This window comes from Aphis gossypii, chromosome 2 (genome assembly GCF_020184175.1).
Source record: "Aphis gossypii isolate Hap1 chromosome 2, ASM2018417v2, whole genome shotgun sequence".
Taxonomy (NCBI): Eukaryota; Metazoa; Arthropoda; class Insecta; order Hemiptera; family Aphididae; genus Aphis; species Aphis gossypii.
The window spans coordinates 7,371,757-7,473,761 of record NC_065531.1 but is presented as its reverse complement, the minus strand read 5'-3'; the positions used below and the strand labels follow the sequence as shown (position 1 = coordinate 7,473,761).

The 102,005-nt window shown below is 24.2% G+C and overlaps 3 protein-coding genes across 8 annotated transcripts; 1 reads left to right on the top strand and 2 right to left on the bottom strand.

Moving 5' to 3' along the window:
- Positions 1–9,828: 9,828 nt before the first annotated feature.
- Positions 9,829–50,296, bottom strand: LOC114125843 (uncharacterized). The gene is made up of 7 exons (XM_027989638.2): positions 50,008–50,296; positions 29,581–29,714; positions 25,833–26,041; positions 20,801–20,936; positions 14,124–14,263; positions 13,174–13,369; positions 9,829–10,172 (listed from the first exon to the last, which is right to left on the bottom strand). Exons 1-7 carry the CDS (start codon positions 50,058–50,060, stop codon positions 10,078–10,080), a joined length of 963 nt encoding a protein of 320 aa, XP_027845439.1. The 5' UTR covers positions 50,061–50,296; the 3' UTR covers positions 9,829–10,077.
- Positions 50,297–75,007: 24,711 nt separating this feature from the next.
- Positions 75,008–83,157, bottom strand: LOC114125779 (uncharacterized). The gene is made up of 5 exons (XM_050202411.1): positions 83,154–83,157; positions 76,536–76,801; positions 76,311–76,447; positions 75,517–75,811; positions 75,008–75,379 (listed from the first exon to the last, which is right to left on the bottom strand). The coding sequence occupies exons 1-5, from the start codon at positions 83,155–83,157 to the stop codon at positions 75,008–75,010; spliced, it is 1,074 nt and encodes a 357-aa protein (XP_050058368.1).
- A 443-nt stretch (positions 83,158–83,600) lies between these two features.
- LOC114125822 (uncharacterized) lies at positions 83,601–89,005 on the top strand. 6 transcript variants are annotated; one of them, XM_027989607.2, is made up of 6 exons: positions 83,601–83,662; positions 83,767–83,848; positions 83,909–84,301; positions 85,054–85,522; positions 87,351–87,423; positions 87,810–89,005. In XM_027989607.2, the coding sequence occupies exons 4-6, from the start codon at positions 85,427–85,429 to the stop codon at positions 88,601–88,603; spliced, it is 963 nt and encodes a 320-aa protein (XP_027845408.1). In that variant the 5' UTR covers positions 83,601–83,662; positions 83,767–83,848; positions 83,909–84,301; positions 85,054–85,426; the 3' UTR covers positions 88,604–89,005. The 6 variants fall into 6 exon arrangements, with proteins under 6 accessions (XP_027845408.1, XP_050057141.1, XP_050057140.1 ...); XM_050201184.1 differs by having other exon boundaries at positions 83,610–83,848; positions 83,909–83,998; positions 85,054–85,144; positions 85,232–85,522; XM_050201183.1 differs by having other exon boundaries at positions 83,610–83,848; positions 83,909–83,998; positions 85,054–85,149; positions 85,232–85,522.
- Positions 89,006–102,005: the final 13,000 nt, after the last annotated feature.

The window sequence follows — 102,005 nt, the reverse complement described above, 5'->3', positions numbered from 1 at the left end:
TAATAATTAGAGATGAACTGGTATAAGATATCCGATATCCGGTTATAAAACCGATACCATGCTCAATATTTTAATTTGATAATGTTTGAACAAATTTATTGGTTAAGAGAGCCTGCTGATTCATGACCATATTCGACACGAATACACGATACTTTATAGTTTATACTATCGTATAAATTGGATGGTTTTTTTTGTCTGAATACTATAATATATGGTATCATTATAATAATCATGTTTGTACAATATATATATGTATATATATATTATATTATGTAGTAGGTATCTGATTTTCATAAATGTATTATTGTTAATCAATGTTTATTATAAAATATATATATTTTTAAATAGGTATACGATAAACATAAAATTTTATAAAGTTAAATATATAATATACCAACGCTATATTTTGTATACTAAATACCTATAATATTATGACACTTTAATTCACTAAGATTTTTTGTTTTGTACGTTGTTTTATTTTCATACAAAATCAAAATCGTCAGATTTTAATAATTAGGTAGGTAATTAACACTTAACATTATAATTAATTTATTAACTCTGATTGAAAATAGTAGACAGTGTATATTGTGTCGTATATTATGCGCATAATTGATACGCATAAAATTTAAATTTGTTTTTGTATAGCTTTTCTAAACTGTATAAAAATTAAAAAGTAATTAATTTTAATAGTTATTAAGTATTTGAAAAAATTAGGTAGTAGAACAATTTTATTGAAGAATATGTTTTAAATTTTAATCTTATATTTTTATATTGATTATTAAAACGATTTAAAAATTGTACAGATAATTGCGGATTTTATGTAGTTTGTATTTTGGTGAAATATCTCAATACTTTTTCGTATAAAATAAAATATTCAATGGGATTCGAAATTCGAATGACTAGTTAGTAGTTTATGAGTTTTAAATATTTAAAGTATGGATGAGCAGAATTGAGAGGTAAGGGGATATTACGCAAAATGTTGGTCCACTGGTTCGTTATTACCTAAGCTTAAATTAATACTTACAACTTATAAGTTATAACTCATTACCTACTAGTCCAAATATATATTTTTATGTAAAAAAATACTCTGAAAAATATTCTGCTTCAAAATATGAAATTAAAAACGTATAGGTATTGTTATTTAAAAAAGAAAAAAATTGTAACGATAAAAATATTAAAAAATGTTGTACATTATTTTAGATTCTGAACGAAATGATGAATGTATTGATTTTACGATAATGTGTGTGACTGTGTGTGTGTTTTTTTTTATTTTTGAGTCTGAAGTGTACAGCATAGCTTGTCGAAATAATGCTTCAATTTCAAACTTTGGAGGTGGTTTCCGATGCGGCAAAGAATTTTCTAATAGTTTTTTTATTAATTTATTATTTATTAAAATGATTAACAATCTATAGAGATAAGAGTATATAAGTAATAAATAAATTTGATCATTTATAATAATTGGCAAATGACAAATAAGCTTTAATGGGCAGGCACTTAGCAATACCATCTAACATGAACACTATAAGATATTATTGTGTTTTTTTTAGATTATGAGTAGAGCGATGAATGTATTGATTTTACTATAAGATGTGTTTTTTAGTGAAAGAATACACGATAAGTTGTCGATAAAATGATTCGATTTTCAAAAAGGGGTGGTTTTGGATATAAATTTTTTATAAAATCTATTAAGTACTTTAGAGAGGTCAAACTTAAAAACTCCCAGTACTTATTTTTATAATATGAAAAACAAACACAGTATAAAAGAAAATAAGAATTTTTATGCAAATCAAATTTTTTACAAAATTGATTTTATTTTTTGATCTAACTCGAAAACAAATAGCCATAGATATTTAAAATTTTCATCAAATGTTTATAGGTATTATCGTTTTTATTTTTTAAATATTCGTCTACTTTTAAGCTACTTATTTATAGCATTTAGGCATAAGAAATTTTCTTTAGATTTTTTATAAAATATGTTGATCGAAAATTATTTGCTGGGCAAAAATGCTTAAAAATGTAATATAAAGCGCTTCATACGTTGTTTGTTTCTCAATAAAAAAGTATTAAAAGTCTATATTTACAATATTTTTTATCAAAATTCATAATAACGTAAAAATGTACAAATTATTTCGTAGTTAGAAATTCTTAAAAATTTTTTTATTTATTTATAAGTATGAGAAGTTTTCAATTTTTTAGTTTTTTTTTTTCTATGAATGTAGATATAAAATTATTAATTAGGTTAAAATTCTTGAAAATGTAATTTAAGATTCTACAAAAGTTATTCTTAAGACTATTAAAAATTTATAGGTTACATTTTTTTATATGCATTTGAAGTTGGAATTTTGACGTAATTTGTCAAAATCGTAAAAATTACAAAATATTTTGTTGTTAAAAATTCATAAAAGCATTAAATTATAAATCAAAAAAATATTTTGAAAAACGTTATTTATTTATTATTTATTAAAACGATTTACTATATCTATAATCTATATGGATAAAAGTATAATAAGTAAAGTCTATTATTAATGTTGGTTGTTAAATGACAGGAGGTTTGCATTAATAAGCAGGCACTTAGCAGTGCCAACCGATCTGGCACTTTTTAGTTATTACTTATTATTGTGATTTTTTTTTTATCACAATAGATCTCTATGATACTGTTATTTGCAACTTCGTTGACATTATCGGGAAGTAAGATAGAGGATAATTGTTTGATTAATGGGTTAATGTAAGAGTTTACGTTAGAATGAATTTTAAAGTAATACAATTTGGTAAATTCACTGAGGGTTGGAAATTTTAGGTTTGTATGATGATTTTTATTTGTGAAAACCTAGTAGAGAGCGTTTTTAGTCGTAAGTAGGTGGGTTGATAGGTCTAAAGCGTTTTAGTATTAGAGGGCTTCTCAGAATTCTATAGCTGAATTCCGTATATCCAGACTGGTCGAATTATTGATGAATAAATGTTTAGTTTATTAGATATAGTGATTTTAGATTTTGAGAGTGGTCTTAGGAGGTGGAGTCTAAAATTAATTGTTCTACGCTATGTCCTATGCGGCTATGCGTGGGCTTCAGTTTATTCGTTTATTTATTGTTAAATTAAGATATTTAATTAAGATTGCTATTTGAATTATTTGGTTGTTTAACGTACATATATTATATTTAAACACTTTATTATTATATTGACTTTGATGGAATTCTTTAAAATATGGCTAATTTTTTAGCATTCTAGTCAATAGGTTTTCCGGCTATTTGTACGAATTTCTACATAAACGATGCATTTTAAGTTAATGATTGTCGTGTAGTGTTATGTAATAAATCATAAGCGTCACGGGAGAGGAGATGTTATTATGGTGACGACCCTTTGGCTTTGAACTATACAGAAAATGGACAATTTGTCGTCATGGGAGTTATGAACACGTGTTGCAAACCCGTATTTAATCAACCGCACATCATCAATAGCGCCGTGGAGAATTCTAAAAGATCTCTAATGGAATCTACCACCCTTGATTTTCTTTTTTCAGTGTATTATTTTTTTACCCCTTACTTTATTTTATTTTTAGCCTCTTATTTTTATCCACCTCAATCATTTATTAGCTTGAATGAATACTTTTATTTTCACGGGTCCACAAATGTCATTTTTATTTATGATCATCCTTTTTTTTAAAGACTCGTTTATTAAAAAAGAATCATTATGCTACTGTAATATTAGAATAAGGTTGAATTTTTTAATTAATTTAATACGTGTTATAATATAGTTAATAACCTAGTGCTGACTAACCAATAAATAAAGTGGAATCTTATTGGTAGATTAACGTTGTACAATGGATAAAAAATAATAAAGCAAAGGCTTTATCGTATAATAAGGATACAACAAAGTTACTCATCAATAAATTCTGATAGACTTTGTATATTTGTGGATTATATTTTTATGATATAATGTAATTATTTTACTGCACAAAATAATAATTTGTAATGTATTATAAATTATAAGCCATCGTTTGAAACTGAGTGATGGGAACTGGGTAGATATGATAATATAATATTCTCACTAATCTTACTTATTAATTATTAAAATACAATGAATCCATTATTTGTTAAATGTTAAAAAATAATTACCGTTATTAAAGTAATTATTTATGTTGTTTTAAGTCATTATTATGAAAAAAATGACAAGTTAACATAGCATATAACTAGCTTTAAATAATATTGAGAGAGTCAAAATTATTGATAGCTTATAATAGGTATTATAAAGTTGAAGTTGTATCTATTTTTGTATAAATAGTACTATACACACAAACACACAGGTATTTTATTGCAAAAAAAAAAAAACTATTACAACCTACTAAGATATAACTCAATTCACGTTTTCGATATAACCTTTACGCTTATTTGTATATAGGTTGATACTAACATATCGAGTCAATTTTATGGTAAATTAATTATAAATAGGTAATTAAACTAATGAACAATAACCAACAGATTATTAATATCAATTTAAACTTTTAATTTTAGTTTTATAACATATATTATCCTCTCTTAAATTATAACTTTATCTTATTTTTCATTCTTGAATCACTAGATACGTAATTATAAAAATATAGAATGTACGACTTTGTTCTGTTAAATTTTTAAAAAAAACTACTCTACATAATATACACACAGGTGTGTTTTTTTACAAAATGTTATAACATAAATTTAAAAAAAACTTTGTCTCTAGAGGATCAACTTATTTTAGTTTCTCACCACGAATCTTTTGAATTAAATTGAAAATTCTCGAGTGGTACTAATCTGTTTATATTTAAACATTTTAAAATCAAGTAAAATTTTTTTTAGAATATTTTATTAAAAAATAATATAATTATTACTAGAATAATTTTAATTATTATGTATAACATATTAGTTTTGAATATAGATTATGATTATTGATCATTCACTCACCGTACCAAAATGAAACATGATACTTTATGGGTCACTATTAAAATATAATAATATTCATAAAATATTGAACATTAATTTGTTAAATGAAAAAATATCAGATGATTTAATTATTAAGTAGAAAATACAAGTATATTCAATCTAAAATTAAATGAATAATTAAGCATAATTTAAGGAGGTAATAATTTATTTTTATATTTAGATCTTATTTTTTGTGTTTGTCGACCTTTTATCTACTTATATACTAGATACCTACTAAATATATTATAATTATTTTTATAAGGATATACATTAAATTATATATTTGATAACATTTTTATTCTGACGCTGAGTTCATTGTTATGGTTATTTCCATAACAATATGTTGAATAGCTAATTATTACTGGGAGTTGGGACTTAGTTATCTTGGATAATATTTCTATATGGTCTATTTGCTTTTGAATATATACAAATTCTATCTACTATTAAAGATTGGGTGCAGACTGCAGAGTGGCTTAAGTTCTTAAATCGCTCCAGTTATACTTACTTCATTATTGTCATTGCATGATGACGGACATTTGATTTTTTTCTTGCGGTAGGTACCTACTATAATTATTAAAAACGATACATTATTATTATTTTTTGTTTAATTAATTATTCAAAAGTTTATTAGGTTAGGGAACTTTATATAATATTGTATACTTGAGTACAAAAAAGCTTCTACGACTTTTTGTAGTACAATATAAATTATCTTTTCAATCGCTTAACTTGCACAACTTTTTGCGATGAATATTGTATTAAATGTGTTTTTACAAAGTTTTCGATGTACCTATATTGTATTTAAAACACCATTTATATTATAGAAATGAATGTCAATATGACCTGTTTATTATATAATACTTTATATATTGTAAAGGAGGACGTTTTGACAAACATACAACATAAAAGTGGTATTCTAGTTAAATATTTACATGACATATATAGGTACTTTGCAGTTACTTTATTTTATACTTTAAGATCAGCGTATGGCCATAATATATCTACATATTATATGATTGTGTTTTATGTAAATATGTTATTCTAGACATCCTATTAGTAATTTATGCCACTATTTGTGAACGTTATAAATCATAATTCTGTAGAAGTATTACGTTCAACAGGAATAGAAGAAGTTTTGTTAATGTTTGATGTCACGTTTGGTTTTTTTTTTTTGAATATATAGATCAATGTTTTTTTATTGTTTAGGTACATATTAATAAGGTTATTGTAATTTCAAGATTTCAACTAATATTATTATAATACTGGTGAAAATATAAGTACATTAGTCTATTTAGTATGAATTCTTGGTTTTAAAGTGAATTAGGTAATCAACTGTACATATATAATATATATTATATATTATTTTAAAAATAATGAAAATTGTGTAACCAATTGTCATTTAGAAGTGTCTTTGAATGCTACGATTTATGATTGATTTTATATTTATTTTTATAACAATATACCATTTTATTTTGCACTGTGATGAGAGATAATTTGAGAGATTAAACACGCCCGGCATTTAATCTAGATTTTTTAAAATGTTTGTCAATATATAATATAGAAAAATTCGTTACATGGGCGTAATTTGAAGGGGGAGGGGTTAAAAATTGTCTGGAGTTCACTCATTCTAAGAGATAAATATATATACATAGTACACACTATATAGTAATAGTATGTATTGGCACATAATATAGTTTTGTTATACAATTTTAAAATATTTAACTATTACTTGTGTTTAATATAAATTAATATAATTAAACAAAAAATATTTAATGGTATTAAAATGTATAACTGTATGAAGGTGACTTTTTCAACAGATCTTTTTAATTTTTTACTAAAATATGTCAGGATTCTAGCCCCCCTTTAAAAAAAAAAATATTAGGCCTAATTTCGCCTACCTATATGTGTATATAGGTACTATACACCTACATATATGTTGTAACTTTTGTCCTTTGGTTGATTATAGATTAAAAAAAAAAGCTTTAACATTCAAGTTCGCTTGTAAATGACTAATTTATCAATATGCTAATATTAAAAAAAATTGGTGATAATAATAATGTTGTACAGCATCGCATATTTAAATAATACACAAACATTTTTTCTATAAAATGTGTATGTACATTTATTTTTATTTATAAACTTTTAAATCGTTAACTGATGACTACCATTTTTCTCGATTGAAAATAATAATTAATGAACTTGTTGCTACAACCGGGTACTGTTAACACCAGCCAATTGATTTACTGCAGAAATGTACCTACTAAATGCCACAACTCTGAATTACTGTTCAGTATTTCTTGTTTTTGTATTACCTATATTTACTGCGGTGTTTGGTAAATTGTTGATGCAAATACGTACGTATTTCTTAGTGTGATTGCAACTAAATTTTATTAATTTTTATTGAATCATATACAATAGCTTTGGAACATTAAACATTACAGGTAGGCAATTTTTTTCGTATGATTTGGAAATATGAAAAATTAGTATTTTATTTGATCTTATACCTTTGATATCACCCATTTGGTTTTATTTATAATTCAATGAATATGAAATATTGAATAGTAGATCATGGACAATTAATCACTCAAAATATAATATTAGCAAAGTTGTAGTCTTGTAGACGAAAAAAAAAATAATGTACCTATAATAGTATAATACTTACTATGATTGTTCAGTTTAACTTCTACATATGAAAAACATCGTGCAAAACAAATAGATGGGCTTGCCGGAAAAATAATGTACTGTGTTATTATAAATAATCCTTAAAATAAAATAATTAAAATAGTTATTACCATAAAATGACTGTAGTTCTTAAAAGACCTAACTTCTATTAGTCTGTATGCAATGAGCCTGAAAAACAGCAGGCTGTTTGGAAAAATAATAAATAGTTCAAAAACGGGCGACCCCATTGTAAAGAGCCTAGTCTTTTTGCAAAAAAAAATAAATTTCCATATGGCCTACGAGACATGAGTGATAGATATTGTTTGCATCTATATACTTTATATTCACAATATAATATTCATATTTCGTTAGTTATTATTATTTTTTTTAAAGTTAAAATTTGATGAATACAGTATAGGTTTATTACTTTTTAAATGAGTTTGTATAATATTATGTTTATTATTTTCTGATCAAATAAATAATAAATATTTTTTTTCAAAGGATTATCCTTATTCCGGTCATAATTAATTTCATCATAAATATAAATATTATAAAATAATAAAAAAATAGATACATACTATATACTTAAACTGTGTTTATCATCCAATTTTCTATAAATAAAGCTAATAAACTTCAATGAAATAACTCAAAATTATTAGTATAACTTCGAAATTTGAAGTTTTTCAATCCAGAAAGTCGCCTCAGGGATTTATCGACTTTTAAAAACTTTTATCCGTGTCGTATACCTACAGTAATCCTGTGCTCTTTTATATTGAAACTCTAACAAAAACTACTATATTTATTGTTTTATTTTTCATCTCTATCTACACTTACTCTTATTTTTTACCCCCTGGAGTAAGGAAAAACTTATAAAATCGAAATTGGATTACTGTAAGCGGCCACCGATGACAATATAAACCGATATGTACTTAGAATAGAAAATATATGTAACATCTATCGAATAACTATTGAATTGATTCCATAATTCATCCATTCATCATTGCCAAAATGTTTAACAGAAAAAATAAACACATTTTTTTGTTATTCAATGTTCAAGTACGTAAAAAAATACTTGTTGCAATAATACTAGTAAAAGTTTTAGTTATCCATAAAAAATTATAATAAAATTATTAAAATTATTAAGTGCTTATTTTTCTTGTACCTATCTTCCTGCTGACTACCAAATAACATTTTTACTGTACACATTTCACATTGCATATATTTTGAAATGAGGAGTTATAGTTAAATATAATTGTAATACCACATTTATTTGTGAAACCTTTTCTTACTTATGAGATTTTGATTCGAAGTTAAATATTGTATTATGCTGTATTACCTGCGTAAAGACAGACAACTTATGAATCTATTCTAAAGAATTAAATGTTTGAATATTTCGTTTGTTATACATTTTTTACATAATAAGAATCTATAATAATTATAAGAAAAATATAATTTTTCATAAATTGTATGGTAATGAATATTTAAATAAACATCAAAGATAATTAAACTGGGATCATAGTTATAATTTTTATTAGACTTGGTTAAATACAAATTTATCTTAAAGAAGAAAAATTAATACAATTCTATTAAAATTAATAGAATATATTATATTCAAAAATATATGTCTTTGTTCTTAGTATTATTTTGTCATTTTAATTTAATTGCTTCGTTTTTTAAACCATGATGTTGGTCATTATGTCTATTATAAATTACCTCATTAAAACGTTACCTATTGAAATAATATAAAGTTGATATTTTTTATTTTATTTAAAATAATTCCAACTATATATTTTAAGTAGAATGAACGAAGAATAACGAGGATGTTATGCAATATAGGTAGGTACGTATATATTTTTAAAAATACAACAATGTGAAATAAAATAAATACACTTCAAATATTTATTGGTTATAAAATAAACCCAGTGTAGTATTTCAATAAATATTTGAATGTGATTTACTTTACTTATAATTTTTGTCTAATAAGTATAAATAGATAAGTTGCTGATTCTTAGGTACACAATACTAATACCTATCTACTGTTTTATAATTTAAAACATAAATTACTAATTACGCAAATTACCAATTTGTTGAAAGATAATTTTGTAGCAATATATTACATTTTTGATGTTTAAAATAATGTAGGTAACTTAAATAAATTTAAACTGATGAGTGTTATTTTTTTTAAATTTTATATTTAGTATTTAATTATATATGAATAATGAATTAAAGTGTAATGGATATATTGTATAAAATAATATTTTTCTTTAAACTATTATTAAAAATGAAATTATATATAAATGTTAAAAAAAAAATAACTAAAAACAAAAAAAAAATGTATAGTTACAATTTACAACTTGTGCGGACAAAAGGTTTATTAAACAGTTTAGATAATATAACAAGATAACATACAATTTAGCATAATTTAAATGAAGGAGCCAAAATAATTGGATAACAATTTTTACCGTTTTCACGACGTATTTAGTAAAAACAATGTTGATGTTAATGTTATTAATGTTAATTTAAAGTTGAATGTTAAGCACATTGCTACTGCTGATCCACGTACTGAAATCAAACAAACAAAACGTAATTAATTAAACAATTTCAATTTTTATTTTCTTCGACTATAATTCATTTTTATTTTTTGATTACAATTTTAGAGGAGTAAATAAATGTTTAGTATCTATTATTTGATGTACATAATTACATTTCAGGGATTAAGATCTTACTAATTTTAAGAATAAAATCAGTATGAAATCCTATTTCGAGTTAATTTATATATTTATAAAATTGTGTTAATGCTAGCTAGGTATACGTTACAAAAATGCAAGAAAATAAAGAAAGTAAAACGTTTAATACTTAGGTCAGGTTAGTAATATTTTGTAATTTGTAAGAGCTTCTTTTATTTTTTTTACACCGTTACTATACTTTTTGCATTATTTTGTAAAGTATAAGTAGAGAATTAATGTTAGCGAAAGTACATTTATCTGTACAAAATTAAATTAGAATTTATGCATGCAATTTGACATTAATAATTATTAAATAAAACAAGTACAAAAAGCCAAAAAGGACAAAGAAAGGGTAATAGGTAGATATATAAAAACATGCAAATATAAATAATTAACATGTTTTTATTTTTCTAGGGGTTCGCACTATTATTTTTGGTACGCGTTGTCCTCTCGTATTTTATACAGTTGTTTTTACTAAAGCATTCTTACGTAAAATATAGAAATTAGTTTTATATATATTTATATTATATGTTTTATTATTTATTTTATGAATAGTCTCGTTGATGGAAAAAGACTAAAAAAAATGTAGTTCAGTAACATATAAGTTGAAACCAAAGTCAAAAACTATGTTATGTATGACACGCCATTTAAAACAAAGTAGATGATTAGGTCTAACTAATATAATTTATTTTTAAATCAGTTTTTAATTTAAAAAATATAATACATTTAAATAGTTACATATTATTTAGATAACATGTATAATTTTTTATTTCAATAAATTATTACTATTAATGTATATGTAAAAATGATTAGCCTAATATTCTATACAATATGTTACTAACTTTTATTGATTGGTATCTGTCTTAAATTACAACATTGTATCGCATTAATTATTTTTTAATAAAAAATAATTATATTTTGTTCTTTTACATTCCAAAAAGTAAATGTTGGTATAAACATTGTCAAAATATAATTTTTATTATTTTCAATATAACTAGGTAACTATCACAAATGTTTAATAATATAATTTAGGTACTATATGTAATATATTTTAATGAAGTATATCAATTAAAATAACCAGTCTTTGTATAAAAGTATAAAATAACCGTAAAAAACATTATATTTTTTTTTTGGTGTAAGCAAAAACAATTTTTTCTGAAATTCTTCATTTTGTTATCATTGCTGATTTTCATATTTTGTTTTTGTATGGTTTGAATCAATCAAAAATTACATATTTCAGACAGAAGATTACTTTTTCTAGTTGTACATTATTGTCAATTTCGATTATCTTGTAGTAGAAATGAAAAAATAAGCTCCTCAGTACTCACCGTACAGTGGAGTAAAATGTATTTTTAGTACTATGCAATTTTTGAACCCTTATTGGTGTTTAAGTAATGATTGATACACAAATTAACAACATATTTTTAAAATATAAATAAAAAAAATAATGTTAAAATATAATGTTTTGAGTAAAGCATAAAATCGTATATTCATAGAAGCAATTTTTGTTGATCAATTATATAGAAAATTGTTTGGACATAGGAAATTAACAATGGTTAATAACTAAATCTAAATGGATAAATCAGAATATTATAATTATTAATAAATTAGAACAGATTTTTTAGAATTTACGTATAATATTTACATTAAAGAAGTTTAATGTTGATAAAAAATTTTTATACTCAAATCTTCTAATGGATATTATCCATTCTCAAACTTCTTTATAATCATTAATTTGGCTTTGTATTTTTAAATTTGTTTGTTTTTCATATAGTGATAAAAAAACTAAAACAAAAAATCGTGTTTATTTTCATTTATTATCCCTCTTAAAGTGTTTTTTTTGTTTTAATTTGATTTTTGTTACTTGTAGTTTGATTGAGTTGCAACAACGTTATTTTTTTAATCAATACTATTAAGATCCAATTTATAATATTAGTTGTTGCTTGTTTAGGATTTTTTTGCTGTTGAATATATTTTTTTTTCAAATGCACATAGTAGATCATATTATATTAATACGTCGTTTTATTAAATTTAACAAAGATTATTCATAATCTTATAATTAAGATTTGACCTAGAATTGGTTATTATTATAATATTTATAATTTTTTATTTTTTTAAGATTTTAGTTATCATTTTTTGTTTTTAGAATTTTCCATGAAGTATAAACTGTGTAACTTGAGTTCATATTTATATTTTTATTTGTTAACATTTTTATAAATCGTATTTGTCATACACATTATATTATAATTATTTGGATAAAATGAAAAGTTGTCATAGTTATACAGTAGGTATATGGTATAGCATTAGGTTGATTGTCAATATATGCATTATATTGAAATAAACGTATGGATAATCAATATATACTCAATATAATACGTATTTTATGTAATATACTTACCTATTCATAATTTTATACGATAAATGGAATAGTAAATGTTTATTTTAGATAACTAAAATAGATATAAAACTCAAATATTAAAACTTATATTATATTACATATTATATGTCCAATATGAATAATCAGTGACTTATGAAAACTGTGAATTTATTTTTTTCATTTGTTAGAATTTATAATTAAAATATTTTTATTTTAATATTGGTTTGCAATGTAAATTGTATAATTAAAGTTCTGATCTCTTTTGGTCCTGTTCTCATAAACCATAATGTATGTATTTAATAAAATTATTATTTGAATTTTATATTAAAAATCTGTCCACACTAGTAAAATTAAAATTGGTTATCAACATAAATCGATTATAGAAATAACGTAGGTACTTCAATTTAAATTATGAAATACACAGTATTAATAGAAACATATAATAGATCTTTACACTTACCCAAAAGTATTGCTTCACGTTTGTATTCCTTAGGAGGCGGTAATGCCTTTGGGCGACCTATATTGATGATGGCTTGACATGTAACTTTCATTAACCCATTGTTGAAGTGATCAGGAGATATCGACAAATTTAATTTGGATATGCTGATGTATAAACCATTGTGTAATTTTTCTGAGCGGTCGTAATTGGAAATCACCTAACCAAAACATTTATGGATTTACGTTAATAATGTAATATTAATTAATTAATCAATCATATAAATTAAACATCTATTTTATTTCCATTTTTTAAATTATACAAGTGTAAAAGAAATTTATTTAAATTAATCGAAATATTTTACATTATTCGATTAAATCAGTAGAAAAATCAATAATATTACTTTCTAATATATCTGGTGTTTGAATTTTGAATGTATATTTCTGTTCTGTTCTGTTTTTTTTTAAAGAAAATTTATCAGAGAAAATTCAATCTTGATATTAACCAAGTATTTTATATTATATAGTGTATTGAGAAGTATAATAGTTGTAATAAAATGGTGTTGATAGAATCTATTAGGAATGATTAGTTTCTGTTTCTATATTTTCAAAATATTTTTTTTGAGTAAATTAGTACAACTAATTAGAATTTAAAATATTCTATTTAATACGCTAGAATTTAAAGTTCATTACAAGTACAAGTACATTTTTATTACAAAAGACTTCAATGTGAACAACTTTTAAAGGTTTTAAAATTCAAAACGAAATGTAGTCTGTTGTAAAAAGTTTTTTCCATAAATATTAGTTTGAATACAACTCATTAATTAAGTGTTGAATAATTAGCTACATTATTGTAAGAATTTACAATGTTTATACTGAATACTATATGACTATAGCATTACATAAATTCAGTTCTATTGATGTTTGTTATTTTGATTTATAATATCATTAAGTGTCAAAACAAATTTAACTTACCATTTTGTCATTAATATACCACCGAAGTCTTGCAGCGGGAAATGATTCTCCCGATGTACAATTTAAATAAATTGTATCACTAGTTTGATAGACTCCAGAGCCTCCATTGATTTTTGTTAAATCTTTTGGTTTCGGCAAACCTGGAAGGAAGTTAATAATAATTAAATATTTTTTTAAGGATTTAATAAAGGTAGTAAAATGTTTAATGATTTTACTTGGTATTATACGGTAATTTTTTTTTTAATTAGTTCGTCAAATATTAGTTTATTAATAATAAGTGTAACAAAAAAAAAAAACTGTTCATTTTGTTTAAATTTATTAATTAATTTAATAAATCATAATACCTTTTTAGATTCTGAACGAAGTGATGAATGTATTGATTTTATAATGATGTGTGTTTTTTTTTGTGTCTATGTACAGCATAACTAGTCGAAATAATGCTTCAATTTTAAACTTCGGGGGGGGGGGGGGGGGTTTCCGATGGCAAAGTGAATATCCTTGGTGCATTATAGAGGTCAAAAGTAAATATTTTCCAACAGTTTTCAAAAAAATCCAGAAAAACAAAAAAAAGTGATGGAAAAACGGGAATTTTTACGCAAAACCAGTTTTCGACCAAATCAATTTTTTTTATATGGATGTAACTCAAAAAATAATCACTGTAAATACTTGACATTTTCACCACATGTTTATGTTACTGTTATTAATACATAGCTAAATTTTCAAAATATTTTAACTTTTTATGAGTTATTTATAGACCACAAAAATTTACAATTTTTTTGAGAATTTTTTTTTGAACTGTCGATAAATAATTTCGGATGGCCAAAAAGACTTGAAAATTGAATACAAAATTTCTTATGAGTTGTTCTTATGGTAGTTAAAAAAAATCAAAAATCGTTAGTCACAATTTTTTTTATAAGCGTTTATAGTTCAAATTTTTACGAAATATGTCAAAATCAAATATTTTTGTGTTTATAACTAAGGATTTAAAATACAACACCAAGTTTTTCATAAATTTTCCTTCAAGTAACTATAAAGAAAACTCGACGCATCATTATAGGAAAAATTTTAAGTGTTTTAAAATTTAAAATTTTTACTAAATAGCATAACGACAACGATTTATCCTCAAACGATTTTAAATATTTATCGTTATTCAAAAAGTATAAATCGTAGATACTTGAAAATTTCACCAGTTATTTAGATTGGCATTTCCTTTACATGACCTGATTTTCAAAATATTTTTACTTTTTTGAGTTATTTATAGACAATTGAAATTTTCAATTTTTCTAAGAATTTTTTTTTGAAGTGTTGATAAAATTTTTTTGGCGAAGTCAAAATACTTGAAAAATTAATACAAAGTTCCTCATAAGTTATTCTTATGGTGATAAAAAAAATTATAAGAAAGCATAGGTACAATTTTTTTTTTATTACATAGCATTTGAAGTTCAAATATTGACTAAAATTCGTCAAAATCATGAATATTTGCAAATTATTTTGTAGGTATAATTCATGAAAGTTTTTGTATAAATAGCTAAGAGTTGAAAATTGAATTCAAGATTTTCTATAAGTTTAGCTTACAATAATTGTAAAGAACTTAAATTTTGGTGTAGTCAGGCCATTAAAACATAAACCACTTTTTCACCAACCACTGGAAATTATATCCTAGGCTGACAAATCATCTTCGTTCAGAATCGTTTTTCGTATACAATGATACCTATCATTGGATTAAAATTTAACACTCCTACAATATATACCTAATAATGATCCACACGGCACCTAATGTACAGTAGAGCGGTATCCACTTACCCGCTTTTTTTTTTTTTAATTCGTTTACATTAATGAAAATTTACAATCTATAGAAGGTAAATAAGTAATAATGATGAGTGGTCATTACAATGTGAAACTATAAAAAATAAAAAATTGAGTAAAAGTTTCATGTTCAAATCAGAAGCTTTTGACAATTCATTATTTAAAAATATGATTTGGTGAATTAATTTATCCTAATCTCTAGTTTGATAAATTAATTTTATTATGTATCATTTTACACAACATTTTTAATTTATTTATTTTATTATAGAAGAAACAAAATGTATTTTTGTTAATATTACTGATGATTCACTGAATGAATAGTTTATTTTCGGAGCATGTCTCTAATTTTCATAGTAAATAGTAATAATCATTATTCAATCTGTGAATAAAAAATAATGGAAATAAGTTAGTTAAATGCACAGGTTTATTCGATAACTAATTTGATTTAGATTATTATGTTTTAATTAAAAAAATAATGTATTTAGACGTTTAAAATGTCTTATGACTATTTTTATTTTTAATACCTTTTTAGTAACTAAAAAATATTGTGGCTTTCCCTGTTTTATAGACGTGAATAAGTGGTTAGGGGGAGTTGGGTGCTGGTGTACTTGATCCGGAAGTCTTGGTCAGAGGGTGACAAATTACCAAATAATAGTGGCATAATAGAAGGAGGCTGAATTATGATAGAGCGCTAGTTTTATACTTTGGTCAGGGAAAAAAATATGGTTGATCTGGCCCCAGTGATACCTTTATAGCTCTACAGTCTACATTATTGAAACAAAAATCTAGATTCGAATCCGCGCAGTCAGTTTTTTAAATACTTTTTTAAATTTTGGATTAAATATTAAAGACACACTATACTGTTAAGTGAGTATACATGATTATATAATATGGTGTGGAGAGTTCAATAGAAAAAACCCTGATCTATGTACAGAAAATATGCGTGTTAAAGTGTTTGTAGGTAATTCCCTAAAAAAGGTAATTATAGTGCATGAAAAAATAATTTTAGGTGAAACTCAAGACCTCTAAATTCAATGTTCTATAGTTACGTGCCGTTAGTTATGAATTTGTATACATTATTACTGCTATGATGGATAATAATAAAACGTATGTAGGTATATATTTAATAGTTTAATACAGTGATTCCCAATTTCTTCTATTGTACGCCCGCTTTGTAGGTCTTAAAAATCTCACACCCCACTCCTATAATAATTTTCTATTTTTTTTCTTAGTACATTGTAAAATAAAAATAATGTAATAAATACATATATTTTACTTCGTGATGACTGCTTGCGCCTCCCCAGCAATGTTGACTTGCTACCTCAAAGAGCGCGCCCTCAGGTTGGGAAACATTGGTTTAATACATTTTACTTAAAAACTGTACGTTGAAATAATTAAATTTTAAAACTTATTTTTTTTCTATTTTGCTAATTTGTCTACTACTTCTTTTGTTTATAGTGTTTTAGAATAGTCGCGTGGACACGTTTTAATATAAGTATCACCACTGGAAAACTATCGTCTATTTATTATACTACACCGATAGAGCATAGACAGTTTTATATATAAAATTAATTTATCATTGCCCAGTATCTGTAGTAAGTACACATACACTAATATGCAAATTTAATTATATTTTAATAAAATATAACTACTTGTTTTGTGAACATAAATATCTGTATTAAATATTTAAGTTTTTTCTAAAAAACATAATTTCATAAATACTAGCACAAAAATTAAATTATAAAAATTTTATTAATTAAAGAAGATTTTTTAAACCGCTAACTTACGTAATCTTAAGTAGATAATATAAAAGTAATTAAGAACAAATACATATTTAATAAATAATAAACCTGTAAAGTATTAAATAATTTCTCAGCAATAATTAAAAAAAAATTGTTTATTGTTCATTCAAATTTGTTATCTTAGTATTACACACACTTAGGTAGTATAATATAGAAATATATAAACCGCATTGGTATTACAGTTAATAGAGGGTATTCATATTTATTTATTATCAAATAATCAGATAAGAAAAATCAGCATTAATCTTGACACAGTTTCACAGTGTACTTTTTTTTTAATAATTCTATTTTTCAAACGCTTTGTAGGTGTATAATGATAGGTAATAAAAACTTTTCATAATTATTCTAAAATTAAAATAAAAAAAATTTCACCTAGATTAACCGTGTGTATAATAATTATCTATTATAGTCAACAACAGCACCTAGGTACCTATTCATATTTGGTGATACGCGTGCTTAAAACGGAGTGTGTGTAATATGCACTAGCCAAATACATATTTAATAGTTTGTTTATATGCTTATGACAAGTTAACATTATTATGTTGTCTAAAATGTGCAAAAATATATATGTTCAACATTTTACCAGCTATTATGTAAACGACAATATCCAACACAATTCGTTTCATAAAAAATGTATACCTAAAATATATAAAAAAATAACCAAGTGGGGGTGGGGGTGGGAGTGTACATGTGTGGCTTTAGTCAGGCAGGTAGACGGGATACACAATAAAGGTTTTGTTAAAGTGCAAAGTTACGTGTTTTTACTTAGTCATTTCGGACGTTTAATAGTAGCGCGTATACATTAGTTGTGAATGGGCTATTAAAATAATTGGGTAAGGGAAATCGACGTATTGTGTAGCGATGTTATAGCAGTGTAAGCCTGTGACCATTTTTCAAGGGGCCATCATAATAATAACAACGCTGTCAGGTCCCTATAGTAAGAAGGCGTCGCTGAAATACTTCGAGGACACACGATGTGTACACAGTGGAGGAGTACTAGAACATAATTAATATTAACGGCTCTATCCCAATGCGTTTTCTTCGAGACATTGATGTATTCGATTTCGCGTATAGCTTCCTTGTTTAAAGTGAAAACTTTTACTGATTCTTGTGATTAAGGCGATTGCGTATAATAGTGTACATTCTTGTTTTATAAACATGATTGTTATTATATTAAGATGAAAGTATTTGGTTCAGCTGGTTTTTATATAAAATTGTCTTTATATATTATATTAAATTTAAAATAATATTGCTCAATATTAGGAAAATTGTATTAGTTGTTATATGCATGTATATTACTACGAAGAAAATATTATGAACAATATTTTTAATTTATGTTAAGACAATTAATTTAGAGTATATACGTCTATATTTTTAATTATAAGTTTTAAAATAAGAGTTATTTAAACAACTAAACCTAAAATTTAGCAAAGGGCCTTATTAATATGAATAATTAATATTATTAATTTTATTTACCTTATTGAAGACTATACAAGGATCAATAGTAATTAATTTATTACTTGTTTATATATTTTTTTGAAATTTCCATACACTTTTTTTGTTTTAAAAGTATTGTATATTTTCTTATATGTAATTAGTAATTACTTTACTATTTGATCAATACTTAAAAATAAACAGTACCTACGTAAGATTATGTTGCTGTGTTGAAGAAACATTTTTGATTGATTGATGAAAATTATTTTTTAATAATTATTTCATTTGTTGGGTAATTAATTTTGCTAAAAACTATTTATTATTATTATTATTTATAATTATCAATGTACAATAAAATTTATGAATATTAACAGTAGGCTATAGTTATCCACGAGCATTTGTTTAAACCAAATTAGCCAATATGACATTTATTTAGTTGAAAATAATAAATTTGGTTTATCTTATCTTAAAAATGTGTAATGTAATTTTAAATTAATACATCTATATTACATCATTTAGAAAATGTTATAATATAAATTAAGTGTTATTAGATTAAATATTTTGTTTTTGTAACTTTTAAAATGTTCCAAGTTTGTCAATTTAGATAAGAACAACAAAAATCTTTAATGGATCACGTAAAACTAATAATGACTTATCTCAATCAAAATATTTGATTATATATTTGGCATATATTTATCATAAATAGTAACAAATTATATCTTAATTTGTTAAGGTCTTAAAACATTGTTAGCAATTAAACGTAATGCTGTAATATGTAAATACCTAGTTATATAGGTTGAAAAACTTTAGAATATAAATTTATAATTATTTTTTCTGTATATTTTTATTGTTTGAATAAATAGTGTAGATTCACAGTATAGTTCTATGAACATCTTTTAAGTAAAAGATAATAAAAATTCTATAATATTATGTATTTACTTATTTACTTATAGGTAAAAATATTTGCATATAAATCAATATATATATAATATAAGTCTTAAAATTTGGACCAGTTTAATAGTTAAAAACCGTTATCTGTTAATTTATATGTTTTAATTTGAAGTAATTAATTTTTGAAATTAGTTGAAAACAATGACTATTTTTATATTTTACATATTTATCAATGATAGCCTAGATAAATATAATTTATGTATATTTTAAAATTAAATTGATTAATTAAAGTGAAAGTTTACTCTTATTCGAGAATTAATATGATCTACACCTATAATATTACATTTTCTGAAAATTGTTGGCAGAACAATAATTCAAATTCAACAAAAGTTTATCTGAGAATTTATTAGTTGGTTTCCTAGTTAAAATACGCATAAGTAGATAAACATTAAATTGTCTTTATATTTTATGTATTATGTATACATTATATTGTATTATATTTATTAAATGTAATATTTAAAACACAAATAGTTATAAGTAATCAAATTATGAATAATTATTTGTTGTTTATTAATACGTAGTGAATTTAATTTAAATCGATTAGTTAAAATTTAATTATATTTTATGAAGATAAAAAGGAGAAGTACACACAATTATAATTTAATTCTGAAACTAATTTTTATCTAATCATTTTATATAAATATTTTGTTTAAAATTAAATAATTAATGTTTAAATAAACTTACTTATTATGGCCATTTTGGATTCAGCGTGAACAGTCGTAAAGAATGGCGCTTCAGCAGATACTTCACACTTGTATTCGCCATTCATCAATAAATTGGCGTGGCGTAAGGTGACTTTTGTGCTATCCGAGTAAGTATGCTGAAAATCATAATTTTAAATACCATGTAAGTACTCAGTTTAAAAATTTAAGTACAAATTATAACTGGTGAAAACTAACGTTTATTGAATAGGTAAACTTAAATGTAATTAGTCATTTGATTAATTTAAGTTTAATTTAATTTGATAATTTAACACCTTAGTAGAAATTAGTATAACATGATAGTTAGATTTTGATTAGATTTAAATTGCTAAGTTATAAATTTACAAATAATAAAAAGTTATTCATTCAATAATTATTATTTATAATTTTATAAATTAGTATATTTAACTTAAAGTTATTTACTAAGAGTAACTATTTTTTTTTCAATTCAAGTTATTGTTTTCATAAATAAAAAAAATTCCTTATAGCTTTATTGATCTGTACTATGTATTGATTAAAAACATAACATTTGTCGTGTTTTTAGTATTTTATGATTTGTTATTGTATAAATTATTATTAATACAATATGAGACTATACGTTTTACAATGATATAATAAAATATATTATTTCATGTTTATTTATTAATCGGAAATTAAAAGCTTTATAAGAAATATTTCCTAAAATATTACAACATACATGCTACAAATCCTTTAATGGCATTTTTTTTATTATTTCAGTACCTACATTATAGTGTTACATAATTTCACTATTATCGAAACTGTTATTAAGATGAAGTTATATACACAAAATAATATGTTCGATAATGTTTCTTATTTTTTAGGTTTACTTTTGTATTTTTGAATAGATAGTTAATTCATTCTACAATAATGGATCCAGATGTTATCCAAGAAATGGAGTTGACGGAATTTTAGAAAATAAAAATCGTAACAATAGTATTTTTATGATGTCTTTCATGAAAACTTGTTTATTAATCTTGGTGGCATTTTTTCCATCCAATCAATATTTTATTTCCACTGCAGAAAAACGACCGAATGAATACATGCAAATTGAAGCTGTTCTAATATTTAAAAATATATGATTAAAAAAAAAACCCATATAAACACATATCATTATTAGACTTATGTCCAAAATTATTCAATAACAAGTATTACGATAGAACGATATGTCAGATATTAAAAAATAATAATAGAAGTCTAAATACATATTTTTTACTGAAGTTTGAAGCTCGTAGAACGATCAATCAATTCAGCTATTATAATATAATAATAAAGTCTAAAAAGTATTTTTTACTTTTGCTATTGATACTACTACTAAAACAATGTTTAGATTTTGTCTATAAGATTATTTTTACTCGATACCATTATTATTATAATAAATTGATTGATTTACGGCAAAATTTAGGAATACGAATTTATCAAGTACTTGTGATTTGCAAATAGGTAGACATAAATATATTATATATGTAATTGGAACATTACACTGAAAAACGATGATAGTCTTAACGAAATAGTTTTATCTGTAATTGGTATAGTTGTAACAACCTGCACGGGTTAATGCGTTGAATTACATTGCGATGTCATCAGCAGACGTTACGGAGTCAGACTAGAGAGAGAGGGCAACGTAATCACTTCTGCAGCAGCTCTCGTCATTTTAATATTATCACGTTGGCTTCTATAGTTAGGTGACGACTAATTACACAAGCTTTGACAATTAAATTGTGGTTTTAGCCAGTAATAATAGACAAATAGATATCTCAGCCAGCTCTAGTTTTAGCTACACGAGTTCAGCGTGTATTAAAATATATTGATAGTTGCGAAACAAACATAAAGTTCGTAATTAATAATATAATTCCCTCGTTTAAGTGTTTTGTGCTATTTGAACTAAAACTGTATTTTAAAACTAAAACAAAATATCACTGTAATGATACCTTATTGTTACGTATTCCATGACTAATACTAGGTAATACATTTATCGTTATTTATTAACGATGAGAGGTATAGGTAAATATTTTTAAGTACGACTTTCTTTCGTATTTTTGGAATTGGATTGATATGATAAACATATTAAAATGTTATATTATTACTCAATCATTAAAGTAGATCACCTGAATAATTACCTATACTTAAACAAATGAAATTGAAAATATTTCTGTCTTGTATGGATTTCATATATGTAAATTTTTAATATTGGATAATATGGAAATTGACAATTGTTAACGACGATTGCATACAATAATAATTTAAATAATTTATTTTGTAGACGCTATTTGACATCTAGACATATACCATATGGATAATGCACTATTTACACAATGTTCAATCTCTAAATTATAATTGGTACATTTTTAATTTAAAGTGTAATTATTATATTTTATTATTGCGTCTTTTATCTTTTTATGCCTCATTGCGTCCTACTTAATATAACAGTAGGTCGATCAAAATAGAAGACACATAACTCATGGATGGTGCGTACAATGCATGTTTGTTATGGTAAACAATAAAACCAACGAATACTATTTACTTATGTGGATAACTTCACTTTCTATTTGTTTTTTTTTAATCATTAGTTCATTACTTTGACTGTCGAAAATATAGTATATATGAGGATAATTCTCAGATATCAATTTCAGAAACAATATTAACAATATAATTTACAATTTTTATTATTACTCAATGTTTTGGTTTTTATAAAATACATTTATCAAATTCAAATATATATATTTTTTTAAATATACCATCCACTGAAAATTAATGATGGGGAAAATTGATTAGACCCTATTTATGTACCTTACTATACGTAAATCATGGTACTGAAACATTCATTTAAATTTTTGTTGTTTTGGTTTTTTATACTTATAATAATTACAGTCATATCATTGGTATGTCATATCTTCATGTTGTTTCTTTTGTTGTTAATATAATATTTTAATTTGATTTTTAATTCGGTTAAGTTGCTAAGCTATAAAACTTCAAATTATTTGCTCTATTTTAGTGAATTTAATGTATCAACACTAAATTGTTAGATGATTTTGTTATTTAAGTTATAACATTTAATAAAATATTGATTTTTGTTTAAATGTATATTGCGTCGTTACAGATATCTAACTAAAACTATTTGTAATGTATATGGTACATGGTATATTTTAATATTAGTATTACCTAACTATATTATACAAAACTACACAAGTATAAGTTACCTTGGGCTATATCAACTGTTCGATTCTCACAACCATTGCAATGTTAATTTAATTTTCTACTGTACAGGACATTTTAAGGAATATTGAGTATATAATATAGTATATATCTAATTTTTCATGATTAAACTCTTGTAAAAAGGTAGTTTTATTCAGTGAGTCCTCATTATTTTAATAAAAATTATATTTTGGGAAAATATAAGGCACTCGCAACTCTAATATTTGTTTACTTATTTTTTCTCCCTTTTGTTTATTATTGGCAAACCCCAAATTAACTTTTGAATTTTAAAGTTAAATAATACTCGTATTATTTTTAATTTCATAATCTGAAGCATAAAATTTTTCTAAAAATGCTGATTGAGTATAAATATAAAATATAAAACTAATAGTTTACGTTTATTTTTGCATTTTAATTTTAAAGATTAAATATGCAGAGTTGTAGATCACAATTTTCGTGTGGTAGATACTTCACTCCTTTCATCTAAATTTAAAAAAATATATATATATTTTATTTTTACATCGAATTAAAATATGTAAAGTACTGAAACAAATGGCACAAAGAGTTATTTATGGTGAACGGTGGTATATATATATAAAGCTTGAGAAAGCAGTAGGAATACTGACTTTGTGATTAATTTATAAAAAATGTAATTTTTTTCTCTTATATTTTTTTAAATATTGAAAGGAATCTCTTCACTACTTCATCTAAAGACGATTTACAATGAGTGTAAGGTAGTAAAAACTGTCAATGACATTATAAGAGTATTGGTATGTTAAGGAAGTGATTATATTATAGTTTTTATAACTGGTTGTGGTATTCTCAATTAAACATTTTATGGACTTGGATTTTTATTTAAGGTATATAACATTTTAATTAATTAAAAAATAAAAAATAAACAAATTTATATTATAAGAATACAAAAAGAATATAATATAAGAATCTGATTATATATCAGAAATACAATATTAAATATAAAATAATTAAAAACTAAAAAAATGCGAAAATATTCCTAACATGCTCGTAGGTAATTCTTGTTGGTAGTTGTTAATATTAACATCATTATTTAAATTGGTATTAAACTTACGAAGTAAAGAAATTCTTTCAATTATTGGACTTCGATGCCCAAAATGAGAATGATTGAATGGTTCAATTAAATAACAATTATTTTTAATTCATGTGTTATAATAATGTGTAGGTTAAAATTGACTAAATATTAACTTTTTACAAATATTATAAAATATGTCGTTCATTAGTTTAAATAAAAGTACGAACCTTAAATTCAGAATAAATTAAATTAAAAGAATGTAATCTAGGTTTATTAAGAATAATTTTAATTAAAAATCTATTAGTTATAGACAGAACATTGACTTTTAGAAGTAAAACTTTTTTATGTATTAGGTATCCATTCATGAAGTGATGAATGGATAATTAAACTGATCAATTGACTAATAACGTTTTAAAATTTAAATTATACATTTTTACTTTTTCTTTAAATTAAAAACCGTGATTATTGAATACTTAAGACTTAAGTATAGTTTTGGTCTATTATTGTCATAATTATTGAAAGTATATTTTAATGAATTACTAACAAACACTATTTACCGTTGAATGGGTACAGTATAAAATGTATAGGTGTAGGTATTGAAGGGCGGAAACATTATTCAACTATCCAAGTTTATATACATAACTTAATTTAAATCGTATAAAATTGTGAATTATTTTAGCAACTTAAGTGTATTATCTTTTCATTGTTACTGTAACTTCAAATTTTGAATGACTATAAAATATGAAATACTTACATCAACTGTGATACCATCCATATTGAAGCTGTGTTTGAGATGCTTAGATGTTGCAACGTATCGATAGAATTCTTCATTGTCTTTATACCAAATAACTGAGTACAATTTGTCCATTTGCATATCATAATCACAAAATAATTGTACTGAGTCTCCCATAAATATGTACGCAGGCACCTTAACACCGATCATTTTAACTGCTTCACCAATGTCTAAATTATAAACAATTATAAATTAAGAAGATAATTTTTAAAATCGTATCGTGATAATTCATTATTATCATATTAAGATTGTAAATTTTTTCATTCATATTTGGATAATAATAATTCATAGTAGTTTTACCTAGGTAGTGCAATACCTAATGTATATAAAGTTTTAGTGATACAACTGTTTTTGAAGTTAAAATATTTTTAAAATCATTTAAATAACGTAGTATTCATATATCTACATTCTACTTATATTATTTTTTTTAAAAACTGTAATCCATTGTAAGATAGGTATTTTGATAAATACTGAAGGTATATTTGCAAGTAGAATAGAACAATATCAATTTGTAGAATGTATATTAATTAAGTTAAAACCATTTTATAGTTAAACATTGAAGTGCCTAGTCCAGGTTAGGTGACTATAACTCTATTCTCAATAATAATTTTTGATACCATATTATAGATTGTAATATGTGTTTATGTTAATAAATTATGTATATTGGTTAGTATCAAGTAATTTATTTCATATTTAATTATTTACTTGTCGATATATAAAATTGGTTTATTAATAAATTATAGAACTGATATTATACAAATAAGAAAAATATGGTAAAGTTTTGAAAAATCTTCAAGGGTAATGTCCAAGATCGATAAATTACACCTATCATACTAAATATTTATAACATGATTCTCTATTCATTATTTTATCAATATTAAATTATTAAATTTGATTATTTGTTCATTTTCTTAGTATAAAATATAGCTTAGATTTTGGAAAATAAAATAATTGTTTAATAATTTCGAGTACTACTATTAGTAAATAGTACACATGTTTATTTATATATATGTTTACAATTTAAATATTTATTGACAATTAATATTTCATAGTTCAATATTTATAGGTATGGTTTTTCAGTTCATAATACTTTCAATTATTTAAATTGATCATATAATCTATGATAATGCGATTAAAATTTAAAATAATTTAGCTTTTCTTTAATGAACGCTTAATTATGCTTTACAAAATACGTGAAATTTGAGAATATTTTAATATTTATAATATACAATATTTAGGTATCCATTTAGATTGTAATTATTTTAATAATGTTTTGAAAGTTTTGATTTTTTTACCATATTATATTTATTACAATCTATTACTAATTTCAGTGTATTATATCTATAACACGAAATATAAAAATGATTGTTATACATTATAACATCTGTCAGGATTTTCGTTTTAATTCACACATATGTTTTTTTTTTACTTTAAGTTAATATAAAATGCATTATTTGTATACATATTTGAATAATAATATTAAAAATTATAAAACCAATGCATTCCTTAAAAATCATTAAATATAATTGAATAAAGAGAAGAAATTAGATCAGAAAACGGGCATGGTGCAAGAGTGTGGTGATTTGGGTATTAGTGATGGCGTCATTTAATGAGATGGCGTATTTATTATCCACTGTACCTGCGTGGGTACTGGGTAAAGGAAGAATCGAAACAAAATTTTATCAGTTCGCTTTTACCAAAGAAGAGTGGATACGAATGTCCTTGAATCTTTCCATCGTCTACGGTGTGGGCACAAAATCTTCAACATTAAGATGTAGGTATTATTATTTAGTTATTTAAATTTAATTTAGTATAAAGCGTATTTAAGTAGGTACTTAAAAGTTAAAATGATACTATACAATATAAAAAAATGTTTGAAAAGATAATAGGCTGAAAATGAGTCTTCCAAATGCGGACAATACTACATAATATATTATCAGAAGAAAAAATTATTATTTTTTGTTTAAATATCCAATTTTGTGAAAATTTGAACTTTAAACATCTAAAATAAAATTGTACCAATCTATTACAATATTTTTAATTTGCTTTAATTATAAATTATGAGAACCAGTATTAATTTTCAAGCTTTTAACTTTTGAATAAAAAATGTTAACCATAGGTATTTCTAGGGTTTCTAGTTTTGACTTCCTGATGTAGATAGAATTTGTTACAGGATAACTCCCACAAAGTTTAAAATTGATGCATATTTATTGTAAAAGTAATAAGAAAATAAAAATACACACACGTCATTGTCAAACTAAATAAAAATAGTGTCATTAAAAAATATGAAATTAAATATATAGTAATATGTTTTAACTTTCATTTTCAATTATGATTTAATCCTCCAAAATGTAAGGTATAATATTATAAATATAACAATATATAAAAAGTATATATAATATTTGGCTTAATTTATAACTTATTTTACTAGAAAATGTTTCAAATTTAGAGTATCGAAATTTGAGTGAAATATTAGATATTTTATGACCATATTAAAGTACTGTGAAAATAGTAAATTTCAACTTTCCTGTACCATAACTTTATTATAATATACTTAAATATATTACACAACGACAACAATAAATGTATTATAAAAAATAAGCGGACAATAGTGATAGATGAAATATCACCCTAATAAGTTACATAATACCAATGTAGTACAAGTTATATGTGGATTTTTTTTTAAAGTTTTATAACAACATAATAATTGTTGTAAACTGAATTTGGTTCAGATTTGTTTTCGAATTGGATAAGTCACTTTAAAATTTAACATGACATGTGCTTTTGTATGACTTGCCAAAAACGATGTCCAATCCATCCAATCCAGTAAGATGATTCAACGCACTTCCTACCTTTTTAAAAATGTTTCTTTCCATCAATTAAAGTTATTGTTTTATTTAATTATAATAAAATTTAGTATACAAATATTAAAACTTTGATCAAATTTATTTATTATTTATTTAGTAGAATCTTTTTTAAAGAGTTGGCTAAAATTTTTTCTATAATATTTTCTACGTATATTTTTGCTTAGATTTGATTTATAATTTATAATTTCAATAATCAATGTTCATCCAATGTAATTAATTATAAGAGTGAATACTGTAAGCAAAGTAATTAGGAAGCAAGTACTTAAGTATATTTAATAATTTTTGAAACAAAACTATTTATTTATAAATTATAACATTATTATAAATTTATTTTCTCAAATGATTTTAATATATTTGGTTATAATATAATGCAAGTACTGGATGTTTGCTAAATTCTAATTATTTTATATTAGTTTAGGTCTTTATTAATATTAATTTTTAAATTTTTATTCTCTTTGTATGAAGGTAGGTAATTGATAATTTTCTGATTGACTATTTTAAATTCAACATTCGTACGTTGGATCGCGTTTGGAATACTATATGACTTTTCAAAACCTTATGTTAATATATCAGAAAATATGGATTAATCCAACAATTTTTTTCCGTTAAAATAAGAAGCATTTTGTTGATTCAAACTTAAATCTTCATTTAAATCTAATTTCTATTAAACATAATTCCAAAGATATCCCACATGTATATTATGTGCATATATGCTTATAGTATGCATGTATATTAAAATTTTAATTAATAGTAACATATACCAGTTAATAAATTTAAGTGATTATTTATTTTAATTTAATTTATTTTATCGAAAATATTTGTAAATTATACATTTTACTTACCGCAAGGATCTATTATCAAAAACAGTAATGCCATCATAATAGATGTAGTTTTTGTAGTTGATTGACATTCACCCATTTTAAAATTAGGTTTAAAATGAATTACGGTATTTTTATTCTCCTCTCCATCGAATTTTCTGTAAAATTAAATAAAACATATTATAATAAGATACTTAAGAAAAGCTTACTTCGACAAATAATGCAATTATTAAAATGTATGCTAATACTTAAGATGGATAGCATTTATATATTATTATTATTTTTGTTTATTTACTATAAATTAATAATTTTTAAATATATTCAGTATATTTCATTTTATTTTTTTTAAGTTTAAAAATCATTTCGAGCTTAAATTTTATAAGATTTAAAGTATTTCATTTCAAGCTAATTAAATATTATATTTGATTTTTTCCACGATGTTGTTTAAATTTAAACTAATCTTATATCGAGGAAACTTGTTGGATAGAACTGATAGGAGAGATATCCAAAATATTTGCTCACAAGCACAACTTTAAATCGAATGAAATTTAAGTTTAGTTAATCCTTAGAATATTTCTATAAGTACCTAGTGATCTAGATAGGTCTGTTATAAATAAGTTCTGTTTCAAATTTATTTATAAATATGATGATTTATTATTGTTTTAAAATTTAAAATATTAGTATTGCTAATGACTAGAGTATCGAAGTCTAATTTTGATAGATTAAAAAAAAATATGCGTTTTACATTTTAAAAGAAAGGCAATTAGATATCATTCTGCTGTATACAAAGTGTCAAGTAGGTCACAATTATGGGTGTGTTAAATTTGAAATCATTGATATATTATTGTATACGAAAAACAATTCAGAGTGAAAACGATTTCTTATCATTTATCACAAAGTTTATTTTATAATATGTTTTTTCGATATAGGTAGCTATTAAAGGTACTTATTAAAGTCGTTTATTTTACTTTTAGTATTACGGTAGGTTGATAATTTTTTTTCCGAAAATATTGTATTTATTTTATTTTTTTGACTATTTATCGTGTAAACATACACGCAAATATAAAATAAAAAAAATCATTCATCATTGTAAAATTAATATATTCATCATTCCTTTCGGAATTTTGAATAGACGTATTGAAAGATAAAAAAAAAATAATAAAAATATGTATTAAGTAGTTAATACATAAAAAGTAGTAACATTTATTCGTTATAGTTATGATGACATTTTTATTTACTGTAATAATTTAATTCATGAAATTAGATCAAAATAATAAATCAAAAAATGTTTGAAAAGTTAATATTTTTAAAAAGAAATAATATATTTTTTTAATTTAGTGAATAATATATGAATTGTAACCAATTGATTGTACATAATTAATACTCCAATCAATTTACCTGCAATTCATGTTCATAAAATTCACAATAATTTAACAGTAGGTTTATTTAGCCAAAATGATACTTAAAAAGTTAAGCAATAACATTGTACTTTATATAAATAAAAAATATTTTAATGAAATTCATAAATTTTTAAATTTTTACTCAATTTATATTTTGTAATTCAAAGTATATAAATTGATTTTGATAATCCTTGATTACAGTACACAATATACACTTTCTTGTCTGGAACAATAATCAAATTTTTTTGTTCCAACCTTTAATGACTATATATTTTCATTCCTAATACTCTATTTTAAATCTCTATTTACTCTCCTTTTCTCTTATTTATACTTAAAAGCAACTTGTAAATGAAAATGTCTATGGTGTAGGGATTTCTTAAATAACATATATATAATTGATTCAAAAATAGTTTACAAATAACTTTCTTTTTTCATAATTAATAGAAATAATTAAATTTGAATGGATTACTCCTTTTCGTATCACCTAACTTTACAGTTTAGTAATATAGTAATTAAACTTTATTATTTTTATAATTTGTTGTATTGTGTATGTTTGTTGATAACTAATTAAAAAAACAATTATGTATTTTTAGAATACCTTGAACTTTAAAAAGCATGATGGTTGTAAATTCTATATTTTTGAAGTTTAAAAATTGAAATAACCAGTCTTTCAGATACTAATAATAAACCGTATTAATCGTTATTTATCAAAGTAGTCAGATATGTAAGTTTAATAATAATAATAATAATAAAATATTTTAATGTATTTGGAGTACTTAGAAGGATTTTTCAAAAATATATTTGAAATTAATACTTAGGATTTTAAATAAGTATCTACTATTTAAAATAAATTTAAAAGTTAGTTTTGTTGAATATACATGCTTTATTCATTTATTGTTTTCAGGTATTTCTCTAAGAAATTTATTTTTGTATCAAGATAAACGAATTTAATACAATGAGGTAAATATAGTAGATATAAATGTAAGTTATTATTTAAATATATTGTACAAGTATAGACCTTTAATCATAAAAAACGAATACAGATAATTATAATAATAAAAGCATAAATTAAATTGCTTAATTCAATTTTGAGTAATTCAAGTTTTGAGAAAAACATCATGACACATAAATGTAGGTAGCCCATTAACTTTCAATCTATGTAATTACTTCCCTCATAATATTGCATTCAAAAATATCATAAGCTCTTGAGTATTCTTCTAATTTTGAATGCATGGGCGATTTATCATCAGTATTAAACCACGCCTATGGTCGGTTTGAATATAGGTGTAAGGTGTCGGTTCGACTTAATATTAGGTGAAATACCTCCAATAAATTACTCAGGTTAGCAAAATTACCCCTCGCCGTGCACGTGAAATGATTTCCTTCTACTTTTTTTCTTTTCATTGTTGAGAAGGAAAGTCTGACTTAAATTTCCACCCGTCAGCCATTGGCTATGTAGGTGCAATAGTGAATAGGGTGTACGAACACTATACTTACTGGCACGCGACCGGTGAAATGCATAATAGCCGTTGTTTTTAATGACTTCACATCTACGCGACTCTTGTTTTTGCCAATCTCTCCCTCCCCTTTCCACAACTTTCCCTGGTAACCTAATGTCCTATGGCTATAAACACGAACGTCACCTACCGCTTTAAAATAGGCCGTTTTCGTTAATATTTTTTTTCTACTTCAATGGCAATTCAACTAAAATGGTACTAATATAATATGGTAAAACACGATACCTATTATTTAATATTTAATTTTAAGTGATTTTTTTTGAAAGCAGAGACATGGTTATGACTTTTTGTCAAATTTTTGGTTTAAAAAATGTGATTGCTATTTATTTCAACTTAATGTCATTTCAAAAAATAACACATATTATGTGGCTATTATTTTAGTATAAAGTAAAGACTTATTACAGAACAAAACTGGTAAAGCTGGAAATAGCAGTATAAAATATATTCGATTTTAAAAATAGTTACCTACCTATACCTAATGTATTTATATGATTTAAGTATTTAATATAATTTGATACAAGAGTAGGTATTTAATTTTTTATTTAAATTTCAAAAAACTTAAAAACTTTTTGTAACATGTCATTTTAGTTTCAGCATGTCTAAATTTTTGAGCCATGTAATAAGATATGTGATGATCACCGCTTTTTATACAAATAATGTTAAAAATAACATTTAATTATTCTTATTATACTAAAATTAATTTCAAACTTTTAAAGTATTTGCATTTTTAGATTTTTACCAAAATCAGATTTATGTACGTATTTTTAAACAATATTATTTGGTATTTTAAATTCATTTTAAAAGCTTAGTAAATATTTATATCTATATATTTTTCAATTTTTAGCTGTTTTTATATTTGAAAACAGAATAAGTTATTCCATGCTGTCCTTATATTTATATTATATTGAAAAAATTAAATGTTTTAAAATATACTTCATGTAAAATTAAATTTAAAATTAATAGTAAGTTTATTTTATCATATAGTTTGAATAATTTATTGGTAATAACTAAATAACTAATAATTTGTAATTGATTATGGTAAAAATAATTAAAAGTATTTTTCTAATCAAACATTTAACAGTATCGTATTTTTTGTATTCTTGATCACAGCTTTGCTTTTTTGTGGAGCGTATTGCTCCTTAATAAATAAGTGCTTACGTCTACTAAAAATTATATAAAAAAACGATTTTATTTAAATAATTAATTTCAAATTTAAATACATAACTTATCGTTTTACTCAAATAATAATAAAATAATAATTTTATTATTGAAAACATAAATTGTTCAATATCATCGATACATACTGATTATATTCTTACTATATACGCGTATATTCTTGATTATTTTAATTCAATTCAATTTTTCTTCAATTGATAAGATGTATAAAATGTATATATTGTTTACTTTTATATTTATTAGATGCAAGTACATTTAAACAGATTTAGTAGGTTTTTAAAAATTATATTCTATCCAAAGTATTTCTTAAATTGTATTTATGTTTTGATGGTTAAATATTATATAAAATAAATAAACACAACTAAAATTTAGGTTAAAGATTATTATTACTAAAGACATAAAAATTAATTAATTTAAACGTATAAACTGCTGATTACAAAATGTCATACAAAAAAAAAAAACTATCAGATTATTTTGAAAATATTTTTCGATCACCTTTTATATATATATTATCTTGTTAGTTGTTATTATTGATGATAAGTCATATTATCAATTTATATACTTCTAATGTATAAATCTCTATCCATTATATTACAATTTGAATATTTTAAAACTACACTAATGTTCGGCGTGTTGGAGATTACGAAACTGTGTGCGACCACAACGTGTCCTTTATTGTAGCCATGTCATCAGGCTTTAATGGCATTGCTTTAAATCTCTTTCATTCTATGTGGTTGACAAAAGCCTTTATAACTTCGCTGGAAAATACTTTTTGGGCTAGTGTGCAATTCTAAAAATGGATTTATGCTGAGTGCAATTTTAATTATACAAGAGTGTTGCGTGTTATTTATGCAAATCCTAAAAAGGGACTTACGAAATCTATAGTATGTTTGTAATATCATTGGCTATAGTAAACGTATATAATATACATATACATAGTATACCACATACGGTATTAGAGCAGCCAATCGCTTTTTTCCCCTAGAAAAATGGTCATATTCACATTGATTTTTGATATTTATTTTGCCGAGAAATTTAATTTAAAACACAATATTGATTGATTATATTATAAAAAATGTAAATAACTAATTAAGCATTAAATAGTATTATTTTTATAAATTAAATATTGTGTACTTTGAGTGTATAAAAATGTAATAAACAATTAATATATTGAAATTTATGAATAAAAATTCAATATATAAGTAGGTATGTATAATATAGGACTTATTGTAGTATCAAGTATTTTCTAATAACATAATAATTAAAACTTTAAAAATGACTTAAATTTTTTTTTTTATGGTTTTTATAAATCTTATTTTATTAAAAAAAAACTTAATATATTCTATCTTTCGAAATCATTATAATTTTTTGCGAAACAAAATAAATATACTAAAAATTATATTTATAAATTTAATTACCGTAGATCAGTGGAGGGATGTATATTATGAGCTATAGACAGAATTTTAAATTAGAAATATTAAGTGAGCATCTTATTATATTATTAAGATTAGGGGGCCCGGTGCCAGATTTTCAAATTTTTTATGAGTTAGATTAGGTATATAGTTCCTATATTTACATCTTCAATTAGAAGATTTGAATTAAAAGTGAAATTACTTATAAAACCACAAATAGCCGACTTAAATTACATTAAAAATGTCAATTTAATTAATATTCAAAATATTTTAATTATATATACAAGTACTTAGTATTAATGGTTTTTATTTTAAAAGAAACAAAATTAAATATTATCTAAAAAGTAGATTATACAGTCAATTATAAATATATGTTTATATTATGTAGGTAAGTATAGCCAATTAATATAATAATATAGCCTATAGGTAAGTATTACACTTATTTTGTAAAGTTTTCAGATTTTGTTTAAAAATAATGGTAATTTTGTCATATTCTTAATGAAAGAGATAGAAAATTTTAGTTTCCTCGCTTCAGATTGTAAAACTTCATCACGTCTTGGTTTGATAATTTCATTAAATTTGTCGTTTTTACTTCATACAAGAAGATCCTTTTTCTACAATAATTTGATTTACAGTTTGGAATGTTTTGTAAATTACGAATTAAAATTAATCATCAGGGGAAAAATGTAATGATTTAGTTTAAATACCAATGAGTATTTGTATGCAATAAATGTATTGCTTTTAATTGATAAGAATTTTTTTTTGGGATTGAAGCCAAGGAAATATTTAATTTAATTTAAAAGAAAGATTCCAAATTGGCGATATTCAACAACGATTGGATGTAGCATTTAAATTAAGTACTCATATTAAATTTCTACATTATATAAAAAAAAAAAATTGTGAATTATTTTTCTAAAAATATGACCAAGAAATCAGTTTAAAATAGTTTTAATTATTTTAAGAATCATCGTATAAAGTTGAATGAAGCTGATGTGAATTTTACTATTTGCTATGGTAAAAAATAATAATAATTAAAACCTTCCAAGTTTCAATCGTTGCGTAGATAGCAAAGATAGGGACTAAATTAACTTTCATTATTCAAGAAATAATTATTTTGTTTACACAATATTCCTTCTTCAGAATTTTAGCTACTATTATATGCATTATTTCCAGGAGATAAATAACCAAGTATTATATGCATGTTATTTAAATAAAGCATTTAATATTTTACTTTATATTAGGATATAATATATACAATATCCTTTAATATCTGTAGTATTTACATATTATGTTTTATTTTTGTACTACGAACATTAGTTGCCTATTAATATAAATTTGTATTCTTATTTTAATTTCATTCTATATTTGCATAATTGTTCAACATTTATTGTATTTGATTGTATATTTTTTAATTTAATTTATACGATTTATTGAAATATAAATTATTAAGTATTGTATTGCTAAGTTTATGGTTAATAATATAATATTATTTTTGTTATTTCTTTAAGAATATATTTTCAGAATACAATTTTTTTCCTTTTTATGTGTAGGACATAATATCATATATGCACGAACAAATGATTTTTTTAAATGGGTTTAGTATACTATAATTTTCATAAGTTATACTAGAATAGTAGAAAAGTATATGGAATATTATACTATTCTCTGTGGGAGTATGTCATTCTTTCCAATCAACACTTGTCCTATCCGTTTATCACACTTGTCCCCAGGGCATACATACTGTATCTTTCTTTAAAATTGTAGTCCATTTCCAATAGATCGTGCTAGGTTACAATGTATAATATAATTTATTTATCAGGCCCTGCGGAAACATTGATGACTGAAAACAAAGATTTACTAAGAATTTATGTATACCTACAAACAGTTTTGAAATACTTATATTCTAATAAAAAAAAAAACCCCGTCGAATAGTCAATCAATGTGAGGGTGACATGGTGAAGAAATTATTTAATCGAATTTAAGACAATTCGATGGCATAATTGAAGGGAAAGTAGGACATACAACACATAACATTTCAAAGCCCCTTGAAAGTTGTTGAGATTGAAAATATACATATTTTAATTAGAAAATTAAAAAACTAAAATGGGTTCCTCTAAATTGTTTAGAAGTAAAATAATTTTTATCTTAAGCATTATTATTTGAATTTTGAAAGATAGTAGTACGTTTAAGAACATGGCATGATGTGTTGCTTAAATGTTTGCCACTCGTGCAATAACAAATAACCGGAAAATCGACTTAATACTAGTGTCGGACTGTAAACCATAAAATAAAGTATGTCCACTCCACTATTTTATCTTTGTAATTCTTATTTTAGTTACTCTTGAATGATAAATTATATTATTATTATTTTAATTGTTGAATTCTAAAGTATTTTTTGAGATCATAAATGGTTTGTAAATAATTGTGTTGTATGTATAAAATACTTAATAATGGATATTTATCATACACTTAATGTTAGATACTTTTGTTCTTGATAAGAATTAACTTGACTTTTTTATACAGCTTTTACTTTTATAATTGTACTTATATTTTTGTATTCCATGATTAATTTTAGGGTTATAGGACTAGTATGAATGAATCAGAAAATGGTTGTATATCAAAGTTTATTAAATATACATTATTTTAAATTATATTAAAAAAAAATATATATATGTTATCTATACTGTTATTCACTTTTGTTTTTATAATGTATTATATAATTTATAGTTAGATGATATTATTATTGAATAAAACTAATATTTTAAGATGTATCTTAAATTACTTACATGTTGAACTAAAAATTACAATCAACACAACAAAAATTAAAAACTATTTTAGTTAAGTAAAATTATGTTAAATTTCATAAAATAAAACACATATGTTATGAGTTTATGATACACAGCTACATAAGGAAACCCATAAATATCGTATTCTATGGTTTCGCAGTGCATAATTGATCTCTTTAAATTAATATTTGTGTGCTCATTTAAAATTACAATTAATATTGATCGTTTTTATGAAATATACAGAAGAATATATTTGTAGTGACCCAAAAAAACATTTTTCCATGTATTAGAAAATTTAAATAAATTACACTCGTAGAATTTGTCCCAACATTTGAACATAATATTGAAACCATAGATATCATACATATATTTATTTGACAGTATTTTTATATGAAAAGTTATCAATTACATACGTTTATATTGGTACTATTAGAGAGCCTATATAATATTATATTGTTATAATATAGGCTCTCTAGGTACTATATAATTATGACTCGTAATCTATGGGTATTACAAATAAATATAAAATTAATTATTGATTATTTATTAAAAAAGTACGGTGATCACTTGGTATGACAATCAGTGGTAATATCATCCATAAATCAATTTAATCGAAAAAAAAGAGTGTCACCATAATTAAATCATTGCTATATAATTATTTATTTAATTATTTATCATTATACAACAATAATCTTTATTTTCGGTCGATATTCGACCTATCTGTGGAATCCTCACACCGGTGTTTTTCCCAGAACATTAATTATGTGGTTACTTGTATAGTATAATAAAGCACCACGACAGTTCACAATAATCGTTATTTTGCGCTATGTATTCCATAATAATAATTATACAGCGTTTAACGGACATAATGAATTGTATACACAACTCCGATGATTATACGCTATTCGAATAAGCATGATAAGGAGTCACAAAACTCGATGAAATGAAATATTATTGTTGAAAATTTACTAGAATATTATGAAATAAAGAAGTAAACAAAAAAAAACAAAAGTTAATGATATATATTATCATTGAATTAAAAAAAAATGAAACTGAAAGAAGCTCGTTAAAATTAAATAATAAGAAATAACACACAATAAAAAAAAAGATATTGTAAAACCAATAGCATTTTCCGTTTCTCTCAGAATATAAAATACAAATGTTTCATTTAAAATAAAAATGTGTAGGTACTTGAAAATACGTAACCAGTCGGAAATATTATTTTCATGAAAAGTATGATGTCATGACTGCATAGCTGAAAAACAATTTTTTATTACTAAAATAATTGATACAAATACGATTACACTGATTATATTGTATAGTATTGCGCACAATAATATCTTTAAAATTTTAAAAATTTTATCAATTGGATATTTGATTTTTATATTACAATATTGGTTACGGAATTAATTCTAAAATACACATACCTATTATGGACAGTTATTGTACAAGCATCTGAAGTATCTACTAAACTATCAATCATCTACTAACTTAGTTTTTAATTATTTTGTAATAAAATAAATCCTGAGATTAAAAAAAAATGCTAGCTTTAAGGTAATTTAAGTTAATACAATATTTTTATGTCATAATTTTCAACCATACCTAATAGTACCTAATAACAATTTATTAAGCACAATTTCACCATAAAAAATATCAAACATAATAATATAATATAATATACAGAGAGATTCGTAAAGTATGCTTACCTCCTTTTTTCATTAACAATAAAATTATTCTAATTACGGTTTTTTGAATTTTTAAGTATACTAACTAGGATCATATTTTCAATTGTTTAAATTTTTATTACCATTTAGGAAGTGTCCAGTGGCAATACAAGTTTCAATCTACGTAGAGTATCTAAATCGAAATTCGAATGAGTAGTTTCTAATTTAAAGTGTATATACAATATACATATATATTTAATTGAATTCTATAGATATTTATTATACTAAGAAAATTAAAAGAAATATAAAAATACGATGGATTAATATTAATTAGGTACTAAAATTTTAAAATAATTACAGCATCTATAATATTAACCAATTATTATAGACCTATTATCCCAAGTAGGTACACAATTTAAAAAACTATTGTTTGATCGAATTTTAATTTAGACACATTAAAATCTTTAAAAAAAGTCATCTAAATTACAAATTCAAAAGGGTGATTTTCATTTGACCAAATTATGGAATGATAGTTTTGTATTATGGCAGGTACTCTGAATGTCCATTTCGTAAAAAGTATTCCAGATTGTTTAATATTATTTCGTGGTTTTTTGTTTTATATTGTGTAGAAAATAATTTATAATTTATTATTATAATATGTATTCAATAAATTTAAGTAATTCAATAATCTTAAAGAGTATAGTCATTTATAATATATTTTATAAATTCCGTTTAATTTTGAGCTTAATCATAGATGTATTTTATAATAAACAAATTAATGAGAATATGAGTAAACTGTAAAATAACTTCATGATGTGAAAAATAATCAAAATAAACTCTTTAAGTCAGTATACTAGTACTCATATATTATTTAAAAAGTGTAAAGTGATTTTGAAATAATATATGAATAATTTATTAACTTCCAGTTAAAATGTTGTCACAGTTTTCGTCCATCAAAGTATTTAATTATCTTACGTGAAACGATTTAATGATGTTTAAATTATTAAAATTAAATAAAATAAATAAATTTATTTTTCATTGAACATACCTTTAACATTATTTATATATAGTTCAGATTGAAATGTTTCAAGTAACAATTTTATAATTGTATAAATGCTCGCCGTTTTATAAACGTAGGAGTTTTAAATTGTTTTAAGTCGAAAAAATAATTTATGTTTAAGAAAGTTAATATTATTCACATTAATAAAAAAAAAAAATTGATAAAAAAAAAACTAATGTTCTTATTTCCCTTATTTGAGTACAGGTTAAGATGTGAATATTTTTTTACATTTGAATGCGTCAATTTAAAATAAGAATTTTAGTGAAACTAATTTTAATAAATAATGTTATATAATATTAAGATAATTGAAAAATACATTGAATATATTAGATACAATAATATATTAACTATCATTTACTTGAAGTTAAATGCTTAAATTTAAATTTAAAGTTGTATAAAATTTAAATGGAGAAAAAATAATCTAATTTGGTTAAAAAAAGTAACTAAAAATACATCATCTCGTAAAAGTATGTAATAGTTTTTTCGTCCTTTTGATAATAACACAAAATATTAAGATGTTTGTTAATTAAAATATACATAAACTAAATTATTGTTCTATTGCAGTCTTTAAGCGATAAAATGTCATCATACTATGAATTCTTCGTTCAATATATATATATATATTAAATATATATATACGTATACCTTAAAATATCTAATTAAAATTATTATTTATCATAATATTTTACTTTGTATGTTAAAAACTTAAATAAATACAATTTAAATTCATCTTTAGCAATGGTACCATCATTATATAGAGTAATGATCATGGAAAGGTTTTAATTATTGTACAAAAATATTAATTTCCTCGTAATTAATAATAAAAAAGCAATAGCTGACTGAAGTTTTCTACATAAACAATAACAATGATATTATTTCTTCTGTTTTCTTTCCGTATCTTTTTTTTGGATTTTCCATTATTGTTATTATTATTACGTTTTAGCATACCTACTTTAAATGTGAGCCCATAAATTGTTAAACAAATCCCGAAGACGGTTTGGTATTAAATACGACAAAAGAAAGTAATTTTTGTATGAAACAAAAAAAATGTATAAGAAATACTGTAATAGTAGTAGTACAAGTATAACAATAGTAATAGTAATAGGTAATGAAAGATAAACATTTCAATTTACGCTTCGATGTACAATATTTTATTCTTTTTAGCAAGATTTAAGTCTAAATATTTTAAGTTTTATTTTACAATTTTTTTTTATGTATAAATTAGAGTTTAATCATTAGATAGGATCTATAACAAATAAAACGATAATCGGTCAACTAATTGTTGGATTGGAATCCCAAGTGGCTAAATAATGGTGGGAAAGTCTAGTTAAACGAAACTGAGCGATGAGATCTCATGGGAACGAAACTGTAGTTTACTGTTAATTCTTTCCTATTATTTGTTTATTTGTTGTAATATGATGTGGTATTTAATGCGTAAGCGTATTGGGAAAATTGTTTTTGAAAGTCTAAACTGTTTGGAATTTATTTGTAATACAAGATTAGTAAAAAGCTGTTCATAAATAATTTAACACTATCAAAAGAAATACATACCAGAATAAAGCTCCAAAAAACAATTAGATTTACATTCGTAATTTATATTTTCCGTTGATGTCATAATTTAAAACCTAAGTTTTAAGATCGACTTAGTCATTCACCATACTTGAAAATTGAAATTACTTTATTTATATTTTTGATTCTTTTTTTGAAAAGCTTCAAGTTATTGATGTCTTAAATTATATTTAGTCAAGTAAAAGATGAATATCTAAATATACCATGTTATGAAATTGAAATATAACGAGCAAAAAAGATACTTATGAAATAACTTAAGAGTACCATAAAACCGATGCTACTATCACATCGATAAAATATGAACAGTATATAATCACGTGGTTTTGAAACTATCTTTAAATTTTTAATTTATTATCTTACAAATAATTATTTTTTGTAACCTACCAGATAACCAGTAACTAGACAAATACACGATACAACTAAAGGTGGGTAATTACTAATGATTATATTATAAATGTAAAATTGTGTTATAAATCAGTTGGAATAGGAGAAAACTTGTATTGTAGTGAGATCAATCATTAGATATAATGATCAAAAAATTCATAAGATATTTTTTATTTAAAAAATAAACGATTTATGAGTTATGTATAAAGTATTGTGCATGGCTTTGTAAATCCTTACTTTGGAGTTTAGATAGTATAAAATATTTATAAGATACATAGAATATAGATTATTTATATTTATTCTTAACCCTTCTTATGAGTACAATAGAACTCTGTAAATCTTCTGCTTTTACGATTGTGCATACCGTAAATTATTATGGTTCAACATATTCGAGAATACATAAAGTGTTTCAGTTAAACTAATTCAATAAACGATAGGCGCAGTTCTCTCAAATTTAATTTTCACTCCTTACAAGAACAAAAGTTTTCTTATTATTAACTTTGTTTGAATTAAATTCATTATTATACTTTCAAATTACACTTTAACATTAAATGAGCAAATTCAATAAATTAAAAAAAATGTTTAATAGTGAGTATATAATAAATTATAAACGTTTTATAAGAAGGTTCACATGTTAAATAAAGTAAAAACAAATATAAACTTTTGATTAAATTGTTGATATTATTGAAATAATTTAAATACCTACCTTAATCTATGGAATTTGTTAGTTTATACGAAGTCACAAAGTATTTTATTATATTTAAATATTATATATAATTATTATGAATATATAAAATATGAATATTACATTTGGCTCTGAAATTAATTAAAAATTATTACTATTTAAATATTAATATTATTTATTTTAAAAATTTAAATTTTATTTTGATATCTTCATAGCTTGTGTTAAAATGTCTATAGTTAATCGTAATATTATGTCAAGTATTTGTAATCAAGACGGAAAATGTTTTGTCTTTTAAAAATATGAACTGTTTCAAAACTCATATAAGTATATTAGTATATATAGTGCACGAGTATATAAAATAAATAAATATATTTGATCCAAACTTAGGGTTTAATTTTTTAAAACTAAAACCAAATAACCAAAATAAAAATGTATTATATTGCTCAGATTTGAATTTTATTAATTTTTTTTTAGGTATATAATACTTAGAGGGGGTAAATTTTTAAACTTCATAAAGAGTAAATGTATAAAAGAAAAATATGCTCGTTCCAAAAAAAGTCTATTATTCGAAGATGTTCGCTAGTGGAGATTTTACTGTACATTTATAATTAAATAAACATCTATTTATAAATATAAATATTAAATATATTATTTTAATACTTCTTATTAATTGAATTACTGGAAAATAAAATCATAAAAGAGAAGAATTTTAATTAAATACTTATTCTACCTATCATACTATTTACTCATTATACTCATTTATTGTTAAATACTTTTCTGTACTCTTTGTACTAGACATTAAGTGTAGCTCTCTTTTAATTTTTTGTATATTTTATGATTATTATCCAATTATTTTATGATCTCTTTGTTTTTATTCGAATAATTTATTTTTATATCTAAGTAAAACTATATTTTACTTTACTCCAATTTTAGCAGTAGTTGTAGATATAGTGTGTAATTGTAGTCTGCAGAAATGATAAAAAATAACCAAATTAATTATTAGAGTACATAGTACTTACTTCGAAATGCAAAAAAAAAAAATTCAGCACTTGATAGTCGATATTTGGCTGAATATGCATATTTAATGGGTTAACCGATTTATTAATTACATTATGGTAAACGTAACATTTAATAATAATATTCAAGTAAGTATACTTCTTCGTTATCGATCCTTAAAATCTATTTTATAAATTTATAAATCATTTTCAGATATTGAAAATTGGTTGACCAATTATTAAGTATGTGATTTTACACTTACCCAGTGGAATACAATGACATGTATTATCATATACATTTTTTATAACACATTAGAGTGTTGTGGATTATATTATTATGCAATATATTTCTTTATTTAATTCTTTTAACTAAATATGGTGGATAACAGTGTTGTGGATAGAATAGTAACTAATTGAGTGGATTATTACACATTTGTTGGTCATTTTTGATGTACTAAAAGAAATAAAAATTGAAGAATTCAACGATGTTAAAATAATATATTATTTTTAAAATATATTAAATGTGGTGTTTCATGACAATATATACACAGATTTTTATTGTATTGTAAAATTGTAATTATGATCTAAGACATGTTCAAAAATGTTTTTCATTTAACAAAAATAAAATAAAATGATCATTATCTTGCGAGTTGTGCTATATATTCTGTAAAAATCATAATACTTAAAAATATTATATTTTCAATTAAAAATATTTAAGTGAGGTAAAAATAATTCGATAAAATCAAAATAAAGTTGAACCCTTTATTCTTTTGAAAAAAAAATGTTGTTTTAGAACCATTATTCTACAAGTCATTATAAGTACTGATGATGACGTACAGAAATATATTTTAGTAGCTAAATTTATTACTTTATCAGTTATTATGACTTCAAACATACGTACGTCAAGTTGTATTAAAAGTACAAAAACTAATTAGATTTAATCATTTGATAGTTTAATATTTTAATAAACATATATGGTCGTGATTATACGTTGTATTCAATTTTACAAGTCACAAATTAGTAATACATTTTAAAGATTTTTCTTCATCGATTTCTAAATAATAGTCCATAAATATTTTTCAATTAAATAGTTATGATAAAAAAAAATCCATCATTAAAATCAGCACTTAAAAAAGTCGTGTCTCAACTTTTCGCCTCTATTTGCTATTCACAAAACGTTTCACTCGTCTCAAGTGGTTAAGTGCAGTTTTCGATTAATATTAAACACAAAAATAATTATGTCGGGACATGAAAAGTAATCCGAGGAGATGTGCAATGTAAATACGTCAAACATGTCTTCAATTAGAAACAGTATATTTTATCCGGTGTGCAGTGTACTCTTTTGGGAAACGTTTTATACAAACATTAAACTCCTGACGTGCAGGAAAAGTGTATTGTGTACCGCAAGTAAAATCATATTATAGACTAGGAGACGGGGACAGGAAACTTTTCATCGACTGGCTGTTATACGATTATACGAATATATTATTGAGTTATCGATTCGTGATTAATGACTGTCGAACGGGGTCCAACGATTGACCGTACGAATTGTTCTGTGAATTGATTAACGACACAGTGACAGTGCCAAAACGGGTATTAGACGCTAACACCAGCCGTTGTCACCCCTTCCTCGCCCTCCATATAGATGCTGTCACGCAATTAATAAACATTATAATGTAGGTGGATATCCCTTTGGCGTGGCTTTGACATTAACCTCCGCGAAGCCGGCAGGAGGATTGTCTCGACGATGACCTGTACCGACACGGACGTGTCTCCTGCAAAACTGACAAATGCCTAAATCTGCAGGTTTACTCGTATATATATAAATACGCGCACTTCGATCCCAAACACAAATCGACTCCGCCCCGTTTTAGAATTCCCACCAGGTACGACCCTTTTGGCTTTTAACCCCATGACACGCGTCCCTAAAGTTATCGGTGTTGTGGACAGACCATAAAAAAATCTGTATCTAGATACACACAGAGATAATTCTATAAAACATAAATATAGATGTTAAAATAAGAGATACATTTTTATTTTTGATCTAGATAGAGATAGAAATATAGGTAATATCTTTTTGTCTAAACAATATTTTTATTTTTTATTTATACAAAAACAAATACATTTTTAACAAATAACCACGCATGTAGATTTCATGCCATTTTATTATTTATTTAATTAAATCTAAACAAAAATACAAATTAAAAGTATTTCCAGCTATAACTTTTTAAACTATTATAGTAGCTTATTTCCTAAAATAAGTGTTTATATTTTATACATATCATATATATTATACTAACATAACAATAATAATGACAATTTTTAACATTGGTAAATAGAATAAATTTGCTTATATTTTTTCTGTCATTAGTTATAAAAAAATGCATTATCATAAAATGTGTAATTACTGATAACATTTTATCTGAATATTAACATAATATAGTTTATAAAATTAAGAGCAATAATAAATAAATAATTATAATAATTACTATCATTAATGGACAACTTAATTTGATTTACCTAGATAAGTTGATGAGAGAAAGTAAATAATTATAAAGATAAATAAGTTTATATTTAGATACTGCTCAAACTATAATGTCACCCGTTGAAAGTTCTTATTTCATTACCACGGAAATACGGAATGGTAATGTGGTTGATTGCACGGAACTGTCGGTTTGGTTTTTAATCACGTCGCGTACCACATGTTCATAAAACTCCAGCCGTGATCGTCGGATTTTTGAAATTTTAATATGAAAATAGAAAACTTTTAGTCGGTCGTGTTGAGTTAGTTATTCTCACTTATAATATATATATTATATGTATATGGGTAATGGGTATATAATTCTACATAACTTAATGCCACCAAACAAATTTCTTCGTTATTGTGATAAATTTATTGCAGCAATGAAGTTCTATTGAAAATAGTATAATGAATAAAATCGTTAAATTTGAACCTATAATTTAAATATTTAAATAATTAAAATCTCTGCAAGTACACATACCTATTAACATTTTAAACTTAGAGTATGGAGTACCTATACTATATTTGTGCAGGACATGATATATTGCATGTTTAGTTTAATCAAAATATAATAACTATATATTTATTTAAAGTCTTACATTCATTAATATTTAAATATATTATATATAAAAAAAAAACATATGTGGATGAGCAGACCGATAATAGATATATTATTGTAACGTATACATAGTTATTATTTTATTAACGTAGGTAGTTGCAAACTTTATTTTATACACTTTGATAAATGGGTGACAATTTACATGGTCCAACTATAGTATATATTATATAATATATGTTTACACAAAGTGAATAATTTATTATATAGGTGAATTTAATTTACGCAAAAATGAGAGTAAATTCCAAGTATATGGTATGAACATTGAACACCGGTAAAAATTTCACATAAATATTATAGTTTAATTTAATTTACTTACACTAGAAGATGTGTATATTATATAAAAAGATGTAGATAAATTTTAAATTAAATTTAATATAGATTAATTTATAAATTATTATTATTATTTATATTTTATTTTATAATTTACTTTTTTATAAGTTTATATTCATATTATAGTTAGTCTATTCAAATTATATTGTAAGCATTTTGTTATATTTTTGTACATTAATTGTGGAGCGAATACTACCATAATATCGATTAAGTATGAAAACTTTAAAATTTAAATGCATTATGAGTAATTTAAAATTATGCAAGAAAATTGACGTAAAATTATATGTGTAAACTTTCATCATTTAATTGCACGCAAGAGTGGTATATATAAAATAATAGTAAATTCATGCACTTTAATGCCTCGTGGTTTTTAGGTTAGGTATAATATCATGTATTTAAAAATGAATAAAATAATATTACTTATTTTTCAATAAGTTTTAAGTATACTAGACTAAATATTAAAAAAATCTTTAATTATATTTTAATGACAGCTATATTATATTTTACGAATAAATGATAATAGCATAATATTAATTATTATTAATGATATCATTGTATTTTTATATGGATAATCAGATAATAATGATGTTAAATAAAAATATGTTAATTTTTATGATTTTAAGAGTGTACAAAACCAATAAATTAATGTCTTATAATGTTATAATTTTTTATTTATGTACCTATTGTAAAGGTTTCTTTAGTTCAAAGTCTAAAGTATCACTGTACAGCTCAATTTATAATTACACAATTCTTACTGAAATTTGAAGAGCCTTTAATTTGAAACAATAATACTCCATCTCGAAATTAATTTATTCACAATAAATGATGTTGTATTTTTATGAATAATGTAGTTTAAGAGAGAAATTAGTATTATTATTCTAGTTCTTTTCTTTCAGGGAGAACTCCGATTTACAATGTGTCATATCCTCGAGGGCGTGTTCGAGTCAGAAGTTGTGATGAAACTTTCCAAAGCATCTACAAATACGCTGGTTGTATTATCATGTATATAAGTTAAAGTATATTTCTGAAATGCTTACGTATTATGTTTTCTGCTATGAAATTTAACTAAACATTTACTCATAACTTTAACAGCGTCATTGCGTCCGTGTGGTACGGTCAGTATCTACCTAACATTGTATGATGGAAAACTTGGTGATGATGAAATTATAAAAAAAAAAACCTTCATTAAAAATCCTGCCCTTCGCGGTTCAGTCTTGTGTTTAGGGTGCATAAATTAATTCAGAGAACTATGTTGGCTGGAATAGGTACTATAACCACACTAGCACTAGCGGATAACGACGGTCAAGAATTAAAAACAAAAACTTTTTTTTTACGCTGGAGTCCAATAAAAATATTAAGTAGTCTACCTTTTTTTTTTTTTGTAACCCTCACCTGTTATTCAGGATTACAAGCAGGTCTTTATATCTTCCCACGTGTAATTTAAACTTTTGTTTATAAAGTTATTTAAACGGTGTGACTAAATTATGCGACGGCAGTTCGTCTGAAACATGACTTATTTCATAAATCATTACCGTTTTTACTTTATTGAAATAATTAGTTTTCGCAAATATTTATAACAAACTATTAGAGTACCTATCGTGTTTAATTTACATTATGTTATGAATTAAAAAAAAAAATTGTGTAATTACTGTTGTATGCGTTTCAACATTAATAATATAGGTTTTATATTAGATTGCATAAAAAAAGCTAAAATACGTATAATAATTTTACATTTTAGATTTATGTTATTTAAAAAAAAAAAAAAATCGTTCTTACTATCTTTTTTTAATATGAATTAAAAAAATTCGTAAATTTGTACTTTTTGGCGTTGATTTTTAAAATTTTAAATTGATTTTACTAAAAGGAAATCGGAAACCTCTCATCATTGAATTGCACTCTACACAAATAAGTTTTTAGATTGTTTTGTGACCAACTACAGTATCACCAATTGTATACTATCTCCTCCGGGTTTCTTAACACTATTGAATTGTATCTATAAAATGGGAAAAAATAGACAAAGTTGTGGTAGTACAAAAGGTCTCGCTTAACTTTGTGAAATCTCTTTGTAAAGAACTTTTAGCGTCCACCATCACTGCTATCGGAGACATCGTTATTTTGAAGCTTTTTCTATACCAGACAAACGGATGTATGGCAGGGTGGATGTCAGTTCACATTAGTGGTGTATATGTTACAAACGTTCACTAATAATATCACCGAATATATCAAAATGTTCTCTTAAAAAACGTCTCTTCGTCAAAGAGTTAATTAAAACTTAATTATTATTGTTATTATTAAATACATCAATACTTGTAAATCGTAATAATGCATCATACCTGATTTTTTTTTGTTTTTTCATCGACGAGCCAGGACATCGACGATTGAACATTTAACCGGCGTTTTTCATATTATATTTTCTGTGTACATTGTCAATGAAATGTTTATTTATTATTGATAATAATGATATTTCCTTATTATAATACGGTGCGAATAAAAACGGAGTAAAAAATTATTTGTCACTTCGAAACAATTTGACGCGAGAAACGAACTATATCGGCAAAACAACCCTTAAGGCGTCCGACGAGGGTGCGTTGGGACGGTAAAACACGTGACTACTGTGAGCGGCGCGCTCGTCTTATCCCTACTTATGGCATGCCACTGCAGCGCTCTCCGGGCTTGCGCTTCCCACTGGTTTTACTGCAGTCACAAAGCGTTAGAATCAAATAGTAAATATTTACACTTAAACTACAGCCCGAATTGAATATAATAATATTAATAATATTTTATTTGGGAAAATGTAGTATTATAAAATGTGTTTACTTATTTTATATAATGGAAGATAATTTTAGAATTTTAATAATTTTATAAAAAATATCGTCAGTATAATGAAAGTCGTATTATAATACATTATTACACAATTTTATTTAAACATTGTAATTCAATTATTCTGAACACGAATCCAAAATGTGGTGACAACTGGAGCGTGTAGGATCTGCTGATTCTGAGAATTATATATCGATGTCAGTTATCATATAATATTATTAGAAGGAATAATAATATAATACGTTGTTAGGCAGTGGAATCAGAAATCTCGAGAGAGAGGGGCTCACCAGATATAGCCCCAAAATTATAGGTATATTATATTAAGTATTATTGTGTTTAAATATATCTACACGGACCAAGGGGTGATGGGCCTCTTCCCCTCCTTAAATACGCCACTCTCGTTAGGCTATATAAATAGGCTCTAAAGTAGGACACATTTAAATGAGATTTCGCAGAGTTTAGATAAGCAACTTCATTCTATGTAAACACTATAATTTAATGTGAAACACTTACAAGTATTATATGAATTTTATCAAATAGTCATTTAATTTTCAATCGCAAATTTACTTACTTTAATTTCAAGCGATATTTGTCTGTTCGATGGTTGTTGATATTGGCACGCAACAGTATACCACGTGGTGTTAAAATACCCTTTGATGCCACAGTAACAGTTGTAATAATATTCGTAGGTATTATATATAATATGAATAATGGTGTAACTCGATACGGAAATAAATTGTTTCGTGTTTCGTAAACGTGTTGGATCCCACATTGTAATACGATTATATTCAATAAACTAATAAATGTTGATGCATGGGTGTAGTTAGGGTTACAATCAGAGGGGGGGGCAAATTAAAACAAGATTATAAAAATGCCAATAATAATTATATAAAAAAATTGTTTTAATTCAATTTGAGGCGCAAATTGAATACAGCAGGGGTGAGCAAATGCTGATGTATCTAAATCAGAATTCAAATGAGTAGTTAATATATTTTTGAGTTATTAAAATGCATTTGTTATGAGTTACTAAAATTTTTAAACCATTATATTTCTCATATTTTTCAAATTAATTATCCTAAACTTATCAATCCATATAGATACACAGTATTGAATATGTTAAAAACTATTCGTTCAAATTTTGATTTAGGTACATCCAAACTTCTAAAAAAGTAATTTGGTTAATATTTTATAGATAAAAGAATGCATCTCATTTGTAAAAAAAAAAATTGTATTGTCTACTTAATTAAAATAAGAAATTGAAAATACTTAAATATAATAAAATTAAAAGTTAAAAAAAAAAAATTAATTTAAGAAAAAAGATAGTGGGCATGTTTGGCGAATCACTGTGTATAATATTAAATTATATTATAATTATATTATGTTAATATATAATAATATTATCACTTTGATACGAAATCAAACCAACTCTTGTCTACCGGAAAAACAATAAAAAAAGGCTCTAAATCCATATACCAGACCAGTGAACTGAAGTAGGTATCTAAAATTCATTGACTCTTTATTTTAGCATAATTAGTTTTTAAACACAAATAAATTACTGGTTATAAACATGTACTTATAAACATTAATTTCGATAATATTCAGTAGTAGACGAATGAAAATTAATTGAGTACATTCATCAAACATAACATTATAATATTATGGATTCATTTATAAATATTTAAAATAATATATTATTGATTACTCAATTCTTTATTTTATTTGATGTTATTTAAGGTAGGTTATTCAAAGTTATTTTATTTTATTCAAATGATTCTCAATGTTTGAGTGTATAAATATGGTTAAACTTATTACTTAGTGTATAAAGTCTAATGAATTGATGTTAAGCAATTGAATATTTATAATAATATTACCATAAATTACTTAATTCTGATACTAGAATATCAAATATATTATAATAATTTGCAAACCATACTCTAATCAAAGATTTAGAAAAATTGATATTATTATAAATTAAAAATAATGAAATAATGATTACAATATTTTTTAGATAACTTTATGTGGGTTAATATTGATCTCTAAAATGTGTAAAAAATCTGTTACACACAAAATATTCAATTAAGTATTACGAATAAGTCTAGGACTCATATGCAAAATGCTAAATTTGTATAATAAAATAATAAATATACACTGAAATTAACAATAATTTCCAGACTACTATTTTAAGTGAAAGTAAATAAACAGCTTTTAATTTAAAAATAGATTCTGTGAGAAAACTGAAGTTTATTTTGATGAAAGCTAAATATTTTTTTTAGTCTTACTCTTAATCCTTTGAAAAATAAAAAAAATCTGTAACATTTTTGAAAAATAATTGATTTTATTGAATTTAAATTATCAATGTATCATATTACATAGGTGATATATTATATAACATAATTAATATCTAGCCTTTAAATTACTTTTAATTAAATATTACACAAATTATGTTATTATATTTATAATTAAAATATGCAATGATATGTATTTTAATATTATGCAAAAATATCCTAAATAAAAACAAGATTGTTTGTATCAAATATTATTAATTTTTAAACGATTACATTTTTAAAAACACTGTAAATAATAAATATAACATCGCAATTATCAATACACCTATCTCTATTTTTGTTACAAGTATCATATTATTTCGCAATAAAGGACCTTTTTAAATCAAAAACGATATAAAAAAATGTCTAAGAAAAACTGAATGTAAACTATATACTATATACTCGTAAGACCAGTATTGACTTATAGATGTGCAAAGTTGTTCACAACTAAAGAGAAACTACAAAGATTTTAAAGAAAAATCTTAAGAAAATTATATGTACACAGTCCAGTATTTAAAACTGAAACACATGGACTGAGAACTGAGGACAATTAATACACAGCTGGAACACTTAAACAAAAAGGAAGATGTTATGTAATTTATTAAAAGTATACCAATGCAATGAGTCAGATGTCATGTGCGGCTAGCAGACGAACGCCTAATAAAAGAAATAATGATTTGAACGTTACCGGGGAGGAGATCAAGGGGAAGATCACGAAGAAGATAGATGGACTACGTAAATGAGTTATGGAATATGCGGTAGCCCAAGAAGTTGCAACAGATTGGTAAAATATGACATATAATAGAAAGAAATGGAAGAAAGTAGGTTTTGTGGTAAAAATACTCAATGAATCGTGTAAAACCGGGAAAAAAAATTCGAGGAAGACTGTACAATGGACATTGTGTGCCTTACCACACCAACAGGTTGGTTTTATTTCCACGGAGTTATAGTGTGTATGTTTGGAAACCGACCAAGAAAGTTAATTAGTGTGATTGTACAAACGTTCTCCTTTTGTTGGATTACAACACTATACTGATATCGTAAATGGCATGATGATTTGAATTTACTAAAGGTAGTTACTAAAAACAATGAACGGTGCTCACATAGTAATTACTACCTATATGTATGCACGTATGTATGTATGCATGTATTGTGTATACCTATTATCTATATTGTACAGAAACTTTAATTTAGAGTCAGGTAATCCGGTGAACATTGCAATGTATTATCTTTTGACCATTGTTCAAAGGATATATTACTATATTAGTATTTCAATTTTAATCATACTGACATACTGGAAGTGATTCAAAAGCTACTTCCACGAAACGGAATTCGCACAAAATATTACGAGTATATTAAAAATAGATAAAACGGATCCTTAAAATAACTATACTATTTTCACTTACTATACAAGGATAAATTTATAGAGTTACATTTACCTTTAATGTTGTTACATCTACTTAATTCATGAACTCTATCTCTTTGGTGCTCCATCCTGTCAAACTTATATACTTATATTATTTTAAAATAATACTAAACAATATTTTTCGATTACAAGAAACTTTGATATACGCGTCAAATATATTTCTGAGTTTTGACTGTCATCTTCTCCGTGATGGTCCCGTATCTTGTTTTCTCGGGCGAGCTTCTAGGAATTTCCTTGAACATTCCCAAGTGTTTACGGTTCTTTATTGTACCGTGTATTTTATTTTCGCGCATACATTAACCATAACCACAAAACGTAAGCGTCGACGTGACCGACACTTTAGTTTTTGTAATCATGAAACTGCAAGGTGGACACCTAGAAAACTCTAGAAGGTCCAAACCTGTTTTAAAACATTTACTATACCTAGTTAGCAAGAATTGTAACTAAATAATCATATTTGAATTTTCTAGACATGACGTTACCATATAATTCTTTAATAAATTAGAGGTATAATACCTAAATTATAGGTATTGAATAAATACTTATAATTATACAGTTATACGAGTATTCATATAATAATGATAATTTATAAATATTAAATATATTATAGTAAATAATAATTCTGATTAACTGTATGAATTTTTTTAAAATTGGCAACATTGAAGAGTCGGATAAAAAGCAATGAAAGTTTATTCTGGCAGAGCAATGACTTATAAATTATTGAATTTTTTGAAAATCTTCAAAATTTGAATAAAGTTGAAGCGTTAACATCACGGATGTCATGTTGTGTGATCATATTTTAAAGACACTTTTCCTTTAAACCTATTCAATATAATATTTAATATTAATTAATACTATTTTTCAATGTCCTACTTAATAATAATACGTCTCCGTTTGTTTCAGTGCGTTTTTTTTAATAATTGTGTTCTTTTTTAATTATCCAATAAACTACCTATCATTTTTGCTATTGTTCGTTTCTGCGTACTTTCTGTATAAGTACCTATCATGTAATTTCTATAAGAAATACGTCATGTGATACGGTTGTTCTCTATTATACAATTATTTAAACGATCTAATATAATCGATATATTTTTTTTCCTATCAAATAAATAACATTCATTTTTGATAAACCATGCGTATGCAACACTTTAATTTAAACAAGACTCAATGTATTCACTGTTTATAATAAATTAATTACAAAAATATCTTATATTCATTCCTTTTTATTAAGTTATTTTACTTCATAATAATTTAGAGTCTGTAAATTAGTCAGTTTTAAGTATAGTAGTATTGTATATAATAATATATATGTTAAGTTTACTTATTATAGATACAGGTTATTGAGATTTTCGTGAAAAAAATCGTGTCCATTTAATGATTTTGGTAAAACTAGTTTATACTTAATGATAATGATTAAGGCTCGGATTTTAAAGCATATGCTTCTTTTTTTATATATGAGATAGAAATCTAATTGTTATACATAAATCCGTTTCACGAAATTCTGATACCAAATAAATCAATTTATTTTTGATTTTTTTTTATGTTAATGCTTTTTTTCAATTATTCCAGCTGTGAATTTTCTATATGTTTATTATGCTATTGTAATAAAAAAAAAATTAATAAGAAATTTGAAAACCCAGAATTCGGATAATAGATTATTATTGTTTTCGTTATCGACTTGATTATTAAATGTATAGATTATCGATCTACGTAAAGTCTGCAGTACATATACGGTCAAAATGCCTATAACATCGATATCGATCGTTTCAAAATTTAAAATTTAGTGTTGTAATTTGAAACTTGTTGTATGAACTATGAAGTATGTACTGATCACTTCAGTGGATGTAGAGAGTTCGTTTTCAACGTATAAAAATATTCTGTCGAGCAATACAGTCAGTTTCACTATTGAAAATCTAGGGAAATACATAGTAGGTAGTTCATTCTTTTTTTAATTTAAATTAATATTAAATATTTTTTTTATTAATTTTTATGGATAGTTTATATTAATTGGTCATGTTTTTCTTTTGCTTTTTTTTAAATAATTGTGTGCTTTTTTAATTTCTTATTATGCTTTAAAATCCGAGCCTTAATAATGATAAACATTTAAATTAGGTATTTGTTTTAGTTTTTTTTTTAATTTGACTAGTTTTTTGTGAATCAATAGTAGACAGTATACAGTATTATCTATATAGTATATAATATATTATAGTTAATTATTTTAAAAATAGTTTGATGCCTTAAATAAAATATAAGTTTTTTATTAATTATTGAAGTTTGATGACTTGATTTTCTTAAATCTGTCAGTTACAAACACAATAAATTCACGCTAAATTTATTATGTTTATTTATGTATGTATATTAAATTATTTATTTATTTTAATAATGTAAGTGACAAATGGTAGAACAGAGACTCGGGGGTATCGTATAATCTAAAAGTCATTTGAAAGATGCATTTCGATATACAGGAGATGAAGGATGTTTATAGCATTCGACGAAAACTAGTGAAATAATATTTAAATAAGTAGAAACCATGGAATTAGAAATGTACAGACAGACTGCGCAATGGGAATCTCAACGTGAGTTTGTGCGAGCGAATTAATATTATTATCCAAATTGGTTTCAGCTGGTAGCAGTATGCACAATAAAATACAGCATCGTCTCGAGGACACTAAATAAGAAAAGTTCCGGCACCGTCCTGACAAACTAATCTGACTACTGGCACGTTTACCTCCATCGCCTATACCCCCGAGGACTTGGCCCATCAACGATGTGAAATATTGCGGTCGGTCGAATTAAAGAAGAGAGAGAGTGAGAGAAAAACCAGAACACGTCATCTTATTTTTTTTTCAATTTCGAGTATAAATCATCGTGGTAAAACAGGTACCGAAGGGATTTCATAAAATGATTATTTTTCTAAATGCAATATTGTTTTATTTCTTTTATTTTTTTACAGTCGTAATCAAAAATGAATTTATAGTTGATTAAAAACATTATAAGCATAAAAAATTCCAACAGACAGTGGATAAAGTATGTTCTCAGATCTTTTTGATTACTTGAGAAACAGCGAAATCCATTGCAGTATTATCCTGTCAAATAAAAACATGTTTATTATGCAATATTGGTTTTATATATTTATGTGATGACTTATGGTATGTTCTATCAGTACATTGAATTTGGGTTTACTGTGAAAAATACCCAAATCTGTAGACAAAATATAAATAATGTAGGTAACTAATTCTATAATTTTATGTGAATTTTTTAAATAAAAAAAAACAGGTGTTGTTAAGTTAGGTAGTATAGTAGACAAAAACTATATATAATATAAATCTTAAGGATCAAGGTGCATTATGACATTAATGTCATAATATATTATTTGCTATTATTATATAAACTATACTACAGTATGGAGATTAGATCAAAAAAGTTCCAAGACCCATAAGAAAAATTGAAAAAATAATTTTGATATTTTTTCTAAGTTAACATTTTTCATAGAAAAGTATTTCTATATTTTCGTAGTAAAGTAGTGCTAAATATCTAAAAAAAAAAAAAATGATTACTTTCTTAATTTTCATGATCTGCTTAACGGAAACCACCTGATGTTATTAAAAAATATGTAACAAGAAACTATCTTTAATCTTCAAGATATACCAACACAGATATTGATATATTTAAAGACATTAAAAATAAATAAGTTATCTGCTATTAACTCGTAACAATGTTTTGTAAAACGAAATAATAATATTTTTTTGATCGTTCGTTTTTATGGGTATTAAAATTTAATTCTTCCTAACATAAAATTATGTATATCCAATTTTCAACTTCATGTATTTATATATAATATATATAATATATATATAAAGAAACAAGTTTCTTTTTCTCAGGCATTGTTTTGCTTAGCCTAGTTTTCCGATTGTAACAGTTCTGAAAAATCTTTGTAGTTTTTTCACTACGAATTCTGATTGGACTTTATTTATTAGATCGTACTTAGCACTATCTATTTTTTTTGATTTGACCCCTAGAAAAATTAATACAAAAGTAATTGTATCTTATAGTTGATCTAACAAGTATCACTATGACTATAATACCTAACAATTGTTCATGCGTAAACGTAATAATTAAAATACATTTTGTTGTTGTATCGTTCTTGTGATACATTTGTTTGAAAAAATTTGCAGATGTGTGTGTGTGTGTGTGTGTGTGCTTATGTTTTGCGAGTCACCTATAGAAACAAATTTTAAGTTCAAACTTTGACAAGATATTGGATGTTCATACGTATGTATGTATTAAAGATTTATCTTCAAACAATTATATTATTCAAAACATTATAGATGCGATTAAATGTATTGATTTTACAATAATATTTGCAATAGCTAGATTTAGTTTGTACTATTACAAAATATAAATATAAGCTTATAATATATGGTTTGCAAAATTACACAAGTAAAATAACTGTATAGTGCCATAGTGGGATGTAACAATTTGAAAAACGATATGAGTATTTTAATTGCATGGTGAACAATCTTAAGATTAAGTAAATAATTAAAATAAACATGCAAAACGGTCGTATTGTCAGAAGAGTAATATTTGAGTTCATCGCCGATACCCGGATTATTAATTTTAACATAAGTAATAACTAATAAGTATATTGCTATAGCTTAGTAACAGATTGCTTAGAGGTCCAGTAAGCCTCTTAAATATAGCAATATTAATTGTTGAAATCTCTATTAAATAACGAGGTAATTATGACGTGAAAACTATGTTTAATATAACAATTAGTTATCATATATTCTAAAAATTCATTTTTAATATTATAGAAATAATATAATATGTTTCATACAACAATGGTTAATAGATATAATTTTAAATACAGAAAAAATATAAAAATTAAGATAAAACAATTTATGTCTTAAAAATAAAATATAATTGTAAAAAATTAAGTGATGAAAATTAAAATAAAGTTATAATAATAAAGTTTTGGATGATATCATTGTGAGATACATTGAATGAAACTTTTTACTATAAAAATTATCGTTCATCAGATGTGTACGATAAAAACGTAGCTTTTTATAATTTAAAAGCTATAAATCAAGGGAAACTTGATTTAGCTGTGTAGGAGTTTTCGAGCGTAACTTGTCATTGGGTAATTTAAAATTTGAATTCAATGATAAATAATTGTGTATGAAAACCCGATTTTAAGCATAGAAAACATAGTGTAACCTTATGTTAAATTTTTAAGCTTTTCGATAAAGAAATATATAAATTTAAAACTGTACTAATACTAAATTATATACTTTTTTTAATCGATCTCGTATACACATTAAATTGAATATAAATACGTTTTTTTTTTTTTTTATAATATTTCATTAAATAATGTTTTTTCCTATTATAATTTAATGCAGTTGGTTATTTTAATTTTAAAGACTTTAATTTCTATTACAAGGTTAATCACATTAAGATATGATATATTATGTATATGTATATATTTTATTTATAATTGGTTTTACAAGCCTTTTGTAATTTCAAAATGTAAAAACGTCCTTAAAATACTATTCATTACACCATCACCGTCGTTTGATACAACTATATTTCAAATGTAATGATTCATCTTCGAAAAATAAAATAAGAAAAATATTATACATCACTTTTTTGACCTAAATAATTGAAGCGAAACGAGTGCTTTTTTCATTCGATTTGTTTACCTACGTCGAAAATAATTCAGGAAACTACTAGTTAATATGAAACTATATAGTTTTGGATTCACATACATTATTCATAGTATATATACGCAGCGCGCACTGTGTATATCTACGCGTATTACGTACTGCGACGGATTTGAAAGAATTATAGACCGAGAAATTCCAAGTTCGAGCGGTGGTCCTCTGAATAACCGCGGATATCTCTGAGGACTTTTGGAATAAAAATGTACCTATATTTCTTTTAAGACCAGTCTCGCGCTCAGGGAATACGGCCGGCTTGCCGGTGCCCAGTGGCCAGCCGTCGCCTGCTGCAGTAGCCGCTGCATAATACGAATACGAAAATAACTCAATACAAATGAAATTCAATAATTCTCTGTCACTTCTCTTGCAAACTTGTTGTAATACATTTTTAGTGAATGGCAAAATAAATGTTGTTGATTTAATAAAAATCGCACAAATTCGACACACTTCTCCGCTAAGTATATTTATTTAATTATTATTATAATTATATTGTGTTACATCAGTTTTTTCATAAAAATTGTAGTGAAATGATTTGAAAAAATAGTATTTGAATATTACCCATAACTTAAAAATATAGGCATTCAAATTTTATTTATCAAGTTAAAAGGATAATATTTAGAATAGATGCTACATACTTGCAATCGTGATCAGTATCAGTGTATTTACGATTTTATTTGTATTTTTAGATGAAAGAGATTGTAATTATTATGAAGAATAATTTTACAAGTTCCAAGCAAATGGTTAAAAATAAATTTGAATAAATTTTTTTACCAGAATATATATATATATTATCTAAAAAGAATGAACAAATATTATAAATTTAAAATAAATTCGAGTTTTATTATAGATACTTATATAGTTTTTTGTTTTGTTTACTTATCAATGTATAGTTAATTATAATGATCAATGTATTAATTACTTATTCAATAAAAACAGCTAAAAACAATGTATGTTATTCTATCTGGAAAAAATAAACATAATTTATCTGTTATTAACATATTTAGCACCACAATAATTATGTAATTATCACAATTATAAATATATAGCAGATCATACAACGTTTAAATAAAACCACCTATAATCTATATACTATACGATCTAACTAAGAAATTAAGAGTAAGTACAGTAAAAAATAATAGATCCTGAAACTATTTGATGTATCCATAATCATAAATTTTAATTTTTATAATATATACTTTATCTACATTGGTATACCAATATAATTAAGAAAAAAAAATGTTTTATTATCAAACAATATTAAAATTTTTTTTATGTATTTAAAAATATATAAGCATATGATACATTTTTTGTGGCGGAAAACCTGAACATCGCATATTCGCATATATATATTATTAGGAACGTAACATGTAGTTATGTGTATTGTTTATTTAGTTATTTTACATGTAATATATATATATATTTAAATTAATGATTAATTTTTATCTATAAATCACGACTCATAACTATTAACTATAAAATTTTAAATTTAAGTATTTTATAATGTTGAAGCATAATACAATATTTTACATCGATTACATTAAGTGTTCACAGTTTGTATAATTATGTTTTGATAATTTTCAATACTTGAATCGTTATACTACACTTATAAAAGATTAAATAAAGGTTTAAGTTTTTATGGAAGAAAAATGAGCATACTTTAATGTTTCACATCAGCAGTTTATATAAGACGATTTAAATCGTTTTAGAATAGAAATTTTTAAGTGGTAGATCATTTCTTCAAAAACTTTTCTTCTATAAAATATTGTTATAGTGTGGAATATTTTAAGTTTGTATCATAACTTATGAGTTACGTTCAACAGTTATACAAGATGCGTATTATACAAAATAAATGTATATTTATATATGTATAATGTATCTAAATTGAGTATTATATTTTTATATACAGCATTATAGGTAATACCTTGTTTATACATAGTCTAAAATCTAGCTAGGAAAAAAGTTAAACATATTTTTTACATTTTAAAAGTTAAACGTCCACATTATATCGTTTTGAATGTATAAGATTCAATATATTAATAATAATCATTCATATTCCTAATATATATATATTTAATTGATTTTACAACTTTATGTTATTTCTAAATTTTTATATTGGAATTGTAGGAAAATTTTTTGTTACCAAAAATGTGTAACTTGAATAGAAATTGTATAAATAGATAATAATTGATCCAAAAGAACTGAAGCATGTATATGTGTAAAAATACTACATATTTTATGCGTCGTTAACGAAATAAAAAAATTATTTACGACATGGATAAAAGATTATGTTTTGTAGAAAAAAAAAGGAAACGAAAAAGGAAATAATAATAAAATAAATTATAATCAAACAACAACTAACCCTTAAAAATAAAATGTTGTACAAAGGTATCTATGTGTATGTTATATAGGCATTCGAGTAATTTTTCCCACACAGCTAACATTATTTAAACACCATTAAACCTCTCGAAACATTTATTTCAAACAGATGGTTTACCCAAGACTTTTTAAAAAAATATATCGAAATTTATTTATTTTGGATTTTTTCTTAAGATAATAATAAAATGCCGTGAATATTTTTCTTTGTAGATATATTTATTACGAGAGAATAAAAACGGTTTTTGACTAATTTTATGATATGCCTACTTTATCTTTTGAATATACTACATAAACTTATATAAGTTAACATATTTTTATCAATCAATTTATTCAGTTCTATCTTAAAAATGTCTAAAACCTTATATGTAATAAAAAGATAACATTTTGTTTACCTGATATTATAATATGTATTGTATAAATATTAAATATTTTATTGCAATCACGAATTCGAAAAAAACTATAAAACAAATTGTTATCTATCTAGGTACCCAAAAATTAAATTATCACATAATGATGCATTTAAAAGATAATTTTAAAATAAACAACATTTACATAAATAAAAATCTTGCTGGGTCAACTAGTTCAATACGTATCATATAGAAGTCGTGTGTATGTGGTTATATAAAATATAGGATAAAAATAAAGAGAGAAACGATAAAACGGTCGATTTAAATAGGACAAAAATAATATAGACATATTGCAGCATAATATTGATTTGGGTTTCCGGAATCGAAATGGAATAAGAACGATTTAAAATTGCTGAAGTTTGACCTGCTCGAATATTTCCCACACTGACACATGAATTTGCGTATCACTAGTGATTTACATACCCATAGGGATATCCGAGTTTCTACGGCAACTGCAAGTGAATATAGTCTCATCGACGACGATGTTGCGTATACACACACGGTCAGATTCTTATACATACAAAATAAACGTATAATGTACATGGTTATTATGCATCACGTTTGGGCGACCCTATTTCGAAAAGCCTGTGTCGAACAAAACTTACGGACATGGCATAATATACGGGACTATTCACCAACCATGGTGCTATTCCTATTTTATCCTTTGATTATGTATTTAATTAAATTACTGTATTAGGAATTATTAAATATACTTGATATTTAATAATTCAGGAACTATAGGTACTCATTTAAATTTAAATTTAGATGCAAGTATAATGTATATATTATAAGCTATATATTTTAGAACTTAACAAAATACTTACTTATAGTACACCTAGCTGTATATCATAAAACAAAACTACAGACTAAATTTTATATCCATGGTTTCAATTGTTCCGGCTAGGCAATGATGAGTTAGTAAGTCGGGGCATATTATATTGCAATACTGCATACATAGATAATTAGCTTAACAATTTACAGAAAAAAGAGTAGTATTAATTTTAAAATACAATTTATAATGCCACACAATACTCTTTAATTGGTATAATTTAGTATACTTAAAAAATTCAAACCTTAGAACTTAAAATAAAAGCATAATTATAAGTGATAGATTAGAATTGAGTAGGGTTAACTTGTCCTAGAAATCACCCTGTATACGCATATGCATAGGCACACATTTGATTTACTTAGTAACATTACCGGTCTTATGTTTCCTTAAATCTGGTTATCGAAGCACACAACGGCGTGTTATAATTTATAAACTGATGTTGTGTTTCAACGCATGAACGTATAAACGATATTATATTCCAAAACATATTAGTATTTCGATTTATTATACATTTTAATTCATATTTTTAAAGTAGACCGTTTATTATGTGAATTGTGATCTGTCTACAGTGGAATTGACGGGCAGGGTAAAAACTTTTATTCGAGCTATTTTAGTTTGCAATTAAATAAAACGTCCAAGAACTTTTGATATTTTGATGACGATTTATTATTTGAAATATGTTAGTATTATCACAACAATGTCCGCTCAGAATTTTGCGAGTTTTCTTCTTTTTTTTTTGACCTAGTTGCTTGGTATATTTTATTATGTCACTATAATTACACATGCACAATATGTCACAGTAATATCGTGATTTAAATTCTTCGTAATTTAAATTATATGCACTCAAGAATTTGAATAAACTACACTTTTTAGTCTTCTTCAATTACATTTTTCATTTAACTCAATTAAAATAAGTATTTTAATTTTATTAGTAATGATTGTTTTTAGATTCTGAACCAAATGATGAATGTATTGATTTTACAATGACGCGTGTGTTTTTTTTGTGTGTGTGTACAGTATAACTTGACGAAATAATGCTTCAATTTCAAACTTCAAGGGTGATTTCTGATGGCAAAGTGAATATCCTTGGTGCATTATAGAGGTCAAAAGTAAAAATTTTCCAACAGTTTTCGAAAAATTCGATTTTTTATATTGTTGTAACTAAAAAACTAATCACTGTAAATACTTGAAATTTTCACTAAATGTTTATATTATGGTTACCTATACACGGTTAAAATTTCATAATATTCTGGATTTTTTTTCAGCTATTTATAGACAATGGAAATTTTCGAATTTCAAGTATTTTTTTTTTTTTTGAAACGTCGATAAAAAAATTTGAAAATTTAACACTAGATTTCTTATAAATTATTATCGTTCTTTTTGTAATTATAAAAAAATCAAAAATCGTAACTTAAATTTTTTTTTATAAGTGTTTCAAGTTCAAATTTTTACGAAAAATGTCAAAATTGAGAAAATTTACAAAAAATTTTGTAGTTTAAAAATTAAAATACATACATTTTTTTGTATTTATATCTATAAGGTTGAAAAATTCCATAAGTTTTTCTTTAAACAGCTAAGAGAAATTTTTTGAGAAATCTCAAAGAGTCATTATAGGAAAAAATGTTATGAGCGTAACGATTTATTCTCAAACAATTTTCAATATTTATTATTATTCAATAAGTATAATTCATAGATAATTGACAATTTTACCAATCATTTAGATTGGAATTTTCTTTACATAATTTAATTTTCAAAATATTTCGCTTATTTAAATGTTATTTATAGGCATTTGAAATGTTTGAATTATTGTTTAGTTTTTTTTTTTTTTATAAATATCGATACAATTTTTTGGCTAAGTAAAAATATTTGAAAATTTAATACCAAAGTTCCTCATAAGTTATTCTTATAGTGATTCAAAAATTATAAGAATACATATGCACAATTTTTTTTATTAGCATTTGAAGTTCAAATATTAAAAAAAAATCGTTAAAATCATGAATATTTGCAAATTATATCGTAGTTCAAATTTATAAAAAATGTTGTATACGTAGCTAAGATTTGAAAATTTAATGTGTAAATATTTCCTATAAGTTTGATTTACAATAATTGTAAAAGAACTTGAATTTTGATCAATTAAAAAAAATGTATCTTTAGTTTAAATTTTTACTAAATCCAGAATTCACTTGTAAAATAACGATTTACTATCAAATAATTTTAGATTACTATTATAGTTAAAAATTTCTAGTTATCGAAACTTGAAACATACACCAGTTGCTTAAATTGGTATTTTCTGTTCATGGTTTAATTTTGGGGTATTCAGATCATTTAAACATAACTACCCTTTTCACCACTAAATTTAAAATATAATATATTTTATATATTTCATCCCAGGCTGACAAATCATTTCCGTCCAGAATCGTTTTTCGTATACAATGATACCTATCATTAGATTTAAATTTAACACTCATATATATTTTATAGTGATTCATAGACCACGCGGCACCTAATATTCAGCAGAGCGGTACTCGCTCGACCACGCTTTTTTTTTTAAAAAAAAATTCATTAATTTCATTTTATTTGAAAAAAATTATAATTTTTTCAAGAGAGTTAGAACTTTTTTTTTCACTAAAAATGTTTTATAATATTTGCAATCTGTGCGTATTAAATTTATATAATATATGAGCAAATTTATCGTAATAAAAAGAAACTTTAAGATAATTTTTGTTTATACTAAATGAAAATAAAAAATACGATGTTTAATGTGATGTCGATCTTATCATATCATGTTTTATAATAAATTTTAAACCATAATATTTATATACATTATACAGTGTTATTATATACATTCAATACATCTTACTGTAAACTTGACATTAAAATTCAGTTATGTATATACTACCTAGCTGGGTATATTTGATAAAATAAACTTTTTATTGTTCAGTAACATGTGTGATAAATAAAAATATATATAAAAAATAGCATTAAATATCCTATTCCACTCTTCTTCTTTTTTTTTATCACCAACTTCATAATACGTTCCAAAAAATATATATTGTTCTAACACAAACAAAGATTTCATTTTGAATATAATTATGATCTAGTGGGATATTTTTCATCTTGACATTTTGTATAATACATAATATACTTTTAATAGTATAAGACTAGGGATACAACTTTTAAACTAAAAATACTTATAACAACTTTTAGCTCAAACCTATTTCCATTATAGACGAATTGTGATGGAAAACAATCAATAATATAAACATAATAATTATGACACTATTTATGTTTTCATTTATCTTATTAATTAATGATTAAAAGTTTTTTGGAGTACATTTAACATATCACATCATATGTACAATTTATATAGGTACGGACCGATGGCTCGAGAAATAAGATCCAATAATGTGTATATGCAATGGTATAACTTATAAGGAATACGTCGTTTAAATCAGCCTTTGTGAACACTACCGAATGCTTTGGGTCCCGAAGGCTTTGAAAATAAAGCCCGTGGAAATAAATAAAAATGTTCATAGTTTCATACATTATGTGCTTGCTATTTTGATGGTAGAAGTTTAAGTTCCATCAGATTTAACTGAACTGTTTTTTTTTCGTTGAAAAAGCATAACCATATTATTGTGTAGAATGATATATATTTATTGTTCAAGTATGCGTGTACTGGTACTCACATGTATAAATATTTATCTAAAGTACAAAAAATTATATTTAATGTAATAAAGTTATAATTTTAGAATTCAACACATCCAATAAAATATATATACTATTTAAATTATATATACCATAAAATAGGTTTTAAAAAATAGTTTTAAAGTTCAAACTTTTCGATTGTTACCACAAGGATGCTTTAAAATCAAATCGATAAAACTTTGTCGATGTGTTATTATTATAATACTATGATTCAATATACTACAAAATATTCTTTTGAAATTATAAAAATGTAGAATTGCACACGAAACACAATAATATTTTACTTATAATATTATTAATACTTGCCCTGAATATACTCATGAGTATTCTAAATCGAATCACTTTTAGAAAAAACTGTTTTCACATTACATTATATATTATAGTTTATAAATAAGTTACACAATATATAAAATAAAGTTAAGCTTAATTCTAATGTATATTTTTGAAATAAATACACTATTATGATATCACTTATAGTGCAGTTATAAAGTGACCAATTATATTATTATATACTTATACAATATAATATATTTATGTTAAATAACGGGTAACGATTGAAAGTCTACATGATGAGTACACTCGGAAACTGAAGTATAGCGTTATGAAGAAATGAACTCGAATAAGGATAAACGGTCTTATTATACATTCTCATCTCGTCTTTATAATTTTCAAAGAGAAATGGAAAGAAGAGCAAAAAAATACATAACCAGACGAAACCCCAGATTGTACACCTAACAAAAGGTAATTGGACCATTTTCTTTGTCGATCCTTGTGAATATTAAAATAGCAAAGTATATTCAGAATGGTCCTTGCCGGTTGAAAATTTTTATAGCCAGTCGATGGATGGGTGGATGGTTGTGTGTGTGTGTGGGGTAGTAAGCGAGGGGAAATTAATTATACTTTTTAAATGCAAAAAGAAATAATAACGAATTCAATAACCTTAATATTTTTCGTTTCCATCATGCTATTCACACTCCCAGTGACCCTTATACATTTTATAGCTAACATGTAGTTTTTGTAATTCCATAAGAGTTTATCAGTGCAAATATTAACTCAGTGTTCATCTCTGTATATTTAATCATTGTTGACAATTCCCGAGTGATGGATAAAAAATCCATGCAAAGAAGTAAGAATTCAATTTTGTTGTAGATGTCATATAATATGATGCTATATAAAAAAAAATGTTTATAATTTAATTGAAACATTATTTTTATATGAAAATGGAAATTAATAAATATTTGGAATTTACTTTGTAAATAATGATAATTGTAATATGACAATCTGTATTGGCGTAGCATTTGTAATTTAATAAATAATATTTTCATAAAACGCTGGTGATAATTATTTTATTGTTGTAGATTTATTTTAAATTGAAAATTATTTGTCTTAAAAATGACGTATTAAAAAATATGTTTGTACCTATAATTCAAATTCTTAGATTTTGTTTAAAAGGATATTTTTTATTTTCAATAAGTACTTGTATTTTTTATGATTACATTTAGTAAATATAAAAACACATTAATTTTAATATATCATTGATAAAATAAATTGTATCTGAATGGTGAAACAATACTTTTACTTTTACCTATATTTTATACTTTTTTAGTAAACAAAACTTAATTTATAAATAAGATGGCGTTAATGACAAAAGATATCTTTTATAAGCTATGAAAAAAAAAATGTAATTATATTCATTGATTATTAATTTTATTGCGGACAATACCTAGTTATTAATTATTGATTATAGTATAGCTATACAGATAACCCTAGGCATACTGCCTATTTGTATGATCTCAGTTTTATCGTTTATTATGTTTTATTATTTTATAATTAATATTGAAATATTATTAATTACTATAGTCATTGGGAATAAATAAAAACAATTGTATAATTAATAACTAGTATACAAATTTAATTTTTAAAGACAAAAGTAATTTTATTAAGAAAAAAAATTAAAATTAATATAGCATTTTAGTGGTATTCATAATAAACATAAAAATATGTATTATCATTATATAGTACTATTTACAATAACAACTAAAATGTGTTGTTTTATTAGCTTGTTGGAAGATATAATCATATAATAGGTATATATTATATTGATATTACATTTAAATAAATAATGATTTGTAAACAGAAAATACTCCATTTAAATTGAGTATATATTATATTAAATATCAAATTAACTTATGTATTCTGGACGATAGTGAATATATTAAATTATTCTAAAATGTAAATTAAAATAAATTTATTTGTATTTGCAGTTATTACCTACTCTAAAACGTCATAATAAACAATATTTAAAACTGTAATTATTTAATAATTCGTTTTTAGCTTATTTTAAATAATATGAAAGTTCTACATTGAAATTTTATTTTATTATAAATTTATAAATACATTCAAAGGATCATCAAAAGTATCAATTGTATATTGTAGAATTTAGTGTTTTTGTAGTAAAATGTATGTGTACATTTAATATGAGTGTTGATCAATTACCCTCGACGACTATTTTTGGCATTTTAAAAATATATCAGTTCCTCACACATATACAAGATTATAATACCAATCCATAAAATAGGGGGAGGTAAATATGTTTATAATATAAAAAAAAATATTAGAAAATTAGATTTTGAAAAACCTGTTTGGGTGTAAGATATAAATCATTGTGTTATAAATTAAATATTTTAAATATGTTTTATATGAAGTGCATTTCATAATGTCCTAGGAATCCTATTAATTTATGATACAATTTGTAAAGCATAGTATAAACAAAAAACATTCACAATACCCTTTTTAATAAATTATTTGTCATGTACCTTTAGAGGTATCATTAATGTGATATTATACCAAATGTTATATTTATGCATTTTATACGATGGTTGAACTTGAAACAATTTTACAGTTCGTAAACTCTCATTTAAGAGCTAAATATTATTGTAATATGAGTGTAGGTTTTTAAGTATATTTAATAATTATGCTTTTAGCTGGTTGGATACATTTCCTCGTGAACTACTTAATGATCTTAATGTTGTAATTGGACCTAGCTAGATGAACGAATGAGTGAACTATAACTACTACCTAGACATGTGTGTACTAAAGATAATTTAATAACTTCATAATTTCAGTATGAGGTAATTGGCTAGCCTCTTAAAGTACATACGTATTAAATAGTTGAGTTAATACATGACAATCCTTGAAATATAACATTTTATTTAATGGTGCATAAATATAAAATATATGTATTTCAAATTCTTAAACTTGTAATAATTATAATATTAAATCGTTATGTATATGATATTTATTTTACTATTTTAACTTATCTTCTAAATATCCAAATTATTATAAACATTAATTTAAATGTGTATTAACTATTAAAACTTATAAAGTGCTTTCAGCTATGTAAGAACATCAATTGTACTTTGTATAGGAAACTTTTCGATAAAATGTCCAAGAAATAATGTAATTTAATCTAAGGTTTTAATTTTAAAACTCATGTCTTATTACGATAATGTTTAAATTTAATATTACTGTATCTTAAATTTTAAACGTAAAAGTTAAAATATAAATACTTTTAATGTATGAATATTGAATAACTTAAATCATATTGAAAATCAAATGTTATAAAATATTGATAATTTAAATACTTATAATAAAACATAGGTATATTGGTATAAATAACAATTCAATGGAACATTCCCGTACCATTTGTTTTAATTATTCTTCGTTAAATATTGATTTGTTGATACAAATTTAAACCTTAATATCTTTTTGTTTTAGTTTAAACAAAAGTTTTAGAAGTTTTATTTTTTCATACAATAAACCATAACAAGAGAATTAACTAGAAGTTACAAAATATTGTTATAAAACTTGGATGGTTAGTTAACTACGTTTCCAATCTTTCGACATATTTCAAAATTCAATCGATTATATCCTATTAATATAATATTTACGCTTTTATATAAAATACTTAATAATCTTCAATAATAAAAATCTATTAATTTTACAAAACAAAATATAAAATAATATGTTTATAGATTTATAAATAAGTATTAAATATTTTTTATAATTAACTATCCATCGTAGTATAGTTCTACGCATTGTAAAATACTAATAAACTAAGTAGGTAAAATTGATACAACTAATAAATTATAATTATTAATAGTAAAAATCTGTATTTTGTTATTTAATTACATTATTTGAAAGGAATGTTTAATCATTTTTTAATGAACATTTTAAAATTTATTTAAAAAACCATTGCAGTTAAACAACGAAGTCGTGTTTTGATAATGGAATTACTTTTTTTAAGATACAATTTTAATATTTATGTGTTTAAAAATGTATTGAACATAATATATGCTGTTGTTGTGATATATATTTAAATAAATATTATTAATTTCATAGTGAGATGAATAAATTATACTGTGTAATGATTTTACAAATAGATAATTGGATTTTTAAATATACATATTGAAATAAAATTAGAATATATTATATAACAGTTATTAAGTTTACATAAAACGATATCTTATATACTTTCGTTGTAAAATATAATCTTTTGCTGCTGCGTTTAAGTAGGTATTATTTAATACCTGAATATTTTAAGTTCATTTAAGATAAAAAAAAAATAAGCTTTTATTTACTTGCTATTTATTTACTATTTTTTGAGATAGTGACTTTTTTTTTTTTTAATAAGGGAAACAGTAAATTAATAATTTTTATTTTATTAAATCATCATATTTTTAATCTGATGAAAATGCATTCCATTAAATATTGGATTATGTGAAAATTTAAAGTTTCAAGGATTATATAAAAAAAAAACAATTTAAAATACTAACTTTCTGATTCTTGTACTTTCTTTTAAAAAAATTAGAAATATTTGTGAAAAAGACTGTTTCTAAATTTAGATTTGGTATTTTAGAGTATACTATCATTATTTAATAAAATTAGAGCTTTTTCATAGAATAAATCGAGTCTTATCATAAACATGTAATTCAAAAAGCATTTTAAGTCAATTTGAGACCAATTAATTTTATTCTCACTTAGAATTTAAAATAATTTCGAAAATATTCAATCCGTAAAAACTAAATAGAATTAACTATTTGATATATTTAATATTTATACACTATAAGAATATTATAAGTAGAAACAAGAAAACAATGATGAACAATTGTAGGTATATGATTTTTAGGTTAGTTTAAAATTAAACATGGTTTGTATATTTAATATATAACTAAAATATACCTATTATTGTAATTATTATATTGTTTAATATTATTTTCTTACGATAAATTATCATATATTTTAATACTAATTTGTATCAATTGCGAAAGATAAACAAAAGATAAGCTAAAATTGATATTCCATTTTTATGAGATGGTGCAGCTGTTAGTGAATAATTAATTGATAAGTCATGCATAATATTCTTGGTATGATTTTATGTTTTTCATCAAAGCTTACTTGAATTGCATATAGTTGTTATATTATTAGTGATAATTTATTTCTACTCTATCGTATTTTTTTATTTGTTTTGAGAATATACAAACATTATAAATATATAATGGCAAACAATTTAAATATTTACATGAACTTAATAACATGTAAAACGACTAGTTTACCGAATATAAAGATTTTTTTATATGTTTCACAGATTAATAAAATATTTTTATAATCTTAAAAGATTCAATGCTAATATTGATTAAAATTATGGACAACTTTAAAGATTAAATTTATAAATATATGATAATAGGTAGGTATCGTTATAAATACCTTTAAGTGTATTCACATTTACACACCTAGTAACATCGATTATATTATATCGATAAATTTTTAATTTTTAATAACAAATAAATATTATTATTTCTTTCTGATTGTTCAAAAAATTAAAAGTAACAAATAATTTTGCGTCTTTTTAATGTATTTAAAAACTTTTCAGATGTTATACTTTAGCCAAGAATAAGAATAAGGATACTAATTCTGGGGAACTATATCTTCGATTCCACGTGACTACGTGAGTTATAACTGTGATTTATTGTTCTGAATCAAAACTACTATAAAGCACTTATAATAATTCATTTGTAAAACTACTATTCATAAATATTAAAAGAAATATTAATTAAACGTGGAAATTCTTGATCATTTTCCAACGTATATTGTCGATAAACATTTAATTTACTTTGATTTCGGAACGCAAAAATAACATAAAAACAACTAAAACAATATCATGCACCTAGGAGTTTTATAGAATTTTGCAAAATGGACTAATCACTAATTGTTAATTAAAAATCCACGAAAGGAAAGTGAAATTGAGAAACGAGAATGGAGAACGAGTGTTTGACTAGTTTCGACAAACTTTATACTCATCTGTGTAAACACATCCATTGGCTATATACTTAAATGCCGACTAATTAAAATTCACTTTTAAGCTAAGCACTTTAAGCTTTTCAGTTTTGATGATCCATTTCAGCTTTGTCCAGTACTGTATATATCAACACAACAAACATTTAATAAAACAACAAAAAGGTCGATATTTAGTTCATACAAGCTACATAGTATAGTTCAAACAGTAGACAGTTTAGTAAATTGTTTTTATTACTCTATAAAATCGAAAATAACGTTTTACCTGTAACCTACCTAGCTGAAATAGATATACACATAATACAAGGTTCCAATTATATATGTCAACATAATATGGACATTTTATACTTCGTTACATTATTTATTTTCATATATTATCTATAAGTTGAAATAATGTTCAGGAAATATTTTTACGTTTTTCATGGACATTGTCCTAAGAAAGTTATTTTAAGACAATTTAAACTACCAATTCCCTTTCCCCAAATGTTTATGACGATATATACTCTCATAGAATTAAGATCAATATGTAAAATCTTTGGGCTGATAACCTCAGATGTCGAAATCTTAATTACTCAATATATATATATATACTTTATATAGCCATATAGGTATATAAGTTCATAAGATACCATTTTTTTTATTATATACATAATTGTAAGAATTTGTTTTTTTTTTACATATTAATAATTGTATTAGTAATTTTTCATAATTCTTACCAAAATGTATATTATATAATTTTTATGAAAATGTTTCTATAGAAATTACTAATCAATGATTAGTTATCATAATACAAAATAGTGTTGATATTGTAATATTTTTTATATATATAATCTAATCACGTGATATGCACTTTCATTTTTCCATTTTTAAAATAAAACAGTATTGCAATTCAAATAATCAAATTAGTAGCGGTCAAATATCATTAAATCATTATTGAAAAATATATTATACCATCATGCGTGTGTACCAAAGTTTTGAATGAATAATAGTACCTACCTAATTTTAATTTTTTAAATTAAAACTTTCTAGACATAATAAATTATTAAAAAGTGATTTAATTCCTGAAGGCTTAGATTAAACGAATCATTTACGTCGATCTTGGAATTAATTGACGCTTGATGGTAGTAAAATACCAGGAAAATTTAATTTTGGAAAATTGAAAATATTTCATTAACAGTAATTAACTAAAATATATAGCAACTTATATAAAACTGCAACAATTATTCATATACTCATTATAATAAAATTATGTAGAAATCAAAATGCATAACCATAGGCGTAGGGTGATCAAATATATTGGGGGGGCTGCAAAAATAATATAAAAAAAAAAAACACTTAACTAAATGAAAATAAGACATTTATTTGTTTTCAACTATAATTCCAAGCGTATATTAGTTTTTGAATAGATATTTAATATATCATTAGGATCAATATTATTTGAAATATCTCTTTCAATATTTAGTATTGCCAGTGAGGAAAAACGGTCTTGAGTCATAGTTGACCGTATATATGTATTGATACGTCTCATTGTCGAAAATGACCTCTCACATGATGCTGAAGAAATTGGTAAGGTCAGAGCTAAATTTAAAAGTTTATATACATTAGGAAAAGTTGAAATTGTTATATTTTTTTTGAATAAATTTATTTGATTTTTTTGTTCAGGTTTATTATTATAGTTTTGAATACAGTTTTTGGCAACCATCATTTCAGCTTGAAGTGAATTCAAATCAACTTTCAGTAAATCCTATATTAATTATAACACATTATTAATACTACTTTAAGTAATAAGACAGTTAGTTAGTACTTTCATGCTTCAGTTATTGGTTACATAAGTTTTATAAGTTTTCACTTAAGTTGATTTATTTATTACATTTAACATACCTTATATTGTTGAATAAAAAATGAACTTTTTTCATAGTCCAGATTGAAGAAGTGATCAATAGAAATTGCCAACTTCAAACTCTCCGCAGAAAATCTTGTCTTCAGATTATTTACAACCTCGTCTATTATTGGATAGTAAGCATGTACTTTCCAGTAATCAATTAAATAAGTTTCATTATCAGAGTCCTCGTGTTCAGCTGCAGTTGTTGTAGTTACAACAAAATTTTTCAGAAATTCAGGCTCTGTTCTTTTCCGTTTAGATACTATTAATAATGAAAATATGATATATGTTATAATCAATTAATAACCTTACTAAAATTAAATTATTTATTACTTCTATTGGGTATTTCTAATTCTATATTATATTGTTGAGAAAATGTTACTATAGTTTCCCAAATCGTCAAATATATTTTACTCTGATTTCGACTATCTTCAAAAGTTTTTATGACTGCATTTATTAAACTGGCTGCTTGGCCAAGGGTCCCACTGTCGTTTTGTAATTGTTTGCTAAGAATATTGATTATATTTAAAACATAGCTAATAAAATGAAGGTGTATAATAAATGATCCTTTTTGCACACATGAAAGAATACCTAAAAAAGAAAAAAAATAATTGTTGTTTTATTTTTAACTAGTTTTTCATATTATATTGCTATATCTTAAATAAATTTTTACAAACCAATCGCTCTTGAGACATCTCTGTCGTTATTATCTTCAACTTCTTTATTTAAAATATTTATGACTGATTTAAAGTTGTCTATAACTGCCTTGCAGTTTTTATAGCGACAAACCCACCTAGTATCACTGATTTGTGAAAAAGTACATATTTTTATATTTAGAAGTTTTTGCATATCCTGCAACTTTTTGTTCTTAGATGGCATTGAGAAATGCACATATATAGCCTCCAACATATTAAAAACCTGCTTTGAATACTTTAAAAAATACACATATTTTTATAAATTAACTGTTGATTTATTAATTTTTATAAAGATAATAGGTAAGTTCAAAGTTGGAACTTACTTTAACATTCTTACACATATCAACTACAATCAAATTTAGTTTATGAGCCATACAATGAATGTAAGTTGCATATGGATAGTGTATTTTCATTTTAGTTTGAACGCCACCTTGTCTGCCTGACATAACATTGGCTCCATCATAGGACTGCCCGACAATAGGAACTTGGTCTAACTTACATAATTTTAAAAAGTTGAGAATTGCATTTACTAGGGTCTCGGCATCTTGTTTTTCAGATACATTTAAGAAGCCAATAAACCGTTCATATACTTCAAAATGTTTGGTATATTTGGTTTATGCAGCATAACTGAGAAAATACAAAAAAAAAAAAATATTTTGACAATTCCGGAGAAAAATCAATGGCCGCGTGGCCAAATCCCGTCTGGTTTACTATAACCGTTGTAGGTATTGAGTGATCTAACTGAAAATATAAGTTATAATCATATTTTAGATTTATGATTATTAATGTAATTTGTACGCATTCAACGTAAGAAATCAATTAAAATGTATTGATTTTAACGATGATGAGAATCCTTAATAATTTGTATGATAAACAAGTTCGCCATCACCATGCTATTCATGAGGGTGTGCACCCCATTTAATAATTATGCGACTTGTCCTCGTTAATCGTTTACTGCGCAATGGTTAAAATTATTAATAAAAGATACTTTTCAACACTTACAGAGGTCGTTTGATATGCAAAAATGAACGAGAGAAACTAAAACAAGCGTCTATTGAATAAGGTGAAATTGGATGCAAAATGTTCTCTCGTATTGCGAGCAGAAACGCCAATGAGGCGAAAACAATATAAAAATGATACTGCAACGCGAGGTATTGACTCTTTTAGAGAAAAAAATTAGCATGTCAACTGTATAATAATATAGTGAATGCTATGTATACATGTAAGTGATCGACGAACGAGAGTGATATCGGTTTACATTTCCATAAATGCTGACGGTCGGATATCAATGATAATATATAGTACCTTTTATTTCGGGGATGTATGTCATATTTTTTATTCGATATAATATTTTATAATATCTTATTCGTTTTTTTCTAAGTAAATATACTTCTTTTTAACTATCAAAGGAGAATATGTTTTAATATTCACATTTGTGAAACCTTCCATGTGATTTCTTATAAAAAAAAAATATTTGGAACACAAAACATTTGGTTGAATAATTCGTATTTCCACAATCTATAATGAAAATGTGAGTTATTTCCAGTACATAATATACGTTGCAAAACACCAGTACTGTTAATGCTGAACGATCTGTCTAAACTTTTTAATGGTCGTTTCAAGAAATGTTCCTAAGAAATACAAAGTATAACGTCAAAGAAAAATGTCAGTAATAAAAGTGTTATATAATAAAATACTTATTGTTGCAATAACAATTCCTTCATAAATTCACCTTAACTGAAAGCCGACAAACATCGTTTACATTTCTTTGACAAACATATTAGACAATTACATCTGAATTTTGTGAATAATTTATATGTCTATTAAACTGAAGTAAATTATAAATATGTGCATTTTGAATATTTTAGTTCAGCCAAGTCAGTGAAACCAACTAGAACATAACGATAATGTATTTCTAATATAAATTTACATTCACATGTATTCACTCGAGTAATTTTTTAAGTTGTTCATTTCGTTTGTGTCCTGTCAGCCCGAGTCTTATAAATCGTCAAAGACATTCTTCTTTACAAACCGATATTTTATTTTGTGTACGTGAACTTCTTTTTGTACTATTGCGTATATGTGAGTGAAATACAATATCAACCAAAAGGATATTTGACATTACACAGAATGATGTCTATCTCTGTATTCAATATAGTTCATATATTTATTTATTGCCCAACTGTTAACTTCTTCTTTTTCATAAAAAATAATTTAAATAATCGCATTTATGAAATACATATATATATATTACTTGTCCTAAGAAATATTAATTTTAAATTTTAAAATTCAACCAATTGTTTTTTTTTTAATTTTTCAAATTAATTATCTACACCACTCATTATTTAAAAAAAATTAAACTTTTTAGTAAATGTTGTTTTACAATTATAATTAAGTTAAAATAAAATTTAAAAAAAATAAAAAATATTTTAGAAATAATAACAATTGTAGATACTACAATAAATCATCATATTATATTGTTATTTACCTTTTATAAATAATTTAAACTAACCAACATATAACGTTAAACTAATAATAAACTAAAATAAATACAAAATTACTTTAAATTAAACTATAGATGTTGATACATTTATTTGTAGATTAAAATAATTAAAAACAGCTAGAATAGCTTTTCATTAGCTATAGAACGTTAGAAAATAAATACAATACTGATGAAAAACGTAATTACAATAACTAAATTTATCGTTTTTTATCATAAATTATAAGTTCAGAATAATTCTTTTAATATTATTATTAATAAATTGATAACTTTTATCAAAATATTTTTGTTTGTTTAAAATATACGTAGGTATAATACGGATTAAATTATAATATTGATGTTTGTATAATAAAATGTTTAATGACTCCTCTCCCCAAACATTATTTATTCTAATTTCTGACTAATTATAAAAGTTTAATCAGCGTGTAAACGATTAGATAGAATATAGATCATACAATTTCGATAATTTAACATTGATTACTAATTAATTAGCTTTCTAATAATAATAAAGTCATTTTTAATGGTATTTTGTTTAGTCGTGTACCTATATTACCTATATAATACACTACAAAATATTTGTAAAGACTAAAGGATCGGATGTAATGAACTGTGTTTTGTGTACATCAAAGTAAGAAAGTAGTGTATTTTCATTATCATTATTTTAAAGTACCGAGACTTAAATCACAACATTCAAAGGCAATTTAGAACCAGTAATACAGTATATTGGTATACGAATATTAAACTATAACATTAAAAACTAATAAAATATTTAATTTTCTACTTTAGATCTTTGTTCCAAACATTAAGTCTGATAAATAGAGAAAATAAATATTCATTAAAAAATATTATATATAATTCGTATATAAGAAGGTTTTTTATTAAGAGAATTTAAATGGAAAAACGTATAAATTGTTATAATGAAACATTTTTTAAATACCAGTTTCTCATTCATTTTTAATTATTACATACTTAGCTTGATAAACATTGTTAATATATTTTTATTATTACTAAAATTGGAAAGTGTTTGAAAAAAAATAACTATCATCTAATTAAAAAAGCATTTATTCTTGATAAATGGAAATATATCTATTCGATTTATTATTTTAGAAATTATAAATCGAGTTCAATAAAAATTAACACCTTAATCTTCCTACAAATCAACTCAAATTCGTGCTATAAGAGATACCAGCATACTAATATAATATCAATAGTTCTGTATTAGTAAAATAAATGTGTACAATAATAAATATTATGTTGGTGAAATTCCAATACATAGGTCGGAAATCTATAACGGTGCTTCGTTGAGCTGTTAATTTATGTTTCTATCGTGGTACTTATTTAAGCTGCCAAATTTCTTTCACAATACATGTTAGTCTACATAAATAAAATGATTACGTTTTTAATGTTTGTACCTCAGCATCTCTATGATTTCCAGAATTATTATTATTTTAAAAGGTAAAAAAGAGACAAGGTATTTTATATTTTATTTCGGGAGAAGAGTTTTATAGAAAATATTTTAGTGAACAATTGGATTGATTTTAACAACGAAAATTATTATTGAACTATCAAAAAACTAATTTATAAATATTTTTTTCAATTTATTGCTAACATAAATTTGCTTAACGAACCGAAAATAAAATTTTCATAACAGAATTCATCTGTAGTTGCAGATTATGGTTTAAAACCAGTAAAATACTTTAAACCACTTATCTTCAACACGATCGTTTGCGGTATGCACAACAACACACCTTGTAAAAAAGGAAATGAAGAAATGATCATTATAGAAAAAATACATAATTGGCCTTGACTGCGATTGCATTATACTTGTATGAAAAAAAATATTAACCTTAATAGTATGATGTTTAAAATGTTTACCATGCAAATGCATTTTCATAATAGACAAATTATTACTTAATATAAATTCAGATCCTTTTATAATGTTTCTCGCAATAAAAGTAACAATAAACAGAAAAACTGTTAAGGCACTGTATATAAAGTCACAAAGTCTTTGGTTTCATAAGAACGAATAAATTGCTATCATAGTGACAGCAAGAAGACGAAATATTTTTGTCTACTAGTTATAGGTAGTATTATATAGTATTCGGCATACTTTTAGGACATCCGGCAATAATACTCTCACAAATCCCACGTCTAGTATATGCACGTACGTAAATGTATACACAAGAGATCAGTCGTCAGCGATGCGTGACAAGTTTTGTGCATTTTGCGAGTTATCGATGAGAAACACACGGTGTCGCCGTGACACCCGGTTCCCGCAATGAAAATAAATCATCCGGTCTGATTCGATAGCAATTTTTGATTTCCCACAAACCCGCGGTAGAGTAGGTAGGCGCTGTTCGTCGACGGGAGAAAAGTACCTCTACATACATGTACAATATATATATAAATACATTTAGTATTATTCAGTCGTAGGTCGGTCGGGTTAAATAAAAAATAAACTTCTTCGAGAACATCAAAAACAATAACAACATATACAAACAAAATTATTCACTATTGGTTAGTCTCACAACTGATTGTGCTCAAATGTGTTTTATTTATTTATTTTTTTCTGTTTGCGGAATAATCGTCTGTTTGAAACACTCGTATTGAGTATTTCTCTTATTTGACGTGTCTCTCAAACTTTACAGTAGCTACCTACTTTTTGTTCTTTTTATTTATTATTATTTTTTTTTTCTAATAATAATTGCGCCTTTTATCAAACACGAATACTGAGCGTGGCTGTGTAAATACTAGTATACTATTAAAAAAAAAAAAAAAAAAAAAAATACGCAAGCATTAAATATTTTTACTTGTCAGCTTATTTATTTAGACTTTTAAAAATGTTCCTAAAAAGGAATTTAATCAGCATAAATTAGCTGCTGCTACGTTTATAAAAATATCTAAGTAATTGAACCATTTGTTCATATTTTGACGCCCAGCGCCTAATCAAATTTATTTGATATCAACTTTTTTTATGTGATTACATAATCATTCTATTGTCAATACATTCAAAACTTTTTAACTCGAATGTACGTTTTAGTATTTTTTTTGTACATAATAATGTTGCATTCTTTATGTCATCGTTACCATGCCATTTTTATTTGTATTTAATATTTATGATTATTTAAGTAAACTGTCCCCTATGACGAAAAATAAAATATAGTTTCATTAATATTTTTAAGTTGACATTTGTTAGGTGCGTAAAATCAGTAATAGTTTGAGCTAAAATTAAAAACTATTGTTACAATTATTTTCATTAGGTCACACAGTTCATGCACCGTCCATGACAGTGATCCGTGTTAATTCAGAACAGCTATGACGCATTGTTTATAAAAGTTAACATATTCGAAAAAACAAAATGTATAATAAAAGCGGCTCATCATTCATATTTGATAGGTATTGGAGTAGACAGTTAACAAACATGCATTGTTTTATATCTTGGTTATTTTTAATGATGTACAATAAGAAATATTTTTGTATGTTTGAATTATATACGTCATATTCTATTTTAACAATGATAATCAACGGTAGTTGTCATTACGCTAGTAACGGGATTGTGAATAATCCTTGTTTTTATATGTATATAAAAAAAAAAAAACAGTAAATAATAATAAAAAATAAAATGAATTCAATGTATATTATATATATAAATATATCTTATAATAATTTAATTTGGAAATTTAATTTAGAACAGTTAAATGTATTAGAATTTAATTAGGTAAATCAAAAAATTTATTAAAAGTCATGGTTAATATAATATAATACACCATAAAAATTTAGCAACTATTGAAACTATAGACATTTTAATTAAAATAAAAAAAGATATACTTTTTATTAAGTGTTATAAAATAACGTTTTCCCGCTATTATATGTGGTTCGATTTTAGTGACATACGATTTTGTCTTCTGGTATGATAATTGTATAAGCATAGATAAAACTATAGATATTCGATTGATATTATGCATACTATATCCTTCAAGTAAAATTCTTAATTACATATTATAATGTACGTAATACATGATAAATGTATATTATACCAATCATCTTAACACGATTCGATAATATAATTCGACTTATGGAGTATACTCTACTCAACTATAATATATCTGGAATCTGGATGTTTATTGCTCATAAAAATGTAAAAAACAATAATAATATTTAAAAATATTTCAGTTTCTTAACTGGATTTTTGCATGAAAATATATTTTATCTAGACAATATTTTTTATTATATGTGGTACTGAAATATGCATTCAATCAATTTAAAATTTCGATATTTTTGGCGATCAAGTATAGCTGTACTTACTACAAGGTTTCGTTTACTGTAGATAATCCGATAAACAATATTCTATTGGTTTTATTATATAGCCGAAAATAAAAGAAGATACCTGATATATACATCGTATGGTTTAGGTATTTTTTTACGTTCTATCCGTACTTACTCATGTTCATATAACATATTATATGCAAGTATAATATATGTAAATCCTAAGACTACCTGAATTCGAATATTGCACATCATGGTGTTAATTTACTAAAATTAAGGAGGAACAAATTTTTACAGAATAGAAACACATTTAAGAATATATTCATTATTTTCATAATTCACGCATTTTTTTTTTTTAAATATTTTTTCAATTTAACTATCAAACATATTTTTTCGAATTTATTTTTTACCTATATTGTGTTTATCTATAACTTTTCTAATTCTAATATAAGTATTCTATGGGTAATCCTGCACAGTTAAGAGGATTTATTGACATTAATTATAATTAATGTCAATTAATTATTATCATTATAATTATTATTATTATACTATTATATTATTAGTCGATAAGGAAGGGGACCTGATTATGATGTACTCTGTTATTACTAATTGTATAAAAGTCAGTCGAGTCTCAACGGCCATACTGTAAGGCTAGTAATATTGTTTATACTCAGTTTGTCATGTGTAAATATATATTATAAATGTTCATTATTTTAAGTGTTGTTAAAAATATATCAAAATATAAATTAAAGAAAACTAATTTTGAATATCTTTGATTATGTCTTTAGTTTAGTTGTCATACTGATTAATTTCCAAATCATACGATGGAGAAGTTGAAATTTTCCTATATTTACGTATCGTCTTGTCTTGGTATAATTTATAACCGTTCTTCCCAGCGGACATTTTTAACGCCAACATTTTTGATTTCAGATATTTTTCCACAGAATCGTGCATGGTACCTGTAATATTATTAAATACGAAGAAAATGAACGTTTTACAAATATTGAACACTGCAGGCGTGTACGTTTAATATCATATTTTTATGCTCTTGCAAAGCATGTAACGCGTGGAGAAAGGATTTGTTGGTTTACGTGCCATGGTTTTTATCCTGATTGATGCATATCCTCCGGAGTCAAGTTACTACGTTTTAAATATGCATTTATCATATGGTGCCTCGTTTTATTGCTTCTTATCAGTCACAATACCCGTCACGCGTCAGACGTCCTTCATCAGTCATTATACGCATTACACACATATTCGTATACATATACGAGTTTCATTCATCTCCTCTGCTCTTTACTTTCCGACATTGGTTACGACATGGTACGAAAAATATACGAGAAATGTTTTGTCAAAATTTCTTGAACATATTTTGAAAATTTGGAAAATAAGTTTAAAAAAAACACAACATTTTCTTAAAATTAAAATATAAAAACTTTGGCCCTAAAAAACAAATATTAAATTAACCCTACATTTTAAATCCAAATGATTTCATTATTAATATTTTATGTTAATACATTCAGTTAGCGTATTACAATTGTAATTTTTTTCCATACCTACTTCTACTTTGTGCTGGTTATATTTTGAATTAATGTTCAAATAACTAGATTTAAACTCATAAAAGTATAAAAATTTAATGGCCTTTTCAATCTCCATTGATATTAAAGTAAACTTTGAAATAAAATAAATAATATCATAAGTCGCAATGTCATTACTATATAACACATTAGTCATTAGTCATTATACATAAATGTTTTTATTATTTTTAACAAGAGAATATGAATTTATGATATTACTCTACCTACCTACGCACTTAATAAAAACAATGTAAATCATTTCATAAAAAAAAAAAAGTAATAAGTATTTTTTTCAAACATATTTTATAATATAAGTATTACAGTCATTAGTCATTTCATAATTGATAAATATGTTAAATACATAAAGATTAGTATGTATTTTTATCAAAATTGTTCTGTAAATACATAGAACTTACTATTATAATATAGTACTGTGTTTTATAAATTACAATATTAAATCATAAAGTGTAATAAATCTAGTTTTTCTTCTAATGATAGGTTATTGCAGTGAAATACGACTATCATGAAAATTACAATCGGAAGGTCATCAAAGACATTTTTTCCACCGATTAACAAACTATAATACAACGTAATGTAATATAATCACATTGTTATTGTTATTATTATTATACATGCAATTTTGATACATTTTTAATCTGTTTGTAAATCGTCCTAGAATAATGGATACTTGTACATATTGAATAGAGGAAACAATTTTTGAATCCTGAATATGAAATTATTATAACACAAAGAAACATACACATAATAGATACACGCAAGCACACATAAATACTCTTGAATATTATATTTATCAGAGAGAAAAACAGGAAGCTTAAAGTCAGTATAATATTATGCGGTTTATCTAAATTTTATGATTTGCAGTCAAAAGCACATTATTCATTCTTGTGTATGGTGCACTTCACAAAATATCATGATCGTAATACAATATATTTGTATTTTCCTTTATGTAAGTATCATTTTCAAGTATCATTATTAAATGTTATTTAGGTTCTACATGAAACAATATTAATAATAATAAAATTAAATTAAGTACTCTTTACTAGAAAGTATTTCATTATTATTATTAATATTATATGCTTAGACTTCTATAAAGGTTTAAGTAATATTTTACAAATAAAATTACTTTTAATGTTTAAGTACTTAATTAAGAAAACATTTTCATTTTTAGACTATACATAAGTATATGATTTTACGGTATAGTTTTCATTAGAGTAATTTATGAAAACGTTAAGTTTTCGCTATTTATATTGTCAATAAGAAAACCATTAATATCATTGAATTAATTAAAAATTATAATACTGTGTATATATTGTTATTAAACGTACCTATTAGATTTTGAGTGAAGCGATACCATTTTTATTATTTATTTATGTAAAATAGATGTTTCAATTTTAAACTGAGTAAATAAAAACAATTATTGTTTTAATTACACATTCCATGCGTACCTACAACATATAATTTAGGCACTTTAATGAAACAATAATTATTATCAAGCAATAAATTTACTTTGAAATATTTATGTGGTCATAATTCGTAGACAATTGGTTTTGAATTTTATATAAATATCTATATTTTAAAAATCCACAAAAAATATGAAATGGAACATTTAAATCATCATTTGCCATTTATAATTTAAATATATTTAACTCAATAATATATTTATTTTTTAAATTAATGTTTGATATTTTTTTAAGAATCATTTATAGTTTTGTTTAACTTAAATACTGCAGTGTAAAAGTGATAAAATTGTTTATGAACTATAAACCTTATTTATATGATTTCTATCGATATATAATCTTTAGGTTGACATTAAGTCATATTGAATTAAACAATGCCCTGTAATTTCAAAGTTTTTTTCTCAATCTGTCAATTTATTTCAACCTTGTTACAAAGACGTTTCCATAAGAAACATCTAACGGAGCTCATAACAATTTCTCGTTATACAATTTTCGCCTACGTTAAGCCGACGTTTTTGTTTTACTGTTTTCCGAGTGAAAATGCGTGTGTGTCAATTTTATAAGACATTAGATTTTAATTGTAGCTATCTACAAGCATTTTTAAATTGCCGACCATATTGTAACGTCATTTTGTCGATTTTGCTACGTCGTTTCGATTGCTCTCCAAATCGTTGTTCAAACATATATAACATCCGTAATTCGTCATGAATTCCCGCGAGACACATGATTGGCGAGTCCTTTAAATTCGCAATTACACGCCAAGGGTTTTCTCAGCGAATCCTGATTGTCGTTTCCTCACATTTTACAATGCATTTATAGATTATCGAATTCTTTTATATTCACAGTATCTTTTAGTGAATTTACTCACTTATTAAATAAATTAAAACATGATTGATCAAATTATATTCTTTCTCACTATTTAAATTTGTTATGTAAAATATTAAAAATATTATTATTATTTCTAACATCTCTTTCTATATATATTTTTAATAAACAGTACATATAAAAAAAACTTTATCAATGATCATTAAACGATTAATAATTATTAAGCATAGATATAAGACCTTTAATTTATTTATTTTTATTATTATATTTTTTTACGTCAAGTTTAAGTAGCCATGTATATTTTATTTTAACTATAATTTATAGATTTAATTTGATTAGTTTTTTTTCTTTAGATTATTTCATCGAACAATGATAATCATTGTATTATATACCAACTATAGCTTGATTTAAAATGGAGAGAAACCAATTTAATAAAGTTGATTCTATTTCTAATTAGAAAAATTAAAGTTTTTTGTAATTTGTATATTACAGGTATGTCAAATGTCGAAGTTTACTTCTTCCAATGTAATCGGGAGACCCGAACAAAGTTCAAGTTCAAGCGTAGGTAAGTACTAATAGCTATAGTGACTACATATAATTTTAAAAGCATTCACATTTTAATATTACTCCAAGGAGACATTTGTGTTTGTTATTTACGATATTTTTAACCACTTTTGTCGTCCGTCGTTTGATCCTATTATCTAAATTACTTTTTGCGCATCAGTCAACTGTAATTCGAGTATAAGCCACTTAATTATAATAGAAGAAATAAAAGTAATTTGTTTGAAAAATATTACCACTGTTAATTATTATTTCAATAAAATAGTATAAAATTTATCTACGATCTAACGAATTGAAAAATTCGATACGAATATTATAAATTTTAGTATATTATTTAACTATTTAACATTAAAATTTATTGTTTTAATATTAAAAACAATTTATTAACAGATTTACCAAAATGTTCATTAAATGATCAGAATTGTTTTGAAAGTAACATCATAGACAATTCTTCAGTTATGGCATATTTTAGTAGATATATTTATATTTTATGGTCTTATTACAAAGATGTAAATGATGATAATGAAACAAATAGTATGACCATTTTGATACAAAATGAAGAAGAACCAGCTGCTGATTACGATCATTATAATGAATTAGACCAAGAAATTTTGAATGAAGATTCTACAAACAAAGTGAAAAGATCACTTGAACTCGTTGAAGAACAACCCCCTGAAGGAACTTATCGCCCTTCGACCAATAACGATGTGACAAGATCCGTTCAATCAATGCCTTCTCTGCCATCAATGCCTTCTCTGCCATCAATTCCTTCTATGCCATCAATGCCTTCCATGCCAGCAATGCCTTCTATGCCAGCAATGCCTTCTATGCCAGCAATGCCTTCTATGCCAGAAATGCCTTCTATGCCATCAATGCCGTCTTTACCTTCTTTGACAACATCTTCAATACCGGAGGTACCAACAATACCTTCAGTGTCATCAATACCTCAACCACCTACAATGCCTTCAAATGAACCAAAGAACACAAATACAGAAGCGACAAAATATGATGTAACGACTAAGTTTCCGGATGTAGAACAGATTGAGACTACTACAGAAGATTATAGTAATATTGGTGAACCAAATTGCGATTATGATCCCATTACCTTTGTTTTAAAATGTGGTTTAAATTTAATCACTAGTATATTTGGATTATCTGATACATGTTGCAAACCAATAATTTAATCTATTTTATTTATATACCGAACAAATACTAAATATTAAATATCTAAAAGTATTTTGTTCAGTATTTATTATCAATTATATTATACTTTTTATTTACTTTAAAATATGCCATAAAAAAAACTGTATGGCATACTGTGGCTTAGATAATATATTTAAATAGATACCTACCTAAGTAAATATTTTGAATGAAAAAAATCCAATGTATACACAACAAAATCTATCAATGTCAATAACAATAAATTATATAAATTATACATTTATTAAAAAAGAAAAAGAATGAGACGCATTTTGAATAAAGTTATGTAGTATTTCAGATCTTTATCAGATTGATATTGATATTTGATTTAATTTTAGATTAGATAATATATATTTAACAGTTCAATAAACTATAATCCGTTTACACATATTTTTTTTTTTGTTTTTAATAAAACAAAGACTACTATAGCGTAGTCGGAGGGATCTTATTACGATGTTAATTATCCAGAGAAGGTTTTCTACTCCTTATAAGTGATAAGTGTTCCGTATCTGGAGGTTAAAGCACAGTGTATAAGGTTTTTATCAATAATAAAACACGAAGAATAGCTTATAAATCTATGATAATTTTTATACTAAAATTGTATATTTTACTGACTCGGAAGATGGCTATTAATAAGTGTATTACTGAGTTCGCTTATGTTGATCGTTAGTGTCAAACTGCTTCCCACGTGTCATTATATTAAGTAATAATTCGAACGTGTTGAAAAGTTTTTAGTGTGTATATTTTTTATCATTCAATATTATAGTGAGTGTATTTATAATAAAATAGATATATATTATATATAGTGTGTAATAAATGTTATACTATGTTTTTTTAATCGAATATTCATAAATAAATAAATAAATAATATGTATATATAACTTTACAAAATAAAATTAATTATAATTATATTTTACTTGAACAGTGAACACGTTATTTAGAATTGTATTTTTATTTTTACGTTTCTATCATATCTTATATTGAAATTCCAAGATTATTAAAAATAATATATTCCACAAAAAAAAAAAACAAATATAAAATTATATAAATTAATTAACCAACAGCAGATGGTGTAATATGACTAATATCAATCGCTATTTCTAAATGAAAATAATACGTTACTATTTTAATAATGTATTCTAATTAATATTATTATTTTAATATCGAGCTTTTAATATTTTCGATAATTAAAAACTGTTCAGAATAAAAAAAAGTTTTGTTTTAAATTTAAATTATAATATTTATTATTATTTTTTTTTTCATTTGATGGAATTTATTATTCTTTAGAGGTATAATAATATTGAAGAGTATAATGTATATTAATTTAAATAGGTGAATATTTAATAATCTGTACACATAAACGTATATAAACATAAAAAATCATTAAACAAGAAAAATAAATTAGTTGGTAACTAAATATTATACAATTTATATGTTTTAAATAAATAATTAAATGATATTAGGTATCACAACTACAATAATTTTCAGTTTAAAAATATCTCAAAAAAAGTAGAGTTATCTTGTAGTATAAAAATATTCTTCTATATTATTTATAGGAACTGCGCGGACAAAAATACATATAATACTACTAGTATAAAATAATTTTCCGTCACTGTCCCATTACCATTTCAATTTTACAGGTAATTTAAAATGATCTTTTGTTACAGTAGATATAAAATTGTATTCTTCAATAAATTTCTGTTGGTTGAATAGAAATGTAGGTTAGGCTAAGTTATTTTGATTGGCACAAATCATTTTCAAAAACCCTACTCCTCGAAATCAGTGATTGGACGAAGAAAATCATCGTCGTCCCATAGTATATAAAGTGTTGGGAATAGTATACTTTTTTTCTGATAACTTTTGTATTTTCATTGATACTGGTTAAAAACAACTCTGCACGTAATAAACTGCTACGGGGCCAATAAACTATCACGGTAGTTCCATCAAAATTGCAATTATTATTGCCGAGCCTTCGGGAATATTGCCAAACCGTTTAATGGCGGGGCGGTATCCCTGCAAATGGGTCCCCTGGGTAGTGCTTTAAAATAACCGGAGAACAAAATATTAGCATTTCATCACTGATCCTATAGGTACACGCCGACCCAAGAACTGTCGAAATAATTGATAACTATCGTTGCTCTAAAATTATTATCTTTCGCGCATTTGCTTTTGTCTGACAATCGTTTCAATTTGTACGTCTAATCACGTATCATCGATTACAGTTCACTATAGTGTAGGTCTATATAGATTAACCGGTTAGTTATTGACAATATTATTAGATCTGAGTATATAAGTTTTTCAGGACCATTAAGAATGCAGTGATTTATGTTGTTTTTTGGAACACTATATTTAATTACAATGATTTATATCATTTTATCACTACATTAACACGACAAATGCATTGGTTCTAGTGTTATTGATCCACAACCCCACGGGATGGTTTTAATGGTTATTGTATATGCTACTGCCTACTGTTAGCAGTTTGAAACATTAAATTGTTTGGTACTAAGATCTATTAAGTAATAACATTGATTTGATTTATTTAATTAAATGACAAGTAAGGTTTATTACGTTAGGCACTATTTGTATTAGAGAGTTTTTTTTCTATAACACAGATAGGTAGTCAATTTAAGTTCTGTTATAACATATTTTAATTGAACAATAATGATTAATGGTGCAAAGCACACGATAAAGAATGACCTCACGATCTCACTATATTTTTAATATAATATCTATGATAGTTTTTGCAACTTGCTACACTAAAAGTAATTAATTAGTAAATAACCGACAACAGCAGTATCTAAAAAATATTAATTCACCAATATACCTGCTGAGAAATCTCAACGAGACCTTTATTGAAAAGTAAGATTTGTTATAAAATCATTATAATTCACCTAATATTATTTTCTAACGTGCAGTCATAACTTATAATTATAATATTGAAAAAAATATATAAAACATAATATTGTGTAATAATAAATAATATTATTAATGTTGAGTTGTTAACTAAAACCTAACCTAATGGTTCAATAAAATTTATTAAACCAATCATGGCCACTAAATCATGTTTAAGAAGCCATTAGCTCACTATTAATTCATTAAATACTTAATAATTATCTATGCATCTATTATGAATAAATATAATATTTAATACACATTTATGTTCTATGACAAATTCAATAGATTATACAAACTGGGGAACTCCCTCTATTGTATCTTAGTATATAGAAGATGTCAAATATATACTTCAAATAACTGTAAAAGATGTAATAATTTGTATTTTAATGATAAATCCTTGTATTTACGAAAACCAATTTTCAATACGGAGAAGGCTTATTTGTCTATATTTCTATTTTTCAATTTGTTGTATAGCAGATTGAACAAATCTGAAAAATTTAAAAATCAACATTTTTTAATTTTTTCAAAATTAATTTCGCGTATAGGACAGATGTACCATATTATAATGGTCATCGTCATTTATTTTTTAATTATCAGCGATAATGGAAAAATAATATTGATGTGTAAAATCAAGTTAAAATCCAGTTATGTAAGTTATTCGTTTAACATTATCAACTTATAATTATTAAGTCAATATAAGTGTACAACATACTACATATTGCTTAAATAATTTAATTTTCAAATTAAATTTGAACATAAGATTTTTTATCAAAATTTACAAAAAAAAATCCAAAAAGTTGAAAATTCAATAAATTGTCTATAAATATTTCAAAATATTTTGAAATATTTATCATAATTTATGTTATTTGTTTTTGAATTACAACAAATTTGATTTTATCAATAATCAACTTACCTATTTACTGTTTTTCTGTATTTATTTATTTTTAGTTTTTACCAATTATTAAGAAAAACATGAGAAGTTTTATTTTAATTCTATACACTAAAATACCAACTAGATCCCATTCAATAAAGTATAAGACTGAATTATTTTATTGTACTAAAAGCAAAAAACGATGACAAACACGAAAAAATATATATACATCATTGGAAAACCAATACATTCATTTTTCCACTAAGTCTAAATTTATGTCACAAGTGAAAATATTATAAAATTTGATGATATAATTTAAAATAGCTGTTTGTTATCTATGGTATATATAATTTGTAAACATATTTTCATATAATACAGTTCTGTTAAACATACCTGCATTATATAATTTATTCGATGAATCCTAATTTATTTTTTTATCACAAAACCACATTTATTTATTATAATGTTACATTAGTATAGAACACTGAATAATACATTTTTAGATTAACTAAAGTACATATGCTGTTAGGTTAAAGATTACTTGAACATACTCTTTAAATAATATACTAACATAAGTTAATATAATATATATGTTGTAGTATGGAACAGAAAAAATACGATAAAATATTGCCGGATGAATCAGATAAGTATTGTTCAATTCTATAAAATAAATGGGAAAAACCTTTGAGCTTACATTTTATCAATTCATTCAAAAGGTGTTTTTTACACATTTTTTTTTTACTTTTTCAGTTTATGTATAATATATTTTTTATACCGGAAAAATAATAGGATATTTTCAAAGAAAAAATAATTATCATGTTTTGTATTTTTTCCTTCTTGCTTTCAGTTGGTATAGAAACATTGGTAATGTGTTTTATTTTATATTTGTCAACCGTTTTTTTTTTAATATGATGTAGAAGAAACGGATTCCTATCTTGTGGTTCTTCGACCATGTCATGTGGTGTTTCAGATTTTCCAACTGGTGAAGATAATTAAGACTCGGCTATACTGTACAATAAAGTTGTGCTACGTGGATTAGAATACTTTTGAATAAAAAGCTGAGGACAAAACTTAACTTTAAAATTTATTTTAATTATTAGGGGCTCGGAACTAAAAGGAGAAATTTAAAAATATTACAGTTTTTAGAATAGAAATGTAAAAATGTCGGCAAGTGGGTACCGCTCTGCTGTACATTAGGGGGTGGGGTGGACCTCGGACTAGGGTAGGTTAAATTTGAATGCAATGATATAGGTATCATTGTATACGAAAAACGATTCTGAACGAAGATGATTTGTCAGTCTAGAATATTTAACGTTAGATATAAATACAAACAATTTTATGAATTTTGAACCACAAAATAATTTGCAAATATTCATAATTTTGACGAATTTTTGTCAACATTTGAACTTCAAATGCTAATAAAAAAAATTGTGCCTATGTATTCTTATAATTTTTTAATCACTATAAGAATAACATATATATGAGGAACTTTGTATAAAATTTTCAAGTATTTTGATTCAGCCAAAAAAATTTTATTGATATTTCAAAAAAATTGAAAATTTCAGTTATCTATAAATAGCTCAAAAAAACTCAAAATATTTTGAAAATTAAATCATGTAAAGAAAATGCCAATCTAAATAACTGGTACAATTTTCAAGTATCTATGACTTATACTTTTTGAATAATAACAAATATTTAAAATCGTTTGAGGATAAATCGTTATCGTTACGCGATTTCGTAAAAATTTAAAATTCAAAAGCACTTAAAATTTTTCCTATAATGATGCTTCGAGTTTTCTCTAAAGCTACTTGAAAAAAAACCTATATGGAAAACTTAGTGTTGTATTTTTAATCCTTAGTTATAAACACAAAACATTTTATGATTTTTCAACTTCAAAATTACTTGCAAATTTTCGCGTTTTCGACAGATTTCGTAAAAATTTGAACTTTAAACGCTTAAAAAAAAATTTAACTGTGTATAGATAACACTAACATAAACATTTTGTGAAAATTTCAAGTATTTACAGTGATTAGTTTTTGAATTACTACCATATAAAAAATCGATTCGGTCGAAAACTGGTTTTGCGTAAAAATTCCCGTTTTTCCCTCATTTTAGATTCTGAACGAAGTGATGAATGTATTGATTTTACAATGGTGTGTGCTTTTTTTTTTTTTTTTTTTTTTGTTTTTGTGTCTGTGTACAGCATAACTAGTCGAAATAATGCTCCAATTTCAAACAATGGGGGAGATTTCCGATGTAAAAGTGAATATCCTTGGTGCATTATAGAGGTAAAAAGTTAACATTTTCCAACAGTTTTCAAAAAAATCAAGAAAAACAAAAAAAAAATGACGGAAAAACGGGAATTTTTACGCAAAACCAGTTTTCGACCAAATCGATTTTTTTTTATGGTTGTAATTCAAAAAATAATCACTGAAAATACTTGAAATTTTCACCAAATGTTAATGTCAGTGGTATCCGTATATAGTTAAATTTTCAAAAAATGTTGACTTTTTTTGAGTTATTTATAGACCACTGAAGTTTTCGATTTTTTTGAGAAATTTTTTTTAAAGTGTCGATAAAAAATTTTTGGATGACCAAAAAGTTTTGAAAATTTAATACAAGGTTCCTTATGAGTTGTTTTTAATGTAGCTAAAAAAAATTAAAAATCGTTAGTCACAATTTTTTTTTATAAGCGTTTTTAGTTCAAATTTTTACGAAATATGTCGAAAACGCGAAAATTTGCAAGTAATTTTGAAGTTGAAAAATCATAAAATTTTTTCTTTTATAACTAAGTTTTGAAAATTTGGTACAAGGTTTTCCATACATTTTTCTTCAAATATCTGTAAAAAAAACTCTACCGGATTCAGACAAAAAATTTTTATGAGTGTTTGAAATTTAAATTTTTACAAAAACCGCGTTAAATAACAGTTTAGCCTCAAACGATTTTTGATATTTGTTATTATTCAAAAAGTATAAGTCGTAGATACTTAAAAATTTTACCAGTTATTAAGATTCGCGTTTTCTTTACGTGATTTAAATTTCAAAATATTTTGACTTTTTTTGAGCTATTTATAGACAACTGAAATTTTCAATTTTTCTGAAAAAATATTTTTGAAGTGTCGATAAAATTTTTTTGGCCCTATCAAAATACTTGAAAATTTAATACAAAGTTCCTCATATGTTATTCTTATAGTGATTAAAAAATTATAAGAATACATAGGCACAATTTTTTTTTATTAGCATTTGAAGTTCAAATTTTGACGAAAATTCGTCAAAATTATGAATATTTGCGAAATATTTGAAGTTGAAAAATCATAAAATTTTTTGTGTTTATAACTAAGGATTAAAAATACAACACTAAGTTTTCCATAAGTTTACCTTCAAGTATCTATAGAGAAAACTCGAAGCATCATTATAGGAAAAATTTTAAGTGCGTTTGAATTTTAAATTTTAACGAAATAGCGTAACGATAACGATTTATCCTCAAACGATTTTAAATATTTGTTATTATTCAAAAAGTATAAGTCGTAGATACTTGAAAATTTTACCAGTTATTAAGATTCGCGTTTTCTTTACGTGATTTAATTTTCAAAATATTTTGACTTTTTTTGAGCTATTTATAGACAACTGAAATTTTCAATTTTTCTGAAAAAATATTTTTGAAGTGTCGATAAAATTTTTTTGGCCCTATCAAAATACTTGAAAATTTAATACAAAGTTCCTCATATGTTATTCTTATAGTGATTAAAAAATTATAAGAATACATAGGCACAATTTTTTTTTATTAGCATTTGAAGTTCAAATTTTGACGAAAATTCGTCAAAATTATGAATATTTGCGAAATATTTGAAGTTGAAAAATCATAAAATTTTTTGTGTTTATAACTAAGGATTAAAAATACAACACTAAGTTTTCCATAAGTTTACCTTCAAGTATCTATAGAGAAAACTCGAAGCATCATTATAGGAAAAATTTTAAGTGCGTTTGAATTTTAAATTTTAACGAAATAGCGTAACGATAACGATTTATCCTCAAACGATTTTAAATATTTGTTATTATTCAAAAAGTATAAGTCGTAGATACTTGAAAATTTTACCAGTTATTAAGATTCGCGTTTTCTTTACGTGATTTAATTTTCAAAATATTTTTTAATATAAGCTGGTTTTTTTAAACCACCTTTTTCACCAACCACTAGAAATTATATCCTAGGCTGACAAATCATCTTCGTTCAGAATCGTTTTTCGTATACAATGATAACTATCATTGGATTCAAATTTAACACTCCTATAATATATAATAATGATCCATACGGCACCTAATGTACAGCAGAGCGGTACTCACTTGCCCACTTTTTTTTTTTGTTTTTCTCGATTTTTTTTAAAACTGTTGGAAAATGTTTACTTTTTACCTCTATAATGCACCAAGGATATTCACTTTTCCATCGGAAACCACCCCCGAAGTTTGAAATTGAAGCATTATTTCGACTAGTTATGCTGTACACAGATACAAAAAAAAAAAACATACATCATTGTAAAATCAATACATTCATCACTTCATTCAGAATCTAAAATTTAAATTATAATTTTTTAATGATTGTCAAATTTAAAAATTAATAATTTTATTCAGCCTTAATTCTTGAAATGTATTAAAACTTAATCCGGAAATTTCTGTTATAAAACAAACAGTTTTACAGATAGAACCTTTTGATTGTTAATTTATTTTTTTTTACTTAGAACTTTTTTGTTCTGAATTAAATATGTTTCCATGAAATAACAATTATTATTGCCATTATTTAGTTATTATTAATTAAATTTGTTTTTGACATCAAATCAACAGTTATTTTAGCTGTAAATAAATTAAAATTTCAATTTTTCTATTATAATCGTATATTATGCAAGTATAAAAAAATCAAACATTAAATAACATAATACTAAAAGCTTTAGTGTAAACAGTAAACACTTTGTTTTATCTTGTAAATTTAATGAAATATTGCGTTTATAATTATTCATATACATATCTTATTTATTTATTTTATATTTTTGAATTAATCTAATACACACAAACAAATTAAAAATTTAACCAATTATATTATTATTTCGTATTTTTATTTCACTGTGGTTTGACGAATTCTTTGATAGCTAAAGTAGTATTTCATTACTCTTGAAATATTATTTACTTGGTTTATGCTAAATATTTACTTTAGTATCACGAACATAAGTTAATGAATATCTTCATGCTAAACCTAACAAATAGCTTAAAGGTTAACACCTATTCGAGCACTATTGTGACGTATGATATTAATAGGAAGTTGTAATGTAATACTAAATCCCCTGTATTTATAGTTATCAGCAGAGAACGAATCCTGTACATTTAAATGGAAATCGCTCAATCTATAAACGGATGAATTAAATAGAGTTACCCTAGCAAGGATTACAAACTCAAATTCTCAAATGTTCAATGAGTTGAATTGATTGTTGATTGTTTTAGAATGCGAACTATATTTAACTGTTAAATTTGAAAGTAATTAAATATTAACAAGTGACGATTCGCATGATTTTAGTGCTAGTTGTTTTGAATTAAATAGTTACATAATCAGGCTAGGATTAAGACTCATTTATAGGCTGTGCAAAATTTGATACCCCTATTTTTATCTATTTTATATTTTTTCATCTGTGAAAATATTTTTTTTTTAATATTTAATTTATATTTATAAGTTTATTGTAACTTTTAATATTTTTTAATCGATATAAAAAACAAATGCATATTAAATAAATAACAAAATTATATGATTAACTTATTGGAAAATGGACTTCATAAACAAAAAACAAAATGGTATTAGGTTTTTTTTTTTTTAAATGCGTATATGATATTAAATTAAAAACCCTACCTATGTTCATAATAAATAGTATGTAGGAATACTGTGATCCGATGGATAAAAGAGATTTCAATTAAACCTCAATACGACAAAACAAGATTTTTTTTAATACAACACAATCTATTAGTACCATAAACTCTTGTAGGTAGTTAATTTAAAACAAAAAATAAAAATGAAAAGATTATTCAATTATTTAAATTATATTATATTTAATATTCGAGTTATTATTATGTTATAGAAACAACAGTAGAATAAAAAAATAAATAAACTTATATTTTAATATTTTAACCACTATTAATAACTTACAAAAATCCCTAGTTAATATATGTCAATATAATATATATATATATAATTTAAGAACCAATAGCTACTTTGTGTATAAAAATACAAATTGTGTTAATCATTTAATTATGCTGTTTGAAATGTTGATAATTTTTCGGCAGTAATATTTTATTTAACTAAACTAAATATGAAATTTCAATATAACCTACTTATAAATGGTTAAATTACTATATTTGAACATTAAAGTACTAAATTATAGCTTTTAACTTTTAAAACACGATACAGTTATGATGATAGTACATTTAAGCGACTTGAACGGTTAAGTCTATAAAATTCACAATTGTGATGGTATTCTCTTCATGAAAATAAAAAACACAAATACGTGGAAGTAAATGAGTTCAATAAAGACGCGCTTCTTGGTGTAGCTTTTGGACGACATAATGACGACATCGATATTATTGTCTGGGGTAGTTTTATACGTGTGTGTGTGTGTGTGTAGGTGTGAAATAGAGCTGAAGAAACATTTGGCAACCAAAAATCTGGCATGCTTAGTACGATTGAAATAAAAAAAAAACCTCATTAATCGCTAGAAAGCCGAGAAGTATCGCGGTGTTCGAATTTAACGAGGTCGGCGGGGAGAGTTAAAAAAAAAATCCCCACTACATAGGGTTTGGGACCCTGAAAACGCGTTAAAACGGTCACGGATTGTATCGCGGCGTTATAAAACTACACTCACCCTCGAGCGTAAAGAGGATTATATTAGGCGTAGGTAGGTACATATACTATTATGTTGAAATTTCCGCAGTGGCTGCGGCGAGTTCACGGAGATTTCGTGCAAAAATCGATTTTAAGTCCTCATCGCTGATGTGTGTGTGCATATAACGGTGGTGTCGTCAATTGTGTGCGAGCCTTACGATTCTATCATTATTGTGTGTTTAAACTTTAAAAAAACCAACGAGTCCCGTCCATCTGCAGTACCTACGACTTACGATTGCGATCGGTAATAGAAGAGAGCTGTCAATGACGACTATAAAAGGTCTAGAAAGAATAATTCAAGACGGCGATGATCCGTCTACCGAAGTGTGATAAGACACGGGGGACAATCAAAACGCATTTTGAACTGAGTATTCACGTATAAGTCAAAAATAATATAAATACATACGTAAACGAGAGAGCGTCACACAGCTATAAAATATATACATGTGAGTGTATAAATATATGTATATTAGTTTATTCCTCATACTCAAAACAAAAATCATGAATTTAGGAACAAAATAATAATCATTTCAAAACCCAATATTTTTCATTTAATAATATGACCATACTAAAATAGGTTTCGATTTATTTCAACTAAACTGACTGGACTTGTATTTGATAAAAACACCCTATTAAAACTCAAATTATACAAATCATAGTACTTAATTCGGATGCACATATTATGTAAATATAATTTTTTTCCTCATTCTAGTAACTCGTGTCAATAAATATATTATAACGTGCGAAATATACAACTACAACACATGAACAAACTTGTGGACTTTGTCGAAGCAAGTAGGTACTTAAAGGTTACTTTTTTGTTAATGATTATATATTGACTAATATTTAAATTTTAAATCAAGCTATTTCCTAAGACCTAAGTTAATAAACCTAACTTGTTAATGCCTCGTGTTTGGTCATTTTTATTCTGAAAAATAACGTATTTTATTATAACTAGTTAGGTAAATCCGATTCTTATAAATTATTTCAAACTGATAGTATAAGTTAAATATATTTTCAGTACCTATGTGTTATAAATACACCTATAATACTCCCTACGCCAAGAAAATGTGGTTACTTCACGCATACAACTGCGAGCGAGTCGATGTGCCGGTGTATAATGCGTTTTAGTTTGTGCTAAACTACATTCCCTCGATAAACATTGAAATGAAAATATATTATAATATTACATTGGTATTACATGGTATTTCTTTTCAAGTATAATGAAATAAAATTTAACTATGGGTTCTTGAAAATCTATTCTATATATTTATATACTTGAATAAAAATAAAATTCTAATATAACAAATACATTTAGAAAACACAATATTTAAAATGAAGGTGAATTATAGATTTATTAGAATAATAACAATAATCATTATTTCAATGTCGAAAACAGAACAACAATATGAATTAAGTTAGAATTATACAATACAAACATTTTATCAGATCATTTTGCCACGTATTCATAATATTCTTTTGATACAATCATTGTGATAGTTACGTGACATACATAATACAATATACATCAACGGGACGTCGGGGTAGTAAACATATTTAGACACGCATCGTTATACTTCATACATATAATATGGTTTAACATCCTCTTTCACATTTTGGAAACCTAATTGGAGTAGTTATTATTCCAATCATAGTGTACGTGATTTATATACATCGATTTGAATATATTATTCATCTGCTACCGTGTTACGTTATTGAAAACCCACGTTTATCACATTTGCTATAGGATTTCGTAAAATAACTGTAGACATCTGGCTGGCAATATAATTCAATACTCTACGGGTCACTATATTAATTCTCATTGATTGAAAAGTTCGTGTTACCAAACATCATATAATAAGCTATTGCAATTATTTGTCGGAAAAGAGAGTTGAAAAATATAAAAATTACGAAGAATAACAAAAGGGTGAAATGTGACTACGAACAATATTCAGTTGTATCAAGCAAAATGTAATTGCCAAACAAAATAAGTGCTGGTTGAAGTGTAATTGTGTTGTATACTGTGTACAAAGTATATACCTATGTCCTTTATATACTATAAATGAAAAATAATTGAAAGTACTTTGATTTTGTGTACTTTTTACTATATATTTTTTGTTCTTTTATCCAATTTAAAAATATTATATTAAACATTCGAGAATATTTTAAACTAGCCCATGTGAATTATGTTTAATACAATTTTAGGAACTGATTTGATATAAAAAATATGTCATCATTTAATTGTTTGCAAACCATTTCAGTAGATATTTAAAAACAAAAATTATGTGAGATTTTATTTTAAAAGTATGTGAAAAATGGTAATAAATGATAACAAAAGCAATAATTATCATTTGAATTTAACGCTTTCACTTGTTAATCAATAATCATTTAGGTAGTAAATATAAAGAAAAAGGGTATTAACCTTCAAAAAACTTTATTTTAAATTATTTATTAAATAAAGTAAACATTTTAGCATACTTATCATTAAATCCGATGTATTTAAAAAATAGTTTTTAGTTTATTTTTGAGCTAACCTCTATTCAGAATTTTTTTTTTTTTTAATTCGATGATCTACCAATAAAAAATATACGACTAAGGACTTATACGAATTACCATATTTTCTAATTATCATAAAAACAGCTTTTTGTTAAAGTAATTAGTTTTATAATACATTCTAGGAGACAGGTGTTCATAGAAATTTTAT

What these genes read in the sequence shown, in the direction of transcription:
- LOC114125843 (XM_027989638.2), bottom strand. Translation starts at nt 50,060, where the DNA reads ATGTTCAATCGTCGATGTCCTGGCTCGTCGATGAAAAAACAAAAAAAA. An exon ending in TGGATGGTATCACAGTTGAT is followed by an intron (nt 20,937 to 25,832) that starts GTAAGTATTTCA and finishes TATGATTTTCAG; the next exon opens with CATACTTACTCGGATAGCAC. An exon ending in ACGTGAAGCAATACTTTTGG is followed by an intron (nt 10,173 to 13,173) that starts GTAAGTGTAAAG and finishes GTTTGATTTCAG; the next exon opens with TACGTGGATCAGCAGTAGCA.
- LOC114125822 (XM_027989607.2), top strand. Translation starts at nt 85,427, where the DNA reads ATGATTTGCAGTCAAAAGCACATTATTCATTCTTGTGTATGGTGCACT. An exon ending in ATATTTGTATTTTCCTTTAT is followed by an intron (nt 85,523 to 87,350) that starts GTAAGTATCATT and finishes TGTATATTACAG; the next exon opens with GTATGTCAAATGTCGAAGTT. An exon ending in AAGTTCAAGTTCAAGCGTAG is followed by an intron (nt 87,424 to 87,809) that starts GTAAGTACTAAT and finishes ATTTATTAACAG; the next exon opens with ATTTACCAAAATGTTCATTA.
- LOC114125779 (XM_050202411.1), bottom strand. An exon ending in ATATGTGTAAGAATGTTAAA is followed by an intron (nt 76,448 to 76,535) that starts GTAAGTTCCAAC and finishes TATTTTTTAAAG; the next exon opens with TATTCAAAGCAGGTTTTTAA. An exon ending in TCACAAATCAGTGATACTAG is followed by an intron (nt 75,812 to 76,310) that starts GTGGGTTTGTCG and finishes TTATTAATTGAT; the next exon opens with TATAACATATATCATATTTT.